Consider the following 137,431-nt stretch of genomic DNA (forward strand, 5'->3'; position numbering starts at 1 on the left):
CATTCTTCGTTAACATTGTCAGTGCTATTCAAGGTGCTTGAAATGTACAACAACTCCAGATGGCTGCTGCCCTGCTCAAGCCGGGCAGCAATCATTCTTCCATCAATGTTAAGACTTTTGATAAAGAACCATGCCTAGTAACCACTTTGATCATGGCGCTAACTTTCACATTTATGCTAACAGCCAAATTTTCTAGAAGCTACTACTTTTCCTTAGCATTTAAAAATGAAATTTTCGTAAGCACTTGTGATGTTCAACAGTTTCTAACTAACAAATGATGGATTCTTTGCTACTAATTCCTCATTCATTGGTACTACAAAGGCTTCTTACTCTGTCTCCCCCAGACTCTTCAAATGTAATTTACCCCCGACCCCAATATTTTAAAACTGACTGAATGCTTCTCACCAAACTGCACACAACTTAAAACTGCGAATTCACTTCACTTCACTTCACTTTAATACCTTAAAGACCCTCATTAGAGGGTATTACATAAGGGGTGGGGCACACAGAAATTGCGCCCCACCCCTTATGCTATGACTATACTATAATCGCTATAACTTTTGACATTGCTTTCTAACATCTGAAGTCCCATGGCAGTCAGAGATGGTACACCAACTTTTTGTTGATAAAAGATAAATATTGTTACGCCGTAGCCGCAACAGTTCACCACAACACACAACAGCCACAACAGTTAGTATTTTTGTGGCAGATTAACAGCCTTACATACTGCCTCGTTCAGCCTTCAAGTTAATCACATTTCTTTTTGGTACAATACTCGACCGATGATGCTTAATGCTGCAAAATTTAATGCTATGCAAATTTATCACAATGCCTCTAATGAGGTACCTTGAGGCTGTTCACCAATAATTCAGGTTCCATACAACATGGTTCATACACACAAGAAATAATGGTAATCCTACAAGCAATCATTTCTGATTAATTTTTCTTTGGCACCATCTACTTCAAAACTCTTACGTCACAAAACACGTCACAATAAAACTTCATTATGAGCCGTCAAACTGGGATGTTCATTACAGCTTGTCAATATTAAAAACAGACTCCATTCAAAATCATGCTGTACATATCATTTCCTCTGACTATTACAGCTTGTCAATATTAAAAACAGACTCCATTCAAAATCATGCTGTACAGTGCAATCCACTTATAACGATATTGAGAAAACGGGAAAATCCGATCGTTATAACCGATTATCGTTATATCTGGACCGGCAAAAAAAAAAGTAAAGAAAAAAAAAAAAAAAGCAAGAGAGCGCACATACCCGTGCATTCAGACTTACCTACTTGCCAGCGACGATTCAATCGGATAAAACAAAGCTAGTCACTAAAGAACACTCAACACTTTATTGCTGTACTATATATAAAGGGAATAAATAACTTAATCTCGCTTAAAGAAGTCTGAAATGCGCGCTTGCTTGAGCGGCAGCTGACGCTTGATAATTTCAGTCTGCATAGTCTCCAGTTGTTGCGCGTACGTGTGCGGAAGTCCTGTAGCATGGATGAAGCCTATCAGCGACTGGATGGACTGTACGGCACTTCGTGACGACAATGGAGCTGGCGTGGTGGTGTCACTGCCATCGTTGTCCATGGTGCCGTCATCGTCGTCACTATTTTCACCATCGCTCGATGCCGCTTTTTGTCGCTGCTCCTCGGCAATGGCCTCATCGGTAAATTCCTCACACGAAGCAGCAGCGCTGTCAGCGTTTAAAAAGTCGTCCAAGAGCGCTCCGCCGGCATTGTCGGAAGATGCAACATGATCCCATAGTGCACACACATCGGCAGTTTCGGGAAGCAAGTCATCTGTATCTGTCCCTTCTGAGACCGCACAGTCGTGGCGCACGAAGCCTGCTTTTCTAAAGCAGTTCTGGATTGTGGACTGCTTCACTTCGTACCACGCACCATACACAAACCGCACCGCTTCGATCAAGCTCACCTTCAGGTGAGCAGGCCCGGAAGCATCCTCTGGCGATCCCAAACGGTCTATTTTTAAGATCAGCCATTCGAGCATACGACGCCTATAGAGGGCCTTGAAATTGGCAATTACGCCTGCGTCCATGGGCTGCAGACCTGCCGTGGTGTTCGGGGGCAGGAAGAGCAACTCGACAGACGTCAGCTTCACGCTGACGCTGTGTGCTGTGCAATTGTCGAGGACTAGAACCACTTTCCTCTTCTTTTGCTCCATTAGGCCGTCAAATTCAAGCAGCCATTCCTGAAACAGGTCGCGAGTCATCCACGCTTTCTTGTTATTCCGATAGCGGACCGGAATGTGTTGGTTCCTGAAGCAGTGGGGCCTCTTCGATTTCCCAATCACAAAAGGCTTCAGACGCTCGCTACCGTCCATGCTGGCGCACAAAAACACAGTCACTCGGACCTTGCTGTGCTTCCCACCGCTGCACGGATCTCCTTTGAGAGCGTGCGTCCTTGAAGGCAGCATTTCGTAGAAAAGCGCTGTCTCGTCCCCATTGAAAATGTCCTTCTGTTCATAGCGCTCCAACAGCTCGGGCAGTTTCGTCGCCAGCCACTCGTCTTTCGCCGACACGTCCAGCGAGGCAGCCTCCCCGACCACGTTTTTATAAACAATGCCGTGGCGATCTTTGAATCTTTGGATCCATCCTCCGCCGGGCTCGAAGTTTTCTCGTCCCAGAAGAAAAGCGAATTTCTTCGCCTTTGCACAAAGAATCGGTCCTGTGATGGGAACATTCTGGTTGCGAGCGTTCAGAAACCACTGGTAGAGAGACTCTTCCACATCACTGTACAAAGGGTCTCTAACCCTCTTTCGCTGGTCGTCGTGGCCGCTGGAGCCGGCTTTCTCGAGGACATCTGCAGCCTTGATTATGGTTGAAACCGTCGACTGCGAAAGCCCATACTTTTTAGTGAGGCTTCCCACCTTGAAGCCCCGCCGAAAATCCTGGTGAATTTGGTGCTTCACCTCGAGAGAGATTGCCTTCCGCTTAGTCGGCGCCATCTTCCACGTACAACGGCCAAGGACGCGCTCCCCTTCTCCCCACCTTCTCTCTTCAGCGATTGCGATGATGATGGCGCTCGCTTCCAAAGGCCGTACGCATCGCCTCCTTGCGGATTTCTCCACAACGGTCTATTTGCGGCACTTTTCGCGTCATTCTAATCAAATCATTTTATTTTTCGCAAATATTTATACGAAATTTGCTAGTAAATATTTTCCAGGCGGTCAAAATTCTATCGTTGTATCCGATATATCGCCGATAATCGTATCGTTATATGTGGTTTATTTTTACATAGGGGCAATGGGAAAATTGATAAATCTAAATTATTTGATCGTTATAACCGATATATCGTTATATATGGTATCGTTATAAGTGGATTACACTGTACATATCATTTCCTCTGACTATTTATGAAGTGCAAGTTGTTTGATGCAGTAAATTCAAGACTGACTTAATTTTTCACGCAAAATTGCGCGCAAGTGTACCTTTGTTGTATCTAATTCTTACCTCGAGGATCTGCTAGTTGTGCAGCCATCACATGTCCCATATCACAGAAGGCAAGGCCCAGCAATAGCACTGACTTACATTGAGCTTCTTTCATGCCCAAGGCATCCCAGGAACGGAACCATGTTCTGTTTTATTACGCTCTTTTCAACCTCTCCTCTCCGTAATGCTTCGGCCCTGAGAGTGAATAAGTGAACACAACTGCCGGTCATTTGAAGCAACTAATCCTGCCTTCTTAGCACCCAAGTAAGACAGCATTACAAGCAAGTGAGGACAACAACTGGCAGGGGATTTCAGTGCGTGCCATGCCACTGTACTTCGTGATGAAAAAATAGACTGGCTAATAACAAAACGTGCATATCAAGCGAGAACAGTCCAGAGGTATTTAATGGAGAGTAACATGTCACAACTTTTACCCCTTGACTCCATCCGAAATGCAAAACGCTTACACCAGTTCTGTGCAAGTGAAACCATTCAGTATGTCGTAGAAACTCTGCGCTTCAGTTTCAGAGTTAGTTCTTTTGTCGGTCGTATAAGAGAGCACTTGTGAATTTTGCATGAATTGTGTACCATGGTGCACAAGATGGCATCCTTGTCTTGTATCAACCCTACTCGACAATGATGGCATTGTCGCAATTTCTCAGTACTGACACTTAATTTTCTAGGTGCATGCAGAAGCTCTGTGTGAAAATATGAGTCCTTATTAGTCTTACTTTAGTTCAGAGAGGCATGATTGCATTCCCTTAAGCCCTGACTATCAACAGGTGTTAACCTGTAGGTTTAGGTAACTGCTTCCTGAGCATAAGATTGCACAAAATGTATATTCTAGACTTTATCTCCATTTCACTTTCTGAGAGAATATGTTATTTCCGTGAATTCTTGTGTGAACATCACAAATTTAATAATGAAAACTTTTCCCTTCATAAGCAATATGCATTCTCCCATCTCTTTTTAGTTCCATCAGGTACTCCACGTCATGTCGCAATAACAAAATGCTTAAAATTTTATGGATGAAAATACTGTTACAAACACATCCTGAAATTGCCTGTCTTTCTACAGTGAATAAAGAGCTAAAGAAGCACTGTATGATGATCAAGTTCATAACAGGTGAGCTCATGTGTATGTACATAAAAATTTTGTGACTAGTCGAACCCGGATATATCGAACCTGGATAATTCAAATTTTGGTTGCATCGAACTCGCGGAATACCCCCTTGAAAATCCCATGTAAAAGTATAGGAAAGCTGCGTCGTATATCGAACTTAATTTCATCGGTCATTCGATATATCGACCTCCGCACCACGCATTGGACTGTGCGCCTTCCCCAAAGACGATCACATTACATCGGCTGTTTGCCGCGTGATGTTTTCAAGCCACGCGTGGAAGGAATGAGAGGGCACAGTTCGGTGTTGACTGGCCTAGGGCAGTGCTGCGCCCTTCCCACAAGGTGAGCACATCTGCAGTGATCGCTGCCATGCTAGCACGTGACGTTTGCAAGTCGTGTGTGAAGGAACGAGAGGGAACCAATGCAGCCAAGGTGTTCGGGAGAGGGGGAAAACGGGATAGAGCGAAGCACAAGGGTGTGCCCTCTCTTCTACGGAGCTTTATCTCTCCCTTTCCTCTCTTTTCCCCGGTCTTTGTTCGCAGCAGGCCCCGGTCTTTGTTCGCACGTTTCCCCCATCGTATGCACCTTCCAGCTTCCGATAGCATCTGAGTGATATATATCGCAGAAGCAGAAGACAAGCTGGACAAATGCAATAATAGAGTTCACAGGGACGCCCGATTACATTACATGTGGACAATGTGATAGAAATGGAATCTGATGACGCCCTTATGTCCTGTTTTGTACCACTCTATTGAGCATCTCTTTGGTTGTCTAACTGGTGCTTAGGAGCGGCGAAATGGGCGCAACGAAGGTACACCAAAACAAAGCCTCACTTTCGACCCTAACATGTCAGCAATCACCGAATTTTATGACGTACAAATGCATTCCTCCTCCCCCTTCCCGTGATGCTTCTAACTATACTGTACTGAAAACCGTTTCCCTCCCAATGGCTGCTGTGCATAGTTATAGTAACCTGTAGCAGAGGCTATGGGGCAGGGGCACGTCCAGGTAATAGGCCAGCACGGCCACCATCTGTGCGGCATACATGAGTCCCGCTGCCAGCGTGTAGCCCACATTGCAGGGCTCTTCTGGGGCTGGCCACGCACGCTCCTGCTGCTCTGCCACTGAAACAACACACAAGGAAAGGGAGGGGGATCAACACACAAAAAACAAGAGGCCACAAGCACACTCATAGATAAGCAAACCAGTCCAGTGAGCCAGTACAATTTTGTACGTACCAGTATGATGCACCAATACAGTGAAAGCTCATTAATTCTAACCTCGATAATTCAAATTTTCGAATAAATCTAACTACACTAGTACTTTGCCAGGCCAAGCTCTATAGAAATCTATGTACAAAAAAGCCCGTTAATTCGAACGCGAGTCGATTCCGCTACGGATAATTCAAACTGCGCGCCGCCACGCCTAGGCAACTTGGCACACAACACGATGCAAAAAAAAAAAAAAGAAAAAAAAAAAACACTTCCACAAAAGCACGGCATAGTTAGAGGCTGCACACGTCCAAAATTGGGACAGAAAATAAAATCAGGTATAACCATGGAACAGTGGGTAAAGCCTAAATAGCACCATGACCAGCCAGCGGCCAGAGACACCAGAGGATAGGAGTTCGCAGCTGCGGCGGCGCCTGCTTGCTCTCTCCTTCGCGCCACTTCCGAAACCCGTAACGAAGTACTCATTAATTCAAGCTGTGTTAATTCGGAAATATGAATAAGTACTGTCGGTGAGGTAACAATCAATGCCCATGAAAGGCTATTGCTACAAACGGGCACACTGAGGGTTATAAGCGAATTTTTTTTTTTCGTTTTCTTTTTTTCTTTTTTGGGGTAGGGGGTGGGGGAGAGTCGTCCATTTTTCCACCCATCAGTCGTCAACAAAGGCACGCGGTCAGCCGCAATCATGATGCCAGATTTTAGCACTGTTCGCTTCAAAAAGTGTTTGCTGGTATATCACGAGTTCCAATGATTGAGTGGCAGTACACGGCGCCCGCCCCAATCGCCTGTGGCATGATAAAGCGAACATACATACTGAAAACGAGGCTTGCACAACTGAATAAGCGCTGGCACTCTGCCAAGTTCGCTGCCCACCCAGCTAGAGCTAATGTCAAAAGGTAAACATGGCGTGATGTTATCACTGCACAGTACCTTGTCGCACTGCCAAGAGATCAGTTATGGAACTTGACGTCGCGAAACAGAGGAACGCGCTAACAACTAACAGCTTTTTTTTTTTTTTTTCAAATTCATGCAAAAATGGGGAGTGGGCGGGTTCATTATGTGAGTTGCTTCGTTAAGCGAGTAAATACGATAAATTTACCGTAATGCAAATGACGCTAGTCAGTTTTTTTGTAGCCATTCTATAATTTGAACATCTGATAATTCGAAAATTTCCCGGACCCGCGAAGTTCGAATTACCGAGCTTTTACTGTACCAGTATAAGTGGTGGTGCTTGTTTGTGCATCCGTGATAATTTTGTGTGAATAAACAAAATCAGTACATACAGGCTTAGGGACAGTTTTGGAACGTTTGCCTTGCATAGATGTCGTGCTGGTACGTGCTCTTACCAGTGGAATAACAGAATCTCTTTGATGCAAATTTTACAGGGTCACAAAAAAGACTGTCTCATCTGAAAAATTTTACCACTAAAATGAATAAAAATTGGTACGCAGAAGCACGGGAAAGGTATTCACACATATTGTTTTTATGGCCGATAATTACTTGCAGTCGCACGGCGACAGCTCCCACCTCATGGTGCGTACAGCACAAAAGGATATCACGACGTCAGCGAAGTCCAGTCTGCGTTACGCTGCAAACTGCTTCCTGTGCGTGCAGTACAGCTAGTGACCGCCGAGTCAATGATGCGCGGGCCATACACACCTGCCACGTGCATCACCACCAAATGCTCACAATGCATAGCACGACGGGCAGTCCTGACATTGAGAAATTACGGGCACAGCGCTGTCAGGAAAAGTTTGTGACATGTAACATGCGGGAAGCGATAGTGATGTCAGTGACGTGCAGGCCATGCTTTGCTGCAAATTACTCGCAATGCGTATAGCATGGCTCGTGATCATGGAGTCAATGATGTATGGACAGTAGGCAGCGCTCAAAGCTGCAGTCTTGGTTCGCATGTTTGCATCACGATACTGCCTCGCTTGCCGTGGCTGTCCACTGGTGAGACGCAGCATATGAGAATGTCAAAAGTTTTTGTCAAAAGTTTTTGAGGGTGTTATAAACGTCAGAATGGAAGATTTCATAAGAAAACATAACGTAATCTATGAGACACATTACGGATTCCAAAAGAATAAGTCAACTGAACAGGCTTTACTAAACATTAAAAACGAAATAATACGCAATATTGAACAAAGACTCTACACAGTAGGTATATTTCTGGATCTTCAGAAGGCTTTCGATTCGGTGGACCATGAAATATTATTAATGAAGCTTTACGACTACGGTATACGAGGTGTCGCATTAGATCTAATAAGAAATTATTTGACTAATCGTTCCCAATATGTTACAATAAATAATGCACATTCATCATTATTAAATGTACTGTACGGCGTACCGCAAGGATCAATTCTAGGACCGATATTGTTCAATTTATACATTAATGACATCTGCAATATACCAAGTTCGCCAAAATTAATTATGTACGCAGATGACACTAATCTTTTCTTCGCAGGCAGATCGCTCATTTCGCTCCAGGACAGAGTGAATAACTACCTCAACTCACTATCCCTCTGGCTCGATGTTAATAAATTAAGGTTAAACATACACAAAACCAAATATATAATCTTTGCACCAATAAATAAGCCTCTATGTTGCAAAATCGCCATCAATTTCCGTAATAAGCTGCTAGATCAGGTATCGACACAAAAATTTTTGGGTGTGTGGTTTCAGAATAACTTATCTTGGAATACGCATGTTAGTCGTCTAGCAGGGGACTTAAGTCGAGCTGTTGGGTGTCTGTATAAGATTAAGAACCTCGTTCCACTTTGGCTGAAAAAAATGTTGTATTATACCCTCTTCTACTCTCGACTGTCTTACTGCGCACTCGTCTGGGGAACTACGACAGCCCAAAATTATAAGAACTTAATTTTATTGCAGAAGAAAATGCTGAGAATATTTGAAAACTTTTATGGCAAGCCCCATCTTCTCCCAACGCATCCGCTTTTTTCGCAACATTTAATAATCAAAGCAAACCAGGTCTACTACTACAAGCTCGTACAGTACATTAACAACAATAAGTTATATAAAGCTTCTGATTCAAACCCAAGTTCACAGTATTCTTTTCACCGAATACTCAGAAGGACACCTGCCACAAGAACAAACTACGGCCGGCAACACACAGACTACCAGATACCGTTTCTGTTGAATCGTGTAGATACGCTCGTAAACTTTAACAAGCCTGTCACCAAAAAGTTTCTTAAAGCCTTATTACTCAAGCATGACATCGCAATTGCATAGTTTAATTATTTGTTTTGTGTTTTTTGAAAGAGGTTACATGTGCTTTTCTTTGTTATTTGGAAGTGTTCTATACTGTATCACTAAGTTCAACAAACGGTTTTATTGATATCGTCTACAGCGGTATGTTTCATCTGTTTCATTAATTGCAGTTGGTTTATTACATAGCAATCCGCAATAAAATGCCAATCTTTTGTATTTCTTTTTCCTATCCATAGTTATTTGGAGTGACTCAGTTTCATGCAATCAAATTTCTGTATTTGCGCGTTGTGTTTATGATTCGAAGTGCTCTTTTGTATGTTTTGTATACATTTTTCAAACTGCACGCTGAACGTCATCCGGAGCGGAAGCCTTTGTCAGGCTCTGTAGCCTTTAGCTTTCGCTCCGGCTTTCTGTAATAGAAAGGAACAAATAAAGAAAGAAAGAAAGAAAGAAAGAATGCACCGGAGAGTGATGCGACTTACGCCAGTGGCAATACTGGGAGTAGTCCCCGCTGGTGGGTAGCCGCACCCCGACCAGGGTGTAGCAGCCTTCGGTGGGCGCCAGGTGCACCCAGCGGCCACGCACGTACACTGTCTGCTGGGCCTCCTCCAGCTCCCGAAGCTCCCGGCCACCACCGCTGCTGGTGCCCTCCCCACCACCACCACCACTGCCGCTGCATGTAGACATCCCCAGACACTTAAAAGGTCTCAATTTCATCGAGTCGAGTTACAACAATGTGCTTTTATTGCCAGTGTAACAGCTTTGGAGACATTTCAACTAAACATGTTTTAGAAAAAATTGTAGCATGGACGTGTGGCAGTGGCTCACAAAATGATACAAAAGTAAAATAAAATTAAAGCACAGAGTTGAAAAGAAAGCAGATGTTTTTCACATGCTGATTTTAGTCTCATGAAAGCATCTCCTCAGCCTTTCGTATCGGAAAACAAACAGTTACTTGTCATCCCAAGCAGCTAATGTAAGCATTACAGTCGAACCCGGATATATCGAACTCGAAGGGGATCACGAAATAGTTCAATATATCAATAATTCGATATACAGAAATCGCCTTGTGACAGCACTTACGATGCGAAAAAACGATACCGTATTTGTCGCGTAATCGACCACTCGCATAATGAACCCACCCTCCACTTTTGCACCCGAGAATTTGAAAAAAAAAAAAATGCGTTAAGGCCAGCTCGCTCAAATGCAAGCGACTGAGCGATCTCAGCGACGAGCGGCAGCGACAGAGCGAAAATTTTCAAACTTGTTGGAACTGCATCCCTCTCGCCGCTCGAACCACCGCGGCAGCTCAAAACAAGGTTTCTGTGCCGCCGCGGCGGTAGCAATCATGAGCATTTTCGCTTGCATGCCGATGGCGCGGGTCAGTCCGTTTCGGTCGTCTCATCCACAGCTCATTGGCAGCGTGCCAAGATGCTGCGCAGCGCGATAACGTCAGGGCACGTTTATCTCTTGATAGCTCCTCCGGTGGCGGGGAGCGAACTTGGCAGAGTGCCCGTGATGGCTTGATTGCACAAGCCTGGTTCGATTTATCACCCCGCGCTTGGGGCGGGCGTCATGATCGCAGCAGTTTACCACGTGCTTTCGTTGATTCATACATGCAAGGATAAACGATAAAAAAAAAAAAAAAAAGAAAACAAGACTCCCGCAAAAAAAAAAAAAACTGCCGCTTTTTAACATCCGCAGCCGCCATATCTTACGCTACGCTGCGCGTACAGCACAACGATAAGAAAAGATGACTCTCGCAAAATAAAAAAAGAGAGAGTTGCCGCTTCTTAACATCCGCAGGCGCCATAGCCACGTCAGCCGCGCGCGCAGAGCAAAGCGTCCGACGTCTGTCTGAAAACGGGCTGAGCTGGCTTGGCGCATGCGTAGTGCGTGCTGAAGGAGAGAGATAGCTAGGCAAAAGAAGGGCACACCCACGCACATGGCTTGCAAACGTCGTGTTGGCGCACGGGAAACGATAACTGCAGATTCGCGCATCTTTGGGGAATGGGCACGGCGCTGCCCAGACCAGCCGTTGCCGATCTTTGGAGAAGGCACACTTTCCAGTGCGTGGTGCGGAGTTCGATATATCGAACGACTGGTGAAATTGAGTTCGCTATATGACGCGGCTTTCCTATACTTCTACATGGCATTTTCAAGGGGATATTCCATGAGTTCGATATAACCAAACTTTGATATATCCGGGTTCGATATAACCGGGTTCGACTGTACTAGCATATGCTTCACCCTGACCAGACGGTGTTCTATCAAACGTTGGACTAAACTAATGCATGACCTGACAGCATCTCTCCAAGTTTCGCCATCCCTTCCATTTTTTTTTTCTGTTTCCAAGCACCGCCCGAAATGTCGAGGGCGATGCCTACAGTAGTAAACCATCAAGAACTATCTGCAGGCGATCACAGACTTCTAACTGAGCTCTTAACAATAAGATGGTTCAAAAATCTGATCTCTGTTGTTAGTAAATGAATCTGTGCCAGCACTGTCACAGAGATTAAAGAGGTAGCATGCTGGGTCCATAATCAAATCCCTGGAAGAGTTCACTGAGGATGTTAATCAGCTTAAAGTAGTTGTTGTATTCAGTGTCACTGAAAAAATGTAACAATGTGACTCTACTATTAACCCTAATTTCTTCTTCCTGTACAGAGCCTAAATCTGCTGCGCTTAATAAAACCGCTTTTTCGAACAAAAGGCATATCAATCAGCACACTACATCCCAATAAAGTGACCACCACTATGGCAAAACAGTTCTGAAAAGATATGTTCATTAGTGGAGAGAAACATCTTTCCGGTCCCTAGTTCTGGGCACAGCCACTGCGGCCTAACAGTAACAACGTCAAAGCTCCACTGATGAATTCCATTGTACAAGTAATGATTTATAAAACTGAGTGCTTGTACCTACAGTCCCATACACAGTACTCGAAGTCACATGATATAAAACAGAGTTGAACTTAGCACATTTTGCCACCAAACTAGCATCATTATCCTGAATCATGGTCCAATAACTCCTTGTCTCGCAAACAAGAGTAACAACCACTTCAGCTGCTTCCATTTTCAGTGATCATCCCGAACAGTGCATTGCCAGTGGTACAAACAACTTAAAGAGTCAGTTTACTGTTGGAGACGAGTATAAAAAGTATAAAAATATTGGCATATTCTGGTAGGTCTTACCACTTGGTGGCAGTATTGAGGGAAGTAGTACCAGGAATTGATATTTTGAATTAATCAAGAAAGTAAGATTTTTGCAGACGATGACGTCATATTGTGTGCTTTCGCAGCTACCAAATGGCATGAGTTTGAAGCGTCTAAAGTGAAGATACTACATTTTATGACTATGCCACAGCACCGTAGAAAGAGGTATCGGTATTTGTATCGACTTAGGACAATCTACTTTTTTCTGTTCCAGTAGATCACAGCCACTTTTATTTTTATTGTTCAATCTTGCTTGATTCACTTTTAAAATGTGTTCAAACTGAATATCACACAACCAAAGATGCCACCATACTTGTAGCGGCCATCAGCAGCGCTGCTACAAACAGAACCAGTCGTCAGTATCTGCAGCAGATGTCACCAGGTTTACTCACCTTACTTATTCATTTTACTCTATTCAAAACAACCACAGTACTCTCAATTACAGCTTTAAAAATATCTGTGCATCTCGGCTAATGATACGTTACACAGGCGACTTAATCGGGGCGGCAGCCATTGCGTCTATAGAGCTGCATAAAGTTAGTGTAGTACTAACTGTAGCTTGTGCCCATAACTTCAGTGTTTGCAGACGCAGTCTACCACTGAGAAAACTAGACTACCGTATGAGAAAAAATAAGTTTTAAATGGTTCTGGCCTGTTTCCAGCTCCACAGCCCTATGTTCGTTAATTTGGTAATGGAGATTTCAAATGAAGCAAGAATAAAAAATGGTTGAAAAAGCCAGTAGGCAGTCTCTTTAACAACACTCTGTTAGTGTAACGAGATTGCTTAAAAATCTGTAGTTTCTCTAATAGTTCCAGTTCCTGAAAGTCAGCAGACAAAGTTGTTGGTCACACTGGTCTGGGATTGGCTGCCATTGGTATTCTTCCAACTTTTGACGGGTCTTCCACAATTACAAATGTTTTGATACTTTGGAGCCTTGGGGGAACTTCAGTAACTTTCCAAAAGTTCCGAGGAATGTCATGTATCTTTAATTTTTGTCCCTTCCTGCCTCACATGGATGACAGCTCAGTTGGCTGCGCTTCTTTCCTCTCAATCAAACCAATTTTGAAAGAATGGGTCATAGAAGAATAAGTTATCTTTGAATTTTCGGTAAAGGAACTTGCTTTTTAAACATATTGCGAGCTTTCTTCCTCATTCAGCAGCTATGGTGTCTTTTTTCAGAAACGGCAGTCCCTTGCGTGTGCCAGGACCATAAAAAGACAAGAGATTTCGGATAAGTCTCAAAACGTTTTTCTTGCTGAATGTATTTAAATAACCCCAGTGTGGCATATAGTATAAAAATGTAGACACCAAAATTCCATTTATACGCTTCAATAATATTTCACTTAAGATTACTGTAAAATTCCGAGCAAGCACCCCCTCCCCTAGCACACACCGCACTCAGGCTTGCCCTATCCAGTCCAAGAATCCAATCCAATCTGAGCTCTCAAAAACACCACAAACAAAATGTCACCAGCACAGCGCTGACTCGCTCTGATGTGCACATGCCCAATGGTTGCCAGCTGGTGCCGGATGACCACCGCGAGAGAGATGTCCGGTATGAGTGACTAAAGCAGCTGGCACCGAAAGAAATAAGACAACCAGGAACATATTTATATAACACGTCGAGAGGAAACGTTGCAGGCGGGCACACAAGAAAAATGAAATCCATATGCCCTGCGCTCAATTTTTGTTTTTCTACCGAGAAAATATGTTGTGACTATTTTCAATTTCGGTGCCATTCAGGGAAAGCGCCCCCCTCCACTTTTCCTGTAATTTCGGCTCTTGAGAGGAGGAGGAGGAGGAGGAGGAGGAGGAGGAGGAGGAGGAGGGGGAGGGGGGGGGGTAAAGGCTTGCTTGGAATCTTACAGTAGACATACAATGAAAGAAATATTTTTTTCAGTGCGAACTTTTAGGGTAAAAACAGACTAGAAGTTGAAAAAGGCACGAATTTTAGAAACCACCTTTTGAGCTAAAATCAGGGCTTCCATAGTCATCTTCTGGCTCTCCAGTACTAGTAGTCTGATAAAAATATCCGCAGTTGAACCAGCCAAGTCACCCCACTGATCTCAGTTTTTTTACACGGTCTAATCGGCATTTTTTTCTATTCAGCCACTGCGCTCCAGATTAAAATTCCTTATGCGTTACCACCTATCAAAAAAAGTCAAATTATGCTAAAACCGGAAATTAAGATCTCAAGCCAGCTTCTAGATGGCAAGATGTGTACCAGCGTGCAAAAATTTAAACCTGGTAGCATGCGCGAAACTATCGTTAAATCATGAACGGCATCTAAGTCGCAGTATCGAAGGAGTTCGAGCATGATCCTGCTTGCTAGATGCGAAACGAAACACGGACATGAGCACATTCTTTCAGAGTGGTGACAGAGGGTGCCTGCTTGGACAAGAACGACAGGAGCACATGGCAGGAGCGGGTGTCTGGCATGCTAGTGCTATACCCGTAATTAAGACGATCAAAATTCCATCAAAAACTGTGAGGCCATTAGCTACCAATTTACACACCCTGTAGGTTATGCCATAAGATCAATGAACACGCCTCTGCAAATGGTGCCAAGTACGATTCTTCACGCCACACTACAGGTGGCCCGACTTTGGTGCCACGCTGATACCCTATGCACAGTTCGCTCCCAACTCCGAAGCTCGGTGAAATTACCGTGAAAGCCTACGAGAACTTGCAGCAGGATGTAAAATGAGTCCGTTTCCCAAGGCAATGATGGGCTTGCTAACCTACGTAGGAGTCACACAGAAAGAAGTGGGCATAAAATCTGCCCCTACTCCTCAGATAGCGGTGGTGACAGACGCCTAGTGCAACTGTGCACTCGAAGCAGACACAGTCTCAGTTGGCGACGCTTCATGCGCTGCAGTGCTGCTAGATTAAGGGATTCTTTTTATAAGCTTAAACATCTAATTTGCATGACAAGCTTAGCTTTACAAAATAACACTAGAGAGAAGGCTTAAATTTTTACAACTCATTACCAGTAAATTTAAAAGCATTCAGCCCTTTCTTATCTCTGAATCATCCATTCATCTAGAAACATTTCTCTGGTTTTTACGACGTCAAGTTAGAGAGGGGCAAGAGTGCAAAGAATCACTGAAAGGCATGGCTGCACTGTAGCAGAACGGCATCTTAACATCATGTCAGGCAAATGTAAGCAGCTGCTTCCTAATAAGCCTTTGTAAATCCTCCTAGTCATTAGGTGACACCCCACACGCAGCAAGATAAGTAAACTAGTGAGAACACGAAAGCCGTCTTGCAACCCTACAAAACCTCCATTACTTGTCTGTTATTGTAGAGTCCAACTGCAATAACCCCCTGCATAGTGAAACAGGCTGTAGCAAGCAATCACATTATGGCCACTCAAAAGGTAAGGTGGGGTCTGAAGCATGCATGGTTCGGGCGCTCTGAAGTCAAAGAAAGCACTCCAAAGACCAGGCGGTTCCACGGCGACCCCTTTAAAAACCAGTGCTTCGAAGTCCTTCAAACTGTGAACCAACCAGCGAGCCAGGTAGTGAAAGCTAGCGTCCCTGGAGAGTTTCATGAGGGGAGAAGAACAGAGGCCCCCTTACCTGTGGGGCCAGGGGTGCTCCTTGATGGGGAAGATGTCGCGGGCGAGGTCTCCAACGTAAGCCCGCACCAGCGCCTGACGCCGGCGGTGGCACTCGGCCTGCTGCTGGCGCTTGCCCTCCAAGGACTCCTGCAGGGCGCCCAGCTGCTGACTCCGCACCGAGAGCCGCTCTCGCACCCGCACCGCATCCCGTTCGGCAGCTTCGCACTCAGCACGCTTCTGGCGCAGTTGCCGCTGCCCTGTAGTCACATAAAGGGGATGTAAGCACCCCCTCTTTTCGTTTTGTGTTAAGCAGGGATGCATTATTTTCTTGTTGAGGAACACTGTGGACATTTCTAATTTTAGCAAAAATAGACTCGTCAGCTCTTCATCAATAAGTTGATGTCCTTCTCGCAAGAAAAGAGGCGTTCGCTGCGACATAGTAGGACTTGAAAATTTTTACATCACTGAATTAATATTTGCAATGCAAAAAGAGTAAACACTCTGTGACCACCACTTAGAAAACAATGGCAGTTCTCGCAGCCGAGCACTCTGGAAACTGTGCATGGAAGAACTATTATGTTGCAGCAAAGTTTGCTAATGAAAAAAGCTGGTGATTGCAACACCTGCTCTTTTATTTTTTTCCCTTTCCGCGTCTTAAGAAAAGTCTACTTTCCATCAAACTAGCCTCTCTAAAATTAGAACTGACACAAGTCAACATCAATTTGTCCTCGGACTTCATTTAAAGTATTACTACATAAACAAAGTTTATTTTTCACTTTTGCAGCTATACCTTCAAGTGAGGCTCCATTTTGCAAAAAAATCAAGATTTCGGGTAGAAGTGATGGGTGGGAGGTGCATGTGCAAAAGGGCAGTTTGCTCGTATTTAATGACATGATTACTTCTAGTGTTCCCTGTCAGGTTATAAACAATGTTCACCATCCCACTGCTACAGGAAACAATAACACAGTAGAACGTTGAGCTAGTTGGTAAGACATGGTGAAACAGCAGCTAAATAGATGACAAAACATAGAAGAGGAACACAGACACAGAGATAGGCAAGTTGTGCCCTGGTGATTGCATTGAACAGCTGTGCACAATATTTACGACATGGTTAAATAATTGGGTAATACTGTCCCTGACCACTTTTTCTGACCTGGCGGGACCCGGGAAATGGTCCGAATTATTGAACAGCCTGAAAAATATGTAAATTTGAAAAAAAACGCTTGTCTGCGAAAAATCGGCTTTAGAAACCACGAAATTCGCTGCCCGCCAAGTTTTAATTATATGTTGGCAATAGAAAGTTGAAGCATTGTTTGGTCCCCTACTGTGACCTCCTTTCAGCACTGCGTACATTGGCAGATCTGGCCGCCAGCGCACGCTCACTGGTCCCGCCACGGCAGGTGTGCGCGCTGCAGGGAAGTGTGCAGCAATCTCCGCAAGCGCAGCGGCGCCTCGTAGAAGCGGACTATACCGAGCAATAGTCCTATAAATATCAAGTTAGACTATTTCAGCCAGTCATGTTTTCGCTATGTTCATGACTCTTCACAATTGTGATGCAGCTGAAGGAAACTGCAACACAGAATGAATGCCTGCGCCGTGCAAAGCAATAACATTTAGTTTCCATGAGTAACGATGGTCATAAGACTGCGAGATGGAACTTATGGGAAAAAAGTGAGCGCAACGAGAGCTTCCACAAATGCGCTGGCCCCACCTCTCTGTCCCATGGTTGGCAGCATCGTAGAAGCTGTGGTGGACGATGATCCCATTTCATTTTCATTCCGAATGCACTCGTTCTAGGCCACCCCGGCAACAATGAAGGGAACACCATCATTGCTACTGTCTCAAATAGCAATGATGAAAAAAGAACCAAGCTAGTCTATCCGAGTGACTCTGCTTAAATCCAAGGAGGCGCCTTTCCCGAACACGCAAAACTATTCGGCTGCGCCAATGATGCCTCCGCACATCTTTATCATGCCGAAAAAAACAAGGCTTAAAGTAGAAAACCACCTTCACATTATTGCTGACGTTAACTTTAATTTTAAAAAAACTTAATGTTTTGACTCCACAGAGTACAAAATACCAGCGTGAAAATGAATGCATTCCTATGGGGCGTATGACGGTTTCTGAATGAAGTCTGAAAAGTCCAAATTATTGGAGTCCAGAAACATCTAGCAAATGATGCTGATCAGTTGCTCATCTGATGCAGGTCTGTTTTGAGCTGGAGATGGCAAGCACATAGTAGTTAACAACAGACTACTAGCAAAAGAACAACCATGGTGAAAGAGCACTATACCTGATGCATTAGTGGAAAATAAATGCATAAAGGCTGAGCAAGAAAGCTCACCGAAAACCATATATGTAGAGAGCCCAGAGATTGTGATGCGGTAGCAATATGTGTGGATTATATTGATGAAAGAAGAAGGGCATCAGAACTGCACTAAAGGAACAATTATTTAGAACTCAGTCAAAAATAACATTATTTATGCACGCTCGTAACTACAAAGCAGCTCTCAAAATTTATCAAATATAAACTACAGACAAGCCATTCGTTTTTGCAATCTTCACATCTTTTAGATAAAAAAACCAAGCAGGCTGAAACAAAAATTCCTAATTTACACATAAAATTGATGATGTGATCCAAGAGCATACCTGTTGGAGGTCAAAATACAAGACAGCGTAGTCTCAGCACTCCAAAGTTGTCAAACCTTGGAACATGGTCAAACACCACCTAAAGCAACACAAGTAACAAGTAGTGCCTACAATCGCGCTATGTGCAACTGCATTGTAACAAAAACCTAGCACTAGTCTTGGAAATAAATCTAGGTAAAATGTGCAACACTGCAGCACCGCCTCTACAGTAATTGAAGCTTAGATCATCCCTATACCCTTCCCAAGTCCACAATCCAATACACCAAGAAAAGGAGCAAAAAATTGCAATTGGGCAAATGATGATTTTGCAACGCCAACACCTGCTGCGAGTTATACTGCGAGACATCACCAAATCGTGTCCCCAGACAAAAAAAGGTGCTCCCTACGACATGAAAGAACGGTACTCTCTTTGATAGCGCATGTGATTGGTCTGCATATCCATTCAACACTGCCCTCTAAGAAATGCTTCCAATGAATTAAAACATCTTTTCATTGCCTACACATTCATAGCGTGCTTTGCACATTTCTCTGCTGCCTGAATGACACTACTCAAGAATGCGATATTGAATGTATTAGTGGCCTCAAAATAAAAGGAAGTGATGGCCTGAGGAAAAAGTGCCCTCCTTCGTCTGGGCTGCTGATGAAGCAAACACAATTAATGTCAAGGTGAACATGTACCTGCTCAATAACCAGAGTCCAGCATCACCTTGCTTCCACCTAAAGCTACCCAGAAATTATCTTGCATGCAACTAACAATAAGTTAGAAAGTTATTAGCTTGTTCATTCCTTTGCATGACCTCTATGGCCCATTTTCTTCTATGGCCTTGGAAAGCTTAAGGCCAAAAGACAAGTCAATGTAGCTTTGCAATGTTTTCAAACTCACTTCCCTTTAGGAGATCTGCAGCCACTGCATGTTCCCTCCCAATAAATAAAGCAAGTGCACCACTCACACTCCTGTGCCTCCGACTTGAGATCCTCGAGGACAATGCGCAGGTAAGCCACCTGGTCTCGCGTCCGCTGAATGGCCTCCCGCTGTAAGACAGTTACAAACTGTGTTTACGCGAGTGCAACAGCAGCATTATATAGCACAGGGGTTCTCAAACTGGGTTCTGCGTGCCCCCAGTATCAGCACCGTCTAGAGCATGGACTTTGGCAGCATATCAAGATGCTGCGTGCGCCACCAGGTTGTTTGCGTTTCAGTGGGACAGCTGGCGGCGGCGGCTCACTCCGCCGAAGTTCGCAGTGAGCCAAGTTGCTCTTTCAGTATATCAATGTCTATTAAAAAAATGCTGATGGAAAGTAAAGAGGGCAGAAGCACGCATTCGTGCATGTAACGACTGAAGAAGACATGGACCACACCATTGAGTGTGCCAATTTAAGGCAGAAAAGCATGAGTGCGTCTCGTTGGGCATTTTTGCAGGCATTTTGATAGAGTCAGGAGTGTTAGGATAATGTTTTACTGCCAGCAAGCCCATTTCTGCTGAAGAGCCAATATTATGTTGAAAGGCATTTTTTTTTCCTAATTAACAATCCGAATTTTTGCAATGTGAGGCATAACCTCCTCTTTTTCACACACAAAAAACAAAGATCCCCATTTGGAGACACAACTCAATAATGAGAGAACTGCAAACAGCTCACCAAGGCTTCCTTCTTGAGCACAGGCGCCGATAACTGCAGAATGCTGGAAGACAGGAACAAACCAGCATTAGGAACTCCCCATAGTTCCCCACCCCTGAGCGACATGAGCATCGCAGCTACCAAACCTATCAGCAATTAGTGCTGCATACTAAAGCAATCCCAGTCTCTATCCAGATGGCACAAGCAACCAAAGAAGGATGTCTCAAATAGCTATCACTAATTGCATTGAGAATCTCCAAGCTGTCGTAATTTGTACCGTCACAAGCTGCCAAGTCAACAGCAGCTGAATTATGTGGCCTGCACACACTACTAACACCTCTTTGCTCATTCTATTCCCAGAAGTGTACCCCACATATTGAAGGCGACTGACACCCACAGGGGTCCTGAACTAGCTAGCGAGTAGGACATGTAACGAGAACTTCTATGATATTTACCGACATAATGAACATACGTGCACAAAACCTTCACCTTCTACATTGAGCATTCAGACCTGGCAAATATTACACTTCATCACAGTGTGAGCAACGAAGTTACACTCCGCGAAATTATCTCTTGAGAATATTGGTATGCTCAATTATTACATATCAAGGCACATAGTGAAGTAGGATTATCAAAACACATTTAATTTTTTTACATTCTGTCATATCTCAATATCGCTGCTTTAAGTTTCTTTTGCCACAATTGTCTGCAAACTCATCCCGTACTCTTTGTTCTAGTTCACTGCACAGCTAATAGGTAGGTAGACCCAAAAAAATGCCAGAGCACTAGTGGTGAAAATTAGTTATACGAGTTATCACTACTGGCGTGAAAGGCAAATTCAGCACTTTTCAAAATAAGCAATTATGTTCAAAACACTACAGAGCATATTTCTTTTTAAGCTTTACTCCACTCAGCACACTAACATGATATGCTTAAATATTCAAGATAGTAAAAGCTTATATGAATCATGAAATAAATTTTTCCTTTAAGAGTAATATCATGCTTTAATTTGGCTAGGCTCCCAAGCAGTACTGTGCTGAGGCATGACCTGCTTGACAGATGCTAATTGCCTTGAAGTCAATCCTTTCTAGTGATAATAATTGGTTCAGAGGAAAGGAAAGGCACAGTATCTGTCACACTTGTTCTGTGGACACCTGAACCATGCCATAACAGAAGGGAAGAAGGTGAAAGTGGAAAGAGAGAAAGGGGAGCTGTAGTGGAGGGCTACGGAGTAATTTCTACCACCTGGGGAATCGCATATAGACGCCACCATTGAGACGCAGCCTCCGGTGGTCAGATTTGAGCCCGGGTACTCCGTCCGGCACAGTAGTCGGACATCTTAACCACTGTGCCATCGCTTGTTTTTGTGTTTTCGAAGACTTGATGCTGCTTGGCCCAATAAGCACCCCCACTGTTTCTGTCCACATGGCATTTCCAATCATCTAATATGCCCAAACTCTGCACTCGTCATGTGTTGTGGGCAGCTTGAGCAGTGAAGCCTCTTCACAGACAATACCATCCTGAAGAAGGTCCAGTGCTATCACACTGCACACTAAGGGCAGCCCCTGAATCTCTGACACTGTAGAGCAGTCCTGCTTCTGACACTCCCGACAAAATTATTACTGATCATTGATGCAGAGTTTGTCCCAAAAGGAGATGACTGCTGGCCAGATCTTCACAAGATGCATTTTACTTCCTCGTGAAGAATTTTGGGCAGTTTGGTGACCATTCAACTGCCTAATTAATAATTTGGATGTTTTTCTTTATCTCTGAAGTCCAAATTAATGAGGAATTACGGCAATTTCGATGGCTCCTATGTGAATAATCACCATAAGCCTGCTTACTGATGATATGAATGATGCGAAATTCACTTAAGAAAAAGAAATCACTGCTAGGTGCCGCACACATAGAAGAAAACTCCCAGTTTGCTCTATTGATCGACATGTCTGCCAGTCAGAATCTACCAATAGGAGCATGGCGAATTAATCAGTTCCTGACAGACTTGTGACAGGTTTGTGATATGATCCATTGCATAATACGGCTCCAGGAGTGCCCACATTCAATATTCAAAGTGCACATGTTCAAAAGCAGCTTCCATAGCCAGGATTTGATCTTGAATAGGACAAGCTGTCAGGATAGTTGGTGTTGGTCCATGTTTGACAGCACTTAAACACGCGGACAGAGTAAAGAATACAGAGAAGACGACCATGTGTACTTGCATTCAACTGTTGAGTGCCCTGACCACAGCCACCACAGTGGGACGAGATGGGCACTTTCTCCAGCACAAAAGTATGAGCAGCGCAATTACTAGAGAAAGAAATGACCATCTTAGCATGTCTTTGTGTGCCAGTGAATAAAATGTATGTCCTAGACAGCACTGGACCAGATGCTGAAACGTCACTCCAGATATCAAAATATCAAACACTGAACGTCCGTACACACAAGGTGCCGAATAACAAAAATTTTCCTTTTTAAGTTTTTATTTTACTGTACTGCCTCTACAAACATGCTTCACATTTTCCTCTACAAGCACCCTATTAATAAACCTCCTCTACAGACAGTGGTGGTGCCTGCAGTAACTAAACTCTGTCATAGTAGCAAACATAGGGAATGTTGATATAAGTGCACAAGTACACGACAAAAATTCCAACTGAAAAGATTCTGTAACAATAATTTTTAAACCTAAGAGCACATAGAGGTAATTAAAAGCTAAAAGAAAAACAAAAGAAAAGAAGTGGTTTTAGCGAGAATGGCAGATAGCTGTTATAGCTAACATCGAGATAGTGCTTTGGTCCCTAAGCATTCGAGAATTAAAGGCAATCACTTTTTGAAGCGGAGTTTTTTAACTTGTATGATAAACAGCTCTGATTAAACCAATGGGAAAAAAATGCATTATTATTTTTTATTTTATTTGAAAATACTGCAGGCCACTGCTTAGCCCAAGCAGGAGTGAATTCACATTGTTACATAATGAAAAGAATAAAATTATACAATATTAGCAGCACAAAAAATACAAAATGTACATAAAACAATATTAGCAGATATAAAGACATTGTAATGCATTTCAGTAGAAGCAAGGCAATCAAAGGAAAGAGTTATATCCGCATCGTAAAGTTAATTATACTGAGATTCATTACATAGAGGTTCGACTGCACCCTAACCTCCCCTTAATATTGCCACTGCTTTGCAATATCTTCGATAGTCAGTGCCATCTGCGGAAAGGCATCGATGACCACAGGCTATCCATGTCATGCCGTGAGTACTGAACTTATTTTTGTCAGAAAATTGGCTTACCCAAGGTTTCTCTACTCATAGGAGGGATTCACTTCATTAACACAGCCCCCTTATCAATTATAGTTCCTGGATAAGCTTGAATCTATCCAGAACAGGTCTGTGCTCCTTCCCCATGTCACTGCATTGTTTGAGCATCACTCAGCATAGTAAACCAGTCATTCTGCTGGACCCTTTAGACGACTGTCACTGTGAGCGTTTGTTCAATGTGTTTCCATAAGGGGTGCTCTATGTCTACACACAAATGCACGACATTCTCAAAGTCTTTTGCTCAATATAGCGCAATACAAAATTGCCGCGCCAGCCATTACTGAATCTACGTTACACAGTGATAAGCTTTGTACAAGTCTTTTTTTTTTCTTCCTTATTTAACCTATCTGGGGCCTGGGAGGTACCATAAGAAAAAAAAAAATTAAAATATCCTAAGACTGGCATTGTTCATGCCTGCCTGAGCACAGGTGAAAAAAATCAAAGACACGACAATGTTAAAGCTAACATTTTGTAGAAGGCCTGCTGCTGACGTGAGCAAAAAGTAGTGAGCAGGACTCAAGCAGGTGGTAGTTGACAAGTGATATGGTCGGGTACTAATTCATCAGCAAGTTACGGGATGCTACAAGACCGCACAACATGGCTTAGTTGGCGAGAGCTGTTTATGCAGCCATGATGGGAACTGAACCGGGGACCCTTGGATCAAAAGCCAGTTGCGTTTTCCCTATTCCATACAGTTTGGTTACAAGGGGACTTATATCTATATCAGGTGGTCTTTCATATGACGTGCCAGCTCACAACTGTATGCTAATGAGCATGTGTGAGATGTCAGAGGCAGAAATTGAAGTGATTATGTCAGCAGCAAAGTGAACGTTGAAGCAACTGTGAAAAATGAAGACTCGCAAGAGAGCCCATAATGCTGTAGCATAATAGCCGTAAAGGCAGATCTTAAGCATCTCTTAACGTTTTGCTAAGCCGAGTGAATGAAGTGGAGCAGATGTGGGTGCCTCACCTGCTTTCGAGAGACGCCTTCTGCCTCTGAAGCCGCATCAGCCGCAGCTTCTTTTCGGCAAACCTGTTCACGGTAACCGAAAGTTCTGCTTTAAGTTCGGTGGCTGGATGTAGAAAACCACTGAGCATGTAAAAATGGGAAGCCGCTGTCCCAGTGCTGACTAAGCAAGCCAGATACAGCATGTTCAATAGCACAACACAACAAGGGGGAGTTGAAAGAAAGGACTGTGGCACTGAAAGAAATAAAGCAAACATGGCTTTAACTGTGCAAAAACTGGGTTTTAATTTCACGGCAGGCCAAACAGATCTGCTTTGCTGGCCACTGCACAATGCCCTGTGCTAGCTCCTCAGCTATCACCCCATGTGTTTAACTGCCACTCGCCCGCACTATGCATTCCATGTTTTCATCTTCATCAACTTCCATCCATGCACAATGGACCCAAAATTCAGTCCCAAAATTCTACGGTGCTTTACCACTAAAGTCCCCATTTGCCAATATCGCTTATGTGTGCCAGAAGCTTGACCTTGACACCCTACCCTGAACCAAAAGTGAAATGCAGTGTGATGTGCCAGTGCATACTTTACATTTGGCCAACTTAGCTAAATCAGCTGCAGTATATCAGTGCTCAGTTCTCACACAGCTAGTCTACCCATCCCTTGTTCTCTCTTTTGCGCTGCCTTCGTAAAGGCCTGCCAGCGTGCCTGTTTCAAGTCTTCCCATATTCCATTGCCTTAGCAAAATACTGAGTTGGTCAAACTTCTGAGGGTTCATAATGGAAAAAAACAGTGCACAAAAAATGCTAGACAAGAAGAAAGAAAGCCACACATAGTTGGACAGCTTCCTTTTCCCAAGCTTCTTTCCAGTTTCAACAAGGACAGGACCGGAAAAAATAGCACATTCACAAAGTATATCTGAAGAAAGAAAAAGAAAGGATGAGGGAATGCAATAAACAGTTGTAAGTTCACATACTTTTTGAATCCATTGCCATTCCCCGCTTTGTTCTTTTTGCAACCACGAAGCAATGCACGGGTATGAAAATGTCAGACATTCAGTTGGCCCATACTGCAGCTTTACTGAAGCAGCAGCTGTTTCCATCACTTCGAGCAGGATGGGGAGAATACTCGGGGTCTCACCTCTCGGGGCATACGACGTGGGAGTGGGTGAAGTTGCCGTTGCGGACGCACTCGTCGCAGAAGAAGTTGGAGCGCAGCTGGAGGCAGACACGGCATGACATCACCCCTCCATTGGAGCTTTGACTACTCTCCAAGGGCGAGCTGGGCACAGGGAACTCACGGGGCGCCCCCGCAGAGCTTAACTCCAGCAGGTCCATCACGGACTCACTGCTGCTGCTGCACCACACCTAGGAGGGTGGCAACAGTGGTAGCAGGCTACATGATGCTGACCTGGAAGACGGATACCATGTCAGCACATCACCACAATACCGATCAGCTGAACTAAACCCACTGCAGGGCAAAGGCATCTCCCATATTCCTCCAACCAACCCGGTCCTCTGCTAGCTGCATCCACATGACCCCTGTGAACTTCTTAACCTCATCCACCCATCTGACTTTTTGCAACCCCCTGCTGCACCTTCCTTCCCTCAAAATCCAATTTATTACCATAAGCGACTGTCCGTTATCCTCACTTCACACTACATGTCTAGCCCATGTCAATTTCTCGTTCTAAATTTCGACTAGAATGTTCTTAACTCATCATGTTCTATAGCATAGCAAGAAGACGAGGGACAGACACAAGTGCTAGACTTCTACTAAACGTTTATTTGATGCTCACAGAATTTATACATTAAAGATTAAAGCGGTACATGTGAGATTAGACAACATACTTTTACAAAAAGTAGAAACCCAAGAACTTGAGAACGCATTTCACCAGTATGTACACTGCCCTGAACCTAAGAATGCAACATCTTTTTTTGATAGCGACAATTCCAGGCTGCTGACAACTTTCAGGTCCGGCTTTTTCGATTGTTGCAGCCTAGATAATCTCTCTGGTTAATCTGGTACAACAGGGAAGTCAGGGATGGGGGTTCCAGCCATTTGGCATGGCCGTGATCATAAAGCAAACCTTGTTTGAAGGGTGCCAGGTGATTGGCAAAATGCAGATAGATTAACCAGGGAGATTATCAAGGCTACATCAATTGAAAAAGCCGGACCTGAAAGTAAGTTGTGTCAGCAGCCAGTGGTTGTCGCTGTCAAAGAAAGATATGACAGTCTTAGATTCAGGGCAAAGTGCGTCCCAGTAAACACGTTTGCAAGTTCTTAGGTTTTTACTTTTCAGTTTACAAAGTATGTTGTCTATCTCACACATACTAATTTAATCTTTCATGTGTAAAATCTGTGAGTGCCAAATAAAGCCTTAGCGGAAGCCTAGCACTTGTGTGTGTCCCTTGCCTCCTTGCTACACTATGAAACATAATGCATGCCCACATACGTTCCTTTTGAGGAATACTAGTAAGCTGCAAATCATGATTAAAGAGTACCTGCTAAATACCCTCCGACCCATTCGTATCCTCCCATTTATTTCACCCTCGTGGTCACTACCTGCCCTAAGTAGGTCATATAGGTGTATTTTCCTGACTACTTCCAATGCTCTGCTACCAATCGTAAACTACTATTTCCTTCCAAGATTGTGGAACATTACATTTGTGCATAACATTAGTGCAAAAGTATGAATTTCAAAGCTACTACCCCGATCAAAATATTGTCTTTTGTTTTTTATAGTTTATTACTTTTCCAAGCCATGCAATGCTAGAGAAAAGCCCAGGCATTGCAACAGCCAGCCAGCAATACTATAATATTTAGCCAAGCATAGTCATAACACTATGCCTAAACATGATAGCCATGATCAGTGTCAGTCACGACCTGATCATGACTTCACCTTTGGCCTTGACAAAGCAAAATTCCCTCAAAGCTAGCGTTGAGGTCCCACAGTATGGCGCTGCAGTCGCACAGCCAATCAATAGGAGCAGAGATTTAATTGGTGACAAATGTGTCTCATATCAGACAACTACACAAAGCTAGGCAACAGCAAAGCAAGACCTGCGCAAACCAGTTTCGCATATTAGAATTTTAGCTGAAGTTCTCTGCATTTCTTTAGACCAACCATTCCAATTTGCCTGTCTAGGTTTTTAACCATGCTTCATAACTGATCCAATAGTTACTTGGCAAGATGATGCCATCAGCAAATTGAAGATCACCAAGACATTCCATCCCCTGCTCTTCCCAATTAAGTTGCCGAAACACATTCTGTAAAGATGCAGTGACAAAAGTGTAGAGAGATCGTGTCTTCCTGCCTGACATCCTTCTTGATTGGGATTTTAGTTTATACACAAGTTCTCCTCACGCAGGACTAATGTAGCTGCGCAGCTGCAACATACAACATACATTTTTCTCGTACCTTCACATGTGATTGTTCTAAGTTCAGTAGCGCAATGCCAGCACGAGTGGAGATAAGTCTAACGTCCTTGTGGATTTAGAAGACGTTATCAATCTTCTAAGCTTCCAGCACACATATAATGTGGAAAGCACTCCCAGCGAGATGACCCCATCACTCTTCCACAGGTCTGCACTTAGGCTTTCTTTACCTCCCTTTAGTTACGAGTGAGATATCCACTTCAAAAAATAAAAACTGCCAATGGCATCCCGATTATTTAAGTCTTCATCCAAATATGTGGACAAAACCATAGCTACTTTGGCTATCTTCTCTGCATTGCTGGTTACATTTTCCTCCTTGCAACTTAGCATGTGCATCTTACATAATGTTGACACAGTGGCCATTTAAATGGCTCCTATCTGTCCTTATGTGGAATTAATGTGCAGAGTGTCATCATGTTCTGCTGTCCACTATAGACAGATTTGTAGCATCAAAAGACAAAACTTCTAGCATCCATTATTATGTATTGTTCATTATTACCCTCCTGTTTGATGCATAATATAAAGCTGCTTAACTGCCGTAAAAGTCAACACAACACAGAAACATAATCTGCATTTTAGATTCCTAAACATAAGCTTTTCTCACCACAAAATGCACAGGCACATCTAAAGAATACAGCTGTCTATATATTTTTCTGTACTGAGTAAGGCAAAAAGTGGAAGTTTTTAGAGCAGACATTGCACACACTCTTTGGCTGAAGCAAGAAGCATCATGATGATAACCAGTGTGATGTGTCACGGCAGTGTAGAATTAAACGGAATGAATAACTGGAAGCCAATAGCTCATTACAAGAAGCATGATATAAAGCAACTTTGTTGATAGCACAATGAACAGGAACAGTGCTTTCCACCCACCAGTGAAATTAAGTTTTCATGTGCATTTTCAAAAAAAAAAAAGAAAGAGAGAGAAAAAAAACAGAAATTAGCCCCCGTTCTGCATGTTTCTTCAGTTGTCTGATATCTGTTTCACACTGCAGCCTGCAGTTTCCGCATTCTGACTGCTTTCCAGAGCAAACAGGACCAGACAGCAGCTTTAAGCCTGTTCATATACACAATAATGATATATAGCAGCAAAATGATGTCCAGGCGTCCTGCATTTGGTCTGAAATTTGGCGTAATTATGCATTTGAGGAGCAGCAGAAGAGACACATGTTGGAAAGCCATTGGTGGTCTGTTTATTGAGTATAAAAATTCGCACATAAAAAGAATGAACCAGTTAAAATTGCCTCTATTACCAGCATATATACTGCCCAATCCACAGTACTGCTCTATGAGTATTTTCTCCTCTGCAAAACCAAAACTGCTACTGAACAACGAAGATGGACTAATACAATGAACACGCACATAGCTGAAACATGAGAAAAGAAAGAAAACATCTACCATCACACAGTGCAAGACTGTTGTCTTCAGGCAGTCTCCGACATACAGCAAAAAAGTGAGCCTTCAAACATCATGAAACTGCACTTGAAAAGCGCTCAACTAGTTTTTCTTTCACTTCTGAAGAGCCACAGCTTCTAACGTTCAGAATGACCAAGAATAGCAATACACATGCGCCACCTTGGCTGCTGGTGAAGGAACCTTGTGGCGCCTTGGTTGCCTTCTGCACAGGTGGTATTCAAGAACGCGTAACGTCGAGCGCAAGCTAGAGCTGCAAACGACCAGCTTGAAAAACAAATAACGAAGCACGACAGCAGGTAACTGCGTCTCAGTCGCTTCGCCCAAAAACTGACAACAAAAGGACCATAATTTGAAAACCGCGTTGGCAGGTCTGCCGTACGCCACGACCGCTATTTACGAGCGCAGCTCAAACAAAAGCTCGTGCTAGCATTGGCACTGCGCGCAGACGTGACGACATCTCGTACTCTTTTTGCATCGCCCTAAGGCAAATAAACTGCACACCGAAATCTATCGAATAGTCCCAATGTTAACGCTCAAAACTTTGTCTCACGTGCTGAACAGTAGTCTGGCCCCGTGTCCACGCAAGGTCAAGGCGCGAACAGCTGTTGTGCTGTCTGTCACTGCCGCGGCAGAACGTAAACAAAAGCAGCGCGCACTTCGCGGCACGGCGCTCCAACCGATTGAACGACCGTATCAAATTGCATTGCGTAAACATACCAGTCCAACGATACATACGCCCGGTAGCAGTGCTGTGTAATATGCAGGGAAATACGTCGCGAGATCTTTGAGCGGGCAGAAACAGCTGAGCAAGCAACGCTTCAAACACCTACAATAAATACTACGGTGGCTAGATGGGTAGGTGTGCCGACCGGCAGGGTACAAAGCGTAGTTCCGCGTGCCTCCGCTTCATGACGACGAAACTGGCGCTGCTGTTCTCCGCCCGGTGCTCACCGGCGGATCGTCTGCTACTTGTCGCAATCGCATCGCGCGTTTTGTTAACCTCATTTTTGTTTAAAAACATTACTTATTACTTGCGTTATCAGTGAAAATAGTAGCTGAAACTAAAACTTTTGCGGTCTGGCATTGAAACAATAAACAGACGACACTAGCTACCTGTTTTCTCGTCTGTTTGCTGTCTGTCATCGTCCACATGCAAGCGCCGTAGCGGAGCAGGCGCTGCGCTTTTTGTGAGAAATGATCGGAATGAAGACCAAAAAGGACACAACTTGTTTCGCACCCTTCTGCAAATCCGGCTACAAGTAATCGAGAAAAGGACTGAAAGTCTCGCTGTTTTCGGCGCCGCGGGATCCCGAACTGTTCAAAAGGTGGGAGCTTGCTCTTCATCGTGCCGACAAGAGGTTGCAGCCACACTCCGTTGTGTGTGAGCGGCATTTTGACCAAGAGTGTATCGAACGGGATTACAAATATATGATAGAAGGCAACGTTGTTAGCCTCCCACGTTCTCACCCACGATTGACGAAAGATGCCGTGCCTTCTGCCCTGCCCGATGCTCCTGCTTACCTGTCAAGAAAGGTGACCGCAAAACGAAAGACGATGAATTCCACAGGCTGCCGCCCAACCAAGGCTGCCAGAAATGACAGCCACGACCTTGAGACAGTGCCGGACGATCCAGTACCTTCAAGCTCCAGTGAAGGTATATCTCTATGTCTGTAACCGAAGTGTCACCTCGTCCGGTTGACATTGACGATCACTACCTGCACGGTATCCCACAGCGGCTGGACACATCACTCCTATTGAAAATTCTGGCGCCTCTGCGTTCTCGACTTGCAGAAAAAGCGGACAGAGCATCGTTCTGGTGAAAGTAATACTCCTGGAGCACTGTGCGTCAAAACTGCGAGCCACCGTGTCCGTGCAAGGCGCCGTAACACAGAAGCTGGATTTGGAAACTCGTGAACAGGTTTGGGACCTTTTGGCTGACGTGGATGCCATGATTCCATGTCAGGGCATAAAATGCAATGACCAACTTGACACCGTCCTCGCGAAATCCAAGAATATAAGAATCCACGGAAACACAACATTCATCTCCAAATGCGTCGGCATCGCCACAATGTCAAGGAGACTCCTGTTTGCATTGCCGATACGCAAAAACGTTGCTCCTAAATCAGCTGTCGTACAAAAGAACAAAGGACCGGAGGTCGAGGGAGCGCGAAAAGAAGAGAAAGCTTGTAACCGCAAAGTTCAAGAGACTGAAGCGAAATATGTTTACTCTTGAGACAAAACTGGATGAGATGAGGAGGAAGAACTCAAAACTAGAAAGCTGTGCGCTCATGTCAAGAATAGAAAATTTGCCAGTAAGACAACAGTCACAAGTCATGGCCTGTTCAAATGCTTGAAAGCGGAAAAACACGAAGGGTTTTAAGTGTTTTAAGTACCAGCGCAAGTGGCTGCTCGAATGCTTGATAATGCGGATGAGGAGCAAACGGCTTTATGAGCACCTGCGCAAGGAGAAGATCATGCTGCTGCCCGGCAGAACGTGTCTCCAACGGTACCTGCGCGGATTTCGAAGCGAATTCGGCTTCAACAAACGGGTGTTTGCTGCCTTAATTGAAGGAAAAATGCATATGCATGACGGAGCAGCAATGTCATGGCGGCATTATGACATCTCTCGAGGAGACCTTCAGTCACTGCTTTACAGCCACTGAACTGAGGCGAGAAAGTCTCGCAGACTTCGCCTCTTTTCTGCAGCTCAAACCTCCGCCTATGATCGGTTGTGAGAAGCATAAAATTGAGATCACTAACAGCGTCGTCAAGTTTTACTCTATCATGCACCTCCACTTCTTGGTCAAGAGCAAGAACCTGGCCCGTGAAAACGCGCGAAAAAAAAAAAAAAAAAAAAAGAAAACACCTGAAATTGAGACGCGTGCTTTGAACGCATAGGCACGATTTTGGGGTGTGTTACTTCACTGACACAAAAACACTAATGTGTGCATGTCATTTATAGCACTTTCAAAAGTTCAGCTAGAAGATACCGTTTTGCAATACAAGCTTATGCACTCGTTTTATTTTATTTATTCGCAAGGTCTGCTTACGCCCATGCACACGCATAAATCACAGCTGAGCGCTGTGTTAATATATATTCGCGTTGCCTTGTGATGGCGTGGAACATTTAATGAAACAAAAAAATTAAGAACGAGGAAGTGACATAACAGTTTGGAGTTGCTTGCCTGAAAAATCGGGAACGCAGCAAACACGCTGTACGTAAAGAAACAGCCTTAAACTCGGCTCCCCTGCCTTTGTAATATGTTTACATCCCTTCCCTATTCCCGTAAGACAGCTTGTTTGCAATAAACTCATTTGCACTTGGAAAAAAGTGAAGCAAGTCGCTTTCTGTCATGCGTGGCGACGGCCGGAGGAAACGGTCATGAACCGGGCTTTCGCTGGTGGCGCCACTGCGGCGTCATGAAGAAAAGGCACACGTTACCCCCGCCGGTCGGCACACCTACCCATCTAGACACCGTTATAGTGCTCTAGAATATTGGGCAGTGTGACGACCGGCGCCGGAGAGCGGGCCGCTTTTGCGATGACAAGAACCGGCTCCCGCGAGAGGGCGCGACGTGCAACAGGGGTGCCACGTTCGCCGCTCGGCGCGTAGCGGCCGCGGGATAGCGGGGGTACAGAAGATGGTTGCGGTTCTCTTTGGAGCGATTTTCAGACGGTACGCAATTAGTGTGATAATTAATAAAGAGGCTACTTATTCCAGGTGCTTAAACTGATCCCTGCCATTCTTTTACGTCTATCGGGAGACATCGTGCACGCTTGGGTAGTCCTTCGAAGCAGCACGCGATGTTTGAATCGCTATCTGAAACTCTCAACATTTCTTCCTGCGGGAAGTTACAAATCGTCCAGATGAGCAATTTGTACTTAATGTTGGCAACGAAGCGTGGTGTTTTGCATTCGTTTTTCCCGTCAGGGAATAAAGGCTACTACCCATGAGCGCTATTAACACGCAGAGAAAAACAGTGTACATGCGAATCAAAGCTTGTGCTTCGTAAGGCCTCCTTAGGAACACTTATTTTTTACAAACCTTATTTACGAACACCTGCTCACATTTTGCAGCTTGCGCTTATTAATGCATAACGACGTTTATCTTAAATCGTCAGTAATCTGTAATATATCTCTTTAATCGGTTTTCTTTATGTGCCCTAATCACCGCTTATATAAATTACAAATACAGTGTGCGAGCAAAACACATTTATTCACTACCGTACTAATTTAAAGTACTTTGGTATTTACTGGCAAAAAAAAAAAACAATAAACAAGGTATACGCGACTCAAGCATTTATTATTTGTTCGTGATTAACATATACGTATATCACGGACATTTGTTTGCGTGCCACTAACCAAAGGGTGAACCAGCTGTTTAGATGAAAGAAAAAAAAAAAAAAGTCAAGTACAGCTACGGCATTACTTCAAATAAAATGTGAAAAATTAAACCTGTCACATACGTAATACGTTCATAGTGGGAACTTGAGTGCGGACGCTTTACTGGCATCGAATGGTACAGAGCACACAAACAAAAATAAAAGCACTGATAATTGCGCGTCGAATTGGCAGGTATGATGCAGTTTTTGCGCGCACCGAGAGAAAGAAGAAAAATGCGAAAAAGATGATGAGCACCTAATAAGCAAGCAATTATTATAATGCCGAAATCGAATGCGGACATAATACGTGTTTATTCTTTGAGTGTGTGGTATGAAATATGAGTAATCGACTGGATATACTTGCAACTACTGCTTACCGGACTATATGTTATCGGGCTACTTGCCGCGGGTGCTCTTTGCAGTACTAACGCAGACTATAATTGTTAACAAGGTTGATATTACACGTGAAATACTTCCAAGGGAATTTAATTATTTTCCCTTTGGGAACTATTGTCGTGATTCGCTTACTTCGCAAAGAGCGAAGCCGCAAAAACATGTTAAATTTCATTGCTTCAAGTGGGAGCTTTTCTCGTGCTCCAAGTAGGTAAACTTTTTGAACCTTCACATTTTATAGGAAGTTTGCAAAATCTGAAGTGCAAAGCAGTCGAAAAGGACCGTGCATCCGAGCCAAATTTTTGATTAAATTGCGACCTAGCTTCGAACCTATAGCGCTATTTTTGTTCGTGGTGAGAAACCGTGCCGGCCTCACAACCTCTCTTTCGCAGAAGGATGATCTAGCGGAAGCGAATAAGCGTATACCCTATAGCCTCTGCGTCCTCTATTTTCCATCGTTATTTCTTTTTCAAAGCTATTCATTTTTTTTTATTTGTATGTACATAAAACAGGACTAGAGCGATCTTCTGGAGGCAATGACTTGCATATTACCAGTGGCTTGCGTGCCCTAGAATGGAAATATTTTCTTGAACAATTAGGTCATCCTACCTCCATGCGGGGTAGTCCACATTTAATTCATTCCAACTGAATGCCGACTTCTCTTGTGGCTTCAGTGACGTACTGTAGTCGGCATAGTTGGCGTGGGAAACAACGGAATATGCTATTTTGGACTGTTTTGATAATGGGGTTACTGTGACCAGTTTTAGTCAGCGCTCGAACGCACGTGTTGTATGTTTCACTTCTTCATACATCCTGCCTCCACACTGCCCTCTTTTCTAAACGACTACATTTCTGGACGTGAATTAGGTGATTTAGGAATGCTAAAACAAGCTGCACGTCGAGTGAAGCGTGCTGTGCGAGTCGTACGCCGGCCCTCTCCAATCTGTTTTCTTCGGAGCCAACTCCTGTCATGTTACTTCCCCAAGGTCTTGTCGACGGCCAAAATGGAAAATAAGTAAGGTGATTGCTAACAGTACTGAGCACCGATTACCGGCATATTTGTAAAATCTTGTCGCGAACAGCTCGAGACGACGTACAAGCAAACAAGATTGTACAGTCCGCGCGGTATCCGCCCCGCCGCACAGCGCGCATACGCGGGGCGCTCGGACGGCTGACACACCAGTTGCTGGTGGCGCCCTCTGCGCTGCGGCTCCTCCGTCATCGCAAAAGCGGCCCCTCGCTCCCATGCATTTCGCGGCGCGGTCGACACACTGCCCAATCTTCTAGAGCACTATAACACCGTATAAATACCAACGCATGTGGCTTTGGATTTGATTCGACCTTTGACATACGATGACTTCGCATGGCTCTCACCAACGCTTCCTCCAACATCCCGCCGGTTCATTTCGGTTTCATTTTTACGCTCCAAAGCGATTCAGCTTCTACCACCTGGGGTTTTATAACGTGCACTGGCATCGCACAACACACGGACGTCTTCCTTCTCAATTCCATCAAAAAGCAGCAGCCATGGCCGGGATTCCATTCCGCATCCTTTATGGGCATAGAAATGTATCACGATCGACAAGCCTGTATGTCTTGCGCGTTAGCTAGCTCACTCAGTCATAAAGGCGTCGCCGCAACCCAGCATTAAGAAAGACGTACCGGAAAAAATACGCACGTGACTTCGTACTAAAACTGAACCAACCGTTCTTTGTACAGCATTCAGGATGGCGTCTTTAGCATTTCGCTTCACAGTAGCGCTGCAGTGATGTGGTCTCATGTTCCCTTTAACAGTGGACCGTACTGTACATTAGAGACAATTTTGCGACAAGGACATAGAAATTCGAGCCGACGACATATATCTACCTGCAAGTGTATGCCGTTAATTGTAAGTCTAGATGATTTCCATCGAGAAGCGAGACAGATCCCTCTGCTTTTCTGACACGTCGGAAAAATATGCGCTATCGCGTCAACCCTTCAGCATTTCCCTAAGCATCACCCAAGACTGCATCCCGTTCAGTTGCAGGTTCTGTGACAGCGCCATCGATTCGCTCGAACAAGATAATAAACAGGATACTAGAACAGAAAGCTGCCAACTATGTTCACTTAGATGGAAGAATTAATGCAGAGAAAATTACTGAAAAACGTTTGAAGGAAAAAAGTTATTGAAGGAAGAGGAATTAAAACAGAAAGATGAATAAGGAAAACTGAAGAGGTAGGGTGAAGTAAAACTTTAAGGGATAAAGGAGGATGGAAAAGTAATCAGCAGCTAGGTTTGTCGACACTGCTAGTCAAGGGCATGCTGGATTTCGTTGTCACAGACCACATGAACAATCTTTCAATTCTTCGATGGATGTCCAAGTCTTCCCTGGACAGCATCACCTCCTATCGATCACATGTATGTTTTGTATGAGGCAATTAAGTTCCGTGGCTATGCTGCACACCCATATAGGATATGTAGAAAACATTTGGGGAGATTTAAAAAATTAAGGATCCCAAATGAAAAAAAGTTCTGGCTGCTTCAGGATACTATGCAAGCAAATACCGTTACTTAAGTAAATTAGGATCTCAGCTGTATCCTTTAGATGTATTCTTTCTGGAGTTTAACGTTATGGGGACGCCATGGGGATGCTAGGGGGAGGCTATGGGGACGCCATATAGTGGAAGGTTCCGGATATTTTGACAACCTGGGGTTCTTTAATGTGCACTGACATCGCACAGCACACAGGCATCTTGCTTTTTGCCTTCACCAAAAAGTGGCCACTGTGGCCAGGATTCCATACTGTATCCTTGGTCACAGTAGTCAAGCACCCTAACCATGCATCTGCACTACCACGGCGAGGCGACATTTGTTTTTTGATCTGACCTGTTCTGGCTATTATAACACTCTGTCATCCCAATGCTATAGAAATGCTATGCGCCACACTTCTGTCCCACACTCAGTGTACAAATTCTCCTGTCAGGCACCCCCAGCAATTTGTTCTGAAGTATGCAGGTGTACACACAACGAAATAAAAGGGTTTTCTTCAAAATTATAGAGGTTGATGCTAATACAAAATATATGCAGCTTATGCTACCAATGCCAGAGAGGAGATATGCATATTTCATACACCTGTGCACTTGATGAATCTCTCTGGATCTGGAAATCTTTGATTTGAAAATATGTGGTAAGCGTGCAGTGCAAGCAGATCAATTAAGGGGAAATGAGGGTGCTCGTTATAATACATGAAGGAAAGAAGCCAACAGTCGGCGAGGCCAATGAAAGCGTAGGGGATGTTACTTTATGCCCTTGTTTTTTGTTTGTTTTGTTTTTTTTTTTAAGTTTACTTGATTAATCAAAGAATTAGTCATGTAATCTTGTTTTAGGGGAAGATAATTAAACACAAAGGAGCAGAAAAAACAACGTGCCGATGGTGGGAACCGAACCCACGACCTCCGAATAGCACGTCCGGTGCTCTTCCAACTGAGCTAAATCGGCCGCTGTCCCCCCTGCTACTTGCTTGATTATTTATGTTGTCTGTATACGAACCTTGAGAGTGTTCACCAGCGCCACCCTCAACCATAGCGGCGGACATAGAATGTCCTTTGTTACCGCCAGCGTCACGTAGAACGTGATCAAGAGCGAGGGCGAAAGCTGTGCTGGAACCCTCTTACGCTACCTATGGCTTCAAGACTGCCAGAACCGAGACCCCCGTAAGCTACAAGCAGATCAATTAAGGGGAACATAACTAACCAAAACATAACTAAACTAAACATAACTAACCTAAAGTGGTTAGTTATGTTTTCATTTTTCTTTTATCTGTATTTCTCCTTTCATTCACTGAATGTAGTCATGTTCCTGCTTTTGTACAACACACCCTCAGTTGAGAGAGTACATGTTGTCTGGCTTCTATTTATTTGTGTCGTAGCCATTACCAGACTCCCTCAAGCTATAGTTTTATGTGTCTGGTGTCTGTGGTTGCTTTAATTAGTACATCTCAGAACAAAGCATGCCAGCTCGATAAAAAGGGTAGCGAAGAGATATCATGCATTAGCATGGCCAAAATGTTATGAGCAGCACACAAAAACCATTTTGAAATGCACAGAAGATGTACCATACCTGTCTGGGGCATGACCACAAGTGCAGTATACTATCTGGATAAAGGGAAGACATATGGCTTTCACCTGTATTTGGTTCGGATTGGGCAGGACACCCCACTTACATTCAGTTCATTCTCGTACAGTAGAACCCCGCTATAGTAAATTCGGATATAGTAAAGTAAAATTCAAGTCCCCGTTCGTCTCCCACAAACGACTGTACATTTTTTTCCCTTTATAGTAAAGGCATTCTTGACAAAATCCCTAATAGCGAAGTGCATCCGGCCGCAGTGATCGCAAAGCAAATTTTTTTTAAAGAAATGTGTGAATTTAAAACTGGCTTTTAATATCAGGCTCAGCAGCTCCAAGAAGAAGATAACTTTACACAGGCCTAGTAAAGTTCCGTTCGTGGTTCTTTAGCCCTGTGCACCAAGGGTGCGCCGTCGGAGACGGTATACCGTGTTGCAGCGAAAGTTCCTTGCGCCACAGACGCCCTGTCGGAGACGGTATGAGCGAAGACTTGAGGGCAGGAGTTGACGAGAAGAAAACTGAATTTTATACACACAGTAAATATTTACAACATTTACAACAGAGATACAGGTTGGAACTGGCTAAAAGGGAAATATTCCCACCTCGGCATAGCCGACGATGCCGAGCATCAAAACCTAGTTCGGAACGCCGGACCGTGCCCAATTGGGCTCGATTTTAAAACCCCCTAAAACCCCCTTAGGTCCAGCCCTAATTTCCGCAACGACCAATCACAACCAACATCAATCTGATTGGTTTGTTCCGATGTCCAGCGCCCCCTTCAACTTTAAGAGGACTAAACCCTCTCTCTCATAAAAAAAAAAGGAAAGACAAAACTCCTAGGGCCACGTCCTTCCATTGGGGCTTACATTGAATGAGCGTCTCACCTGCCCCCGCGAGGTCGAGACAGCGCGCTCAACTCAGTGTACAAAAAACAATAATAATAATAAAAAATAAAAAAAAAAAAAAGAGGAAAGGAAAGGAAAGAACAGAGCGGTCCTGTCACGACCCGCCTGTGCAGTGCTATTGTTAAGCGTTCGCCACAGCTTTCCATCGGGGCCCGCGCTAATCTGTTGTGCCCGTTGGTCCCTTACAGGCCTTCAAGTCGTGAGGCAAAGCATGCGGCATATAGAAAAAAACAAAATTACATGAAAAGAAGGTGACGCGGCCTACTTAGAAAGTAAAAGAGTATACATGCAGCGAGAAGTAGGGAAGGAATAAAATGGCTGAACACTCGGATTATTGTGCAGCACGAGGCAGTGGTGGCAAGTGGAAGCAGGGCGTATGCACCTTTGATGTGCTTGACTGTTTCGCGTATTTCTTATCTATTGCCTTTCCGAAGACAGAAACAGTGGAATGTGATGCCGTGTTCATGCAAGGCTTTGGTTTCCATATGAAATCAAGCTCGAGTTGTATTCATAGACATACTGCAAAGGTACTTCCACGAAATGTACAGAAAATCTTATAAATAAAAAAATAAAATTGCACAGAGACAATAGGAGAGAGATTGAAGGTATTTTAAAGTGTCTTTTTTTTTATAAAGTAACAAGGTGTGTTCAGCAAGTAGCCTTTAATTACCAGACACCACGCTAAGGGACATATACATCCTCACTAGCAACTGCTATTGTAAAGACCTTGACATAGTGATGATTTTTGCTGGTCCAAGTGACTTTACTATAAAGAGGTTCTACTGTAGTTCCATTTCTCAGTCCTCCTAACATACGGTTTGCAAGGAATCCAAGGACTGCTTGTCCTGCGCTATCCATCTGACAACAAGGCTCTGCAGACATTTGTCCAGTGTCTTTTTTTTTTTTTAAACTGTGTACACAGTTTAGCGAGAATGAAAGAATATTAACATTGTGAAGCAATCGTAGTCTTTAAAAATCAAAAGGCATATGCTACCCATGTTCAAAAATTGTAACAGGAGTCAAGCAATAAGTGCTGCCGCCTACATGCTGGCATAATTTCACGCCAGTACTGCACAGAGCAACTTAAAAATTACTGAACTGTCGATAGTACAGTGTAGAAAGTCAGTTGCACAACCGAGCGAAAAAACAGAAAATATAGAGAGGCGTATCTAATTCATAAATTTAGAACATTGGAACCAACAGGAATAAATATATCTAAGGGAACGCTAGAATCCCTTAGGTATATTCCCTCTCCATCATAACTATTCGGAAAAACAATCTCACATAGCCTTAATTGTACAGTTTATTCACAACGCAGGTACACCCTATTCCATTCCGCAATAGCACAACCCTACACGTTCCTCTAAACACATTTCCTTCTTATCACTTGTTGCTTAAATTTGTTCTCACATTTTTTTTTTTTATTATCATTACTATTTATCTCTCTCTGTTTTTTTTTTTTTTATTTTCTCATGTCAGAGTTGGTTCCCAGTGCGCTTATTATCCTGTGACTGTATCCCCCCCCTTTGCAGAAAGTTTTAAGAATTGTCCTCCTTAGATATATGCCTTATCAGGGCCCTTCGCAAACCCTCCCTTTGTAAGGTGTATCTGCACCAAACCCGCCTAAGTGGTCACTAATCATCTACCTGGTACTATGATTTTATTTATTTTATTTTTTATTTTTCCTGATACTGCCGCTTTTACTTCTTTTGTAGACCACAGGATCTCCGGTTCCAGGTTGAGATACACACTTAAGGTTATTATTATTTTTCACTATGTGGTTATTATCCTGTGACTATGTACTCCCCGCCCTACCCCCTCCTTTTAAGAATTGTCCGCCTAGATATATGCCTTATCAGGGCCCTTTGCATAGCCTCCCTTTGTAAGGTGTATCTTCACCAAACCGTTTTTAGTGGTGACTAATCACCTAACCCGCATAGTAGTCATTTCTTTTTTTTTTTTTTTTTTTTTTTTTTGTTCTGGTACTGCCGCTTTTACTTCTTTTGCAGGCTACAGAATCCCTGGTTCCATGGCTGATAAGTACATACTCAAAATGTTTTTTTTTTTTTTTTTTTTTTTTTCCCACTTCATGACCCACTTTCTTCTCACCCATCTTCTCCTCCCCACTCTTTCGCACCCACTTTCCCCTCCCCAGCTTTTCTTCTTCGGAAGCAAAAGCGTATTTAAACCCCTGCCAGTGATGATCGCTATGCCCAGACGAAGACAAGTCCACTTGTCGAAACGTTGGCTCATCTGCGACCTGAGGCGTACCCTATTTACCCTTGTTCGGTTCTTCTTTTTTATATTGGTTTGGTTTGGGTGTTTAACATCCCAAAGTGACCGAATTTGTGAGGGACGCCGTAGTGGAGGGCTCCGGAAATTTCGAACAGCTGGGGTTGTTTATCAAGCACTGACATCGCACAGCATACAGGCCTCTTGATTTTCGCCTCCATCGAAAAGCAGCTGCCGTGGCCGTGATTCGATCCTCAATCCTTAGGCACAGAAGTCGAGTGCCTTAACCCCTGCACCACTGCAGCGGGGAGAGTGAAAAATAGAATACTTGCGAGAAATTATGTGCTCTACCGCAATTTCAATGAGTTTGTCCTTTGTTCATAGAGGTATTTGGGATAATGAAGCAGAGCATGTGCAACAGAAACATATGCCAACCGCAACACATGCCCCTTATATCTACATTGTACTGCACCACTTCTGACTGAATATTTTATGCATGTTCCCAAGGTGTTCAGCAAAAGGCATCAGCTAGCTGAGCAAAATTCTCTCCTCTGTCAAAGCCAACACTTCATTACATCAACCAGCATGAGAAATTTCTTGTAGCAGTTCTAGAATGCTTTCCAGAAATGTGCTTGCACGCTTGAACAGTGTGGAGAGTGGGACTAGCAGTTGTCCAACGTTTAATGTGACAGCTTTAAATGCCCTCTTTTCCAGTAGATCAGGCGTCAGCATTGCGACCGAGAAATCATGGGAACGACTCAGGCAGGCGTTTAGTCAGGAGGCGATTGGTCAGTGGGTTGTGCAATGTCACAAGACCTGATGATATGGCCGAGACTGCAGAGGTTCTCAAATCAGGCTTCTCCTTCGAAATGGGAGGGTTAGATTGGAATGGATTCAAAGAGAATTTTTTGATCCGAAATCAGATACACTACTCTTGGGAAAAGCAGGCACATTCGTGCGGCATGATTAAGCGGGCCTTTGTGTCTATGTTAAGTCGTTTTCTAGATAATGTGGTAACTTAGGACTGTTTGCAGAGAAATATAAATGAGATAATACTGGCACAAATTAGGGTACCAGTGATCAAGTGAGGGCATGTATGTGAATGATGATCTGCAAGGGAAGCCAAATGACAGGAGCCATTAACACTGTCACGTCATGACCTTAAAGGAGAAGCTTAAGTGTCACACAATTTTTTTATTTTTGTTTCCTGGTGGTTTATTAAAGATCACAGTCTCTCCAGCAAATGAGTCACTAGACTCTTTCACTCACACTCTGCTCACAAGAAATGATTGTTTTCACCTTACTAAACCGAAACCGCCGTCATCTGTCAGACAAACTTTCAGGACGGCAAACTTGACTGACGGGACACCCCGACTTCGAGGTCTTCCACAGTGGGAAAGATTCAGGATCATTAAAAAGCTCGAAGATGTTGTCCACAGAGACAGCACTGCCGTCAGCGCTCTCTCCCGGCACACTGTGCCAGGCATGGTGGCTGCCAAAGGGGTGCTCGGTGCCTGTGCAAACGTCCACCACTTCCAAGTGGGTGGGCAGGCAGAGCCGCCAGGCATGCAGGTACATGCGACTGTGCTCTGAGGCCTCCGTGCCACCGTAGGTGGTGTCGCCCACCACGGGGTGGCCCAGTGCAGCGCAGTGCACCCGCAACTGGTGACGCCGACCTGTAACCGGCTGAAGTGCCACCTGTGACACAAGCAGCAGAATAGCATTAAAATCCAAGCTGTACAGCCTCCTATATTACCCCACAATACTGTTATAGTTATTTCTCAAGGAATACATTCCTGTTTCTTGGGGGCCGAAAAAGACGTTTTGGTTTTTGGCATGCAGGTAGTACTTCGCTCTGCTAAAGTGCAATTAAATGGCAGTGCTCATAACATGAGTTTCTTATAGTACTATACAGATTAGGACAACTCTAAAGCAGAGGAGGGCGACATGTTACAAGCTGCCTCTGAGCACATGCACATAAACAAACGACCTTGCTACCTTCTTGACAGCTTACTTGGTGCTCTTAGGTTCTAATCTACTTTGGTTCTACTTATATATATATAAAAAAAAATGATGCCATTTATACAGGCATAAGTGACTACCTGTACGTGCACTTATAGCAGAACAGATGCTATTGAGAACTTATTTTGCCCACACATCACAGAAATCAACACAAAGGATGCGAATTTTGGATTACGAATAACATCAGCTAAAGGTACGAATATAGAATGGTAAATTTAGTGCCTTTTCATGACCCAATATTTCAGACCTAGAGAGCCATTGACACATCCCAGGAAATGTGCACACACTCTTTCCCGATGAACAAACCTTCTGAAGTTGAATAGAAAGGAATACAATGTAATAAGTCGAAGATTTTTTTATGCACTGAAGAGAGATCAAACTGTGACAAACTGTGTGTTTGACAACTTTACAATGTTGTGATCTTGAAGTATCCTAGCAGAGCATGTATTGTCGCGACGCTGGCTCAGCGATTTCACTTTTCACTCTGCATTGCACACTGCTAAGTAAACATATCACTGCCAATGATAACGGCAACAAAGAAGTGTACTACTTGGCCAGTTTCTACACAAACAACAAGCAACAATATTTTGTTTCGCTTCAATAGCCACATACTTTAATCTGTTCTGCACACTACAGAGCTGCAGAGTCAGACACGAGCTTTTCCGAGCACAAAAAAAGAATTTCTCGAGAGGCTGTGAAGGCCGAAGGAAGATTGGACATGCCATGAATGCACACATTGTCACTGTGCTGCATTCTGCTCTTAGACCTTGATCTTCAATAGGCAATGCATAGATATTTTATCAGCAGCATACTTCAACATCTGTCTATGGTGTGAGAACAGGAAAACTGCACTCAAACAAAACGCCTTTATAGAGACGAAAAGGGAAACGAATAGCATATTCAAAGGCTTGCCTATGGACACTCTTCTACGAAAGAGAATGTATTATCTGCATCAAAACCATAAGTGCTCAATGTGGGTAGGAGCAAAGGCACACTTTTTTCTTTTGTTCTCAGTACTAGTTTACCTCTGAATGGAAGATGTCCACGAGGCATTATAAATGTTAATGTAGAAAAAAACATCAGAACTTGTTCTTGTGGGCAAACTGGCCATTCTATTTCAGCATGATTAGTGTCATCAAAAACTACGACTTTCTTGGTCAATAGAGAGTGACAGACCTGAGTGGCCGGTCGTCCATGGAAGAGCCCCCATCCCAGCACGAGCAGTCGGGTCTGGGCTTCCCTAGCATTGGTGCAGTGCTCTTCACTGGCAGGACACATCTTGTGCTGGTGGCCCTGCCTGGAGTCTTCCCCAACAGCCAGGCTGATCTCAACACCACACTGCCTTGTGCCGGCGGACGCGGCAATGTGTCCCTCAAGCAGTGCCGCGTAGCATTTACGTGCCGAACGGAGGGGGGGTCCAAATGCTTCCTGCAACGCGAGGCATGGGTGACTACAAAGAGGTACCATAAAGGCTAGCACAAATACCTAAGAGTGCTCCATTTGGTATCATATGTAGGGCTTTATGTCCCAAGCTGCATGTGGGCCATAAAGGATGACACTATGGTGTGCTCTGGGGTTGATCTCAATCAATTGGGAACCATCTCCTTGCACTGACATGGATTTCGCCTCCAGATAAAGCAGCCCCTTTGGTCACCTTTCGATCAAAATAGTTTAGACTCAGTAGCTGAATGCCACAACCACTGAGCTACCAGTTGGGTGGCTTTTTTAATAAACTTTAGGGTGTGAAAACTGCCGCTTGCATTACAGTGAGAGCTCATGTATCTGAGCTCACCTAATTTAAACTGAAGCTCTGGTCTTCTGAAGATCAGGTATGTAAGAAGAGGCTGACTTAGCCTCTCTTACTCTCTCAATTTCAAACAAATGTTAAGTATCTGAGTGTTCTAGAGAGTACAGAAGATGCCAGTTGTATAAAATTAAGCTGAAATAGAAGTACAGAAAAAATGGCAGCTGGCAATAAACTCAATATTTCATCATGCAACAGTGCCCGATGCGCAGCAAATACAGAAACAACCCAGCACTGTATTTCAATAATAATAATAAACAACAATTGGTTTACAGGAAGGGAAAGGCACAGTATCTGTCACACTTGTTTCTGTGGACACCTGAACCGCGCCTTAAGGAAAGGGAGGAAGGTTGGGAGTGAAAGTGGATAGAGAGAAAGAGGAGCCGTAGTTGAGGGCTACGGAGTAATTGTGAGCACCTGGGGATCTTTAATGTGCGCTGACATCGCACAGCACACGGACGCCTCTTCCTTTCGCCTCCATCCAAACGCAGCCGTCGAGGTCGGGATCGAACCCGGGTACTCCGGCACAGTAGTCGGGCGTCTACCACTGCACCACCCCGGAGGGGCTATTTCAAAGTGCACTTATGCCATTCAGGATGAACAAGCCATACACTGGAAACGTGGACACATGTGAGAGGCACGTAATTGACAGTAAGGTATAAATTTGTTTTCATGGGGCATTAATATTAGAATCCCTGTTGTCACAAAAGTGCATTCGGCCCGTTAACAGCATGTGAAGCCTGGGTGGAGAGATGTCCTCTCTGTTTCTAGGGGAGAGAGCTGAAAGAGGAAGTGGGAGAGAGAAGAGGGTCATAGGCAATGAGTGATGAGAGAGATTTGTAGTTGTTGGCCATAGTTCAGGGCTGGGATGAGTAGAGAGGAGGTACGGAATATAACAGAGCTTGATTAACTGCATGACATCGCTCGCTCGCATTGTCAGGATAGATCAGCGGCTACGGCAGCTACATCCAGGGGAAACGCTCCTGCTAATGCACGCTCTGCTTCATAAAATGCCCCGATAACTTGTGGTTTTTTTCTTCATATAAAATATGCAAAGAAAGCTAATACCTGGCACCTAACCTCAAAATTTGCCACTTGCAGCAATGACAGCAGACTTTCTTTAAAGTAAGCGGCATCAGCATTGTTATCACCCCCATGTGTTATTGATATTGACACTTTTCATCCTTATGGCCATAGTGTTCCTCAAAGCTAGAGAGAAAAGAACTTCTGCAGTTGCTCATCCATTGTAATGACATGCAAAATGCCAAGATCATGTGATTTCATATTTGGCGTGGCTATTACAGAGCAGAAAATGTGGATTAAATTGCAAGAACAAAGGTGGATTATTTACCTGCAGACTGGAAGGCAGCAAATGTCATCCCAGTCCACAAAAGTGGTCCCAAAAAGGCATTGCAAAACTACAGACCAATCTCTCTTACATGCATATGCTGCAAAACTATAGAACACATTATTTACAGCTCTGTGATGAAACATCTCCAAAACAATAATTTCTTCTCAAATGCTCAACACGGCTTCAGGCCTGGCTTGTCGTGCACGACTCAACTGGTAGAATTTTCTCATGATCTCTTTTATTATTTTGATCTTGGTTTTCAGGTAGACTGCATCTTTTTGGATTTCCGCAAAGCCTTTGATACCGTTCCTCATGCTTTATTGTTATATAAATTATCTTCTCTCTGTATACACCCTGAAGTAGTAGACTGGATTAGAGATTACTTATCTGGGAGAACTCAAAATGTTGTAATCAATGGTACTAATTCAACGAATGTCACCGTAACCTCTGGCGTGCCCCAAGGGTCTGTCTTGGGGCCTTTGCTATTTCTAGTCTTTATAAATGACATTGTTGAAGGGCTTGAATGTAAAGTGAGATTATATGCTGACGATTGTGCCATTTACAGGAATATACGAAATGATCTTGATGTAAGTAGTACAGTTGAATCCCGCTATAACGAAATTCACGGTGCACGAAAAAAAATTCGTTCTCGCGGAACTTCGTTATCGCAAAAATTTGACGTGAAACGCAGAAAGAATTGCCCAAGCAGCAGCAAAGGCGTTTAATGCCAAAAATCTGTAAGCTTGGTTTGCTTACGCTTCACGGCGAGCAACGCCGTCACGCGATTTTCGCACTCGGTCAGCAAACCCATTGCAACATCGTCGTCTCGGACAGCAACGAAATTCCTGATGACATCAAAAGCGTCCATCACCTGTACGGCGGTTGCCGCAGCCGGCGCTTCCTGTACGTCGTCGTCTTCTTCATCGGAAGAGTCCTTATCATTCCGGGCAGCTTTTATGATCTGCTCATCACTCACATCTTCGTGAACAACAACACAAGCGTCAGCGCCGATGTATTCGTCGAGCTCGAGATTAGGCGGCACGGTTCCTATTTCTCCCAGCGTTTTCCAGGCGGCCTCGATCCCCGGAGTCGGTGACGCCTCTTCGTCGTCGTCTGTAACGCCTGGTGTTAGGCCAGCAGAGTGTACGGGTCGACCTTCGGCAAATCCGGCGTGCCTGAAACAGTTCACAATTACTGAGCGCCCCAGTGTGCTCCAGGCAGCAGACAATCTGCAGTGCCACGTACAAGTCCACCTTCGTGTCTCGGCCGGTTTCAGTGTTAAAAAGCAGCCGCTGAATTAACCTCCCGCGGTAAGCGCGCTTCAGGCTAAGAATCACGCCCTGATCGAGAGGCTGTAAGACAGACGTGCAATTGGGAGGGAAAAACCTCAGCTCCGTGTTAGTGAGCTTGACTTCGTCGGAGTGATGCGCTGAACAATTGTCCAAAAGCAAGCAAACTTTACGGCCCTGCCGCTTCATGTCGCGGTCGAATGCCATCATCCACTCGGTGAAAATAGCGCGGGTCATCCATGACTTGTTGTTCGCCTTGTACTGCACAGGTAGGCTACGAGTTCCCTTAAAACAGCGCGGCTTGGCACTTTTGCCTATGACTAACGGCGGACGCTTGTCCGAGCCATCCATGTTTGTGCAAAGCAGCACTGTGATGCGTTTTTTGCTGTGTTTGCCGCCGTGACAGCGCTGCCCCTTGAAGTCGAGCGTCCTAGCCGGCAACATCTCGTAGAATAGCCCGGTCTCGTCGGCGTTGTAAATGTCTGCAGGCGCGAAGTTGCTTAAAATTCCGGCCATGTTACTCGCCTTCCAAGCAGCTGCTCCGTCCACGTCTGCTGACATTGACTCGCCGCACAACACTTTTCCAACGATGTTATGGCGGGCCTTGAAACGGTTTAGCCAGCCAATGCTGGCTTTAAAATCATCAATGCCAAGTAGGCATGCATAGTTCAAGGCTTTCTGCTGGACGATGCTTCCGTACAGGGGGACGTTGTTGGCTCGTGCTTCCACAAACCACGCATGCACTGCTTTGTCCAACTCTTCATGGAGGGGCCGCGTCACCTTTTTGTGCTTCGAGGATGTGCCTGAAGCAAGTGCCATTCTCACGCGGTCCTTATTGCCTAGAATCGTTGACAGCGAACTTGCAGGAATTCCGAAGTCTTCAGCAATTGCCGCTTTCTTCCTTCCGCTTTCTGCTTGGGCGATTATTTGAGCTTTTTGCTCAAGGGAAATAGTTTTGCGTTTTTTCACTTGCGTTGCCATCGTGTCCTACGGATGAAAACTCGTCGTTGTCGAAGAGAAAGGCAGCGAGTGAACAACGCGACCACGACACAAAGCCAAAATGGCGGAACTGCAATCACGTGATTTCATGCTTAATGTGGCTTTGGATTTGACTTGGACTTCTCGCCAATAAAACTAGTTTCGGTTTCGATTTTGAACGCGAAAATTTCGTTGAAGCGGAAACGCTCTGCAAAAATGGTTCGTTGTGCAGAGAAATTTAGGCCATTAATTCTTATAGTATACTCGCGGGGAATAAAAAATTATTCGTTGTCGCGGAAATTTCGTTGTGGCGGTATTCAACTGTATACAGAGTGATCTGAACAAAATTCATTGTTGGTGCACTAAATGGGGCATGTCTTTGAACACTGTTAAATGCCACTATGTGTCATTTTCCCGTAAACGTCTTCCCGTGAGATCAGTCTATAATTTGGACGGGCTACCACTTGAAAAGGTCCAACATTACAAGTATCTAGGGGTCTATTTTTCAGAAAATTTGACATGGAACCGACACATAGAATATTTAACCTTAAAGTCATCTAGAACGCTAAATCTCATTAGACGAAATTTTTATAAAGCCCCCACAAAAGTAAAAGAACAGCTATACGTAACTAACGTCCGTCCAATACTCGAGTATGCTTGTGCGGCATGGGACCCTCAAAGCTCTTACCTGATGGAAAAACTTGAACGCATCCAAAACCGCGCTGCCAGGTTTGTTTCTGGCAACTATAACTTCCGTAGTAGCATCACATTAATTAAAGAAAACCTTAGATGGAAAACATTGGCTCACCGGAGACTAACCGCAAAATTAGAACTCTTTTACCAAATATACTCTGATCTTACGGGAATAAACAAGAGTTTGTACATTCTACCTCCACATTTTATCTCTGAACGCCGGGACCATAAGCTGAAAGTTCTTGTAACGCGATGTCGAACTGATGTGTTCCGTAATTCCTTTTTTCCTCACACTTCTTCACTTTGGAATAGTCTTCCTAAGAGCATAGAACAATGTAAAACAGGTAAACATTTTCAGTCTTTCCTGGCGTCCAATTTGTCGTAGTAGCTTTCCACCCTTTTAAACCTGTTTCTCGCACTCACATTTTCAGTGTTGTTCTTTTTATTGTTAAACAAATGTGCTTTACTGTATACTTTCAGTATTGTAACACGCTCATTTTAGGTATTTTCTTACCGTTATTGCCCCCCCCGGTTATAATGCCCCTGGGCGCTGCAGGTACTTGTATAAATAAATAAATAAATAAATAAATAAATAAATAAATAAATAAATAAATAAATAAATAAATAAATAAATAAATAAATGTTGCAAGGTTTGCCCTTGAGGCAAACCTGCAAAAAATGCTGGAAAAGTTTCAGCACCAGCCTAATGCATAACTGTCCCTCATGTTCAATTAGTTGCACAAGCACTAAGCACCTCAGTGAAATATTTCAGATAGAAGAGCACACAAGTACCTACGGATTCCTAGGCTTTTTTGACCTAGCACTAGCGAGGCCAAATGTACCCAGTATGTCCCTGTTGGACAAAGCGCTCTTTACAAAACTGTAGCACAATGTTCCCTCCAGGTAAGTTCAAGAAACCTTATATTCAGAACTTTTTCAGTTCAGTATATATCCACAATTCTTGTAAGGCACCCCTATATAGCATTCATGCTGGTTTCAAAACATTATTAATAACATAAATAGCAACAGTTTCAAAATAGGCTACAAATGTTTGCTCTCTTATCCTTGCTGATGCAAGAGATTAGCTATTTTACTAATTTCAGACAGCTTATGTGGAAAGCATTTCCACACTCATACACAGAGCAACATTATTTAAGTTGTGCGAAGATAAACAAATGCAATGAAATCACTGAGGAATAGTAGCCTGTTTAGAGGCTGTGTTTGCAAAGTACATGTCACAAGCAAATGTGCAATGATACCAGCTGAATTTTATAAAGAAATTCAAGAGCCCTTAGCTTTCACCCATTTTGAGTTGCACACTTCAGAATGCAAAAGCATGCACAGACTAAGACAAAATGTCACCATCAGCACCAGATTCTGTAAACACCTGTAGTTGGCACTTGTTTTGCTTGTTTTGTTCTGCGTGAACATTTTTCTTTGATTTTTTTTTTCAGCAGCCTTCATTAGCATGCATGAAAGCATGCATACAGATTACTGTCACTGGCATAGGATATATTTTGAAATGTTTATTAAGAGGCATGTGCTGCATGATTGCATCTAAAAAAGATTCAAACTTAAAGTCATCGCTGCCCAGTAGATATTAAAATTAGCTTGCACACTACTCACAACCCACAAAATGTTGCTGCGGTGAGCATGCGGCTGCTCTCAAGCACTGTTCCTATCTTCTGCTCTTGGCCCACTGGAGGTACTACGTTGGTGTGGGAATGAAGGCATTCATATCTACATTCCCGTACAGACTGGCATCAATGCCAATCAGTACAACTATTTCATAAATGTCCCATTTTCCTGAATATTTTTGCTGGCTACTGATCGAAATGAAATCAGAAACAAGTTAGCAAATTCCACTCTGTATTAATGTAATAAGCGGGATTATTGCAAGAAAGTGAGCACTGTTTATGATAAAAGGAGCTATGTGCATTACTTATAGAAGGGTGATTAGCAAGTGATGGCTGCAATCTAATTTGGAAGGCAAAACTTTCACCAGATGTTCAATAGGAGGTATTCATGTGACGTCATCCGGTAGCGGCACTAGTGGCCGGCGTGGCATTCGCCATATGCGTGGTCGTGTGTGCGGACACCGCAACCAGCTGCAGCATTCAACTCGTGATCCGTGGGGTACGCCTTTCGCGTCTTGACAGAATTTCTGCGTGCACCAACGAAAACCGCGTAGTTGCATGGGTAGACCCGTGGACTTCATGGAACAAGAAAAACAACGGTCTCAAGAAAAATTTTCCACTTAGTAAAACATCGGCTCATACGACTGCAGTAACTTCGTCGTGGTGTGCAGTGCACTAAAAGACCCCAGCTTCGCGGTGAATTCCTCGACATCGGGGCCTGTCTTGTGAAGCGTAGTCATAAGTTTTGCAACAGGTGAAGAAATTAAAATGTTCAAATCCATGAAAGCGTTTTAATTTTTTGGCAAGTGAGCGAGGCCAAGAGCCACACGGTTCGCAAACCTTGGTTCCAAGGGTTATGCGCATTTCAAGCACAGCAACGTTGCCGACACTAAATTTGTAAAACATGCTCGCTAAGTGTGCCGTTTATGCTGTGAGCATGTGACAGTACTTGCTCGACCTTCTGTCACCCAAATTAAGCAACTGCATTGATTCGCTTAACTGCTGGAACAGCGCCTGTGCAAGCTTCGATTCGATCGACAGTTTGCCGACTACCACCACTAGAAATGTGCGTTTCGCGGTTATGCCAGCTTTGGAACTGTAGCAATTAATGCGCCATCCCTTCAAGATGTGTTCTGCCTCAGTGGCCGCTAAAAACGAATTTATATAGCTGAAAGTCATGTTGCGCGCAATGGGCAGCCGGGTACTTTTGCTGTCGAGTTGTTGCACGGGTGAATGCCTAGATGCAACACCGAACAGGCAGTGTTATGTTCCAGAGCACGAAAATACCACTGTAGACTCCATGCGCATAAGGGGCTCAATAACGAAAAAGTGGATTCGGAAGTATTCAACAACTTGGTAAAACTTTATGGATCACTTCCAATATAAATGCGGGCACCTGACAGCGAGCCTGATACTGAGCGAGCAGATACCACCGGTGACCTCCGATATGGCGGACGAGTAAAGCACCTCGAAAAACTTTCCAGGGGCTTTACGGACGAGGCGATATTCGCACCGTCTGGTAGTATGGCCTCAGTGAATACCTCCTATAGGAAGTATTCACATGACGTCACAGCTGACGTCAATATGCAGCCGACGCCATCTTTGTGTCCTGGTTTGACTAGTACTGTCGTGACGCTGGGGCTATGGCGACCCGGCCTTCACTTGGTAGCGTGCAGAGACTCTGGGTTGAAGAAGGACTGAATCTTCGAAGTTGGTAAAATATGTACAAGCAGGTTTACTGGCACTTTGAGAAAACGTATTTACAAGAATATTTACATGAAGAAGAAGGGTACATCAGCAAAATGACAAGCGTTAAGAGTTCATAGCGAGAAGCGACTGGATGAGCCGTTTACCCAGGGCCCAGAGCGACATTTCGTGCTCTGCAGCGTCCTTAAAACCCCCTATGTCCAGCCCCTCTCTGAAGATGCTGACCAACCAAATCCAGGGCACGCCCCTCAGATATCGGCATCCAATCGAACACATCACTGCACTGATGGTCTGAAGCACTGACTGGTCCGGCATTCATTCGTTGGGCGTGATCACTTGTTGGCGGGAAAAGCTTGGGAACGGCGAGGAGAGGAGGTACATTTCTATTCTTCAGCAAAGAAACCACAGGCTGGTTCTGACAAGGGGTTTTACTTCTCAGAAACCCGAGTGCACGTGGCGCCGCATAGGGCTCCCAACATTGTCCCTTTTCGACAATTGCAAATCTTTCCTGCATTCCCGGGAAATCACTTAATGGCCGTATGAGTCATGCTCCTTTCTTGTCCTGCACGTCAGCGGACATGTCACTCTGTCGTCTCCTTTGGATAGGAGGCATTCATCACTGGAGGATAGCACTTCTCGACTGGAAGGGTGAACAAAAGAAAGAAAGCACTTCCTGCTATTTCCCGCAGGGGGACGTTTCTTTGTGTTTTTCCAGACGTTCTCTTGACAGGGTCAATTTGGCATTTGCAGGTTGTCCACAAAGCAAAACAGGCTTACAAAACAGGATTCCTGGAAACAGGCTCACTTAGAGCCATTGGACCATCACCACATTTCCACAGCACTTATTCATGCCCACAGGCGAACAATAGAGCGCGCAAATGCGGATGCTTGGTCGTAACAGCCTCCTCCCCCGCCAGAAGAGTCTCGGAGGGCAGCAGTCCCAGCTGCTGCATGAAGAGACGACTTAATGGCCTGCACGTGAACGCTTGAAGCTCGCTGTTGCTTGTCGCGTTGTCTTGATTGTTGTAGGCCAAATTGCTCGAGCTGTCTGAAACTCAACCACATGTCGAAGCAAGCACTCGGCTCCCGTCTGAAGAGACCAGGTTAAAAGAAAACTGCCATTGTTGTTCGAGAAAAGCCCACTCTCAAGACGTTCAGGACCCACGTATTCCTAGAAAACCAAACGTGCTGCTTTACATAGTCACACATATACAAGCGCACAAAAAAAAAAAACCTGATTATCAATTTGGATACATGGTGAGGAACATCTCGGACCGCTTAGAAAGAGCGGCTAAGCGCGTCCGCATTCCCATTTAACTTCCCCTTTTTGTATCTTATTTCAAAATTGTACTGCTGTAAAATCAAGCTCCACCTAAGAAGGCGACTGTTCTTTGATGTCGCAGTTTGCAGCCAAGCCAGGGGACAATGGTCCGTCTCTACGGTGAATTTGGCCCCTCCAAGATAACACTGCAATTTTTGAATGGCCCATACAATGCAAGCGCATTCTTTCTCTGACGCGCAATAAGCCCTCTCTCTAGAACTCAGTTTTCTGCTCAAGTAGAGCACGGGGTGCTCATTACCGTCGTCATCTCTCTGGCAGAGAACAGCACCTAACCCTCGATCACTGGCATCACACTGGACCGTGAATTCTCGGTCATAGTCTGGAGCTCGCAATACCGGACGGCTAATCAGCACAGCCTTCAGGTTTACGAAGGAGGCTTCCTTTTGTTCGTCCCAGACTACATTTGTCGGTTCTGTCTTGCGGAGAGCGTCGGTCAGAGGGCTAGCCAAAGCTGAATAGTTAGGGATGTAGTGATTGTAGTACCCAGTCAGACCTAGGAATGCTCGAATTTCCGTCTTCGTGCTCGGCCGCGGATAGTCTGCTACCGCAGAAATCTTAATCTCGCTGGGTTTCCTGAAACCTTGACCTACATTGTGACCCAAGTAGTCCACGGTCGCCCTTGCCAGGCAACATTTCTCGGCCTTTACGGTTAGTCCAGCTTGACGCAAAAGGCTCAGTACAGCTCTTAGATGTACCATATGGTCCGCCCATGAGTCGGAAAAAACCGCAATGTCATCTAAATAAGGCACCGCGAATGTTTCACACCCCTTTAAAACCCTATCCATGAGTCGGGAAAAACAAAATGGAGCATTTTTGAGCCCGAAACTCATCATTGTTGGCTGGTAGCTGCCCGTCGGAGTGACGAAAGCCGCGTATCTGCTGGCGCGTTCAGTGAGCGGTACTTGCCAGTATCCTCGAGTAAGGTCCAGCGTAGTCACATATGCCGCTCTACTGACCTGTTCTACTCTCTCCTCAATATTCGGAATAGGATACACTTGATCCCTGGTGAGAGAATTTAGCTTTCGGTAGTCTACCACAGGCCTAGGGTCTTTACCTGGAGCTTCTACTAAGATCATAGGCGAAGCATAATCGCTTTACGAGGGTTTTATTACTCCCAATTCCAGCATGCGAGTTACTTCCCTATCCAGAATTTCTCTTTGCCTTGGAGAAAATCGGTAGCACCTTGATCGCACTGGCACGTCTGAAGTCAGCTCAATATCGTGCTCAGTCAAATCAGTCCTGCCTGGCCTGTCCACGAAGCAGGCCTCAAACTCTGTTATTATTTCGCCCAGATCGGACAGCTGGGATTTCTTTAGTTCTCCTCTCTGCTCCGTCTTTTTGAGAAGCTCCTGAGCGTTGCTTCCTTTTCCGCTGAGGCAAATCAAGTTGTCCCCCATCTCCTCGGGAAGGTTTAAAGTTAGATTTACCACGGCTTCCCTCTGCACATAAGGCTTCATAAGATTGCAATGATAAATGCGCACTTCTTTACGCCTACCGGGGAATTTCACTTCGTAGTTAGTGTTAGAAAGCTTTGCAACGACTTTATCAGGTCCTTCCCACTGTACTTCGAGCTTATTCCTGAGATCATTGGCTTGCTCCATAGCTAAGTCCTCTCGGGTTCCACTTAGAAGTCTCGTGAGATTACTAGACACCGGCGGCAAGAGGTTACTCTCAAGAACGTCCTCATTCCGCGTCTCATCAAGCTCACTTTCAAGTTGACTTATCTGTGATGCCTCGCTCTCAAAGTTTTCTGACCCGCTATCTTCCACATCTACCACGGTTTTAACTGCCGTTTCCTCGGCTGTGGATTCTTCTGGAATGAGCAGTGTAGCTAGTTCTCGCGCCTTTGAACGTGTTAAGGCTTGCACAACTCTGTCTCCGAAAAGGATGCCCCTCTTTCGCAGTAGCATGTCCGATTTGTTGGAGAACAAATACGGATAGCACTTAGGAAGCTTTCCTGAAACGGCAGCCTCGGTTGTTAATTCGCCGAAAGGGCCCTCGATGACCACGTTCGCGATCGGCAAGCACACACTCTGTTCCTCAACTACCTGTCGGATCCATGCACACTGTCCTGTATAGTCGGAAGGCGATACATACGCCGGATGGACAACATCCATCGTTGCGGCCGAATCGCGCAGTACCTTGCAAGGCTTCCCGTTGACTACTAGGTCATGCAGGTAGGGTTCTAAAAGCTGCATATTTTCATCGCAGTCACTGACATACGAGAAAGCAATCTTTTCTTTCCGGCAGTTGACGGCAATGTGACCCTGCTCATTACACCTAAAGCATGTGAGCGGCTTCCTAGCCTCAAGCTTATTCTTTGTGTTCTGCGCGTTGGTCACTTCCCCACCTTTCTCACTACCGTCCTTTCTAGGGCGTTTGCCTGAAGAAGCCTTCCTTTCTTCGTTTGCAAATCTAGCAAAGTGCCTTTTCTGACGGTTATTCACACTCGACTTGGAATTGCGGGGCCTAACCACTACTGGGTTGCTGAATTGTCGGCGCGAAGCATAGTCCTCAATGAGTTCGGCAGCTTCAGTTGCCGACTTAATGTCGCCTCGGTCCTGTAACCAATTTCTTTCTTTTTCTGGGAGGCAGTTATAAAACTGCTCCAAGAGAATTCGCTCGACTACAGCATCCCTCTCACTGTAGGAATCAGTGCTCTTTAGCCACTCGCCCAAATTTACTCTTAAATTGTACAGGAATTCAGGGTAACTCTCGTCCCTGGACTTAGTAGCGTTCCGAAAACGTTGTCTGAACGCCTCGGCGCTAAGCCTATACTTTCTCAGAAGGCAAGCTTTGACCTTCTCGTAGTTGTCCGCGTCCTCCTTGCTTAGCCGCGCGACAACCTCCGCTGCCTCGCAGGGCAGAACCGTCAATAATCTCTGAGACCACGTGTCTCGCTGGAAGGACAGTTTTTCGCAAGTTCGCTCAAAGTTAGCCAGATACAGACCGATATCCCCTGATATCACATATGGCTGCATGTACTTTGACATCTTGAAATCTGCCTCCTTGTTGAGACGAGGTACCGCTAGCTGGGGACAATCGCCCGACCTCTTGCTCAACTCTAGTTCTAATTTCCGGAGCTCAATTTCTAGCTCCAGCTTTTTTTGCTTCTCTTTCAATTTCACGCTCTTTCTGCTGTCTGAGCTGTTCCTTTTTTTGACCGATCAGGTTCCATGCTTCACTGAGCTCCTCATCATCGGTTCCCAGATCAGTGATTGCCTTTATAATCAAGGGTTTTCGTGCCAAACCACTTGTATCAATTCCCAATTCCTCACACAATAGCAACAGGTCCGGTTTCTGCAGCTTTTGTAGGTCCATGATCGCTCCGAGTGTCGGCTACTTCCAAAACAACTGTGCAAACTACCAAACCTAAAGGCGTTTCAACACTTTTTACCAGTTCTAAAATCTAACCCTGTTCTAGAACCTGGTCCACATCAGAAGAAAAGCCAAGCACTCACCCACACATGCGATCGATGTTCCGAGCTGCTCTCTTGTTGGCCGATTGTTGCGCCTGCTTGTTGCTTGAGATGCCACCTCCGATCACCAGATGTTGTGGCTTGTAGCTTCAGATCCACCTCCAATCACCAGATGTTGTGGCTTGTAGATTCAGATCCCAACGCTGGTCACCAGTGTTGGGGCTTTATCCCACCGCTGCCCCCAGTTGTTGTGCTTGTAGATTCAGATCCCACCGCTGATCACCAGTTGTCGTGACGCTGGGGCTATGGCGACCCGGCCTTCACTTGGTAGCGTGCAGAGACTCTGGGTTGAAGAAGGACTGAATCTTCGAAGTTGGTAAAATATGTACAAGCAGGTTTACTGGCACTTTGAGAAAACGTATTTACAAGAATATTTACATGAAGAAGAAGGGTACATCAGCAAAATGACAAGCGTTAAGAGTTCATAGCGAGAAGCGACTGGATGAGCCGTTTACCCAGGGCCCAGAGCGACATTTCGTGCTCTGCAGCGTCCTTAAAACCCCCTATGTCCAGCCCCTCTCTGAAGATGCTGACCAACCAAATCCAGGGCACGCCCCTCAGATATCGGCATCCAATCGAACACATCACTGCACTGATGGTCTGAAGCACTGACTGGTCCGGCATTCATTCGTTGGGCGTGATCACTTGTTGGCGGGAAAAGCTTGGGAACGGCGAGGAGAGGAGGTACATTTCTATTCTTCAGCAAAGAAGCCACAGGCTGGTTCTGACAAGGGGTTTTACTTCTCAGAAACCCGAGTGCACGTGGCGCCGCATAGGGCTCCCAACATTGTCCCTTTTCGACAATTGCAAATCTTTCCTGCATTCCCGGGAAATCACTTAATGGCCGTATGAGTCATGCTCCTTTCTTGTCCTGCACGTCAGCGGACATGTCACTCTGTCGTCTCCTTTGGATAGGAGGCATTCATCACTGGAGGATAGCACTTCTCGACTGGAAGGGTGAACAAAAGAAAGAAAGCACTTCCTGCTATTTCCCGCAGGGGGACGTTTCTTTGTGTTTTTCCAGACGTTCTCTTGACAGGGTCAATTTGGCATTTGCAGGTTGTCCACAAAGCAAAACAGGCTTACAAAACAGGATTCCTGGAAACAGGCTCACTTAGAGCCATTGGACCATCACCACATTTCCACAGCACTTATTCATGCCCACAGGCGAACAATAGAGCGCGCAAATGCGGATGCTTGGTCGTAACAGTACTAGTACTGGCGGTTGTTAGGTTAGCTCTTCGTGCACGTCCGTTTGCTCTGCCACTCTGCCTCATGCCAGCACCGTTGTTATGAAAACTCAATCGGTATCATGAGTGACAGTCCGATTTATCAGCAAAGTGAGCGCGATGCGGACAGAGACCTGCACGAAACAAAACTTTGGTACCAACCCGTGTGCAGTCGATATGCACGGTAAGCGTCGGCCTGTGCCCACGCATAAATGTGTGACATTCATGAATTTCTTGTCCTACAGGCGAGTGTCATCACAAGGAACCAATCGCGAGCCTACTGACCACTCGAAGAACGCAACTATGTTACGAGCGGCTGGGTTAAGAGCTGCGGTTGAAGCAAACGAACTCTCTCTTTGTGCAATTACGTGCGTGCCGTCCATCGTTTATACCAACTAAACCTCTGAGTTTTTGTAGCTGATATTCTGCATAGAAATGGCGTTTAGTAGTCAGTATCTTTTATACAAAACTTGTTTGGTGTACTTGCCTCAATCGATCAGAAGAAGTCGGATGTTTGCATCGTCTGTGGCGGTAAGGAAGCAAAAGAAACCGCTGCCACACGCCACAGCGATGACACTGGTAGCGCCACCTCATTGCCTTGCGGGCTCGAAATAACGTTTTGCAACAAAACTCTTGAAATACAGCGCAGTTTTGGCCAAGCTAAACTTGATTTGTTATTAGAGATAAATTTGTTTATAAAGTTCTTCAAACCTTCTGCAAAACAACTCAGCCCGCCTACGTTCCTTCGCCGAATCTGCATGCTGTCTGCTTTGACTAGCAGCCGACATAGACGATGCGAACATCCAACTTCTTCTGATCGAATGAGGCAAGTACGGCAGCATAAAGTTTAGCGAGTCCTCTTTGAAGGATTTTATTGCAACAAAACACGACGAGGAGGTGTTGGCGGCGAGCTGAATGCATGCGCATGACTGCAAGCGATACACTGACCGCGCTGCTCTTTTACTGGGAATGTGTCTTCCGAGTGCGTGAAGAACAGTCGTGCACAGATAGTGACAAGAGCTGGCTGCTAGGGCACATCCGGAAGATTCCAGTCCAGCCCATTTTGACATACATTTCTCATAATCCATGATAATTATGCGGTTGTGCCGTGCCAGCCATACGTGGCGCCGCATCTCGGTGAAGTGTCTCGTACAGGTGGAGTTGTTCGTGTGTACTTCCGGAACCTTAAAATGCCGAGTTCATTCGCGCAGCTTTTCAGCTTCTGTTGTTTACACTGTGCACGCGTCTATTACAGTCTACGACAGCTCAATAAACAACATATAGCTGCGGGTGCCACTGCTTGTAGAACCGCACGACAGCACTTGATACGTACGTTCACCCTGTTCGTTCCGTGGACACAAAAATGGCCGACTGCGCCTCAATTAACCACAATGCACCGCGCACAGCGCGTCAGTGAAAACCCCATATACGGAGACGCGCATTAAACAGCTAAATATGTGCACAGATGTGTGATTCCTGCGAAGAGAAAAAGTTACAAAATAAACACAGGCTAGAAATGTGACAACGGAGGGGAAGGCTGGATAACCCAGACTGTAGCTTGAGAGCTATATATACGAATCAAGCAGCTCTTAAATTGCTTTGCTGCAAACGAGGAATGCTTGGAGCTGTTTCCAAAATATATATGGCAGAGTGTTCAAGTTTTGAGAGGAGCTGCGAAGGAAGAGTTTCCGCAGAGATGCGTTATATAACGACCAGTACATACGTGCGTACGTAAAGTACCGTAAAATGCTGGGAAGGGACTGCAGTACCCTTGACGAAATTTTACTAACCCCTGGCATCCAGCGCGTTCAGACACTGTCAAGCAAGAACTTAACACGTATGGCTCACCTGAGCGGCCCGGGCTGCGCAGCGCGTGAGCGCCAGACAGAGTACTCCGCTAGTGGCGAAGTCGAGCCGATGGCAGAAGCGGAAGCCGTGCTCCACGCCGGTGTCCACAAGCTCAGGGAGCTGGCGCCGCAGGAGAGTCTCCACCGTCACAGGGTGCTCGTGCGGCCTCTGTGTGTTGATCACCAAGTCGGCCGGCTTGTCCACCACCAAGAAATGCGCGCTGCGGTACAGCACGCGCAGCGTCTGCTGCTCGCAGTCGGCACCGGTACCACTGGGTTCGATATCACCGCCAGCGACGACCATGGCCCACACTTCAGTCTCGGATAGTCAAACTGCACCCGGCCTGCAAAACAGCCAACTCACAGCTGCAAATTCACTTTTATTCCGTCTCAAGACTGGCCCATTTTCAACCTTAAACTCCGCTTTGAGCTAATCAACATCACTCAACAAATTAAATCGCTGAATTCCGACCGCAGTCTGCATCTCGAAGACAGCACAGCAGACACTTGCGCCTTGCGCGCGCTGCAGTATAGTGCCAGGGTTGCCAGGTACTCACAGCGTGACCCGCCAAATTTTTTGCTCGATGTAGCCCAAAAATAGCCAAACGTCGAACCATAAAAATAGCCCAAATAGCCAAAACAGAAAACTTCATAGTTACAGTACACAGTTTATTTCAAACATTTATTAACATGTCTGCTGTGAAGTTTTGAATTCACTTCCAAATGAATGTAAAAAAGAGTATCCAAACATCACTCACTGTACATTGCGGCGGTATTGAAGCGCTCCAAAAAAATATCTGACGGCACAAAGTCTTTGCAGCATTTACCATTTTTCAGCAGTGCAAATTTCACATGCAAAATATTTTCCAAGGTTTCCAAAGACATTCTGTTCCGCAAGTCGGTTTTTGTTAGAGTGACATGGCTAAACACTCGTTCCACAGCAGCATTGGATACAGGCAGCGTGAGTAGAGAAATGGCTAGCTCCGACAGCAACGGAAATAGGCTGACTCCAGCACTGTTTTTGGAACGCAGAACGTTTTTCCAAAATACTGTCACGGAGTCGTCTCGGAGTTCACTAAGCTTACATTGCAAAAGGCAGTATTCGGATTCCATTGCAGAAACAACTGATGGATCTATGAATTTTGCAAAGGCCTTGTAGAATGCATCAAAAGAAAACTTGGCAATATTGTTGCAGTGCAAGAGGTGAAGTTCACTTAATACCTTAAAATTTGTTGGAAGGCGCTTTAATGTGCTTTTGATGCAAGCGACCAAAAAGTTTCGGCAACGCTCAAGAATGGCGATTTTCTTGTCGTCGCCGAGGGAAGACTTCTCTAAGGAGTCGCGAAAGACGCTTCCCAGCTGACAGGCTCGAACATGCATCAAATGGCTTTCCCAAGCTGAATCGGGAGATGCATGATCGGGAAGTACGATCCGCCTAAGCAAACACTTCACAAACGAGCTTAAGTCTTCGAAAAGTTTTGATGGATCAGGGTCCTCACTCTGAAATACTTTGTTGAGTTTGTCAAATTCGTTAACAATGGGGCTCAAGAACTGCACATACAAAAAGTTCTGGTCATCATTGTACATCTCACTCAACATTTTAGCTAAGTAACAACGCTCAGCTGTTTTTGCGACATCGAAGTGCGCCTTCAGTTCCAGCCACTGGTCAAGAATTGCACGGAGAGCACCAGCAATGCTAAGCCAACGCGTCGCACACACACCAACCAACTTTTTGGGGGTTGATCCAGAGTTAATCGCAGCATAAATGCTTTTATAAAACTCTTGACGCTTTGGAGAGTGGGAAAACCAGTTAAAGGTTTCCCGAACAAGGTAGTCAATCTGTGTGGGTAGTACATCCACTGCCTCGTTACAAGCAAGGTGAAGGGAGTGACATACGCATTTTACCAACACGATGTTTGGGTTAACTTCCCTCATTCTTGTGTACAGACTATTGTGCTGCCCGCACATCACACTGGCTCCATCAGTTCCTATACCCACACAGTCACTGACAGAGAGATTAGACTTGTCGAGGAAGTTTTTCAACTCACAGAAAAGTCCTCCAGATGATGCGTCCAGAACTGGAACTAGTCCAAGGAACGCAGTTACAATTGCGCTGCTCTCGCTCGAGTAGAACCTTGCCACAATGGCAAGCTCTTTTGCCGAAGACACGTCTGTGCTTTCGTCCAGGATCAACGAAAATTTTCTTCCCTTCAGCTCATCCAAAAGCATCTGTTTGAAGGTTGGTCCAAGTACCTTGTTCACTAACGCCGTACACTTGGTTCTTCCCATGGATAGCGACGACGCAGTGGTCGAATCTCTGAAACAGTCGCTGATGAGCGGCGTCAGGTGGTCAGCGGTAGCAAGCGAACCATGTACGGCGACATACGCCGCCAAACGCAGCTCCGCAATCTTCGCTTCATGTCTGTTGCTGGCGGCCCTTGGCTGCGAGGTGACAAATCTATCCATTTGCCTTTGTTCGGGTGCAGTCGACGACTGCATGCTTCTAGCATGCTTTTCGGTTTTTCTATGTGCCTTCAGATCTTGCACGTGTGCACGTAGCTCTGTTTTGCAGGCTGTGCAAAAGGCCATATCCCCTGAGGGTGAGCGCGTAAGCCAATCTGTAATCAAAAAGAAAAATTTGTCACGCGCTAATGATCGAGACTGGCATGGTCACATGGAATGCACTCCGAAAAGCGGAACATAATTTTTGGACTGGTACAAACAAGCACTAAAACATTAAAGATGGTCAACGTACCTTTGAATGCAGGATCTTTTTCCCATTCTTTTCTGTACGTCCGCGCGTACTTCGCCCATTTGCCCATAGTGGCGTCGAGAAGCACGTTTCACTATATGCGGACTGTTAAACCTCCACCGCTGTGCTCAAAGTTCTTGCTGCGGAATCAGTGGTTGCCAGTGGTGCAGGGGAAATTAAAACTGCGGGGGTGATAGATGGCCGAATGTAAGATGGACAGGACTGCCTTGAATTGTCACCAGTACTTGCTTTTCGTGTGTTTGAATGGGGGGTATGTTGACGGTTTCAGCGAACGAACCGAATGCACAACTTGCGGAATTCTTTTCTAATCGAAAAGTCTCGTTCACTCCCAGTCTTTGGTGAAATGAAAAGAAGCAGGCACCTCTTAAAGGGCAACTCCGGGGGTTTTTTGACATTCGAATATTGTAGTGAAACTTTTACCACAGGTTCCTTTCTCCGTCTTGACGCATTCTACAAAATTTGGGTGCCGTACGATAATCCGTTCACGCGCAATACGACTTTAAAATATGCCATTTTCATGGCTTAAGTTGAGAGTATTTCTGCGGGCAACACTGAGTTTCTGACGTCGCAAACAGTATACAGGCGTTAATGTCTACTTCCCGCGTGATTATGAAAGTGTGAGGCTTATATTGAACTACCCCAGACATTTTATGCAGTGCGTCATGATTTCCATACTTTATTTTCACCATCCAACGCACGTACGAGTGTTTTTCTAATACTGAGTGTGACGTCACCATTTCGTCAAATGTGACGTCGTTTCTGGCCGTGAAATCAGTTTCGGTTTCGATTTGCTGTTTTTCTTTTTTAAAAATACTTCTAATTGGAATTTTGGAAAACGGTTTTTGTGTTGGAGTCAGGACGTGCCGAGGAATGTAATTCAATTAAAAACACAAAATGATGAAAAAACCACCGGAGTTGCCCTTTAAGGGGGCACTCACAATAAGTCGCGAACGTTTCGCAGGGCGGAAGTGCGACGAATGGTATTCAGTCATGCTCGAGAACCAATTGGCTGCTGGACAATCCTCATTCTTTATTTCACATAGAAAGGGTATTCAAACAATTTTCCCATCCGACCCCCTTTCCCCTAGTGATCTTGAAGGGTTTACTTAGAAAGGAGCTAGACTTCCGTCTGCTCGTTTCTTCGAATAATGAGTGGCGCATCTTGGAACGAGAAATTTCTGTTGGAAAACAAGCCTTACAGAGAAGCTGAGTTCTGCAAATTGTCCATTCAATAGACCACTTTAACACCATCGGCAACGCCGGGAAGCAGGAAAGGGAAGGAAAAGAGCTTCGAGCTTTTGTCCAGGCACACCTCACTACCAACCCCGTCATGTGCGAAGTCCCCCATTCACTCATCTGTACCCTAATCCCCTATGCCGAACATTCATCGAACCACAGGCTGCGAAGGCCCGTCTTTCTGACAGTCGAAATATATACTTCGTCTCACAAGAATTTTGCAGCACTGTGAGGCAGGGAAGCCCTGGCCCATTTAGGATCTCGTGCATTAGAATAGGCAATTGTGCTCGGCGCACTATAATAGATAATTTGTGCTCCTACTATTACCCCCACCAATTCGCAGGGCGAGAGATGCACAGAAGCAAATTACCTATTGTGCACATGATCTGGGTTGGACAAGGTTACCTCTGCCTTTCGCAGTGCTGCAAACAGCTTGTGGGACCAACACCAATTCGCAGGGCGAGAGATGCACAGAAGCAAATTACCTATTGTGCACATGATCCGGGTTGGACAAGGTTACCCTAGCTGCCTTTCGCAGTGCTGCAAACAGCTTGTGAGACCAAAGTGTGGGTCTAGAATGTACACTGGCAGTATCTTCTAGGAAAGAAAAGTGCGCTGGTTGCTATTACTGTACACACAGCATCGCGGCCCACTGCTAAACCTTTCTGGAGAAAAGGCTTTTGAAATGGTTTGGACCTTTCAAGCGAAAATGCACAATAGCCCAAAGATAGCCAAATAGCCAACCAACAATATTTCCCGCCAACCACAACATAAAGTAGCCCAATTTGGCTATTTATAGCCCAACCTGGCAACCCTGTATAGTGCTCTAGAAGATTGGGCAGTGTGTCGGCCGCGCCGCGAAATGCATGGGAGCGAGGGGCCGCTTTTGCGATGACGGAGGCGCCGCAGCGCAGAGGGCGCTACCAGCAACTGGTGTGTCAGCCGTCCGAGCGCCCGCGTATGCGCGCTGTGCGGCGGGGCGGATACCGCGCGGACTGTACGTTCTTGTTTGCTTGTGCGTCGTCTCGAGCTGTTCGCGACAAGATTTTACAAATATGCCGGTTAACGGTGCTCAGTACTGTTAGCAATCACCTAATTTATTTTCCATTTTGGCCGTCGGCAACACCTCGGGGAAGTAACATGACAGGAGTTGGCTCCGAAGAAAACAGCTTGGAGAGGGCCGGCGTACGACTCACACAGCACGCTTCACTCGCCGTACAGCTTGCTTTAGCATTCCTAAAGCACCTAATTCACGTCCAGAAATGTAGTCGTTTTGAAGAGAGGGCAGTTTGGATGGCAGGATGTATGAAGAAGTGAAACATACAACACGTGCGTTCGAGCGCTGACTAAAACTGGTCACAGTATAACCCCATTATCAAAACAGTCCAAAATGGTATATTCCGTTGTTTCCCACGCCAACTATGCCGACTATAGTACGTCACTGAAGCCACAAGAGAAGTCGGCATTCAGTTGGAATGAATGAAATGTGGACTACCCCGCATGGAGGTAGAGATGACCTAATTGTTCAAGAAAATGTTTCCATTCTAGGGTACGCAAGTCACCGGTAATATGCGTCATTGCCTCCAGAAGATTGCTCTAGTCCTGTTTTATGTACATACAAAATAAAAAAAAAATGGATAGCTTTGAAAAAGAAATAACGACGGAAAATAGAGGACGCAGAGGTTATAGGGTATACGCTTATTCGCTTCCGCTAGATCATCCTTCTGCGAAAGAGAGGTTGTGAGGCCGGCACGGTTTCTCACCACGAACAAAAATAGCGCTATAGTTTCGAAGCTAGGTCGCAATTTACTCAAAAATTTGGCTCGATGCACGGTCCTTTAATTTCGACTGCTTTGCACTTCAGATTTTGCAAACTTCCTGTAAAATGTGAAGGTTCAAAAAGTTGACCTACTTGGAGCACCAGAAAAGCTCCCACTTGAATCAATGAAATTTATAGTGTTTTTGCGGCTTCGCTCTTTGCGAAGTATGCGAATCACGACAAGAGTTCCCAAAGGGAAAATAATTAAATTCCCTTGGAAGTATTTCACGTGTAATATCAACCTTGTTAACAATTATAGTCTGGTTAGTACTGCAAAGAGCACCCGCGGCAAGTAGCCCCATTATATATAGTCCGGTAAGCAGTAGTTGCAAGTATATCCAGTCGATTACTCATATTTCATACTACACACTCAAAAAATAAACACGTATTATGTCCGCGTTTGATTTCGGCATTATTTTAATTGCTTGCGTATTAGGTGTTCGTCATCTTTTTCGCATTTTTCCGCTTTCTCTCGGTGCGCGCCAAAAACTGCATCATACCTGCCAATTCGACGCGTAATTATCAGTGCTTTTATTTTTGTTTGTTTGCTCTGTACCATTTGATGCCAGTAAAGAGTCCGCACTCAAGTGCCCACTATGAACGTATTATGTATGTGACAGGTTTAATTTTTGACATTTTATTTGAAGAGCTGTACTTGACTTTTTTTTTTTCGTCTAAACAGCTGGTTCACCCTTTGGTTAGTGGCACGCAAACAAATGTCCGTGATATACGTATATGTTAATCACGAACAAAGAATAAATGCTTGAGTCTCGCATACCTTATTTTTTTTTTTTTTTGCCGGTAAATACCACAGTGCTTTAAATTAGTACGGTAGTGAATAAATGTGTTTTGCTCGCACACTGTATCTGTAATTTATATAAGCGGTGATTAGGGCACATAAAGAACACCGATTAAAGAGATATATTACAGATTACTGACGATTTAAGATAAACGTTGCTATGTATTAATAAGCGCAAGCTGCAAAATGTAAGCAGGTGTTCGTAAATAAGGTTTGTAAAAAATAAGTGTTCCTAAGGAGGCCTTACGAAGCACAAGCTTTGATTCGCATGTACACTGTTTTTCTCCGCGTGTTAATAGCGCTCCTGGGCAGTAGCCTTTATTCCCTTACAAGAAAAACGAATGCAAAAAAAAAAAAAAAAAAAACACGCTTCGTTGCAAACATTAAGTACAAATTGCTCATCTGGTCGATTTGTAACTGTCCGCAGAAAGAAATGTTGAGAGTTTCACATAGCGATTCAAACATAGCGCGCTGCTCCGAAGGACTACCCAAGCGTGCACAATGTCTTCAGATAGACGTAAAAGAACGGCAGGGATCAGTTTAAGCACCTGGAATAAGTCGCCTCTTTATTATTATCACACTAATTGCGTAGCGTCTGAAAATCGCTTCAAAGAGAACCGCACCCCTCCTCTGTACCCCCGCCATCCCGCGGCCGCTACGCGCCGAGCGGCGAACGTGGCACCCCTGTTGCACGTCGCGCCCTCTTGCGGGAGTCGGTTCCTGTCATCGCAAAAGCGGCCCGCTCTCTGGCGCCGGTCGTCACACTGCCCAATATTCTAGAGCATAGCTGCAGCAAGGTAGATCCTTGGCTTGGCTCGAACCAGCAAGTAGCCAGCCGAGTGCCGAGTCAGGTGCCTACGTAAGTAGACGAGTCGGTCCAAGCCTAGCCTGATTTAGTGAAAGGTTTCTCTCGTTGCGGTTGTGTCAAGTTCTGTTGCGTAGTTTGTAGTTGTGCCGTTCTGTCAAGTTACAAGTGGTTGTGCGTATTCAACAAGGCCAAGTGCTGACTTAGCACTGTACTGGGACATCTGTAACACTCCACCGTGTACTCTGTCATAAAGAGTGATGGGCATCGGCTTCGACGGTCAGGCTGTCGAGGGGCCCGGGTTTGTGGGCATCAAGTTCTGTCAAGAATGGTGAGTAGTGCGTAGTGGTGCTCCCGGTTGACCTCTTGCTCACGTTGACGTCCTTTCCTCACAGCAACAACATGCTGTACCCCAAGGAGGACAAGGAGAATCGTGTCTTGCTCTACGCGGTGAGTCGATGTCTGTGCCTTGCTCACTGCGACAGAAACGTTCTCTGATCGCCGAGGACAGCGCTACACAAACGCCTCTTTAAAACAGAGTGAAACACAAGTTCCACGCTGTATTGACGCTAGCTGGCAGTGGAATTCACAGTATCATAGCAACATGAAGGGATATATGCTGAATGGGAACACAAGTGCAGGGGCGAGACGAACGAAAATACACAAGCGTAGCTTTGCGTTTGTGCCTTTTATTCCTTATTCGTTTGCCTAATCTCTGTGCTGTTTCGTGCGCAATTGTCTACCATGTCCCGAACAGGCCTAAATTTGCACTTGAATACTGTGCATTTGGGACACAAACATTACATCTCCCTTGTTCATGTGACACCATGGCGTCCCTCATAACCCACGTTGCTTTGGGGCATTGAACCCCACGTACCACCACCTTTATTAATAAAATTTAATAGTCCCTAGTTGTTGAAGGGGCAGTTATTTTACCAGGGGTAGCAGTGCTTCAAAACGATGCCTTTTGCAAACACAGCTTTGAAATACATGGGAATGAGATTCGTTTTACCCAAATAGTCATCCTCTCTGTGTAGCTAATTGTTTTGCATTTATCTTCTTGGGCAGTGAAAGGAAGGGGTTGCCTACCCTTGTTTTGGCGATGCCTAATTGCTACTATATAATTATGCGAGCTTCTGTGGAGCTGGCTAGTTCTCTTCAGAGAGCGTGAGCAAGCAGTAATGAGCCCTTCATGGCACCAGTTTCTTCGGGCAGCGGAAAAAAACAACTGTATTTTGTGCCAACCATGTGCTGTACCATTGGGGAAGAAAGTGTGACCCTGCTCTTACAGAAGGAATACGAGAATTTAGCTCCACCATGCTTCTTTAACTTGACTGGGTGGTTGCCAAGCAGTAAATGCATCTCAGGATTGGCTGGCTAGTGTAGGCTGTGTAATGGTTCATGATGAGCTGCTGAGATATTGAATATTCTTACTGATTGCTGAGCAAGCTCTCCTTTTATCACTTTCAACCATATTTCATCACTGAGCTGAGCAATAAGGAGTTGCCTGATATGCCCTTCCTCTTCTTTGTGAGACTGCAGTTGCTTCTTAGTTGTTTGGACCTTATCAGCAGTACCTCATTTTAATTTGATGCTCTCTTAAGAGGATGCATGGCTTGTACTGGAATGTAAGGTTCCTGTTGTCTGTGTAACACATTCAGTGGCACGTGTTGAATTTAGAGATAATGAAATGGTACACATTGTTAAAACGAACTTGAGGCCTAGTTTATGTATATAGTGCACTGTATATATATTAGTGTCTTACTGTTAGCGTTCTTGATAGTGCAAAAGATTGTCTGGCATCTGTGTGAGAAGCCTCAATAGAGAGAGGGAAGTACCCCTCCACTATCAGGGGAAGGGAGGGAAGATGCAGGAGGCATTGGGTGACGAGAGGGAATGTAAACTGTGAATGTCATTACCACACCTCACGGCAGTTGATAGACTGGATCATGTCAGACTAGATTATGCTACGCTTTTACACAGTCGGTACATCTCAGCAACTGTTCTGTCCAGGGAATACTAGTACTAATGAATACTCTGCTGCATGTTGTCAGTAAATTGTTCGTTTCCAAATGACATACCATATAGTAGATTGATTTGATTCGTTTGTTTTATGGTGTTCAACGTCCAAAACGACTCACGCTATGATGGATGCCATAGTGGAAGGTTCTGGATGGTTCACCATCTGGGGTTCTTTAATGTGCACTGACATTGCACAGCACACAGGCTGCTTGTTTTTCGTCGCCATTCGAAATGCGGGGCTGTTGCGACTGGAATCTAACTTTGGTCTCCTAGCTCAGTAATCAAGTGCCCTAACCCTTGAGCCATGGCAGCAGGGACCAGTAAACTGGGCATTACAACCTTATTTGTATTGGTCGCACTGTATCGAGACGTGGCTCATTCCTGTGTCTGGTGCAGTGCCGCAACTGCGACTACCAGCAGGAGGCCGACAACAACTGCATCTATGTCAACAAGATCACCCACGAAGTCGAGTGAGTGTGCCCACATGTCTGCATTGGTCTTTCTCTGTGCTCTTCTTGAGGCTTTTGAATTTGGTTTTGCGCTTGCTAGGCAGGAAGTTCTGTGTTTGCTGCGGGGAGTATTAACACAAACTTTTGGTGTATGTATGTATTCTTTCTTTGGAATAATGCTGGAGGCATCGGTAAACAAATTTTGTCACATGGAGTTTGGTCAAGCCTGGTAAATAGTTTGTGAATAAAAATTTTTGCTCATGTCTTTTTAACTGCACTTCCCTAAAGAAGCACAACCAGTGGAGACAAGTTTTAACTTTAATTCATTTGTGCCTAAATACGTCTTTATTTAAGTGTATATGCAGATGTGCAAAAGCCTGTTTGTTGCCCAGAACAAGGAGATTTACGGAAATTAGTCAGAGGGCAGGTACTTTTCATGGTAGCTCGTACAGTCAAAGTATAGTAGTCAGCAGTGCGAATACTAAGGGAAAAAAACTTTGTTGGCCGAGTGCGAAAACATTTCCGACTTGCACACGCCAGGTTTAAGGGAAATTCATTCTGCTTGCACCTGGCTAGCCGTTGGCTACATGCGAGACTACACTGCGTTTATGCAAGGCTCTGTACTCTGTTTGTTAGCAGCGTGGACCACTACTGTGTGACATTGTTGCCGAGTTAGCAGTATTTCTGCTAAATTTGGTGGGCTTTTACATTGTTTAGCAGGCAGAAATGTTGCATTCCAGGAGGTGGGATTTTTAGCAGCTTTTAGGTCCTGTTGGCATTTTGGCAGACTTTTCTAGTCCTGCAGTTTTTGCTTAGAATGGTGAAAATTTGGTGGAATTTCTGCAAGAGAACTTTACTATGAGCACATGACATCATTCAGACCCTATGATTGCACACATTCGAAAATGCCCCAATACTCCTTTAAATCACAATGCGGCATTTTTTGGTTACAGTCGTCGAGTTTGCTTATGGCGCTCATGCGGTCTGGCAGACTGGAACCTTTCACGTGTGTGCAGAAGTTTAGGAGAGAATGACTGTCAGGCCATCAGTTTCAGGAAGGAAATAGCTGCCTTTCAACTGCAACAGAAGAAGCCCATTCTTGTGAGCTGGAACCGCTCGAACAGACATGGGAGCACAGCTGCATTCAGAGAAAAAGTGGACTATTACATGGATGCTTCCTACAAAAGTGCCTTCTTCAAGCTAACCGAGTTTGCTTTCTCCATGCTGATGCTGCTTTGGTGGAATGCAGAGGTTGTAAGCAGAGAACTTTATGTGAACAGCGATGATGAATCCTACCTTAATCATTCAAGGTGCACTCCGAAAGCAGAGTAAATTCTGCTCAAACTGCAAACTAGCGAATGTGATCCAAATGATCGGTATGATACAAATGTGTGCTTTGGTACCTGGCTAGAACTGGTGGTACGAGCCAGAGCTCTTCAAAATTACTAGTTGTGAAGCTTCCCTAGACCCCGTGTATCAAAAAATGCCGGTTTTGATCGGTCAAAGTGGTGCCCGTGACCATTAAAGAAAACTATGTCCGAGTTAAATACTTTCAGATTGTTGATAAGTGTACAGACACCGGGAAAATAACATTAGTTGAGTTGCAATAGCAAAAATGTTTCGACATAACAGCTGTAGAGGTAATTAAGTTGAAAAAAAGAAAGAAAATTGATTTCAAGAAGGCAGTGACGGCAATAGCAGAAAGCTTCTATTGACTGCTTCTAGATGGCGTGGCAATTCATAGACACCTGAAAAATGCGTATTAAAACCAGTCACTTTAAGCGGAGTTTCCCAACTGGTAATATCCAAAAGCACTGGTACGGGTGGATGATAGCCCGTAGAGAGCTCGGCAAATCAAGATGAAGCAAACGACTTTTTGCGAGTGAGAGTGCCGGCAGACAGCAGTTTGAAGTGAGAAAAAAGAAACATGCTTTTGTAACTTACATTTAAACCTACAGAAGGCAGGCAGGATATTTCTGAAATGAAAGTGCTCATAGTCTGAAGTTTGTAGTCAAAAGAAAAAAAAAAGTTATTTCTAATAGGTCTGAAAGCTTTACAGGCCAATTAATGCAATGCAATGTGCAAAAATGAGCTTTTTGGTGGAAATATTGAATTTAGCTGTCTTGGAGCAGGTTTTAGGGCATATTGCAGGTTTTTTTATTTTTAAATTGGCAACACTGCTGTGTTAGTAAAATGGGCAAGCCATTCATTGCTTCGGGTGTGAACTAGGTAGCAGCTGGCTCATGTCTCACATTCTCCCTATTTAATATACCCTTCTCATGTGGCCTTCGAATTCTTGGTTTGTCATTTATGAGACAGTAACTGCTACAGCAACGCTTCAACAACTTAAATCAAGTCGGTTGGGATGGCAGCAGAGTATGGAACCGTGTGAACACTGGGCAAGATTTATGGCCGCCAGTATGTACACTTTAAGGTTAAAGGCACTTCCAGGGGATGGTAACTAATTTTGTAGAATATGTAATAAGTGCAATGTAAGAAATGCTGCAGTCGGCAGGATAGATTTCGCGATGTTATACAGGGGCTTACTCTAGTGTAAACAGTCCTCCATGAATGGAGGGCTTCTCTGATAGCCAGAGCAAGATATTTTGTTGGTAAGCATTTTAGGCATGGCTAACTGGAGTGGAATAATGTTAGTAAACAATAAATGCTGGAAGTACATCAGGTCAGAAATGGCATATGTGCAAGCAAGCCATCTATGAAGTCAGAAAATTTTGATGGCACTGAATGACAGGACAGGAAATTTCAATGACAGAAAAGGTGGAGAGGTCGGCCTTTGGTAAGGTGACTCCAAGTTTGATAGTTTTATGGGCTGTTACTTGGAGGTTTTGCATGCATTGGCTGTTCCTATCAGGTTGAAAAGAAGCAGGGCTTCCACTCTTGCTCCAGTTGTGCCATTCTGTGCCAAACTAGATTTGCTGCATCATCATGATACAAACTGTCAAAAATGTGCCAAAGTACTCCAAAATGAATATATCAAGCAATGATGATAACGACAAGGCTGTAGAGGGATCAGAGCGGCCGGAGCTGAGGCGAATAGGCTGTGGGCCAGAGTATGATGATATGTTGTAGTTGTGTAGCGCCATTTATTGCACTGAAAATGAGGTGTGGTGAACGCGGCGCGCTTTCCATAGAGATGGGGTGGCTCTCCGAGCATGATTGCCACTCGGGTCGAACGGGGTGCTTTAGTCTGGGGCGCCGTCAGTTGGAAAATACCGCATATTTCGCACATTAGTGTTCCAAAGTTGCAAATCTGAGCGTTTGGCCCTTTAAATTGAGGTCAAATCGCGCTGAGTTTTGATCGGCCGCAGCTCGAAAAATACGCTCTCCACCGGCATCATTTTGGTCTCATTCGAAAGATCATGATTCATGCTATTTTCATGTCCCATGATCGGCGTCCGTCGTGAGCGAACACCCGAAGCGGAAAGCAAAGGGACAAATTTGTGCAAAACACGTGCTGCTAGTGGGCTCCGAAAACATGTGACCCAAATGACCACTTTTGGTTGGCTGCCGGCGTCGACTGCTTGCGGCTTGGCGCTATTTTGAAAATGTTGCGTAGTTAGGCCTAGCTGGCTTAGCGATGTTCCGTAGTGATGACCACGGCGTAAAACAGGGAAAATGTAGGGGCGAGCGCCATATTGGCCTAAAAACCAAAGAAAAGTACAATTAAGATGCGCGTCGGTGACAGATAGGAGGGCGAACGATTCCCTCGAGGCGATTCTTGCCGCGTGCGAACATCGTTATCATGAGGATGCAGATGAAAAAGTGATACCTAAGCAGTTTTCATGGGCGCGACAGATCGAGCACTCGGAAAACTTAGTTGCTCGGAGGCAGCGGCGATCGCGAAACGGCATCACGAGCGGCATGCGGAATCTCAAATTTTGTCGAAATAAATTTGCTTCCGAGTTGCAGGGGCAATTATCCCGATGGGAAACGGTGCATTCTCACCAAAAACCAGTCATAGTTCATTTTATCGAGTTGCGTTAGTCTTGGTAATTCTGAAAACGTTTTTTGCCGATTAAAAAAAAAAAAAAATTGGAGTCACCAGAGCAATATTTCTGGTCCTGCTCTTTCTACAATTATTTTCTTTTGCTAGAAAGCTAACCTCGTGTATCTTTTGACATCAACTTAAATGTAACAAACATACGGGAAAATTTACTGAAAAGATTGCCTTCACCGAAATGGACATTTTCTATGAGGGTTTTTGTTATGGTGTAACTTTGGCTCAAATTGGTATAGAACATTATTTTTGCTTTAAATTACTTTGCAACCATTTCTGATCATATTGATATGTCAGAACTTGCCATAATTTAAATCTACATGTTTTGGCATGTTTTTGCTTTCTCAAAACTACATTTTTGAGGGTGCTGCAATTTTGGAGGAGCGATATCTGGAAAAGCTGGGTTTGTTTTTCTTTTGAATAAAATGCTTCATGATGATACATTCTCATTGTTTTTTATTGCATAAATACTTCAGATAGAGATAATGCATGTAATACTTGTTTTCTTAGTGTTACATACGCTTCCTTGCTGCAGAATACCTTGAAATAATGGACAAGGAAGGCAACGGTAAGATAGTGGCTGGAAATCGATTTGTTCACAATAGCTGAGCTGATATATTGGTTTCTTGGTGAGCAACGGACCTTTTAGAAACCGCACACAGGTGCTCTTAAGTGTTCCAAATCACTTGTTAAGCTGCTACAATGTGCTCCAAAGTTATTTTTTGCTGCTCCAAATTGCAGTTTGGCAGTAGCAGCACTGAAAGAAGGAATTAATTTGTCCATCACCCTTGTTTGCTTTCGCTGGTATGCTTTATTAGTGACCCTGAGCGAGGGCCTGGGGTAATTTCGACCACCTGGGGTTCTTTAATGTGCACTGCCATTGCACAGTATATGCATGTGCCTTTCATTTTGTCTCTATTTCAATGCTTGTCTCCTGGCTCGGTGCTCGAGTGTCTTAACCACCGAGCCGCCATGTTCTTGCTGTCAACTGGCTGAAATGCCTTTTCACAGGAACAGTGTGTATAACTTGACAGTGCAGATTGTTGGCTCCTTGTACCAACTGTTGTTCCTACTCTGTGCGGTTGTTTCATTGCAGTGAGCTGACACAGATTGTGTCGGACGTTGTGCACGACCCCACGCTGCCACGCACTGAGGACCACACTTGCCCCAAGTGCGGCCACCGGGAGGCTGTCTTTTTCCAGGCGCAGTCTCGGAGAGCTGAGGTTGGTCTCTGCACAGTTGCTCCTTTGGAAGGTCCTTGCGGTTTGCATGCTGCAGGGCGTAGCGTCGTCCTTCTTTGTCCAACAGTGCGCTTGTAAATGCATTACCCTGCCCTGCTGTCTTATGAAATCTGTTAAGACAGTACTTTATTTTACAGTAATGGAAGCTGCATGAATAGCGAATAGTCATTCGAAGAAATGGGATGGTTGATATTAGTGTAGTGTTTTTGCTGCTGGAAAAAGAAGTACTGGTTTTTAATAGCCTTACTGGTTTCTGCTAGGCGTTCGTGGAGGTAGTGTGGCCTGACTTTCTGAGGACTGAGGGCTCAGTGAGAAGCTTATATGGCCATGTCACATTAAAATGTAGTGCACAAGACTGCCAGGGAGACAAGTAAACACGTGGCAGCTGAAAGTACGCCAGAGGCCCGTAAGAGGAGTTCATGTGGCCATGTCCAGGGCAGGCTTTGGCATCTAGGACGGCAGAGGGATAATTGGCTGCTTCCTCCTCAGCAGATCCTGACGTCCAGAGCCTGGATGTAATCTCCCACTTTTTCTTGTCTTTTGTAGCAGTGGCTGCAGTGACGCAGCCTGGAAAGCTGAATAATAGCTGTGCCCAAAATCTTGGCCGCTGCTAGAAAGGGTCTGCTACCAAGGGCTCTAAAAATCCTCGGCCTATATTCTAATTAAGGGGCCGATTCCGGGAATTGCTCGCTTATTGTCTGAAGTGACTGATGCGAATTGCCTTTAGACATCAGTCAAGGTAGTGAAGCATGTGTCAAAGTTTGCATGATTCAACAACTCTGTTAATGTATTGTCTCTGACAGTAGGTGGGTCTATGAGGCATTCATTCCACTTCTAGAACAGTCGGTCTTGGCATCATTGGCGCTTGGATGTTTTCTGCTTATTATGCACTGAAGGATGGGCAAATTTTGCCTTTTTCAATATTTTCCACAGCCGTTTATGTGTGATGAACCCATTCCATTGAAGTCCTCAAACCATGTGTTGAACACGTGCTGGAGACGTGCCTAGTTTCTTTTCATTTAACTCCATCAGATAGTTAAGTAGGGTATGATCAAGAATCAGCACATGGATCATATGCAAGCAGCGAGACAGTGAGCAAGAAAACAATGAAGGAATGGGCACACATTACGATGCTTTTCCATTCATCTGCCATAACAAAATCCTGTTCTCAGAGTCGCCGTGTCACAACTTGTAGTCAAGCAGCGTGCTTAACACACTTTCGTGCATTGGTGTTCTGGTGTATTACATAAGCGGTGTGTGCTTGGGTACTTCTACCAGCATTTCTCATTATTTTTCTGCATTTCACTTTTAATTTGCTCTTTTTTTTTTTGCACAGACAACTGCATGCAATAAACTTGCACCTTCCGAGTGTATGTTACCTTTGAGTCAGGTATCACGCTGCTACCGAGTCAAAGGCGCTTAGAGAGCTGTGAGGCATGCAGAGAAGAAACTGAAAGCTCTTTTGGAGAACTGAAGAATTCTTGTTAAACAGAGCACGTGGACTGCTATGAGCTTGTAGGCATAGATGCAGAAGCAACGCGCGTTGATTTCGAGCAATTTATTTTCACCTGTTTCCTTTTTAGAAGTGTATTATTTTCTTTTCAGGAAGCATTTACCAATGTAGCAATGCAGTGCGTGGCACCATACGTCCATCCGTTTCTTTATCCACAAAGAAAATAGCCATGGCACAGTGATTTAGACATCATTGCAAAGATAAAAGTTTCGCTTACTCAACATTTAAGCAGTGCGTAGGGGGCATTCGGCACTTACTATTTTTAAGCGGCCATGCTTAGTTGTAGCTCTGTGTTGATCTTGGGCATTGTTATTGCACTTCGAAACTTGCATTCAGGTTAATAGTTGGGCATGGCGCCTTTCTCGTTATTTTTGTTGCATCCACTAGCTTCATAAACGCCTGTAAACCTTGGGCCTTTTGTTGGGAACTAGTGTTTCATTCGAGACTCGTCTTTATAGTAACTGACATAGAAATGGGCCCCCCTCCAAAAAAGAATTCACAGACAAGTAGTGTGTGTATTCGAATTAGTGTTCTCTTCAAACTGTGCTGTTGCTGGTGTGCTCAGACCATGCAAGCGTGCCCAGTTCAAGGTTTGATCTGGTCCATAAATCAGTGTGTGGCATGCCATACTCCCTTTCTACTCTCTCAACCCCTTGATCCATGACTGGTTACCACAGTTTCCCTCTTCCTAACCCATTCCCTCCCTCTCATGTAGACTGTGTAATGATGTTGAAATTAAATTTTTACTGACGTGACGCTTCTCAATCCTTTTACTGCCAGAGATGAGTTGCAGTAAACACTGCTGCCATAGATGCGAATTTCCAAAACAAAAAGGCAAAAACGTGTTTGATGGCATAGGTTTTCACTGGAGAGAAATATAAGTGTGAAAATGGAGATCCACTTACAATCTAGTGGTTGCTCCAGCCGTCTTCTAGGAAATGTCAGATTTACTCCTACCCTTTTGCTGCTTGTGAATAAAGAACAGCAGGCATGCTGGAGCAAGGATGGAATCAGTGTTGTTCTATTAAAAGTACTCTAGCCTTGCATTTTTGGAGATAATGACCATGTGGCTACTTTCCTTCGAAATACAGTGTGTGCAATTTTTTCCTGCAGGATGAAATGCGGCTGTACTATGTGTGCACCAACACCAACTGCACCCACAGATGGACTGAGTGAAGCATGCAACAGTTGGGATTCTTCAAAGCACTTATATTTACATTGAATCTGCAGCGTCTCTGGCTATATTGTGTTGTGACTATGGCAAATGTGAAATAAAAAACATGCCTTACCTGGCACATTCTTATTTAGTTCATTTTCTTTAGAGTGCACTTTGGTGCCTATTTGTGATGTGAACAGCATTGGTTTCAGTGGCGGATTAATGTGCAGTACAAAAGAGGGGCACATGGGAGTATGAGCATATGCGAGAAAGAAATCAGGAGGAGGGTGTATTACAGGGGAGGAATGCAAAAATTCTAGGGAGTACTTTGGACTGCTAAAGGGCGATGAGGCGAAAGCCTTTACTTCATAGTGGTCCAAAGCCCTCCATACGGCACCTCTATCTTATTTCACTCCCACCTTCCTCCCTTCCCTTAAAGGGCCACTGTCCAGGGAAGGCCCTTTTAAGCAAAGGAGCCCAGTGTTTTGATCAGGTACCGGAGATAGTCTGTGCAAAATGCTACAGTGACACGCGCGCCGCAAAGCATCGAAAATACAATTCAAAGCTCTCTCATGCTCTCCTCCGGGAAGCCAGCTTCCCCGTTTCCTGCGCTGGCCCGACAGGCCACAGCAATGACGTACGTACCGCGAACGATGTCCATTGGTCCGTCTCGATGACTGACGGGAGAAGGATGGGTGTCTACCGCTCGCAGCGCGCTTTTCCCTCGCCACGGCCAGACTGAATCCAGCGGCGCGCGCTCCCTCGACCGTTTTTTTTTTTTTTTTCGCGCTCGCGGAGAGCCACGCCCCACCTCCCGCCAAACGCAGTGGAGGAAGGAGAATTTGTATTGCGGAGGCTAGACGACCTCGGGCAGGAGAGTGAAAAACCTTTACGAGGGAACAGAAGGAGACAGGCATGACAGAATCGGGTGATTGCTGTGGCTGTAACTGCGTTATTAGTTACTCTTTTCAAAAACATTTTGCGGCCTTGCGTTCTAGGGGCGAAGTCTCGCAGTCACCGGGGAAGAAAATATTTTCGACCAAAGGGTGGACAGTGAGCCTTTAAAGGCCCACTGTCCATCCTCCGGTCAAAATAGTTTTTTTTTCCGCGGTGGCTGTGAGGTTTCGTCCCCACAACGCAAGACCGCAAATAGTTTTGAAAAGAGTAAATAATAACGGAGTTACAGCCACCGCAATCAAACGATTTTGCACTTCCCCCTCCGTCCGTTCCCTTTCAGAGCTTTTTCACTCTCTTGCCTGGTCGTCTAATCTCCATAAGCCAAATTCCCCTTCCTCCTCCGCGTTTGATGGAGGTGGACAGTCTTGCGGAGAACGTCACTCGCGTACGTCATGGCCCCGCATTTGAGACTTTTCTTTTTCTTCGCTTCTGCTGCCTTGTTGACGTTGGGCCGAGTTGCCAAACCTCTCTCCTAAACGGGAGAGAAAATGAGAGGTCACGCCGGAGTGAAAGCTTCAGTGTTATGACGGAAAATTCGCACACATCCTCTTGTTGAAATGGATCGGACTGTGCGTGCCCGTTTGGAAAGAATAGCTTAAGAAATGAACCCGTACGGCGACACGCCTATGTGCGAGTCAGAACCGAGAGACAACGCTCCGGGCACTTCGCCTTCACCTGATCGTGGAGCTGACATGGAGTGGTGCGTAATATGTTCTTATTAACGTGCTCATTGTGCCTGTTTTTCCGTCAACAGCATTGGCATTTGCGCACTCGATGCACTGATGTCGTTCCTCTGCACTGCAGTCATGTGCGCCAAAGTTGCTTCTTGCGTAGTCTCTTCACTGTGATGATGGCTAAGTGCGTTATGCGCGATCTCTGGGTACACAGGTGTTTGTGCGGATTGTGCGTGGCAAGCACCAACGCTGAGAAAAATGTATGCAGTAGAGAGATACCGCAAGTTATTGCCGAAGGCAGCTACTACTGCATCACATGCACGCAGATTTTCCGAGCATTTACTCGAGGACAAGCCACACAGACGCTGATAGGCTTGGACTCTCTAAAGTCCGAAATAGGGCTTTCCTATAAATAATACCTGATGAGAACGACTCTGTCTACCACCCATTTCGAACAACAGCAAAGCTAAAATGCTGATTCTTTTGTTTGTTTGAACATTCAATAATGGGTTAAATAACGTTCAAGGAACTCGTTCTGTTACCTTCACATCCCTTCGAACTCCTTTGGCGTTAACTCCGCTATGTTGTTTTGGTCATTATGACCTAAAGGGGCATCAAGTAGAGGTGTCATAAGTAGAAAAAGTGATCGTGGAGAAATGACAGGTTATGATCTGCATCTTTTGTCGGGCATTGTAAACACTACTTTATTCACGGCACTCCTGCTGAGCCACTGCCACTGGAGCCATCATTGTCTTGCTCCTACCGCATCATTCTGCTTTCATTGCAATCATCCTTTTTATCATCTTCATATCACGTGATAGCCCAGATCATGCTCCCCTCTAGCTATCAAGTAACATGATACACGTCATGGCTAAGAAGTTTCATACTCGCTTTCCTGGAAGCAACTCTTCGGTGTGAATTCGGACCAGTCGAGGTTATTTTTATGTCACCTGCTGAAGCATGCTCATCAGAAAGAACACAACAGATTGCTGAAATCACTCATCATGGCTAGGAATGCTCACTCGTCAAAACCCAGCTCATTGCATGCTGCATTGAAACCCCCGCGAATTGCAACGTGCGTTACAACAGAGAGGACCCTATATCGCTAGGCGAAAACATAGTAGGCCGCGCAATTTCGATTTCAGAGCTTTGCTGTCTGCTCAGCGACGGCGGCTGTCTGCCGCGCATTCATCAGTGTCGAGACCGGCTGCACGCTGCTTTCCGGCACACAAGGTAAATTTTTAATCTCTTTAGATATAACATAACACACACACCATAATAACACAGATAATAACAGAAATAATAACACCTTTCTTTACAGCAATTTTTTTTTATGTTTCTGTATGTACGGTTATGGTAAATGTGCAGCCAGTGCAGATATCTTCTAGTATTTTCCCATAGGTTCATCTACTCCCCGATTTCGAAATTACTGCATGACTGCTGAGGTTTCAACGGATTCAAATGCTTTCTTGTGATCTATGAATGCTACGTGAAGGGGTAATGTTTCGACCATTTTTCTATCACACATTTGATAGTGTAAATATTATTTGTTGTAGACTGGCTTTTACGAAAGCATGCGTGAGCCTTTGGTTGACCGAGTTTGAAGGTTGCCCTGATTCTTTTAGCGATTACTTTCGTGAATACTTTGTACAGGCAGGTAGTAAGCTGATCGGTCTGTACTCTTTCAAGTCCTTCACATACTCTTGCTTATGGATTAAGATAATGCTAGCATTCTTCTTTGATTACGGTTCCGTTGAGGCTGTGAGGCATCGTATATACAGGGTGGCATCGCGTTTACGATCTCTCCAGCGGCCAACAAATCTGCATTTACCTGATCCCCTCCAACTGAATTCAACACTTCCAGTGCTTCCAATACCTTCTTTACTTTGTTTTTTTTTTTTGCTGCTGGCGGAGCATCCGACTGCTCTTCACTACTCTCATTATCATCCGACTGTTATTATAATCCTGATTACTTCGAACACTGCATACATCAGTGTAAACTCGCCTGCCATGCTTTGACTATCTTATGCATTTTGTATGAAACCCCTGCTGTGCACAAATAGCGAGGTCAGTGCTCTGTCAATCTTGGTTTATGTTCTTGGATTAAACTCTCCACTGAAGGTCGCTGGAAATCATCCATCATGGCTCGCTGGGGTTTTCAGCTGATGAGTTGGAGGCTTTCCTTGTGTGATGAATTTCTGCATCGCCTAATGACATCTCCCAGGAGCTGACGGACGTAGCCTGTCAAGGAACCAAAGCAGCTGTCAAGATTGCTGTGCATTTTCATAGCTGTAAAGAACATTTGTGTTGCTTTCTTTAGCCACGAATGGAAGGAAGATGAGCACTTGTGCTCTTGCAAGAGAAGCCATTTGCTATAGCAAACATTTTATGGGAGTTGACCTTATGTACTGCTGCCATGAAGCCTCACTGAAGTATGCATGAGACTATTCTAGGGGCTCTTTTTAGATGTGCTGTCTGCAAAATCAACTCCTGATAATAGGGCATATAAGCACAGGATTAATCTGTCTTTATTGAGAACAGCAGCATTTTTATAAGAAAGCTCAGCCCTCAGGCTGAAAGAATGTAAAGGCTGTCATAGATTTTGAGGCTAAAATATGAAGGTTTCTATGCATATTCTGTGGACTGTGGTGCTTTTTAAACTAGAATGGACCTTGTAACAGGATCCAGGCATATACTGTTTCATAATGCGCCTGTAACTGGCATTTTATTCGAGCCACTTCACTCCTCAGCAGCATGCATACAAACAGAAGTTTCTACTTATGAAATGTTGGTCCTGTTTGGATCTTTCGCGCAGTAAAGTGTCCTTTCCTTGTTTTGCTTAAACGGGCTTTCCAACACTCTTTTCGAGCTCAAGTTCGAGCCTGCTGCCTCGAGGGATTCTCATTAAAGTGCAGGGCTGCAAGCAGAGTCCTAAAGGGAGGTTGTGGAATCATGCAGTGTCCTTAATTAAAAAAAAAAGGGGGAATAAGCATGCCACGTGGTGAATATGCTATGGACTTTGGTGCGATCCGGATCAGCAAACCGCTGAATCCCTCCAAGGAGAATGTTTGAAACTCTGGGGGAGAGCTGACGCAGATCACTCACCAAGCGTGGACATTCCCAGATGGCTCGAATCTTGTGGAAGGCTGGAGAGTCTGTATAGTGAATAATACCTCTGTCACACGGACACGGCTGAACTCCTTTCAACTCCCTTCAACCAAGGTAGCCATTACCTCGAGGGAGATACGTGCCGTGTCACACGGCAGTCCATTATGGAAGGAAGTTAAATGGAGTTTTGAAGCAAAGGAGATCGACGATCTCCATTGATGGGCGAAGGGAGTACTCTCGTTTCCAATGTGCTTTGCTTCCGAGTCATTAAATAACATATTTCTTCAATAATGTAATTTTTACTCCTAAATATATTAGTTTTTATTGCATAAAATTGTATTCTAACTCGGTTAGTTGCGTTTAATTGTCGCGACTGCACCACATATTGCACAACGCCGCGCATGGTGTCCAGCAGAGCGGAAAAAATGGCTATGTTTAGAGCATGGTCGTTGTTTTCAGCAAATGTGTGTTCTTTTATATTGATATGACTAAAGCTAATTGCATTTTGCGAGGAAAATAGTAGTATAAAAAATATTTCAGTTTGTTTTGGACATTATTTTTTATATCTTTGTGCAAAATAAACAGCGCCTAATGGCCCCCTGTTGGCTGCTCTGAGAAGCTCGTTGCAAGCCGTGTGACACGGGGACAACTCCTTTAAGGCGAAACTCCCTGCGATTCCCTTGCGCTCCTTTAGACCAAGGAAGTTCAAGGTAGTTCCGAGTCGGCCGTGTGACAGGGATATAGAACACTTCACAGTAAAAATTCTGTACCTTGCCCTTATCCCTGGGCTGTCTAGCCTCTACTTGTAATCCTGGTTGCTGTTGAAAAAAATAGTCTCTCATTGCATTATTGCAGGACTGACATGGGAAGAGTTGCTACTAGTGTTATAAGCTTCAGACTGCAATTGCATAAGTTGTAAAAAATGGCTTGAACTGTCAGACATTACTACTGAGTGGTCTTTCTGGCGCTGAATCTTGCACATACCGGAACACCTCACTACTCGTGATATTGCGTGCTTTACTTTTAATAACTCGTTTTGAATAATCTGTCAAAATTTGAACTGAATTTTTTTTTTTCTAGTGTACATAAGCAAACGTTTCCGAGACTTAGTAAAAACGAATCGCAATTTCATCGCTTAGCTGCGCACCCACGACAATGCCGCGAAGAGTATCTAAATCTTGCCACTACGCCAACTGAGCCGAGTGTGTCACCCTCGCAGGAGATCTGATCAAAATGTAGGCACGCGGGAGTGCTACCAGCGCACAGCATGTTGGTAAGCCGCCAAGATCAGCGATGGCGCGAAGCTGTGGAACCAGCTAAGCAAAATTGAAAAGCTTCGGCAGTGTGATTGAAACTGAGCAGGGAGCTCTCTCACTGAGCGAGAAAAAGGAGAAACGCAAAGCACCAAACGTCACATGCTGCTCATATTACTGTACCCTTGCCGTTCTCCCATCATGATCAATAAGTAGCATTGCTTCCTCCGCCGGCAGCCGCCGTCTCTCATCCCCCGCCTTTCGTGACTTGCGAAGTTCGCGACCCCTAACTCAGCGGCGGCGCAAAAAATAAAAATAAAAGGTCAGTGGTTCTGCCCCAGGTAATTATTAATCTGCATCCACCTGACTGCAGCCTGAGGGCTACATAAAGTTAAACAGCTTGCTGAGAAACTCCATAAGTAAAAAATCTGACCCCACCTGGATTTTCACACGAATTGCAAAACTCGTGAAAAAAAGCTGTCTAGATTTCCTTTTGGCCCTATTGCTGCAACGAGTGGATACGAAGTAAATATTTGTTACTTGAAATCTATATACTTTGATGCACTAGCTGCATAATAAAAATTGCACTAGAAATTTTAAAAATGAAATATTTACCTCGCTGTAGCCATGCTTTGTTCTCAAGGGGTCCGTGCAAGCATTGCGTAAATGTACCCTCGTGTCCAGAGTGCTCATTGCAGATATGATTGAGTAAGCTGCGCCATATACTCATTATTAGGTCCGCGTCTCCATTTCTGGCTGCAGCCACATAATAAAGGTGGTTGACCACACTTTGTATCCACGCATTGATGAAGCCACAGTGTTGGCTTTTGCTAGCAGCTTTCAATTTCTTCCTAAGACCTGTAAGAAACACCGTGTATATAGTCAGAGATAGTTACTTCATAGATTATGTTAACACATACCTTTAGCAATGTGCCACACATCAAAGAAGTGCCTCAGCTCTGGCCACTTTTTTCATATGTGGGCCCGTATTCCAGGATGCCGATCTAAAGAGTAAACGAGCATAGGATAAGAGTGAGATGGCCTTGAAGGCAACTTATACGGTTCCAGAAATGAGGGATTAAATTTGAATTTTTATGCTAAAAATTTGCTTCATTACAAGTTTAGGCACTCCGAAACAATTTTACAGCAAAGAGATACAACAAAAATTCATAAAAATGGCTAACAAGAATGCAGGCACCTAGCATGGCCGAAGATGCATTACATCTGACCTCAGCCCAGACCCCTTTTCCGGGCTCTAGGGTCAGGTTATAAAGGAGCCCGGTGCACATTGCAGATCACGCTATTACGGTAAATTTACCAGGTTATTGGTTCATAACTCATGTGACACGGCATCCACACAACATTCCCCCCTAAAAAAAGTACACAACGCGAAGAGAACATCGCATTCACTTCGAAAATGCGGCAAACCATAGCAGATATCACCCTTCGATTGGCCCAACAGTTTTAAAGCGTTTAGGGAAATTTCTCTCTGCTGCCAGAGAGAAATGAAAACGCATATAGGCCGACCGACCCGTTCCCACGGTTTCTAGCGATTCCCCGGCTTTGGCGTCTTTCGGAATTCAGGAAATTATCGCCCCCAAACAGACCAGTTGCCATCGGTGGACAATGGCCGTACCCCCTCTGTCTGGCAGTCTTTCCCAAGGACGGCTGTCAGTCGCTCGTGCCTTCGGGCGTCTGGGCCGCCCCCGCCCGGTCTGGCGGCATTTGCCTTCTTTGGGACATGGTCGCCCATCCCGTGGGAAACCCTCAAAATACAGGTTCTCAGCTTCTTTTCAGCCCATATTGTAGTCGTCAGTTGGATCAGTACTGCACGCTTATTTCCCTGCTTCAAGAGCGCCCTATCGGCTCACGCGCCACATCTAGCAGTAGTTTCTGGTCGCCAAAACTTCTGAATCGGGCGCTCGTCGTGCAGTTCTGACGCATCTGGTAGCAATTAGTTGGCTCGACTGTCACTCGGCGGCGAATTCTCGCGCAGCTTGTACTTCTCTTCAAACAAGGCCCAAAGTAAGCAGCCTCGTCAACGTGCAAGCCCCAGCCCCTGCGACCATTCAGGGGCCCGGGAAGATCGACCATCACCCCATGCGCCTCTGTTTGAGCATTGAGCGTCGCGCATGCCTTTTAGGCGCTTCCTACCGCATCAGGGATATGCGGCAACAGAGAAACGGAAGTGTTAGAGAAATTGCAGTAAAAGCCCACGCATGTGTCTGGAATCTCTCACAGACCTACAGAAAATAAAACTTGCGTGATGCTACAAAGATTATAAAGGAAAGTAAATGCACCTGCTTTGCCTGTCGAGATGTCATAGAAACAAGGCGAATTGTCATTTAAGAATTTTGGCATCTGTTCCTTTTTATTGGTGCACACAAAACCTTAATCTGTCATTTGCCCAGTCTGCATTTTGGCTTAATAAAAAAATTGGCCCATTAGGAGCGCTCCTGTCGCTAAGCCAAAAGTACCTTGACCACAGTTTCAGTTATGATGTCATATTTTCAGCAATTATTTTTTTCTGAGTTGGGGCTTTCTAACTAGCATTAGAATAATTTGAATATATTCTAACATTTTTTGAGCTCCGACCTAGGCAGGTTTTACTATCCATCATTTTGTTTTCAGTTGTCTGTCACGTGTCAACAGGAGTAATAGCCTGTAGTAACTGCAAAACGGGAGAGATGACCAAACATGGCGGAATAGTATGTCGTAACTAGAAACCGCAAAGTCGCGGCGAGGCTAATTCTCCTAATGAAGTTTTGAAGAATGTGACCACTAATTTTTTTTTTACGCCTGTGGTGCGGGATTGATTTAGTTTTAATTTCACTGCAGTTATTATACATTGTGTTTAAGAAAGAAAAGGCAACAAGATTTTCGCAATCGCCCGTTTCTTAACACTTGCAGTCGTTAACAGGCATTCAATATGTCGTAACATGTCGATTTTCTTCATAGTTGCATCATTTCGTCTTCGAAAACTCCAACATTTGTGCACACCTGGTATTCTTTGGCTTAGGTCTTCTGCCCTCTTAGTACATTCTAGTACAATTGTTTGCCTGTTTCTTTTTGTGAATTATCGTTTTTCTGTAGTGTGAACATATATATGAGAAGATGTGTGCCAAAATAAGGGAGCATATTATTCATCTTAAGTTAAACGACCATGTTCAAATACCTGAAGTGAAGGATCGAACGCAGGTGCCAGCATTTTCAAGCTTCTTCAGGCTCCTTTTGAATCCTTCGTTTTCCATGGAATTGCTGTTAGGCACAGCGGCCGACTGCATAAGAACGCTCATATTAAAACTGCGGAACTGACGTCATTAATTTCAGCTATTTTTCATTTTCTTACCTCTCTGACTTGTACTTGTTTGCAGTGCAGGATGCGGTTAGTCGTCGTGTCAAGTAGAGTATGTCATGTACTTGACACTGTGGTCTGGAGAGTCACAACGACCATCCCCGGCTAAGTCAAGTTCCTCGCCAGCTGTTTGTTCCAAAAGATGATCTTGCTGCTCGTGGTAAAACGGCAAAAAAAAAAAAAAAATGCAAAATCATATATATGCCATCCTTGGCATCCCCAGCAGGCATCAAATAAAGATTATGCTGCATTTCCCTGTGCTTCTAGCTGCTGTTTCAGGGTTGTTGTTGTTGGACAATAGTAGTAATTAGCTACAAATGGGTTTGTCTGATTTTAGCTTGAGTGCTGATAATTTGGTCTATTAGAGTTTTAGTTCTAAAAAAAATAGTATAGCTGTGATATAACTTCTAGTAACTGTTCTTGTAATTAAGGTTGCAATGTCATGACCCTTGTTCTAGAATGCACTATGCTTTTCTTGCAACGCATTTTGTGTTTACACTCGTTCTTGGCCATAACGTGGACAGCATAATATCTTATTGCTACCGCCGATATGTGGACCACACAGACAATTTCATTAATTTTTGCCATTCAACTGCATTAATTCAGATTGTAAATCGTCTTGGTAAATTTCCAACTGAATCCTGCGCATCCCTCTTCATATAAGGCAAATACAGTGAAATCTCGTTAATACAATTTAAGTTGGTGCATTTTCTGGCGTAATTTTTTTTGTTCCCGCCGATGTTCTACATAGGCAATGCATTTTTGTACGGCTAATGTGATCGAATTTTCACATGCGTTTAGATAATACAATCGCGAAAATGCATTAAAATCTCGCGTGGTTTCGAAAATCTCTCCGAGAGGCAGCAAAAAAGTGCTAGCGGGGGGCGATAGTAGCCGCGGCCAATGTTTCAGCAATATTGGCTCGCGTAATGAACCGCTCTTCCCAGCTTTTGTCTTTCAGAATTAGCTCTTTTCAAATTTTCGTAGTGAGTCCTGCAGTTTCTCACTATCCCTGATCATAACAAGATCATAACAAGAGCCTGCCAAGATCCCATAACATCTTCATTTATATCTTTGGACCAGATCTACTGCGGCGGTGATATTCAGGGTGAAGTTGGCACAGTGCGAAGATTCAGACGCTCTTCGCGGATTTTTCCCCGAGTGGGGAGTGAAGGAATGAAACTCTGACTCGTTTTACTGTTTCGGAAAAACTTGCTTCTGGACACTAAGAAACAAAAGGTCTAGCACAAAATGACAGGATATTCAAAGCACGGTAATAAAATTTAAGTTGTGTGCCAAGTATGCTTCATTGAAGACCTTTTGTGGCCCGTTTGGGATAATATGATTTTTGGGCAAGTTTTAAACCACTTATAAACCGACTTCAAGTATAAGAAAATAATGCTACTGCTTGATATTTACAGCTATCATTCATTGCTTCGTTGCAAATTATAAAAGAAAGCACTGCGCTGTGCTTTTCCTCAGAAAGTACTCGTTAGCTCAGAAAACTGTTCAGTGCAGACAGCACTGCATACGCAACACTTACCTTGCTCACAGCTGGCACCAAGTAGAGGCCTTGGTAAAGGAAAGACCGTCTGTAGTTTACTGTTTGACTGTTTATGGATTGTAGCCAGCGAAGTGCTGCGGCCATGGGGCAGCCACAGAACAGCAGACCTGCTGCCAGCAGCACATTTCCAGCTGGTTTGGCACCAATAAGTGGCTGACTTTGCCACGTTGCCGCATTCTGACGCTGTTGACACGTGCTTTTTGCAGTGACCAGTGACCCGGTTAATGAAAGCATTGCAATCCACATCTTGTGACATTTGGGAGAGCAAGAGGGCAGCAGTTGCTGCAAGCAAATTTCAAAAACAATGAACTTTATGAACTTTCTTTCGTCGCGTACTGCTTCAGCTGGGTTCAGACATACTGCATGTGGATGGTGTAGCAGTGTTCTCCAGATGTATGGATGTATAAGGCACCCGTTCTTGTTCCACGTAGTCACTGCAAATGAAAGCATCACATATGATGTAAGAAGACCCACAAATCAGCCTTAGCTGTAACACTAAAGATTAATCCCGATGTCATTCTGAAGATGAACGTGTCAGAGTAAGGTGTTCAGCAGCTTGGTTTATGTTTGACATTCTCGTAAATATGTCTGAAAGTTTTAAATTAATCATGCATTATCATGTTCGAACAACTTGAAAAAAAGTGCTCAGCTAATAACCTTGTGATGCCTTTTGTTCGTACTTCAATTTTGCAACACAGCTGATGCATGCTTTGTGTTTCATTTGTTTCATCTCTGAGATTCATTACTGCTGCTGGAACCTCCAGTGCTGTCTTAATTTGCATTTGCTGCCTGGTTTACTTCACCTCACCATATTTCATTCTGAAATCCCTCTTCCTCTCATTATTTCATTTTTTGCTGAGGAGTACGTTTTGGATGTCAGTGTTTTTCTTCCAAGAGAAGGAATGGGGTCGCTCTCATAGTAAACAGAAGAATGGGCAAAGCAGTGCTAGGGTCAACCCCAAAAACGACCGAATGATTTCACTTCGGATCCAAGGTCACCCTTTCAACGTAACAGTTATCCAAGTCTATGAACCAACCACTACTGCTGAAGAAGCTGACGTTCAGAGATTTTATGCGGACCAGCAATGCCTTTTAGACTGCACTCCATCATCAGATGTAGTTCTTCTCATAGGAGACTGGAATGCTAAAGTCGGGAGTGAACAAATATCCGGAATTACAGGCAAGTTCGGTCTTGGTGAACCAAATGAAGCTGGGCAGAGGCTAGTAGAGTTCTGTCAAGAAAACAATCTGACCATAGCGAATAATCATTTTCAACAGCACAAGAGGCGCCTGTACACATGGACTTCACCGGACGGTCTGTACAGGAATCAGATCGATTTTATTCTTTGCCGGCAGAGATGGAGAAGCGCTATACAAGCAGTAAAAACAAGGCCTGGGGCCGATTGTGGCACTGATCATCAGCTTCTTGTTGCCAAAATTAAGCTTCGATTGAGGAAAACGCAGAAAACTAGAAGGCTTTTCAGGTATGATCAGAATATGCTGTGGAAGTGAGGAATCGATTTCAAGAATTAGATCTAGAAGACAGAGAGCCTGAAGAGATGTGGACTGGTGTTCGTGATATAATACAAGTTGCTACTAAGGTAGTTCCAAAGCAAAAGAAATGCAAGAAAGCAAACTGGTTATCTGAAGAGGCTTTGCAAATAGCTGAGGAAAGGAGGATGGCAAAAGTTATGGGGGAAAGAGAAAGATGCAAGGTTCTCAATGCAGATTTTCAGAAAATAGCAAGGAGAGATAAGAATGCCTTTCTGAACATACAGTGCCAATCAATTGAGGACGACAGCCAATTAAGGAACACAAGAGCTCTGTATAAGATAATCAAAGATATCAAAGGAAGCTTCTGTGCTAAGCTGGGCGTGATAAAGGACAAACGAGGCAAGGACCTCACTGAAGCCTCAGAGATAAAGAAAAGGTGGCAGGAATACACAGAAGAACTGTACAAGAAGGACCCAAATGTCCTTCTAGAGACCAAATTGCCAACCTTCGCTGGATCATGGAAAAAGCAAGAGTGTTCCAGAAACCCATCTACTTCTGCTTTATTTATTATGCGAAAGCGTTTGACTGCGTAGATCACAGCAAACTGTGGCAAGCTCTCCAGGAGATGGGAGTTCCAATTCACCTCATCTGTCTCCTCAGGAACCTGTATGAAGGGCAAGAGGCCACAGTCAGAACTGAGCATGGTCTTACTGATTGGTTTCCGATTGAGAAAGGAGTGAGACAAGGCTGCATACTGTCGCCCTGCCTATTTCACCTATATGCTGAGTGCATCATGAGGAAGGCCGGTCTGGACGAGTCTTCAGCTGGAGTGAAGATTGCTGGAAAACGTATCAACAACCTGAGATATGCGGATGATACCACTTTAATGGCAGAAAGTAAAGTGGAACTCAAGAGACTTCTGATGCGCGTACAAGAAGAGAGTGAGAAGTTTATGCTTAAACTGAACATTAAAAAGACAAAGCTCATGGCGTCTTGCCCTATCAAGTCCTGGAGCATCAAGGGACAAGAAGTGGAAGCTGTGACAGATTTTCTCTTCTTGGGCTCCAAGATTACCCCGGAAGGAGACTGCAGCCATGAAATTAGGAGACGCCTGCTTCTGGGCAAGAGAGCCATGGTTAGCCTTGACCGCCTAGTAAAGAGCAGAGACATTAGTCTGCCAACCAAGATCCGTATAACTCGTGCTATGGTCTTTCCAGTTGTGATGTATGGATACGAGAGTTGGACTGTGAAGAAGGGTGACCGCCGAAGAATTGAAGCGTTTGAATTGTGGTGCTGGCGGAGACTCTTGAGAGTTCCTTGGACTGCCAGAAGATCAAATCAGTTGATACTGGCGACCATAAACCCCGACTGCTCATTGGAGGGTCAAATTTTAAAGTTAAAGCTCAGCTACTTTGGTCATCTGATGAGAAGAGAGGAGTCGCTGGAGAAAGATTTGATGTTGGGAAAGATTGAGGGTCGTCAGAGAAGGGGTAGGCAGCGAACGCGATGGTTAGACGGTATCCTCGAGGCGCTGCAGATGAAGTTATGTGATGTCATAAAGATAGTGAGAGACCGGAAAGCGTGGCCTGACATGGTTTATAGGGTCACGAAGAGTCGGACACGACTGAACTGAACTGTTTTTCTTCTTGCTCATGATAAGTGGACGCCCAATAAACGAAACTCTGTTAAATGAAAATTTCGGATAAATGGAATTAAGTAGCGTTATTTGGTTGGATTTCTATGCCAACACAGTAAAATTATTCGGTTAATTGAAACTCCGCCTATTTGCTACCCTCGGTTAAACGGCACAAAAGCTGGACATTCGGAATCTGACCAGCGAATATGTTCTCGCACATGGCAACGGTAATCTCACAACCATGAACAAATACTTCACAGCCAGAACTACAGCTGAGGCAAGCCAATCCAGTAGCCATCGTTGCTGCCGCCATGCCAGATCGTCGTGTCGTGTGTCGTCCCGGTGCTCTACGTTAAGGCCGTTTCACATGGTGCGACGCGCACGAAAAATTTCGGTCCAGTCGCAGTGTCGTTGCGGCGCAAATCACAACAGCCCTTTCACATGCTTGCGGCACCAGCGATTTCTGTCGATGCAGCACGAGCGGCGGCACCATCGTATTTTACGAACAATAAAGGTAGAACACGCGTAAGATTAAATGTAGTATTTAATTTATGTTTTTTATCAAAATATAAAACACTTTATGCAAAATAGACATTTTTAACTTTTTCGTTTTGTACGCAGCTAGGTACAACAGTCACAGGCTGAATTCCATAGGCTGGCGGCTGTCTCGTTCGCAACGATCGCTGCGACGGGAGTGGCGTGCGACCAACATGTTGGAAGTCTGCTGCAGCCGCTCTGCGACGGAAGTGGCGTGCCCTTCTGTCGCTGTGTGGCTGAAATCGCACTCTGCTGCGGCGAGAATCGCATCATGTGAAACGGCCTTTAGGCCTACGCGAGGTCGATGCTTGGTCGTGATGGAGAACGTTCAGAAACGACCACACAAAGCGCTCTCGCTTGAGAAGAAATTACAAGTTCTTCAGGAGCTTGAGCGAAGCGGCCTGTCGAAAACAGAAGTTGCGAAGAAGTTCAACATCCCGAAGTCAACTCAGTCACGGATATTGAAGAACAAGGCCGCTATACAAGGAGCTGTGAAGACTGGGACTTTTGCTTCAAGCCGAATGCGGATGAGGACAACGCTGCATGAGGAATTAGAAAAGGTTCTCTTTTTATGGTTTAAGCGTGCGCGGAGCGCTAATTTTCCGAGAAGCGGTCCCATTCTGGAGCAAAAGGCGCGGGAGATAGCCCTGCAACTAGGAGCCAACAACTTCTGCGGCAGCGATGGATGGCTCAGCCGTTTTAAAAAGCGCCATGGCCTAGTCTTTAAGACAATCTCCGGTGAAAGTGCTTCCGTGGACAAAGACTTGTGACCCGACTGGCAACAGGGGCCACTGCAGGATATTTTAAGCAGCTATGAGCCACGAGACGTGTTCAACATTGATGAGATGGGCCTTTTCTATAAAGCACTTCCATCTAAGACACTGGCCTACAAAGGCGAAGCCTGCACTGGTGGGAAGCGCAGTAAGGAGCGCATTACGGTGCTCGTGGGCGCGAACATGGCAGGGGACGAAAAACTGAAACTGCTGGTAGTCGGGAAGGCAAAGCACCCACGTTGCTTCAAAGGAACGCGAAGTCTTTCTGTGACGTACACTGCCAATGGTAAAGCATGGATGACCATGGCAATTTTTGAGAACTGGCTGCAAGAGGAAGATGCAAGGTTTACTAAGCAGGGCAGGAAAGTTGTTTTCATTGTCGATAATTGCCCTGCCCATGGCCAAGTGGAAGGACTGAAGTCTATCAGCCTCGAGTTTCTGCCTGCCAATGCAACTGCATTGGTACAACCTATGGATCAGGGGGTGATACAGAATATCAAAGTGCAGTACCGCCGCCAGCTGCTCCACCGCATGCTGCTTTGTGCCGACAGTGGCAAGGACTACAGCATTGACTTGCTGTCGGCGATACATATCATGGTCTGTGCCTGGGAACAAGTGCAGGCGACAACAGTGCAGAGGTGCTTCCACCATGCAGACTTCAAAGCTCATGAACCATTACCTCATGAAGAGGCTAGTGCTACCGATACAGAAGCTGTAGAAGCCGACACTATATTCAGGCAGGTAGTGCCCTCTGCTCCTTTTTCGCGACAGGACTATGAGGCTGTGGATGCCCACGTGCACACCTGTCGTGAGGAAAGTCTTCAAGAAATGATTGCCGAGGTGCAAGCCGACGACCGGTCCTCCTCCTCCAGTGACGAGTGTGAGGACCCTGAGCTAAGTGCAGTGCCAGACAGTGCAGCTAAAGATGCTGTTGCACTTTTGCAACACTACTTTGAACATGAGGGGTGTGTTGAATTTCTGCCAAGCTTGTCGAGTATGCACACTTACTTCGTTAAAAAGCAATTGAAGAATGTTAAGCAAACTAAGATTGATTCATTTTTTTCTTTGCACCCACAACAGTAAGGCTTGGAACAATTTGAATAAAGTTTTGCATCACGAAATTTGTGTACTTTGCTTAAATGAAACTTCTTATAAATGCAACACTTTCTGAATCCCCTTCAAGTCCTGTTTAAGAGGAGTTCACTGTAGATATACAATTTGCTCCGCCTGACGTGCGAGCCTGTTTCCCTCTCCTGTTTTGACAGTTTTACATTCTTTTGCACAACATAAGAAGATCATGTGTTATGCTGTGTACTATAATAAATGTATATACTGTTTTATGCAGCTATATATATTGTCACGTAGGGGTGACAAGGTCGACGACACAAATGAAGGGTCGATGATTGCACTGAAGAAACTCTTTATTGGGCTGACTTGCGACTGCAAAACAACTAAGCAACTCGGCGGCGGCGATAGCAACAAACGTGCTCGTCGGTCGTCGGACAAAGAATGCCCGTCACACTCGTCAACGCTCAATTTAAAGGCTGCACAGAACAACCTAGATAACGTCGCAAACAGCTACCAGCACGGGCTAGAACATTGTGGAAAGACACCCGAGTGGCCGGAACCTTCGAGACAGATCTCGGTGAATCTTGCACTACAACAAAACTGATAAAGGCGTGACTCGCGACATCGAGCATTAACAAACAAAGATTACAGAACTGATACGCGGTCCAGAATCAGAGTGATAAGCCTGTATGCTGGCGGCTGTTAAAAAACAACAAATACTGTTTTGAAGGTTTCGCGGCAATATTATATACTGAAGTTATGATTCACCTCTTTCTGTTTGCGTCCTTATAAGAGTGGAATGTATTTTTGACTTCATTTATGCAAGAAACTACTGAGTGCAGTATGATGGTATGATGCAGAGTAAGGCTAAGTATCCGAGACAGAAAGAAATGCACCAGAACCGAAAGGAAATCAGGAGACAGGAGCATTGAGCATATTCCACACAGACTAGACGGTTCAATGTAACATACCTCAAAAAAGTGCTGTTCAGGGTTGCTTTGAAGGCATGTAGGTGCAGTCATTCTTAGCTGGCACTGTCTCATCAACATCCACTTGGTCTTCTGATGCCTCTTCATTTCAAAATGATGTCAATTGTACAGGTGTTGAAGAGCGTGCTTGGCAACCCCACCGCAGTACTGTCAAATCGATAATCACTCTGGTGTTCCTGTTACTGGCAGTGCTCCATCAAAACTGTCGGTCTGAACAGTTGCTGTCATCAGCACCTTGACAGAAAAGTCTGCCTGCGTGCCTGCATAATGTTTATGTGTTACTGAAGTGAAATCACTCCGCAGGTTCCAATATTCTCTTACTTCACATACATGAAGATGAAGCAGTACACACCTGGTTATTTTTGTGTTCTGTAAGTACTACTCGGGCTGCACTGTACATGTTTTTTTTACAAGAATACAAAGCATTCATTATAGCAATTACATAATATAAGATATGAATACATGCAACTATCAATAACAGATCTCTTCGTTGTTTTACAAAGCATACACGCTTACCAATTTCAATACCTCTGGCGAAATCCCACTGCATCTGCGATGTAACTGTGCGCAGTCTTGTTGCAGTTTGAGTGCTTGCCTCGCTTGTTGCTCGGTCACTTGAAGTCCGGGTGGCTGTTTTCTTTGAAGAAGCGCATCGGCCTGCGGCAACCTATGAAGAAAATACCTTGGTTTAAATTTTGTAGAGCTTTTATTATTTTATTCTGTGCTGACACTACATTGCATTCCTCAAATGATGACAGATGTAATATGATACATTCGTAGATAAAAATAACTAAGTCAAAAAGTGAAACATTGCCGAAAAATTTAGTTTCTTATAGCTCTAGGAATGTCCGCTCCTAGACATGGATCTGTTTTTACATTGATCAACTGTAAAACTTAGAATCTGCCACTTACTTTGCAAGATGCAGCTGCCACGATTGCCTTGCTCTTGGCTCCAGATTGTGGAATCTGGGGCTGGAAAAAAAAGGTGACATAAAGCGTATGGCTATAACAGGATAATTTTTTTGTAGAAGAAATTATGTTACTCATAAAATTTCTTTGCAATACAGGATGCTTAGAATGCAATTTTGTTTTTCTACAGCCTAATACATTTTTTTTTTATATTATCTAACGCTTGCTGCCTCTGAGGGATTGTTTACGAATTTCTACATTTCGAACTTTGTATATTTATGAATATTCGACAGTGCGTACTGACACATCCTAATAAAAATATCACTTCGGCGTACCTTGATAATTTTGGTGCATTTTGGCCTTGTTTCGTCTCGGGTGCGGGTCGCTGGCTCAGGTGTGCGTTCAGGCTGCAGGAATACATAAAATGCATGTATCTGCCGTGACGATGCAGTTCATATTGAAAACATGCACAAGTAAAACTGCCGACTGAAGTAAGGGATGCACTCACTACTACCAAAAAACATGCACCCTGCTTTTCATGAAGGCAAGAGAAAAGCAAGAGCAACGGCCCTTGAGGCCAAGTTAGAAGGCTCTAAATACACTGTTTATGTAGACGCGGCAGAATACAAAGGAGGAAACTCTTTTGCTATTGTGGGCGTGAACGACTCGGGTAAAACATTAATGGCAGGTTCAATAAAAACAAACAACTCGGGGACAGCGGAGGAGGCAGCTAACGCCATGGCGATGGTCAGCACGAAAGCCGTTACCATAATTTAGCGACTCCAAATCTGCTATAAACAATTTTGCGAGGGGCATGATCTCCAAAGAGAGAGAGCGAATTTTAAGATATAAAGACTGAAACCAAAAAGAGGTGGAATTAATATGGGCGCCGGCACACTAGGGGAACAAAGGAAACGAGTTGGCTCACAGTATAGCTCGAGGTTATGACAGCCGAGCAGTGAGCCAGGTTGATTCCCCCAATTTCTCGAGATGCACTTCTCATTTCATGACTGCACTAATCACTTTAAACTAGAAAGGCGGATATATCCTCCACGAGACAAGAAACTAGACAAAAGGCAGGAAGTAATCTGGCGTCGGCTCCAGACGCGTACCTTCTTCAGCCCATCTAAATTAGCGCATATGTACCCAGCACAATAGAATCCAAATCGTAAACACTGCAGCGAAATAGCAGGATACGATCATATATTATGCAGCTGCAAAAAAGCGCCGCCACCAGCGGACCTACTACCCTACCAGTCCCTTCTTTAGAGCGGTGGGAGGCTATACTGGCCAGCTCAGACCCGTTAACGCAAGTTCGGGCTACTGAGTGGGCTCAAAAGGTCGCCGAGTGCAACGGACTTGAGGCCATCTAAGTGTAGCGCCCTCAAATCGGTCATTGCTGACAATAAATGTTTTCCAATCCAATAATAATAAAAAAAAATGTGAACATAACAGTCATCGCGAAGTAATGTTTGGTGAAGTTCTACTTACCGTACCATTGGGAAGGAAAAGCGTCGGTATCGTGCCTGGCTTCAGCTGACGTCTAAAATGGAAGTTCACTGCCTGCAGTGCCCTTGGATCGTGCAAATAGTCATCCAGAGCAAAGTGTCTCCCACAGACCACCGCACGCGTGTCTGGACTATATGGAAGTCCGATGCGTTGCAGCCAGATACGCTTCAAGGCACAATTTCTTGGCAAGCTGTGCCGAGTAGAAATTTGACTCCACTCACTACGCGCACATCCAACGACGTAACAGCGTTCCAACCGGCTGCCGTCCAACCAACCTCCACAACGACCTCTTCTAGAGGTCGTGCATTTTCGCCGCACCATGAACTACTGAACTGCAGACGAGCGGGAAGCAGTCAGTGTGCGATAGGTTGCGCGAAAGAAGGCAAGACTGTAGAAACGGCGCAGCACACAGAATGGACTCGGAGCAGGGTGGTGATGGTGGTACAGGCTATGGTGGTACTCTCTGCGTGCGCGAAAACGAAACGGGCGAGGGAAAATGCAGCAGCGAGCGGTATCGTATCGAACAGGGCAGAACAACCTGCACCGTGTTGGCACTGTTTGGAGGAGGGGAGCGGCTAAAAGAGTCTTTGTATTAACTCTATGGCTAAAACTCGATGGATAGATGGATGGATGATAGTGGCTCTGCCCTTTGTATCGGACGACAGCTTGCGCTGCCTAGCCAAAAAATTAAAAGAAATATATTTATCTCTTCCCCATTTTTAGCTTCTAATTCGCCCGTATCTGCCCCCCTCCCTTTTTTTCCTCTCTTTATTCTCTTGACTTTTTCCACCAATCCTCTAACCTCTCTTTTGTTATCAGAACGCGTTCCTCATCCATTCGTCCATCTTCCCCAGCAAATCCCAGCGCTCTCTCCAGATCTGCCGCTTTTTCCGCGGGAAGGGCAGGACGAAGTTTTTGGCACCTTAGAACAACATGTTCCGTTGTTTCCTCCTCAGTTCCGCACGCCGCGCATAATATATCTACTTCCTGAAATTTTTTCCTGTACGTTTTTGTTCTGAGGGCCCCTGTCCTAGCCTCAAACAGCAATGAGCTCCCTCGTGAGTTGTCGAATAAACTTTCTTTCTTTATATCCTGTTTTCGAGTTCTATACATACCCCAAGCATACCCAATGCTGATTTTCCTTGCATTGTTTCCTCCCACATTTTCCTTTCTGCCTCCTTTACCTGCTTTTCAATGCTGCTGTTTTGCTGCGGTGTATCTCCAAACTCTAGGTACCTAAGGCCCGGATTCTGAAACGCTCCTAACTTTAGACCGCTTCCTAACCTTCCGCAAGGAGCCCTCCATGCTCCCTAAACGTAAGGCGCCCCCAGAAGGCAAATGCGTATTCCAGAAGCTCCCCATCGCCTTCCCTGCCTAAGGAGCGCCTCAGCAAAGGAGGCCGAACCGAAAAGAGTGCTGGTTTCGAGACTATACGCAAAAGATGCAAAAAATATGCACTGTATTGCTAAAGTATACTGCTAGCGTTGTTAACTTTATAGTTTCATCGATACATCTGGCCATAAATTCTATTTGTTTGGTTAAGCACCAAAAAAAGAATGACAAAAGCGCTGTATTGGACGGGAAAGCAAACTCAGTCTGGCAACCGTCGTAACATCTGACCGGCGTCGAGAGGTCACATCGCCATCGTCGCCGCGCGTCGCTGCATTTTGTTGGTTTTGTCCTCGCGTTTCGATTGCCTTCTGTGTAGTATTCGAGCGGATTCTGCCTGTCGGTGAGATGCCGGAGACGAGACACCGCCGGTGCCTTGTAAACACCGCCGTAAACAAGTTCAGTCGCGCGTCGCAGAAATCTTGCGTAACTTTCAAAGCTGTCGTCTTCCGATAGGTAACGCAGCGTCATTCTTGCTGCTCGCTAGAACAAACGGCAGAAAACAGTTTTGCTGTCCGCGAGAACTGGCAAGCACCGAACCCAAAGACAGACTCAAGCGTCAGCAGACCGCGGCCATCTTGACTGCACACGACACCTGCCCGTAGCCAAGCGTACCGCGTGCACAGTCGTGCGGAGAAGCATGCGTTCAGGTAGAGGAGCGACGTTAGGAAGCACGAAGGTAACATCCTGGCAGCCTAAGCTCAGGGAAGCACCAAGGGGGCCCTAACTTAGGGCCCCTTAGTAAGGGACGTTTCAGAATTGACGTCAGGCCGCCTTAGAGTGTGTGAGGAGCCCTTAGTAAGGCAAGGAGTGTTTCAGAATTCGGGCCTAAATCTGAGCTTTCGGGTTATGTTAGTCCATTTCGTATTCAGGCTTTTCATGAAGAGGTGCTTGTACATTTTTCGTGCCCACCTTGATTCCTCCATTTCGGTTAGTCTCTGATCATATTTTAGTTTGCTAATTGCCCCTCTAACCTCAAATGATGCCCAGCCCATATCTCCCTGGACTCCTTCATTAGGTGTGTTGCCATGTGCTCCCAATGCCAATCTACCTACCTTTCTCTGTCTGATTTCAAGGCCTGACTGTACTTCTGATTTCATGCACAGGACTGCATTTCCAAAAGTGAGTCCTGGTACCATAACACCCTTCCATACCCCTCTAACAACCTCATACCTGTTATAATTCCAGAGGGCCCTGTGTTTCATAATATCCGAACTCCTTTTCCCTTTGTCTATCGTAATTCTTTCATGCTTTTCTAGGTAATTTTTTCCTTCGTTGATCCATATGCCCAGGTATTTATAGCTCTCCACATGTTCAACCTTGGTGCCTTGTATTTCCGGCACGTCCCCCCTTTCATCATTAAATACCATTATTCCTGATTTTTCGCTGCTAAATTGCAGTCCCAGCTTTTCGCCCTCTTCTCCACAGATCTTAAGCAGCTCCTGCAACCCATCCCTCTTATCTGCCAGCAGTACAATGTCATCCGCGTACATCAATCCTAGTAGAACTTGTGTTACTTTCTGTCCTCCCTGCATATAACTTGCATCGAATCCCATATTACTTCCCTCCAGGCGCCTTTCCATTTGGCTCATGTATATCATGAAAAGCAGACCCTTGCCTAAGCCCCCTTTTTATTTTGGCTGTGGCTAAAGGTACGTCCGACGGACCCGATCAATGGTCTTAAAGGTACGTCCGACGGACCCGGTGCGTTTTTCTTCGGGATACGACGGACGGATCCGGGAAATATTTTTCAGAGGTACGGCGGACGGACCCGATCGGTAGGGTTCTTCCGACGGACCCAACGCATTTTTCTCCGATATGGGCCTTGGGATCCGTCGGGAAAGCCGGACGGATCCGAGATATCCCCAGATGTGGTTGTAACAACAACATGGTAGCCACATGTAGCCAAATCGAAGTTGGTATGAGGTGTACGTGCGAGGTGCAGGAAGTATGTACTACTACTGCATGCGTGAAATGTGAAATTACAAAGAATAGTACAGTGGCAAGAATAGTGCCTAGAATGGGTGATATACTACGTAATGGCATAATGATAGGTTTACGTGAGTTGGACCGCGGCACGGTCGCAAGCGCATGTAATCGCGGTGTTGACGGCCAGCCCGCGGCCCGCACGCCCGCTCATTTGGTCCTCGTTATCATGTGCATTAACGTCTACGACGGTCGTTATGTAGTTATGTAGTTTTGATTCTTCAAAGTTTCGTCACTTCCATCTGTGATGAGATGCGTCACGTAACGCATCGCTTTCTTGGTGCTGCAAGTTCTACGTAGTCGCTGAAAAAGCTGTGTGCCGCCGGCGTGTCTCTAGCCAAAGCATCGCGTCATTCGTGTTTGTTGGAGGTGTGGTTTGTGCTTACCGTGAGATGCTGTGATGTACGGATTACGTCCTACTAGAGTGCTGTGTGAGACTACGAAGAGTGCTGTGATGAGTGCGCCGATGTCCGGACGGACATCAGTGTGTCCGTTTATGATCGGCGATGTTGCACGTGCATGTCAGTGTTTATTAGGTGCGGTGGTAATTTATTTACACGCGCTGTGCAACGATCAGACAAAAATAAGTCATCGACAATTTGTTAGCCTGCACTACAGAGCTCAAAACTCGGAAAATGGGAATGCACATGATGCAGTTCTCGCATGTTGGAGCTAGTGGACCGAAAAATATGTGCCCAGCCCACACCGCCGGGATGCGCATTACTACAGGTGAAATGGTTCAGGTTTCTGTAAAATAGCTGCCTGGCACAGCACCTTCCTAAATGTTCAGGCTTTGTACTATTGTTGAAGGCCACTTTATTATTAATAAAGGAACGAATATGCTTTACGTGTTAATGACTAGTGCTTTTTCAACATATGTTCATTTTTTTTTCGTTTTTCCTTAGTTTTCTTTGTTTTTCATGCTAGAAAAACACAAATAGTACACTTTTAAACTTGTCAGTCCAAAGCTGAACATGAATATCTGCCATGCATGTGACAGCTTTAATGCTAGAAAGGTTGACGTGTATAGCATGTACGTAGACGCTGCGACATCTTAGTGGCACGTTCGGCTACTTGCCCCAAGGTCGTGATGTTTAATGCCAGTGATGGCAGTCGCACTTTGGTGCAGGTGAAATGCAAATGCTTCTGTTTCCTGCAAGATGTCAACGCAAAGTACAAAGCCCGGGCAGTCAAATTAGTCTGGGGCTCTCCACTACGGTATTTTTCATAGCTACATATGTCACTTTAGGATGTGAAACCCTACATGCCACAGGTAGGCTGCATTGTTTTTTAGATTGTGTAACCTCTCATCTATGTTTTGCAACATTTGGCTAATTTTAGTTCTCAAACAGTTGTTAAAGATGAAACCAAAGCAGTTCTTGGCATGGTTTCCTGCTTGGATTAATTTGCTAATTGCAGTTCTTTGAAACTTGCATCAATGCTGGACAGTTCAAATAGCAGGCAGTTGAATTACAGAAATGATGTGGATCGTGCATATCAGTTCGGACAAATGGAAAGTAACGGTCCCCTCCTTGCATGCATAGGTGCCCTTAGACAAATACATACTCGGGTGTGTGATTGTGACGCATATCAAGGGTCAACAGAAGGCCATGTGGAGCCAGTGTGATATTCTTCATGAAGGCTAAAGTAGAATTGTACAACAGCTGCTGTACCATGCAGAAAAAAATTGATCGTTTAGTGTATGATTAACTGACCATGAATAGCATCTTACTCAGAGTATGATGTGATATATATCTGGTTTAGCATCCCAAAATAACTACGGCTATGAGGAACACGATAGTTGAGGGCGCCGGTATAATTTCGACCACCTGGGGTTCTTTTACATGCACTGACACCGCACGGTGCATGACGGCCTATTGTTTCGCCTCTATTGAAATGCTCCTGCTCTGGCTGGAACCAAATCTGCATCTTTGGGTTCAGCAGCCAAGCACTAACTACTGAGCCAGCACAATGGGGCCAAGTATCAAAATGCATGCCATTACATTTCCTTCTAGCCTGTGGTTTTCTTCACAGAACTAATGTATACAAGGAAAAGTAAATAGCAAGAAAACACTAGTTTTATTGCACATTATATTCGCATTTCAGCAAACATTCTCTAGGAAAAAAATTCTCATTATGTTTGCATGGAAACCATGAACATCTTACAAAAAAACAATGCACTTACTCCACTCCAATTATTAATGGGCAAGGTTGCATCTATGCTACTACACTGCACTTATCACAAAACCACAAGCCCCATCTGCTTTGGCCAATCACTTGATGAAACTAACGGAGGCAGATGTCGCACACCACAGACTGGTCGTCTCGCAACATATCTCTGCATATGTTGCATTTCAATTTCATGCCTTTCCACTTAGCTTCAACTGTTGCCAGCATTACTAGTCACCCATCTTTTCTGAAATTCCTTTTTACACTGTTGGGATCAGCATGCTTGTTAACGATGGTCTCTGGAATTTTTGATGCTATCATTTTCACATCTTCCTCATCTGGAAGAATGAAGGAAATGACAAGCTTTGAGCAGAAAAAAAAATTAGGGAGACTCCTAATCTCCACCTGTAAGGGTATGGTGTGCCAGCGTTAATGGTTCTTGTCTGCAGATCCCACTGTGGATTCCCGTTAATTTACATGCCCTTTGCTACAAACATAATTACTAATTCCTTAATTCATGTCTCTGTTATCTCAGATATACTCATTAGCATACGGTCGTAGACTGCCCTGTTAGGTGATAGACAACCTGGCATAGACCTCTGTAAGCCTCAACCTTTCTTAATTGGAGCTGAAACGTCCCAGAACATATTTCAAATATAACTTTGTAAGCTTGACTTAACAGCTCCTGCCATGTCGTGTGGCCTCGTGACATTTGGCCCGTGGCACTTTTGGCTTGTGCACAGGGGTCATCTGTTAAATACTGGTTAACATGCATGAAAAATACATTTTCACACAAACTGGTGGCAAATGGTCAAGTGGTGCACTGCAGATTCTGAAATGTATACCTATATGCATGCAACGATCGCATCATCACATAACATGATCAAGAGTTCTATCAGTACCTGTAGTTACATAGCATTTCAATGCCCATTAAAGGACCACCTCAGACAATGGTTGTTGTTACCACAAGACCTGTTTTAACAGCGTACTGACACCATTCCACTGAGCGATGGACATGTATATGCATACCCTAGACAGCTCATGATTGTGGATCTCATTTATTTCTATGACTTCCAAGGAATTCCTGTCGTCAGAAACCCTACACTTTATGAAATCGGGACAGTTGTCTTGAAAGGTGATGAAAAGAAATAACCAGGTTACCTTGACGCAATGCTAAATTACAGAGGGTGAATATGCTGCATGAAGATACCAAGAAGCTTGTACAAAGAAAAGTGAGAGTGAAATGGCAGGATTTTTGAAACATTGAAATAAACTACAAACTATACTTGTCAAACCTGCCATTAAGGAATGGAAATCATGCAGTAATCAAAAACACAACATGGAGGCCATTTCAGGTCATCTTCACAAAACACATACCCATACCTCACACACAGCTTCATACTTATGAAAGAGGAAAAACCAATATGCAAGGAGTGTGGAGATGAACTAACAATAAACCATATTTTACACGTGCGCCAGAGTCGAGAAAATAAGAGGAAACATTTTGTACAATTTTGCAACAGATCCCTTTCCATCCCAGCATGATCCTAGGAAATAAGAGAATATGTGTCCTGTTTAAGTTGTTGCGCATTTCTCTTATATACTATGCAGAACCAACTAGCCCGACAACACGCTCTTCTCAACTGTAATCCTAGGAGAGACGTGCAAATTTCCTGCACTTTTGGTTTCTTAAAATGTTCCTAAACAAGCTACATCCTAAAGAACATTTTAGTCTTTACACACAAATAAATACATTAAACCTTGTTCTTGGTGCATGGCAGCATTAGTCGCTTATGCACCATAAAAATCAACACAGTGCTGTAGGGTATACCTTGGTTAGCTGTGTTATATGAGACAAGCTTTCGGTCTGGTGTGGTCCTTATTCACGTGAAAGCGCTGTCATGAGGGTCTATGTCCCAGCGATCGGAAAGTGACCTATTCCAATAATTTTACAAACTGAAGGCGATTCTACAGATTTCTAAAGACTGGAGTGCTCAACTGTTTTATCAACGTCCGCCTGCTTTGACAGCCTGCTTTGACACTGGAGTGAAACTGCTAACCTGGAGCATGCGGGGGTTTAAACTACATGTACGCAAAATTCAACGACAAGAAAAAGATGCAGGCTAAGCACTTTAGTCTAGTCTTCCCCTAAATACCAAAGAACATTGCTGTTCACAGGGAATTCGGATCATTCGCGCTTCCGGCTTTCCGGTTGTGTACTCTTGCGGTGCGGTGCAGTAGGTCTTCGCCTCGACGAGTCGATGTGCAGCTCGCCGCAGTAGCAGCGCAGGCCTCTAGTAAATTCGGCATGTCTTCTGCCACGGCTCTGAGGTAGAATTCAAACGAAGAATTTAGCTAGAAACATCCTGTTTCCTCGGTCTGCATGTGAGGAACGAGCATAATGCCATTTCACATACATACTTTGGACTGCCGATCGTTCTGCACGGCGAGGTGTGTGTGTGTTGTGCCGGCGCTAGATCTTCGGAGGTCGATGCAGGACCTAAGACAGCGTAAATGCTAGGAGTAGCTCGCTTACATTACGGGCAGATCGAGGTAATAGTTTAGTGCGAAGCGAAAGCTGCTCGTGAATGTGCGTATCTCGATGCCAGCTGGTGGAGCGGGTGCAGTACGTAGCATCGCCTGCAGCTATGTGCGTGACAGCGATGCTTGCCGTACACAACCCTAAGTGAAGACCGTGATCTATGTTAGAACGGATGCACTCTTCGTAGCACCTCGCGGAATGTGGCCGCGTTCGACGTGCGTATAGCCATGAGCCTGTATATCGACGTCCGCCGTATCTTTACGAGAATCGAATGGATACGTCGGACGTACCTTTAGACACTTCGTTTTATTTTTGCTGGTTTTGTTGTTTCCGTCTCCCATACTATCACTGCCTCATTATCTGCATACACTTCTTGTATGAACTGAACCAGGTTTTTATTCAGGCCATATTCCTTCAACTGGTCCCACAGTTTTTTCTGATCTACACTGTCGTATGCCCCTTTAATATCTAAAAACGCTATCCATAATGGTCTCTGACTTGCAGCTGCTGTTTCTATACACTGGGTAACCACAAATAAATTATCCTCTAGTCTTCTGTCCTTGCGGAAACCATTTTGTTGTTCTCCGAGGATATTCCCTCCTTCTGCCCATTCCTCCATCATTACTTTTACTAACTGCATTGCTACCCTGTATATAACTGATGTAACTGTGATTGGCCGATAGGACTTTATGTTATCTCTGCTTCCCTTGCCTTTGTATATTAGTCTCATCCTGCTTAATTTCCAATCTTTTGGTACTTGACCGCCCTTTATTGTTTGTTCAATCAACTGTCGCAATTTTACTTTGCTTTTTTGTCCTAATCTGGTAATCAATCCCATGGGTATATGCTATCTGGTCCTGTCGCTGTTCCCAAGGGGACCTTCCGTTCTATTCTTTCCCATTCTCTTGCTGTCATCTCCTTGTATTCTTGCTCCTCGTCCCTGTGGTCCTCATTATTCTCCATTTCTTCTGCGTCATTCACTTCCAGACTGGCAAAGGCTGTTTCTATTGTGCGCCTAACATATTCCTGTGCTTTCTCTCCCTCCACTCTTTTTCCTTCCTGTGTGGTCAGTGAGTGTTGGGCCCCGTCCGTCTTTTTTGCTTGTAGCCTTATGTGGTTCCAAAATCTCTTTGCAGCATTTTTATCTTTTTTACTTATGTCCTTCATCCCCTGGACCCCAGCTTTTCCTATTTTGATTTGGATTAAGGTTGACGCCTCCCTTTTTCTCTCAAGGTACTCCTCCCATTTGGATTCTACTTCCCTTGGTGTGGCTCCCCTCTTCTTTGCTAATCTGTGCTCTCTGGATGCCTCTTGACGCCCCGTTATGGCTGCTTTAACTTCAGCATCCCACCAGCTTTTTGGTTTATATTTTCTCTTTCCTCTTCTAATCTTGCCCGTTTTTAGCTCTCTTTTAAATACTTCTACTAGGTCATCGTATGTCCATTCTCTATTTCATTGTTGGTTTACTATGTCCTCAATGCGCTTTGACCCTTTTTCCAACTGCATATCATTGAGTTTCTGGTTGCTTTCACATACCTGCATTTTTGTTGCGGCCGCTGTCCCGCCAAATTGGAGTTCAATTCTTCTGTGATCGCTTCCTCAGCTCTTCGCACCAAACCTTCTTTATTGGAATGCTCCGTCGCTTCTGCGCATGCGCCAGCTAAAAGAAGTGAGGAGGAATAACTTGCCGGATGTGGCGTAAAACTTGTTTTATGTTTTGTTTGTAAAATGTCTGCGCTTCTCGTCGCTGTTTCTAGCGATAGGCCGGTCGCTAGTGTCGCCGGCTCCGTGATCGCTCGCAAGCCGGACTTGGCTGTGGCGATGGTGGCGGACGGGTTTCTTCGCATCGTAGTTTGAATATCATAGCCGAGTGGCCATGTGTGGCCGTGTTCCTTTCCACTTGTTATAACACTCCTTGAGCTTCGGCCTCGCGTACTGCTGTTCGTCAAGCGGCATGCTGTGATATTCCCATGCGTTCTCTTAGTTACAGATAGCACCGTCTCCGACCTGTGGACTCTGCGACGCTAGTTCTGCAATGCGTGTCAGCCCGCCCTTATCGATGGAACATGCCTGCACTATGGTGCAAGTAACTGGTGTGGTCCGCATTCCATGTACTTACTTGCATTTCCCGAAATTTATACGAGTCACTGCCTTTGGATCATCCGGAAGTACGTATACAGTTCGGACTGAGGTATACACAGTATACATACATCGCAAGCAGCGCAACACACGGGATGCGAAAAACTCGTCTCCGATAGAGTACTTGAATGGAATCTCGCTGTCATTTTTATCGTTGTCCTCGACTTCGACACCACTATTTAGTAGCAGTGGTAAACTTTAATCACCTCGAAACACCAGTATAAAAAGGCCGGTTGGAGCCTGTAATTTGTACGAAATTGCCTCGACTCTATCCGATTTGAAGAGGTCAGTTAGTGTATCCGCAGGGCAATTATTTTGCCATTTTCGTTGCCTTTATCGGATGTACAAACAGGAATTCGGTGTCCAATTGATGCAGGCAGCTTGGCACAGCTAATCTATTATGAAGCTCCGGTGCGATAGCCAGCCCGGGACTAACCGGGAAATAGAACCTCAACCGGGAAGGCCAGCTATTCATCACAGCTCTCAAGCGACTCACTGCCCGCCTACTGGACTAGTAATGCAACCGTGGAACCCAGGTATATTTTGCAAGTAAACTTCTGTACTTAGGAGTGCCGGGAGGTAGACCGCCCGCGCAAAGGAAAAAATGCTCTCCACATCTCCCGACGCAGTCCTGCCTCTAGTTTTGCTCCTAAAGTTGAAGGCTCGAAGCGCAAGCTGTGAAAGTCCTGGTATTTTTGCACAGTATTTATCTTCCAGCTGCTCTAGCTCTAGACAGTTCTTGTATCGAATTCCTGTATTTTTTATTTTTTTTTGTCTCAAAACCGTGCTCAAAACATCCCACGACGTACTATTCGATCGATGTTATTTCTACCTGCCCTGTTGTGCTTATCATTGTAGACAAGCATGTAGACTAGTGTCAAAACAATAAATAAACAGTGCTGCGTTCGTGATTCCATCTTTGTCCCGTCATTGCCCTTGCGACTAGTTGCGACATGCACCAAAAACAAAGTTTGCCAAAATTTCCTCTGCCTTAGGAAAAAACAGGCCAGCTGTGAAAACTGTAAAGATATGGACTGATATCCCTTCATACTGTTTCACACAATCATGCTAATGATGTGTTGTATCTTCAAAGACCTGCTTGCCAGCGCAAGACGGAACATTGCGGACTGCATATTGGTTGTGTAGTGTCAAAATACACACATGCATCTCGATTTCAGGACATTCAATACCCTCGGGTGGTTACAAAATACTCCAGTTGTCATGATAGCCAACTGCAGCTATGGGATAAAAAAGGTATAGGGACATAAATCATTGCAAGAGTAACAAAACTGCGTAAATTTGCACTGTTCAAAATATTAAACATTACACAGTGAAAGTAGTTTTGCTAGAACCATTGCTGTGACTGACATGGCAAACAGTGCTTGTTGCCTTTAGTGATGTGTTGAGCACAAGGCCTGCATGGAGATTTTAATCCTGTCAGTTAGGCGGAGTTATGACCTGTTTTTGTTGTGTTATCATACATGCAGGCCAAGGTAATGCCATATGGTCCTTGGTTCCAACACTGCAATTCTGAAAAAGTGACTGCCAACACAGGTCCGATGTACACCGTCCCACTGCTGACCGTGTATATTCCTAAGTGATGTCCAAGTCTTGGGCAGACATTAATCGACGCAGCTCACAAAGCAACATTCCTGCCAAGGTGGTTGCCTACCATAAAACCCACATGCCATAGCTGCCATTCATGGCAGCCCAGAAGTAATGAAGTGCTGACGAGACACATTTGAGATGTTCAGTGAGTTCACACAAGAGGGAGTTGTTAATATGGTTAATTAGTCATCCAGTGAAATTTACACTGTATTTATTTTGTTAAACAAAGCTCCTTTTGTGAAGTGAAACAAGCTCCTAGTAGCCACAGGCAAAAAGTAGGCAAATGGCTATACATATTGAAATACTTATTGTGAATTGTGTTTTATTGTCGGATTCCTTTAAAGGGACACTAAGGAGGATGGAAAGCAGGTTTCCTTTATTGCTAAGATACAGTGTTCTAATCTTAAAGAGACCACACGAGTCGCTTTGGGACGTTAAATGATATTCGTGATGACGTTGCCCGCCTTGTCCCTTATCGCATACATCTGGTTTTTGCCTATGCCCAATTTCTTCTTTACCGCTTTAAGGCTTCCCCCGTTCTTTACAGCATGTTCAATTTTCTCCATGTTATACTTCCTTATATCAGCCACCTTGCGCTTATTGATTAGCTTTGATATCTCAGCCAAATTGATCTGATCTGTTCGATTGGAAGCTTTCATACTCTGGTGTTTCTTAATCAAATCTTTCGTCTCTTTAGACAGCATACCGGTATCCTCATACCGGTATTTGTCATATTGATCGTATTTATACGTTGTGAGCAAGAACGTTCTGATACATTCTAGCAATGCGAGGAGGAGAAAGCTGTCTTATTGAAAGGTCAGGACACTGATTGTGGGAAGGTGCTGCTGAGAGGTTTGTGGTGAGCAGAGCCTGTTTAATTCATCAGCAAGCCTCACTGCACCATAATTACGATATGACATGAACGGCCAACACTGTTAAGTTGCGCTGACATATTCATGTGTTTTATGCATGCACAATGTCCGTCATTTTTGGTTGCTGAGTGGGCTTACACATATTTTTGATGTGATACCCAAATGTGAGCTCTTTTTTTTTTTTCCTTCTTTCGTGCAGATGTCCGTGCTTAGGCTACACATGACCACCTCTCTTGCATATGCTCTCGTCGACGGCTGGCAGAGATGCCCGTTTAGGTAACTTTTGGGTTGTCGAACATCGGACCTTCACATTTGGATGAATCCACCGTCAACTGGTTAAGGGAGAATGATTCTCTCCTTGCTCCTCCAGGAGAGAAACCTAGCACATCTAATCTGACCCCTACACGCCCTTTTTTTTGTTGACCAAAGGTGTGGCCGTATATATGAAATAAATAATTGAAGCAACAAATAAATCTGCAATCTGCAAAATATGCTTGCACATTTAATGCCATTACATTTAAAATAGCGAACACATTTCGTGACATCCTGTGAAATGCAATGCATGTCTGCTAATTATTGCGATTGCTGTATATGCTGTACCAGTGTACCTGGGCAGCTGTTTTCCCTCTTTGTGGTGAATTTGTCAGTCTTCTGTTGGAGCAAAGATTGTGTTACCTCAGAATATTTTCTTACATGCATCAGTGCATACTTTGCTTGAATGCTTCAGTGCACCCTTTTAAAGGGACACTGAGTACAACTCCATTGAGTCATTGGTCTCAGTAAATATTTGATTATTTCTCTCATTATGGCTGTGTTGTCTGGCAGCAATCGTGGCATATAGTATTTATTGGTGAGAAAATTTTAATTGGAAGCCTTCCCATGAGTCGATTCATGATGACCTTGCTGAAAAGGACGTGTCACTGCCACATTAGAGTGGATCATGACACACTATATCTTGCAGTAATCTGAACCAAAACTTCTGTGTGGAAGCATGCAGTTTACTTGGAAAATTGGCCGGCAGTGGCAGCATCTTTGTTCTGTTTTTTGGTCTTTCCATCCTTTTAAAACCTCTGCTTTCATTTTAAGTGGTCTCTTTAATGGTTTGTGGGGTTTAATGTCCCAAAGCGACTCGTGTGGTCTCTTTAAGATTAGAACACTGTATCTTAGCGATACAGGAAAACTGCTTTCCATCCTCCTTAGTGTCCCTTCAAAGGAATCCGACAATAAAACACAATTCACAATAAGTATTTCAATATGTATAGCCATTTGCCTACTTTTTGCCTGTGGCTACTAGGAGCTTGTTTCACTTCACAAAAGGAGCTTTGTTTAACAAAATAAATACAGTGTAAATTTCACTGGATGACTAATTAACCATATTAACAACTCCCTCTTGTGTAAACTCACTGAACATCTGAAATGAGTTTCGTCAGCACATTACTTCTGGGCTGCCATGAATGGCAGCTATGGCATGTGGGTTTTATGGTAGGCAACCACCTTGGCAGGAATGTTGCTTTGTGAGCTGCGTCAATTAGCATCTGCCCAAGACTTGGACATCACTTAGGAACATACACGGTCAGCAGTGGGACGGTGTACATCGGGCCTGTGTTGGCAGTCACTTTTTCAGAATTGCAGTGTTGGAACCAAGGAGCATATGGCATTACCTTGGCCCGCATGTATGATAACACAACAAAAACAGGACATAACTCTGCCTACCTAAAAGAATTAAAATCTCCATGCAGGCCTTGTGCTCAACACATCACTAAAGGCAACAAGCACTGTTTGCCATGTCAGTCACAGCAATGGTTCTAGCAAAACTACTTTCGCTGTGTAGTGTTTAATATTTTTAACAGTGCAAATTTATGCAGTTTTGTTACTCTTGCAATGATTTATGTCCCTATAACTTTTTTATCCCATACCTGCAGTTGGCTATCATGACAACTGGAGTATTTTGTAACCACCCGAGGGTATTGAATGTCCTGAAATCGAGATGCATGTGTGTATTTTGACACTACACAACCAATATGCAGTCCGCAATGTTCCGTCTTGCGCTGACAAGCAGGTCTTTGAAAATACAACACATCACTAGCATGATTGTGTGAAACAATATGAAGGGATATCAGTCCATATCTTTGCAGTTTTCACAGCTGGCCTGTTTTTTCCTAAGGCAGAGGAAATAATTACTTGGCAAACATTGTTTTTGGTGCATGCTGCAACTAGTCGCAAGGGCAATGACAGGACAATGATGGAATCACGGACGCAGCACTGTTTATTTATTGTTTTGACACTAGTCTACATGCTTGTTTACAATGATAAGCACAACAGGGCAGGTAGAAATAACATCGATCGAATAGGACGTCGTGGGATGTTTTCTGAGACAAAAAAAAAATAAATAAAAAAATACAGGAATTCGATACAAGAACTGTCTAGAGCTAGAGCAGCTGGAAGATAATTACTGTGCAAAAATACCAGGACTTTCACAGCTTGCGCTTCGAGCCTTCAACTTTAGGAGCAAAACTAGAGGCAGGACTGCGTCGGGTGATGTGGAGAGCATTCTTTCTTTGCGCGGGCGGACTACCTCCCGGCACTCCTAAGTACAGAAGTTTACTTGAAAATATACCTGGGTTCCACGGTTGCATGACTAGCCCAGTAGGCGGGCAGTGAGTCGCTTGAGAGCTGTGATGAATAGCTGGCCTTCCCGGTTGAGGTTCTATTTCCCGGTTAGTCCCGGGCTGGCTATCGCACCGGAGCTTCATAATATATTAGCTGTGCCAAGCTGCCTGCATCAATTGGACACCGAATTCCTGTTTGTACATCCGATAAAGGCAACGAAAATGGCAAAACAATTGCCCTGTGGATACACTAACCGACCTCTTGAAATCCAGGATAGAGAGGCAATTTCGTACAAATCCACCGGCCTTTTTATACTGGTATTTTGAGGTGGTTTAACAAAACTTGAACAAAACTTTCGAGGTGATTAAAGTTTACCACTGCTGCTGAATAGTGGTGTCGAAGTCGAGGACAACGATAAAAATGACAGCGAGATTCCATTCAAGTACTCGATCGGAGACGAGTTTTTCGCATCCTATGTGTTACGCTGCTTGCGCTGTACACCTCAGTCCGAATTGTATACGTACTTCAGGATATTTCAAAGGCAGTGACTCGTATAAATTTCGGGAAATGCAAGTAAGTACATGGAATGCTGACCACACCAGTTACTTGCAACATACTGCAGGCTCCCGGCCTCGGCGGCAGCTCTTCGATGGAGGCGAAAAGCAAGGCGCCCGTGTGCTGTGCGATGTCAGTGCACGTTAAAGAACCCCAGGTGGTCGAAATTTCCGGAGTCCTCCACTACGGCGTCTCTCATAGCCTGAGTTGCTTTGGGACGTTAAACCCCACCAACCAACCAACCATACTGCAGGGGCCATATCCAGCGGAGGTTCCTTTCGGGAACCGTTCTCTTTCAAGATGACGTCAATTTGACGTCAGCAAGACAGCGGGCGCCACCTTACGGCGAAGACGGGAAAGACAGCGGCCAATCAGCGATGGCCCCAGATCGTAGGCGTGTCCATCACGAGCATGTGGCTTTTTCTGGTACCAAATACTTGTACCAAAGTGGTGTTAAGCACGAAATAAATCTAATAATTACATAGTAATGCAAACTAGTGAATAATAAACTGAAATATTCTTAGAAGCATCCTGTTAACAACTGCCAAGCAATTATCTTGGCTCATGAGTACCTTTCTTTGCCGCTAGATGGTGTTGCGCGCGCGGCGGCGTCGTCTGCTTTCTCGCTCGCTGTGAAGTTTTTGTAAGTTCTGCCTTTCGCACAGAGTGGCAAATATCCTAATAACGATGTCTACAACGCCCGTAGTATGCAGTCCGAATCACGCTAGCTCTTTGACGGAGGAGTTGCTGCCGCCGTTGCGAGTACGAACGAGCTGCTTGATACCGCCACCGCGCCGGCGCGTCCGCGCCTGCCTATGTAGCGGGGCAGCGTCCGTAGCCTTATCGGCCGCTCAGGCGTCGTGAGTATGCGCGACCTTTCCGTGAATAGCTGTCAATGTAGGACGCAGCCGATGACACATGGAATCCGACTGCACTCGACCCAGTCAGCCACCGTCTGCTCCCCTTCCGCTGATGTAGAAGGAGGGAAAACTCAGCCCGCACTTACGGACGCGAATTATTTGTCTCTACGACTGCCGGATTCAAATGGTCGCACTGCTGTTGGCCGAGAGCTCCCGATCGCAAAGTAGCGATCGAAGCGCGTAGAGCACCTTTGCTACTGACGGCAGCCCGGCATACCCCTTCGTCCCCACTTCGCTTCGCGATCGGCACGCAGCCTTAGCCAGTGTTGCCGCAAAACCTCCTGAGACATGTAGAAGGCGTTGTCTCGTTTTTCTTTTTTACTGCGTCAGTTTACTAAATCCGCAAAGCGCTGCCCCAAAAAAAAAACACACACACACAAAAAAGGATACCACGGCCGTACTCAAGCAGCTTCGCGGCGCGCGCCGTCGCTCGACTACGGCCATGAGGCGCCACAGCGAGCGCAGAGCGGTTCCATCTCGAAGCAGACCAACTCGTCGCGGTTCCTGCGCCGGCCGGCAAAACGGTTCCTTTCGGAGCGGTGGCCCCGCCCAGTGCCGCTCCGTGACGTAGGCTAAAAACGTGGAGCCGCCTCCGGAAGTTTCGGGGGCCACGCCGGACGTGACGCAGCAACCAATTAGGAGCGGCGAAAGGAACCAGTTCCCGAACGGAACCGTCGCGGGATCTGGCCCCAGGCATGTTCCATCGACAAGGGCGGGCTGACACGCATTGTAGAACTAGCCACGGCCGGTCTCGAGGGAGAGCGCGTGAGGGAGAGACCGGCCGTGAACTAGCGTCGCAGAGTCCACAGGTCGGAGACGGTGCTATTGGTGCTATCTGTAACTAAGAGAACGCATGGGAATATCACAGCATGCCGCTAGACGAACAGCAGTACGCGAGGCCGAAGCTCAAGGAGTATTATAACAAGTGGAAAGGAACACGGCCACACACGGCCACTCGGCTACGATATTCAAACGTTCAAACTACGATGCCAAGAAACCCGTCCGCCACCATCGCTACAGCCAAGTCCGGCTTGCGAGCGATCACGGAGCCGGCGACACTAGCGACCGGCCTATCGCTAGAAACAGCGACGAGAATCGGCAGACATTTTACAAACAAAACATAAAACAAGTTTTACGCCACATCCGGCAAGTTATTCCTCCTCACTTCTTTTAGCTGGCGCATGCGCAGAAGCGACGGAGCATTCCAATAAAGAAGGTCTGGTGCTCTTCGCCCCTTCTTCGCCCCAGTGTTGCCTGGATTTTTGCTGGACAGCCGCCCTGAATCCCTAGCAATCCCTAGGTCGGATTGTCCCTAGTTGGGGGCACGGCGGGCGGGTGATGATGCTACATTCACACTACAGTAGTGACGCGAGCTGGCCGCGAGCGCCGCTCCTACATTTCATGCCTCTCGTAGGTGGCGCTGCTCTCAGCACTTCGATGCGTGCTCGGCTCGCGCTGGGGCACGGCCGGTCTCGAGGGAGAGCGCGCGCTCCCCCTCGAGACGGGCCGTGGCTGGGGTAAACTTTGGTGCGATTGCAGCGCAGTCATACCAACAAAATGTTAAAATTATTGTTACCACTTGAAATATTTTAACCAGGTAAGCAAAATAGGCAAGTCAGGAGTGACGTCGACTGCTAATATGCTCTTTGGCACCGTGAAAGCGGGCGATGCGGCTGTGCCGGTTGTTTTGCTTGTCGCGCTACTAAATGCTGCTTAAATGAAGAAGTTTTGGTCTGAAGATGCATTACATCATTTCCCGATGGGCACAGTGGTCGAAGTTATAAAGCTAAATATTTTGGTTTGGTGTCGTGAGTTTTAAAAAAGCCAAAGCGACTCGGGCTGAGGGGCGTTGCAGTCGAAGATTACAGAGAATGCAGATGACAAGCGATTATTTAACGTGCGGTTACGTCGCACAGTACGCAGGCATCAGGCTAATTTGTATTCTTTGTTGTCTGCGAATTTCCGGTGCGTCTAAAGTGGGAAAGTGCAATTTTTAGCCAGATGATAGCCAGAACGTGCAACATGCGGTACGTGAAACGGTATTATAAGTACAGAAGGAACAAATTGCAGTTTTATTCACAAAAACCTCTCATGGATAAGCAAAGTTTTGTTTATTGCACTTAAGGGCAAGAATGCTGGAAAGAAAAGTGAAATATCACAATGTTGAGGTTGCTGTTGATGGCCTCAAATATACGTGTAATACAGGTAGAATAACCACAATTTCCAGACACAACTGCTCACAACCAAATAGCAAATTAAACAACCCACCTCAGTTTCAACAGTTTCATTCTCCCTTGCCTTTCTTTTGAAAATGAATTCTGCGTCTTCAGGTGTAGTCTGCTAAGAACATAGAACTTGATCACTTTGTCACAAATTTAATATGTCCGTGACAACCAACCAGCTGCAGTTTGGTCATTTGGAGAATGGATACCAAGTCAATAAGGCTGTCTCTTCGGATTTCACGCGCACTAAAACAGCGAGTAAAGGTGTTTTCATGGGATGTCACAGGGGCGTTTAGATTGGTTGATGGAAACATAAGACCGCCTATGTCAACTGCACTGGTAATTAACTAGAATAGCAGCTTGGGCATATGTTGGTTATGCATCTTGAGGTAACAGCGCGGAACGTGGACGGGAGCACTGGATTAGAAGACGACACAACGAGCGCTGACTTTCAACTGGTAATTAAGACACGCTCAGTTCCGTTCTTGAGACTGAGGAGTTGTCTGCATCAGTCTTCACATTTGGTGCCAGCGATGCATTTCTTCGCCACATATCCAGCGATATAAAATATCAGCCTTGAATAACTGGCCTGAGTGATGACAGATGTGTGTTCATGCCACAGTCTTTGAGAACTTCATTTGCCTCACTCAGGTCTCCCACATAAGAAGCTGGTCATGGATGATGCTGTCACTAATCTTTTTTTTTAGCAATTGACTGGCCTTTTGCCTGACATTAATGCTTCATTATTTTTTTTAGTTATTGATTGGCATTTTGCGTGACAACCGTGCTTTCATTATTATGTTTTAGCAATTGACTGGCCTTTTGCCTGACAACAATGCTTTCATTAATTTTTTTAGCAATTGACTGGCCTTTGCCTGACAACGATGCTTTCATTAATTTTTTTTTAGCAATTCACTGGCCTTTTGCCTGACAACGATGCTCTCATTATTTTTTTTAACAATTGACTGGCCTTTTGCCTGACAACAATGCTTTCATTAATTTTTTTTAGCAATTCACTGGCCTTTTGCCTGACAACGATGCTCTCATTAATTTTTTTTAACAATTGACTGGCCTTTTGCCTGACAACAATGTTTTCATTATTTTTTTAGCAATTCACTGGCCTTTTGCCTGACAACAATGCTCTCATTATGTTTCTTAACAATTGACTGGCCTTTTGCCTGACAACAATGCTTTCATTAATTTTTTTAGCAATTGACTGGCCTTTGCCTGACAACGATGCTTTCATTAATTTTTTTTTAGCAATTGACTGGCCGTTTGCCTGACAACGATGCTCTCACTAATTTTTTTTTTAGCAATTGACTGGCCTTTAGCCTGACAACGATGCTTTCATTAATTTTTTTTAGCAATTGACTGGCCTTTTGCCTGAAAACGATGCTTTCATTAATTTTTTTGTTTAGCAATTGAAGGTAATTTTGCCTGACAACGATTCTTTCATTTTTTTTTTTTAGCGGGGGGTTTCTAAACGCAAGAGAAACAGAAAAGTATGCACATGTACTACATACTCCCACTAGCACCTCGGCAAGAAAAACTACATAGGCACCAAACAAAACAGGATAACCTGAGCTAGGGCAAAGCCGATTGAAAAATAGCACCACAGCTCAAGCAGCATCTACAGGCAAACAAGAACGAACGAACCGGCGTGCGCCGGAGAGAATGCATCGAAGAGCTGACAGCAGCGCCACAGCGGCGACCAGTGGCGGCGGCATGAACCGAAGGCGCGTTTTCTCCAAGCGGCGGAATGCGCGGTCGCGCCACCTCTCCCTTCTAGCCACCATACTACAGTTATAGTGCTCTAGAATATGGGGTAGTGTGACGACCGGCGACGAAGAGCGGGCCGCTTTTGCGATGACAAGAACCGACTCCCGCGAGAGGGCGCGACGTGCAACAGGGGTGCCACGTTCGCCGCTCGGCGCGTAGCGGCCGCGGGATAGCGGGGGTACAGAAGATGGTTGCGGTTCTCTTTGGAGCGATTTTCAGACGGTACGCAATTAGTGTGATAATTAATAAAGAGGCTACTTATTCCAGGTGCTTAAACTGATCCCTGCCATTCTTTTACGTCTATCGGGAGACATCGTGCACGCTTGGGTGGTCCTTCGGAGCAGCGCGCGATGTTTGAATCGCTATCTGAAACTCTCAACATTTCTTCCTGCGGACAGTTACAAATCGTCCAGATGAGCAATTTGTACTTAATGTTTGCAATGAAGCGTGGTGTTTTGCATTCGTTCTTCCCGTAAGGGAATAAAGGCTGCTGCCCAGGAGTGCTATTAACACGCAGAGAAAAACAGCGTACATGCGAATCAAAGCTTGTGCTTCGTAAGGCCTCTTTAGGAACACCTATTTTTTACAAACCTTATTTACGAACACCTGCTTACATTTTGCAGCTTGCGCTTATTGATACATAACAACGTTTATCTTAAATCGTCAGTAATCTGTAATATATCTCTTTAATCGGTGTTCTTTATGTGCCCTAATCACCGCTTATAGAAATTAAAAATACAATGTGCAAGCAAAACACATTTATTCACTACCGTACTAATTTAAAGCACTGTGGTATTTACCGGCAAAAAAAAAAATAAACAAGGTATACGCGACTCAAGCATTTATTCTTTCTTCGTGATTAACAATTACGTATATCGCGCACATTTGTTTGCGTGCCACTAACCAAAGGGTGAACCAGCTGCTTAGATGAAAAAAAAAAGACACAAAGTCAAGTACAGCTAGGGCATTACTTCAAATAAAATATGAAAAATTAAACCCGTCACATACGTAATACGTTCATAGTGGGCACTTGGACGCTTTACTGGCATTAAATGGTACAGAGCAAACAAACAAAAATAAAAGCACTGATAATTGCGCTTCGAATTGGCAGGTATGATGCAGTTCTTGGCGCGCACCGAGAGAAAGCGGAGAAATGCGAAAAAGATGACGTTGCACCTAATACGCAAGCAATTAATATAATGCCGAAATCAAATGCGGACATAATGCGTGTTTATTCTTTAAGTGTGTGGTATGAAATATGTGTAATCGACTGGATATACTTGCAACTACTGCTTACCGGACTATATATAATCGGGCTACTTGCCGTGGGTGCTCTTTGCAGTACTAACCAGACTATAATTGTTAACAAGGTTGATATTACACGTGAAATACTTCCAAGGGAATTTAATTATTTTCCCTTTGGGAACTCTTGTCGTGATTCGCTTACTTCGCAAAGAGCGAAGCCGCAAAAACACATTAAATTTCATTGCTTCAAGTGGGAGCTTTTCTGGTGCTCCAAGTAGGTAAACTTTTTGAACCTTCACATTTTACAGGAAGTTTGCAAAATCTGAAGTGCAAAGCAGTCGAAAAGGACCGTGCATCCGAGCCAAATTTTTGAGTAAATTGCGACCTAGCTTCGAACCTATGGCGCTATTTTTGTTCGTGGTGAGAAACCGTACCGACCTCACAACCTCTCTTTCGCAGAAGGATGATCTAGCGGAAGCGAATTAAGCGCACCCTATAGCCTTTGCGTCCTCTATTTTCCGTCATTTCTTTCTTAAAGCTATTCATTTTTTTTGTATGTATACATAAAACAGGACTAGAGCGATCTTCTGGAGGCAATGACTTGCATATTACCGGTGGCTTGCGCACCCTAGAATGGAAACATTTTCTGGAACAATTAGGTCATTGTTAAACTATAACGCATTGAGATCAAATGTTTTAAGTATAGCGCGCATCTCTGGGTATTTATAAAGCTACCCGGTACAACAATGTTTCAACTTATGGAGAGAAAATAAAATGGTGTGTTCTTAGACTAGAGTACAGTTTCACAAATTGTTGTCTCTTAAGTTTCGACGCTTATATCTTTATACGCGTTCGATTGCAGCCTGTTTGTGCACTGCTTTCCTCTTCCCCGGCCTTCATTTGGTTCTTATGCTCGGTAGTTTCCTCTTTTTTTTTATTGTTTTTAATATATCTCCATTTTTCTTCGTCTTTAGCTGCCTGCTTTCCTCGTCGTGCGTTTGTCGTGCCGCACGAAAATTCTGAACCTTTGCTCACATTCGCGGTCGCTCTTTTCACGGCGCTGCGTGCCATCCACCAACCCCTTTCTCCCTCCCTGGTAGGCGACCCGTTTCTTTTTATTTTCCTGTGAAACCGGTTACCTCCCACTTCTTCCACCTTTTCTGACCCACTGTGTTCCGTTATACAGTAGCCAGTTGGCGTGGTGTCGTTCGTTTTTCATGTCCTTACTTTACTATATCTCTACCTCCATGCGGAGTAGTCCACATTTAATTCATATCCAACTGAATGCCGACTTCTCTTGTGGCTTCAGTGACGTAATTTAGTCGGCATAGTTGGCGTGAAAAACAAGAAAATATACCATTTTGGACTGTTTTGATAATGGGGCTACTGTGACCAGTTTTAGTCAGCGCTCGAACGCACGTGTTGCATGTATGACTTCGTCATACATCCTGTCTCCGCATTGCCCTCTTTTCAAAACGAGCGCATTTCTGGACGTCAATTAGGTGCTTCAGGAATGCTAAAGCAAGCTGTACGGTGAGTGAAGCGTGGTGTGCGAGTCTGAATTTGTACGCCCTCTCCAAGCTGTTTTCTTCAGAGCCCAGCTCCTGTCATGTTGCTTCCGCAAGGTGTTGCCGACGGCCAAAAGGGAAAATAAATTAGGTGATTGCTAACAGTACTGAGCCCCATTAACGGCATATTTATAAAATCTTGTCGGGAACAGCTCGAGACGACGCACAAGCAAACAAGAACGTACAATGCGCGCGCAATCCACCCTGCTGCACAGCGCGCATACGCGGGCGCCCGGACGGCTGACACACCAGTTGCTGGTGGCGCCCTCTGCGCTGCGGCGCCTCCGTCATCGCAAAAGCGGCCCCTCGCTCCCATGCATTTCGCGGCGCGGTCGACACACTGCCCAATCTTCTAGAGCGGCGGCTGGCATTTGCTTGGTTTCGCGCTGTCGCCCGCGGGTTTCGTGGTGAGTGCAGCCCCTAAACGAACGGTTACAGAAGGTAGATGCTGCAGCGGCATCCTGTCAGCGTGCTACACACGTGAATGGAGTCTTAATATTAAAAAACACTGTCGCTCAGCAAACGCTCGACAAGCACATATTGCGGCATGGTATCTACTTTTGTTCATTTTAATCTGAATTTTTCCCAAGCCTGTACAAGAAGATGAATAAAAAAAGTGAATGAGCAGTGAACACATAGAAGCTTCTTAATTCAAGGCAAACATAACAGCAACAATGGCAAAACTGTCTTTCAGCGCTAGATGAGAAACCATCGAGGTAACACCGAAGATGAAAATAATTTTATAAAAATTTAATGTAAGTTGCACAATGCTTACATGACATAAAGTATTAGTATAGCGTCAGAGTAAACGCTTTTAAGTTTTGTTTTCAATTTTGCTATAATTTATAGACGAGGAAATGTTTTATGTTGTATTATAAACATTATTTTAATTTTGCAAATAAACGTTGGTTTAATGAAATGTTTACATGATATTATGATTATTTCATGAAAAAATAGGAAATCTATTTCAAGCCCTAATTCCTAGCAATATTTTCTTTCTTTTTCTAGTATGTTTTTGAACTAATTGTTCCTTGTAACTATCTGTGCAGTAATGCCTGTCTTAGAGTGCAATCGCTGCCCCATTATTTTGGTAGAATGCTTTGCTTATTACAAATTCGCCACTGTTACTCAAGGGACACTCCTCAATAATGAATATAAAAGCTTTTATCTGTGCTATTTATTCAGAGGTGACTATAGGAGTTGTATGTCGCGCTGTATTGCGCGCCTAGGCACTTAGTGTCGACACCGACGAAATCATTTCAGCTCTGCCGCAATCAGTGACCGAGGAACTGAAAGAAGAGATGGTATCTCCTGTCATCCCATTACCCACTGTCACGTATTCTGGTTTAGCTTATGTCGCTGGATACATTAATTGTGAAGTTAATCAGTGACTTCGGGTTTGACGCTTGTGCTATCCTTCTTGAAACCAGCGAAAGAAGCAGCCCCATGTACACTATTCTGCGAGGACAAGATTCTAGCGGACTGCATTATCAAAAACCAGAGATTGTAGCCCTCTTGGACAAGGTTGTGCCTTTTTTTGAAAAAGCTGTCGTGCACCTACCACACACAAATGTCCTTGAAGTCCTTCAAATCCTAATCCAGCCAGCAATTGAGCACTCACCTTTGCTGAGTTGCCTGGAAGGCATTGACAATAGCCATGCTATAAGTTCCGCTTCTTTAATATGTGAGAAATTTCTCAGAATCCTTCATGTCAATTATGCTAAGAAGGTGACAGACAGGAACGATCAAGGCTAGCTCCTTGTGTGCACAAACCGTCCAGAAAGATTTTGAGACTTTAATTTTCTAGCCGCATGTACCGTTTTGATGAATGAGTGCAATGTGTTAACTTTGAAGGACATTTTTTTTATTGCTTGCTGCTCTTTTCAATTATGCATATCTGTTTATGCCCATTTCCTTGATTTAATGTTTTTTTTTATCACTGTATTAATTACGACTGTCTACGTGTGCGTCAGTCGCGAGATTACGTATACATCTGCTGACTTTCAACCTACTGATTTGTTTTAAACGAAGCTAGAACAGCCCACTTCACTAGACAACTGAAATTTTAACTGTATGCGTAAATTTTTGTTCCTTACTCTGAATCTGAGACGTGCTATGAATTTTCGTCAGTGCCTCTCTTGCTGTAAACGAAAACGGCAGCGGTTGACAGAATATCCACTCAACAGTTTGCCATGCACTAGCGTCAGGTCGCGCTATACCTGCTTACAGCTTTCAAAGGCACACTGCATAAAATGGTACATATAGTTTGTGAAAAATTTGGGGCAAAAAGTGTTGATGTAAGTGCACCCGAAACTTCATTCGACCGTGCGCGGCAGCACTGACGAAGGCGCGCGCGCTCTCGCGCGCAAGCGCATTATTGCCTATTTTATTGCTCATACACGATAAATCAGAAGCTGATTACGGCTTCTTCCTATAAGCCATAAGGGGTGAAATATCAGGACCTGCCGGTTGCAACCGATGCGGGCGGAGCGAAGAGCGAGCGCGCGTTTCCCTTGCGCGTGAACGGCTGTAGCGGAGGAGCAGCAGTGGGGCGGTGGCGACCCCACCGAGGCGCGGCGGGCGGTGGAAACAGACCCCATTGGAGAGGCCGTAAGAGAAGAGAGAAACACGCTCTCCCTCGAGACCGGCCGTGGCCAATATTACCAAATCGGTCTAGGGGCGGGACCTCCGCTTTTCACGTGATAAATGACGTCATGGCATCGGCAAAAAATACATATAAAAAGCTTTGCTCCGGCGCGGCGGCTGCGTGGAAAGCGTCGCCGAGGTAAGTCGCCTGCTTCAACTTTTTTTCTTTTTTTGCAAATCTTCGCCGAAAGAGCGCGCGAATCTCGTTCAGTTTCAGAGCGAGAGAGAGTAAACTTTAATTGTTCAACGGAATAGCGTGGTGCATGGTTTCCTCAGTCCAGGATACCATTGGCCTGGGCTGTTTCCCGGGCCCTGGTGAGCAGGCTGCGCTGCTCAGAGAGACCTGTGTGGGCCAGCTCTGCCTCCCACTCCGCTTGGCTGAGCGCTCGAGCTTTATATTTCTGTAATTGCTCTTTGCAGTTCCATATCATGTGAAGAATGTCCGAGACTTTACCGCATGCAGTGCTTATTTTTGAATTTTTCGGGCCAGTTTCACACCATAATATGTCTGCGGCACCAGAAATGTGAGTGATCATTATACAAACTTAGTATGCGCACTGTTCTTGAACGATACCTTTAACTGTGATAATTCGAACCGCGCATTTGCGGAGCTATATCGATCATCAAAATTATAGGCTTATCGATCTATACCTGCATATTGCGCAACTTAATTCTATGCAGCTAATAAAATGGCACATTTTTAGCTAGCATTTAATCCAAGTGGCGTTTCGTCGGCACTCACCTCGATCATGCGCAGAACCTTCATGATGGGGTCGTCATTGAATTCACCAGCTGGCACATATATTTATCCATTTTACTCTCGGGATCTTCATTTATTTCATTTTATACATATGTATACGGTCCTATACCTAATACCCCTTGTCCATTCTTATGCTGTGCTCATCATATTTCCTTCTAGCTGCAGCTCAGGTGTTTGATGCAGTCTTCAATACCATATCCTGGGGCGAGAAAAATGTTTTGCTTCCATTTAATTAACAATATTAATTAAACCGTTAAGAAAAAGAAATAAAGGAAATAAGCTAATTATACCAGTAATGTCTCTCGCAGCAGCATTCATCAAAGCTGCATTTTTATTATGCCTGCCCTCATTCGATCATACCGTTCTAACTTAAATATACAATTCAATTTTTTTTTAACTGGACAAAAATCTTTACCAGCTAGTTAAGCTCGTGGGGCTATTCTGGACCTAACTGGCTCTAGCTGGAACCAACTGACGATTTTTCCATAAACTATACCCTAAATGGTGAAGATTTCTGCTTGATATAGTTAAAAAAAATCTCAGAACTGAAAGCATAGCCCCATGCCCTTCATAAATTTAGCAGAACATACAGTACCTGTAGCTTTCACACCATGCATCAATTTCTATACAAGTAAAAGCAATCGATACATTCATTTTCTCGAAGAAGGCATGATATGCAGGGAAGACTTCGAAGTCATTGAAAATTCAAGTTTATTTATTATGTACATTATTTACATTAGAATGAACGCTATTTCATTACAAAGAACAAAAAATGAAGCCATGTGCAGGAATTAAAAGACAAACACGGAGATGAACTATGCACGCAATAAAAAAATACATGAAAAAAATACTCTAATTTCCAGATTTATAGTCTGCACTGTATGTAAAAACCAGCTAAAGAAAGGATAATCCGCACGTGGCATACAGTGCGTGTGACTCGGGTATAGGCATAGCAATAATGGCATAACATGGTAAACACTCTTTTTTTTTTTTTTTGGAAGTAATATGACTGCTTTTCAATGCACACCATTGCCATCAGGTTGACCGCACACACAGCAGGGCAAAGACCTCTGCCATATACATCAGCTAATTAACCGTGTCTTGTGCCAGCTGCACCCGCCTAGTCCTCACAAACTTCCTGATCTTATCCGCCCACCTTTCTGCCTCCCTCTGTGACGTTTGCCTTCTCTTGAAATACAGTCAGTTACCCTATAGCAACCATCGGCTAGCTTGCCTGAATATTAAATGCCCTGCCATGTCCATTTCTTCTTGGTTTCAATTAAAATATTAATAACTCACGTTTATTCCTGACCACTCTCTCTGCTCACTTACTGTCTCTTAGTGTTAAACCTATCATTTTCTATATCAAAACTGTCTGCATTGTCTAAAAGTTATGTTGAAACCTTTTTATTAGCCTTCTCATTGCTGCCCAATAGGCAGTACCGAAAAGATACAGCTGTCACATATGCCATTTACTTTTTGAGGTATACTACTGGGCAGCTGCTATTCATGATCTGAGAGCTAGTACCTGCCAAAGTCAATTTTATTTTCATAGTTATTTGACTGCCATCGAAGAGACAGGCGGTTGCTATACCTGTACTTATAAGACATATTTCCTAACCACTTCGAGGTCCTTGCTACCTATCGTAAACTCCTATTTGCTATCCTAGCCAGTTAAATTGTTACTTTCATTTTCTCCTTATAAAATTTTAGTCCTATTGTTCTACCTTGCCAGTCTAAATTCGTCCCCTGAGTTACTTTGCAAGGCACCATTATCAATGAATCACAGGTTACTGAGGCATCGTCCTATATCCTTCATAAAAAAAAAAAAAAAAAAAAAAAACTGCTGAATTATTTGGTGAAATGAGAGATAGGGCAAAACTGGGCCTTTCTAAGCCAATGATTGTAATGGTGTTGTCGTGCAGGTGCCTTCGTTTAGGGAGAGGCTTCAGAGATGAACATTCCTTTACTGGTGAACTTTGTACATGCAAGCCAGAACTCTCTGGCACAGAACTGGCTATCCTTCTGAAAGCATAGTAAAAAAAATAATTCATTTAGGAGTTAACTTCCTCGTCATGACAATGATAAAGAATTGAACTGCACTTTTCCTAACCTTCCACAATTTTTCTATGCATTTCTGAAGGCCCTGTAGTAACTGCTGGCTCAGACACTGCAGCCGCAGAGGTTTCTGTCGAGTCTTTCTTAACCGTTTATGGTCATGCAATGTTGACGTGGTCGATACCCTCGCATCAAGCTCTGTTCGTTGTACTAACGGGGATGAAACTTTTCAGGGCGCGTTATGGAATCGAAGACCAATGTATATAACCGGTGTCACACACATAAAAGTTGGACCCGCATGCGGCACTTTACAGAAAACAAAATATTTTCTCGTGTCCTGTAAATTTTTGCCCCTGATGAATATATGCATAATACCGCTTTTACAACATATATATTTTAACAGTAAATTCAATTAACATCATTTAGCTGCCGTCAACACCATTTTTAATATTTCTCCCCGCGCGCTTCAACAAAAGAATACCGAGTACTTCCGAAATACTGCGAAATACCGAGTGTATATGCATACGCACACACACACACACACACATATATATATATATATATATATATATATATATATATATATATATATATGAAGGAAAGAAGCCAACAGTCGGCGAGGCCAAGGAAAGCGTTGGGGATGGTACGCTTCAACAAAAGAATACCGAGTACTTCCGAAATACTGCGAAATACCGAGTGTATATGCACACACACATATATATATATATATATATATATATATATATATATATTTGTGTGTGCGTATACACTCGGTATTTCGCAGTATTTCGGAAGTACTCGGTATTATTTTTTTGAAGCGTACCATCCCCAACGCTTTCCTTGGCCTCGCCGACTGTTGGCTTCTTTCCTTCATATATATATGTGTGTGTGTGCGTATGCATATACACTCGGTATTTCGCAGTATTTCGGAAGTACTCGGTATTCTTTTGTTGAAGCGTACCATCCCCAACGCTTTCCTTGGCCTCGCCGACTGTTGGCTTCTTTCCTTCATATATATATGTGTGTGTGTGCGTATGCATATACACTCGGTATTTCGCAGTATTTCGGAAGTACTCGGTATTCTTTTGTTGAAGCGTACCATCCCCAACGCTTTCCTTGGCCCCGCCGACTGTTGGCTTCTTTCCTTCATATATATATATATATATATATATATATATATATATATATATATATATATATATATATATATATATATATATATATATATATATATATATATATATATATGTGTGTGTGTGTGCGTATGCATATACACTCGGTATTTCGCAGTATTTCGGAAGTACTCGGTATTCTTTTGTTGAAGCGTACCATCCCCAACGCTTTCCTTGGCCTCGCCGACTGTTGGCTTCTTTCCTTCATATATATATATATATATATATATATATATATATATATATATATATATATATATATATATATATATATATATATATATATATATATATATATATATATATATGTGTGTGTGTGTGTGCGTATGCATATACACTCGGTATTTCGCAGTATTTCGGAAGTACTCGGTATTCTTTTGTTGAAGCGCGCGGGGAGAAATATTAAAAATGGTGTTGACGGCAGCTAAATGATGTTAATTGAATTTACTGTTAAAATATATATGTTGTAAAAGCGGTATTATGCATATATTCATCAGGGACAAAAATTTACAGGACACGAGAAAATATTTTGTTTTCTGTAAAGTGCCGCATGCGGGTCCAACTTTTATGTGTGTGACACCGGTTATATACATTGGTCTTCGATTCCATAACGCGCCCTGAAAAGTTTCATCCCCGTTAGTACAACGAACAGAGCTTGATGCGAGGGTATCGACCACGTCAACATTGCATGACCATAAACGGTTAAGAAAGACTCGACAGAAACCTCTGCGGCTGCAGTGTCTGAGCCAGCAGTTACTACAGGGCCTTCAGAAATGCATAGAAAAATTGTGGAAGGTTAGGAAAAGTGCAGTTCAATTCTTTATCATTGTCATGACGAGGAAGTTAACTCCTAAATGAATTATTTTTTTTACTATGCTTTCAGAAGGATAGCCAGTTCTGTGCCAGAGAGTTCTGGCTTGCATGTACAAAGTTCACCAGTAAAGGAATGTTCATCTCTGAAGCCTCTCCCTAAACGAAGGCACCTGCACGACAACACCATTACAATCATTGGCTTAGAAAGGCCCAGTTTTGCCCTATCTCTCATTTCACCAAATAATTCAGCAGTTTTTTTTTTTTTTTTTTTTTTTTTTTTTTTTTTTATGAAGGATATAGGACGATGCCTCAGTAACCTGTGATTCATTGATAATGGTGCCTTGCAAAGTAACTCAGGGGACGAATTTAGACTGGCAAGGTAGAACAATAGGACTAAAATTTTATAAGGAGAAAATGAAAGTAACAATTTAACTGGCTAGGATAGCAAATAGGAGTTTACGATAGGTAGCAAGGACCTCGAAGTGGTTAGGAAATATGTCTTATAAGTACAGGTATAGCAACCGCCTGTCTCTTCGATGGCAGTCAAATAACTATGAAAATAAAATTGACTTTGGCAGGTACTAGCTCTCAGATCATGAATAGCAGCTGCCCAGTAGTATACCTCAAAAAGTAAATGGCATATGTGACAGCTGTATCTTTTCGGTACTGCCTATTGGGCAGCAATGAGAAGGCTAATAAAAAGGTTTCAACATAACTTTTAGACAATGCAGACAGTTTTGATATAGAAAATGATAGGTTTAACACTAAGAGACAGTAAGTGAGCAGAGAGAGTGGTCAGGAATAAACGTGAGTTATTAATATTTTAATTGAAACCAAGAAGAAATGGACATGGCAGGGCATTTAATATTCAGGCAAGCTAGCCGATGGTTGCTATAGGGTAACTGACTGTATTTCAAGAGAAGGCAAACGTCACAGAGGGAGGCAGAAAGGTGGGCGGATAAGATCAGGAAGTTTGTGAGGACTAGGCGGGTGCAGCTGGCACAAGACACGGTTAATTAGCTGATGTATATGGCAGAGGTCTTTGCCCTGCTGTGTGTGCGGTCAACCTGATGGCAATGGTGTGCATTGAAAAGCAGTCATATTACTTCCAAAAAAAAAAAAAAAAAGAGTGTTTACCATGTTATGCCATTATTGCTATGCCTATACCCGAGTCACACGCACTGTATGCCACGTGCGGATTATCCTTTCTTTAGCTGGTTTTTACATACAGTGCAGACTATAAATCTGGAAATTAGAGTATTTTTTTCATGTATTTTCTTATTGCGTGCATAGTTCATCTCCGTGTTTGTCTTTTAATTCCTGCACATGGCTTCATTTTTTGTTCTTTGTAATGAAATAGCGTTCATTCTAATGTAAATAATGTACATAATAAATAAACTTGAATTTTCAATGACTTCGAAGTCTTCCCTGCATATCATGCCTTCTTCGAGAAAATGAATGTATCGATTGCTTTTACTTGTATAGAAATTGATGCATGGTGTGAAAGCTACAGGTACTGTATGTTCTGCTAAATTTATGAAGGGCATGGGGCTATGCTTTCAGTTCTGAGATTTTTTTTAACTATATCAAGCAGAAATCTTCACCATTTAGGGTATAGTTTATGGAAAAATCGTCAGTTGGTTCCAGCTAGAGCCAGTTAGGTCCAGAATAGCCCCACGAGCTTAACTAGCTGGTAAAGATTTTTGTCCAGTTAAAAAAAAATTGAATTGTATATTTAAGTTAGAACGGTATGATCGAATGAGGGCAGGCATAATAAAAATGCAGCTTTGATGAATGCTGCTGCGAGAGACATTACTGGTATAATTAGCTTATTTCCTTTATTTCTTTTTCTTAACGGTTTAATTAATATTGTTAATTAAATGGAAGCAAAACATTTTTCTCGCCCCAGGATATGGTATTGAAGACTGCATCAAACACCTGAGCTGCAGCTAGAAGGAAATATGATGAGCACAGCATAAGAATGGACAAGGGGTATTAGGTATAGGACCGTATACATATGTATAAAATGAAATAAATGAAGATCCCGAGAGTAAAATGGATAAATATATGTGCCAGCTGGTGAATTCAATGACGACCCCATCATGAAGGTTCTGCGCATGATCGAGGTGAGTGCCGACGAAACGCCACTTGGATTAAATGCTAGCTAAAAATGTGCCATTTTATTAGCTGCATAGAATTAAGTTGCGCAATATGCAGGTATAGATCGATAAGCCTATAATTTTGATGATCGATATAGCTCCGCAAATGCGCGGTTCGAATTATCACAGTTAAAGGTATCGTTCAAGAACAGTGCGCATACTAAGTTTGTATAATGATCACTCACATTTCTGGTGCCGCAGACATATTATGGTGTGAAACTGGCCCGAAAAATTCAAAAATAAGCACTGCATGCGGTAAAGTCTCGGACATTCTTCACATGATATGGAACTGCAAAGAGCAATTACAGAAATATAAAGCTCGAGCGCTCAGCCAAGCGGAGTGGGAGGCAGAGCTGGCCCACACAGGTCTCTCTGAGCAGCGCAGCCTGCTCACCAGGGCCCGGGAAACAGCCCAGGCCAATGGTATCCTGGACTGAGGAAACCATGCACCACGCTATTCCGTTGAACAATTAAAGTTTACTCTCTCTCGCTCTGAAACTGAACGATATTCGCGCTCTCTTTCGGCGAAGATTTGCAAAAAAAGAAAAAAAGTTGAAGCAGGCGACTTACCTCGGCGACGCTTTCCACGCAGCCGCCGCGCCGGAGCAAAGCTTTTTATATGTATTTTTTGCCGATGTCATGACGTCATTTATCACGTGAAAAGCGGAGGTCCCACCCCTAGACCGATTTGGTAATATTGGCCACGGCCGGTCTCGAGGGAGAGCGTGTTTCTCTCTTCTCTTACGGCCTCTCCAATGGGGTCTGTTTCCACCGCCCGCCGCGCCTCGGTGGGGTCGCCACCGCCCCACTGCTGCTCCTCCGCTACAGCCGTTCACGCGCAAGGGAAACGCGCGCTCGCTCTTCGCTCCGCCCGCATCGGTTGCAACCGGCAGGTCCTGATATTTCACCCCTTATGGCTTATAGGAAGAAGCCGTAATCAGCTTCTGATTTATCGTGTATGAGCAATAAAATAGGCAATAAAATATAGGCAATAAAATAAAATAGGCAATAATATATATATATTGTACTGTGATAGTCATCGCCATCGACATGCACCTGTGCGTTGTGCGACGAAGAAGAAGTACGCTGGGCTCGCCGTTGCAAGGTCCTGTCCTCACAGCTCTCCATCTGAGCGTCAATAAACGCCCTATTACAATTGGCGGAGGTGCCGGAAACGATCCCACCCAAACTGGAACTGCGAAGCCGTACACTACCCTCTACGACCGCCATGCAAGACACTTCGACGCAGCCGGCCGTTCCACCCACGATCATGTGTGCTGGCGTCGTGCGCCAGCGTGACCCTTGCCTGTTCAGCGGCACGGCAGATCAAGATGTCGACGACTGGCTGTCATCCTATGAAAGAGTAAGCACCTACAACAAGTGGGATGACTCATACAAGCTCAGTAACGTCATATTCTATCTGACGGACGTGGCGAACCTCTGGTTTCGCAACCATGAGGCTGACCTGTCATCTTGGTCGACATTTAAAAAGAATTTCGCGGAAGTGTTCGGCCGCCCGGCAGTGCGTAAGCTTCGTGCCGAACAACGTTTACACGATCGTGTTCAGCGCACTGATGAGACCTTTACCAGCTACATAGAAGACGTCGTTGATCTCTGCAAACGAGTCGACCCGGCCATGCCGGAAGCAAACAAAATCCGCTACATCCTCGAGGGCATTTCTGAGGACGCCTTCCAGATGCTGGTAGCGAAAGATCCCACCAGCGTTAGTGAACTCGTGAAGCTTTGCCAGAGCTACGACGAGCTCCGCAAGCGGCGCGCTTCTAGGCGCCGCTCCAGTGTGTGCGACGAAGGCGTATCCGCATTAGCCCTGGGTGGTTCGCCAACTTCTGAAGGGAGCCCGCTGAATCAAAAGATCAAAGATTTTATTCGTGAAGAGGTCGCACGTCAAATCTCACTCCTTCCCCATTTTCAAGACTCGGGCCGCCTCGTTCCTGAACTGGCTCCATCTTTGGCCCCTGCTATACGCCGTGTCGTGCAAGAACACGTCGCTGATGCCTTGCCGTCCAACCCCGTGGTGCCGCCTGTGACGGCACCTCTCACGTATGCCCAAGTAACGGCTAGGCCACCACCTTCGCCCACGTCTGGCTCCTATGTGCAGTTCCCTGCCTACCGTTCACCGCCGCATGCTGAGCCTTCGTTTCAAGCCCCACCCTCAAGGTTCCGCCCACATCCTATGAAACCTTGGCGTACTACGGACAACCTTCCGATTTGCTATGCCTGCGGTCGGCCGGGCCATGTTGCGCGCCTTTGTCGCCAGCGCCTCCAACCTTCACAGCCTGACATTCGATTTTACCCGTACGATACCGACTCACGCTCGCAAATGATTCCGCCCGGTTCTCAATTTGTCCCACAAGATCGCCAAACCTATACCACTCGTCGATCACATTCTCCTCGGCGCCGATCGCTTTCTCCAATGCTGCGACGTTCTACCAGCACCGTTGAGGGAAACTAACAGTCGCAGTTCCGGGGGCAAGAACTGCGCTTGTTTCGAATTCCTCAAGTCCTCCATGCCGTCCTGCTAATGTTATCAAAGTTTCTGTAGAAGGCGCCACAGTTCTCGCTCTCGTCGATACCGGTGCAGCCGTCTCCGTCATCAGTGAAGCGCTCTGCCGTCGAATTCGCAAAGTGACCACTCCGATTTCCGACTTTTCGCTCCGCACCGCCTCATCACAGCACATTCACCCCTCCGCATCTTGCACAGCCCGTGTGCTCATTCAAGACGTCTTGTACCCCATCGAGTTTATTGTTCTGCCGAACTGCTCGCATGATATCATCCTCGGATACGATTTTCTATCGACTCATCAAGCCGTTATTGACTGTGCTCGTGCACAAATTGCCTTCTCCCCCCTCTGTGATGCCCCCTTCTGTGATACCCCTCCCCGCACTGCAAAACTTCTTGTCGCCCATGACACCGACATTCCTCCGTTCTCTGCTGCCCTCGTACCACTGTCTTGTGAGTGGGTAACTCCTTTGACTGCGATTTTTACACCTTCCGAAGCCACCTCCCGTCATCCCTGCCTCCTTTTTCCGTTCGCTGTTCTCGAAATTCAAGACGGCAAGAGTGCACTTTACGCCTCGAACCCATTTTCTTGCCCAGCAGTCCTGCTCCGTGGCGAATGCATTGGACGTCTTGAAGAGCTTGATCCCAGTCATATCACCACTCTTGCTGACTCAACCCCCTCCTTCGACGTTAGTCTGTGCTCTTGCGATGTTGCGACCGCTTCGACGCCCTCCGACGTTTTCCAACATGCTATTGATGCTGATCTTCCACTTGCGCAACGTGATCAACTTGTCGCCCTCTTGCAGAACTTCGCTTCTTCATTCGACTTTCCTCAAACTGACTTGGGCCGCACGTCTGTCGTAGAGCACACCATCGACACCGGTAAAACTGCACCTTTGCGCCAGCGCCCCTATCGCGTGTCGGCTTCGGAGCGCCAAGTAATTGCTGATCATGTGGACGACATGCTCCGTCGGGGTGTCATTCGGCCATCCCACAGTCCCTGGGCGTCTCCAGTTGTGTTGGTACCTAAGAAAGATGGCTCCTTCCGGTTTTGTGTCGACTACCGCCGGCTCAACAAGATCACGCGCAAGGACGTCTATCCTCTGCCACGCATCGATGACGCACTAGACTGCTTGCAGGGCGCCGAGTTTTTCTCCTCGTTGGATTTACGATCTGGCTACTGGCAGGTGCCAATGGCTGACGCTGACCGCTCTAAAACTGCCTTCATCACACCAGATGGATTATATGAATTCAACGTCATGCCCTTTGGGCTTTGCAACGCCCCGGCCACATTTGAACGCCTCATGGACACTGTGCTTCGTGGATTCAAGTGGCGAACCTGTCTTTGCTATCTCGATGATATCGTAGTCTTTTCTACCGATTTTCAATCCCACCTGCTCCGACTGAAGGACGTTCTCACTTGTCTCGCTACCGCCGGCCTCCAACTGAATCTGAAGAAGTGCCGCTTTGCTGCTCGCCGACTAACAATTCTAGGTCATGTCGTTTCTAAGGATGGCATTCTTCCCGATCCCACCAAACTTCGTGCAGTTGCCGAATTCCCACGCCCAAAATCACTGAAGCAGCTACGAAGTTTCATTGGCCTATGCTCCTACTTTCGCCGCTTCATCTTAAATTTCGCCTCTATTATTGCTCCTCTCATCCAGCTCCTCTCCGGTAGCTCCGACCTCTCCGCATGGACACCTGCTTGTGATGACGCCTTCAACACTTTACGCCGTCTTTTGGTTTCGCCTCCCATCCTCCGCCACTTCGACCCGAATGCGCCAACTGAGATTCACACTGACGCTAGCGGTATTGGGATAGGCGCCGTTCTCACCCAACGCAAACCTGGTATCCGAGACTATGTGGTGGCGTACGCAAGCCGCACCTTGACCAAGGCAGAGTCCAATTATTCTGTTACGGAAAGAGAATGCTTGGCCATTATTTGGGCCATCGGCAAATTCCGTCCGTATGTCTATGGCCGACCATTTTATGTGGTCACTGATCATCACGCTCTGTGCTGGCTGGCGTCCCTCAAGGACCCGTCCGGCCGCCTTGCTCGCTGGGCTCTTCGCCTCCAAGAGTATGACATTCGTGTCATATATCGCTCAGGCCTGAAGCATACTGACGCGGACGCTCTTTCGCGCTCACCGCTGCCTCCCTCTTCGTTGCCTGATGAGATCTGCGCCTACGATTTGTCTTCGCTTGCCACTATTGACATGGCCACGGAACAGCGGCGCGACCCGTGGATATCTACACTTCTGGACTTTCTTTCAAGTCACTCTCCAGGTCGTCTGTCTCGGGCGCTTGCCCGCCAAGCTCACCATTTTTCAATTCGTGACGGGCTGCTCTATCGCCGCAATTATCTTCACGACGGAAGGAAGTGGCTTTTAGTCATCCCCCGTCATCTCCGCGCCGAAATTTGTGCTGCTTTCCATACTGATCCCCAGTGCGCCCACGGCGGAGTGTTGAAAACCTACACGCGCTTGCGTCTACGCTTCTTCTGGCGTGGAATGTACCGCTTTGTCCGCCATTTTGTCCGCTCCTGCCAGTCTTGCCAACGCCGAAAAACTCCTCTCAAGTCCTCTGCTTCGTTGCAGCCGTTGCCCTGTCCTGCCCGTCCGTTTGATCGTGTCGGCATAGATCTATAGGGTCCCCTTCCTACAACTTCAGCTGGCAACCGCTGGATTATCGTGGCAGTGGATCATCTAACCCGCTACACTGAGACATCATCATTGCCCTCTGCTTCCGCACGCGACGTGGCTGCCTTTATTCTGAAAAACCTGGTTCTTCGCCATGGTGCCCCTCGCGAACTGCTCAGTGACCGCGGACGCGTTTTCTTATCAGACGCTCTTGAGGCTCTCCTGAAAGAATGCCGCATCATACACCGCACCGCTACCTCGTACCACCCTCAGACGAATGGACTGACAGAACGTTTTAACCGCACTCTCGGTGACATGCTGGCTATGTACGTGAACACCGACCATTCCAATTGGGACCAAGTTCTACCGTTTGTTACTTACGCATATAACACCGCGACACAGGCCACTACTGGATTCTCTCCATTCTTTCTCCTTTACGGGCGCGAGCCACCCTGTACTATGGACACACTTTTTCCCTACCGCCCTGACGTTTCCGAATCTTCCCCGCTATCCGATGCCGTCACGTACGCAGAAGAATGCCGTCAGCTCGCCCGCTCTCTGACAACAGAAAATCAGTGGCAACAAAAATACCTCCGTGATACCGGCGAAGCTTCGCCATATCTCCCGGACACACTGGTGTGGCTCTGGGTGCCCTCCACAACCCCTGGCCTTTCAAAGAAGTTTCTTGCTCGCTACCACGGGCCATATAGGGTCCTCCAGCAAACATCTGCAGTCAACTACGTAGTTGAGCCCGTCACGCCCTCTGCGGACTTG

The 137,431-nt window shown here is 44.8% G+C and overlaps 6 protein-coding genes across 11 annotated transcripts in view; 1 reads left to right on the top strand and 5 right to left on the bottom strand.

Moving 5' to 3' along the window:
* Positions 1–30,104, bottom strand: part of Atg14 (autophagy related protein 14) — a 53,911-nt gene extending 23,807 nt beyond the window's left edge. The window contains exons 1-9 of one of the 4 annotated variants that reach the window (XM_084580495.1): positions 29,949–30,104; positions 25,518–25,787; positions 24,385–24,447; positions 20,115–20,157; positions 19,427–19,508; positions 15,847–16,084; positions 9,534–9,724; positions 5,562–5,712; positions 3,566–3,661 (exon numbers count right to left, since the gene is read on the bottom strand). In XM_084580495.1, the coding sequence (XP_084436621.1) occupies positions 3,566–3,661; positions 5,562–5,712; positions 9,534–9,724; positions 15,847–16,084; positions 19,427–19,508; positions 20,115–20,157; positions 24,385–24,447; positions 25,518–25,714 (1,061 nt within the window). In that variant the 5' untranslated portion in view covers positions 25,715–25,787; positions 29,949–30,104. Of the gene's footprint in view, positions 1–3,565; positions 3,662–5,561; positions 5,713–9,533; positions 9,725–15,846; positions 16,085–19,426; positions 19,509–20,114; positions 20,158–24,384; positions 24,448–25,517; positions 25,788–29,781; positions 29,923–29,948 lie in introns of those variants that run through there. The other 3 variants (XM_084580496.1, XM_084580497.1, XM_084580498.1) reach the window with 3 other exon arrangements.
* A 12,325-nt stretch (positions 30,105–42,429) lies between these two features.
* LOC146177525 (RNA pseudouridylate synthase domain-containing protein 1-like) lies at positions 42,430–61,156 on the bottom strand. Its single transcript, XM_084580500.1, has 3 exons — positions 60,630–61,156; positions 44,449–44,700; positions 42,430–42,948 (listed from the first exon to the last, which is right to left on the bottom strand). The coding sequence occupies exons 1-3, from the start codon at positions 60,930–60,932 to the stop codon at positions 42,571–42,573; spliced, it is 933 nt and encodes a 310-aa protein (XP_084436626.1). The 5' UTR covers positions 60,933–61,156; the 3' UTR covers positions 42,430–42,570.
* A 14-nt stretch (positions 61,157–61,170) lies between these two features.
* On the bottom strand, positions 61,171–63,749 carry LOC146177526 (zinc finger protein 862-like). Its single transcript, XM_084580499.1, has 2 exons — positions 63,384–63,749; positions 61,171–63,246 (listed from the first exon to the last, which is right to left on the bottom strand). Exons 1-2 carry the CDS (start codon positions 63,448–63,450, stop codon positions 61,379–61,381), a joined length of 1,935 nt encoding a protein of 644 aa, XP_084436625.1. The 5' UTR covers positions 63,451–63,749; the 3' UTR covers positions 61,171–61,378.
* A 4,373-nt stretch (positions 63,750–68,122) lies between these two features.
* Positions 68,123–78,606, top strand: Polr2I (RNA polymerase II subunit RpII15). Its single transcript, XM_084580501.1, has 5 exons — positions 68,123–68,391; positions 68,456–68,510; positions 70,479–70,552; positions 75,646–75,772; positions 78,417–78,606. Exons 1-5 carry the CDS (start codon positions 68,321–68,323, stop codon positions 78,477–78,479), a joined length of 390 nt encoding a protein of 129 aa, XP_084436627.1. The 5' UTR covers positions 68,123–68,320; the 3' UTR covers positions 78,480–78,606.
* Positions 78,607–80,581: 1,975 nt separating this feature from the next.
* Positions 80,582–95,989, bottom strand: LOC146177528 (uncharacterized). Of its 3 annotated transcripts, none has more exons than XM_084580503.1 (8): positions 95,850–95,989; positions 89,350–89,804; positions 87,801–87,957; positions 87,627–87,729; positions 85,372–85,455; positions 85,067–85,309; positions 83,196–83,245; positions 80,582–82,331 (listed from the first exon to the last, which is right to left on the bottom strand). In XM_084580503.1, the coding sequence occupies exons 6-8, from the start codon at positions 85,179–85,181 to the stop codon at positions 82,230–82,232; spliced, it is 267 nt and encodes an 88-aa protein (XP_084436629.1). In that variant the 5' UTR covers positions 85,182–85,309; positions 85,372–85,455; positions 87,627–87,729; positions 87,801–87,957; positions 89,350–89,804; positions 95,850–95,989; the 3' UTR covers positions 80,582–82,229. The 3 variants fall into 3 exon arrangements, 2 of the variants coding, with proteins under 2 accessions (XP_084436629.1, XP_084436630.1); XM_084580504.1 differs by lacking the exon at positions 80,582–82,331 and adding an exon at positions 82,339–83,021; XR_014701044.1 differs by lacking the exon at positions 80,582–82,331 and having other exon boundaries at positions 82,339–85,309; positions 89,350–89,652; positions 89,731–89,804.
* LOC146177529 (uncharacterized) lies at positions 94,845–99,381 on the bottom strand. Its single transcript, XM_084580502.1, has 5 exons — positions 98,268–99,381; positions 97,112–97,183; positions 96,780–96,839; positions 96,384–96,534; positions 94,845–96,127 (listed from the first exon to the last, which is right to left on the bottom strand). Exons 1-5 carry the CDS (start codon positions 98,604–98,606, stop codon positions 96,030–96,032), a joined length of 720 nt encoding a protein of 239 aa, XP_084436628.1. The 5' UTR covers positions 98,607–99,381; the 3' UTR covers positions 94,845–96,029.
* Between the last annotated feature and the right edge of the window lie 38,050 nt (positions 99,382–137,431).

This window comes from Amblyomma maculatum, chromosome 10, assembly GCF_055883805.1.
Source record: "Amblyomma maculatum isolate TAMU_Amacu chromosome 10, ASM5588380v1, whole genome shotgun sequence".
Taxonomy (NCBI): Eukaryota; Metazoa; Arthropoda; class Arachnida; order Ixodida; family Ixodidae; genus Amblyomma; species Amblyomma maculatum.

What these genes read in the sequence shown, in the direction of transcription:
- LOC146177525 (XM_084580500.1), bottom strand. Translation starts at nt 60,932, where the DNA reads ATGGTCGTCGCTGGCGGTGATATCGAACCCAGTGGTACCGGTGCCGAC. An exon ending in GCGCAGCCCGGGCCGCTCAG is followed by an intron (nt 44,701 to 60,629) that starts GTGAGCCATACG and finishes CTCGCGTTGCAG; the next exon opens with GAAGCATTTGGACCCCCCCT. An exon ending in ATGGACGACCGGCCACTCAG is followed by an intron (nt 42,949 to 44,448) that starts GTCTGTCACTCT and finishes CTTGTGTCACAG; the next exon opens with GTGGCACTTCAGCCGGTTAC.
- LOC146177526 (XM_084580499.1), bottom strand. Translation starts at nt 63,450, where the DNA reads ATGGGCAAATGGGCGAAGTACGCGCGGACGTACAGAAAAGAATGGGAA. An exon ending in AAAAGATCCTGCATTCAAAG is followed by an intron (nt 63,247 to 63,383) that starts GTACGTTGACCA and finishes TTTTGATTACAG; the next exon opens with ATTGGCTTACGCGCTCACCC.
- Polr2I (XM_084580501.1), top strand. Translation starts at nt 68,321, where the DNA reads ATGGGCATCGGCTTCGACGGTCAGGCTGTCGAGGGGCCCGGGTTTGTG. An exon ending in AAGATCACCCACGAAGTCGA is followed by an intron (nt 70,553 to 75,645) that starts GTGAGTGTGCCC and finishes GTTTCATTGCAG; the next exon opens with TGAGCTGACACAGATTGTGT. An exon ending in CGCAGTCTCGGAGAGCTGAG is followed by an intron (nt 75,773 to 78,416) that starts GTTGGTCTCTGC and finishes TTTTTCCTGCAG; the next exon opens with GATGAAATGCGGCTGTACTA.
- LOC146177528 (XM_084580503.1), bottom strand. Translation starts at nt 85,181, where the DNA reads ATGAGTATATGGCGCAGCTTACTCAATCATATCTGCAATGAGCACTCT. An exon ending in CAAAGCATGGCTACAGCGAG is followed by an intron (nt 83,246 to 85,066) that starts GTAAATATTTCA and finishes TTCACTATACAG; the next exon opens with ACTCTCCAGCCTTCCACAAG. An exon ending in TCTGGGAATGTCCACGCTTG is followed by an intron (nt 82,332 to 83,195) that starts GTGAGTGATCTG and finishes GTTCCTTGACAG; the next exon opens with GCTACGTCCGTCAGCTCCTG.
- LOC146177529 (XM_084580502.1), bottom strand. Translation starts at nt 98,606, where the DNA reads ATGGTGCGGCGAAAATGCACGACCTCTAGAAGAGGTCGTTGTGGAGGT. An exon ending in AATGCACCAAAATTATCAAG is followed by an intron (nt 96,840 to 97,111) that starts GTACGCCGAAGT and finishes TTTTTTTTCCAG; the next exon opens with CCCCAGATTCCACAATCTGG. An exon ending in TGGCAGCTGCATCTTGCAAA is followed by an intron (nt 96,535 to 96,779) that starts GTAAGTGGCAGA and finishes TTTTCTTCATAG; the next exon opens with GTTGCCGCAGGCCGATGCGC.